The following is a 144,179-nucleotide window of genomic DNA, read 5'->3' as shown; positions in this document are numbered from 1 at the left end:
ATTCTTTCCACCCATCCGGAGCATTTCATGAGTTGTTTTTCCATTTCTTTCCTCCGAAGGCCATGTTTTCAAATTTTATTCATTTCAGCTTTCAGCTCTCGCTCTCCAAAACCTACCGGTGCTTCTTTCATATATCCTCTTATCAGTTCGCGATCTCTTCGTTCTCATGTATCTTAACTCTCTAATGTATGTTCATTCATTTGTTAATTCTTCCCGATGCTTCGATATCTTCCTTTGATCGTTTTCAATTCTTACGGTGGTTCGTTCAAGAGTTCTTTTCCTTGGTTATCATATAAATTCATTCGTTGTTTCGATTCCTACCGCTGGTTCGTTGAAGACCTTCTTAAGTTTGCGCTATATCCCTCTTAACCTTTTCTGCGTGAATAAGTAGTATGTCAAATCCGTTGTTTGTCATCAATTTAAATTGGTGAAGGATATGCATAACGTAATCCTTATTCTTGTTCATCCAAGTGTTAAACTCCTTATTCCGGAGGCTCATCAAATTCTCGGTTTCACTTGTTTCATCTTTTCTTTCCCGGAGTTCCAAGCTCTAATTATCACGGAGATCCATCTAAATCATTGCAAGGGTTCACCTTGTGTTTTCAATTTCTCTTTCTTTTCATTCCTTTGTTTACCGGAGTTCTTCATGGAGGTTCTACATGATGGTTCATCAAAGATTTAATTCCTTCTCGAAGTTTTTCATTGAGATTCTTTTCAGAGGAGCTCAAGAATTCTTCATCTTGCAATCCGGAGTGCAGTTCTTCCTTCCGTATCATTGGAGGTGGTATTATGTCATTCTTGATATTTTGAGTCATGCTTCATGATTCACCTGTTGTTAAGAATGAGGTATATTAAATCCATCGCCCTCTTTGTTGGAGTTATCTTGTGTCTTGTTTATGGTGCTCATAAATGACCCAAGTTCTTCTTTTACCCTCCCGGTGCAATAACTTTCTCGTCTCCTTGTTCATATCAATCCAATTCTTCTTCCCGTGAGTGGCAGGTTGTCACCTCATAATTTGAGATGTATTCCATAAGACCATATCAAGATTATTCTTTTCGTTGTTGGTTTTCCAACAACTCCGTTCTAGCATTTGTTGTAAGCGAGCTATCTCAGGATCTTGTTTCCCTTCGTTCATTTCATTCCATTATTTCATTTCTTCCGAAGGCATTGTGATGTTGCACTCTTCGACCCATCACCCCTTTTGTTGTCAAAGATCATGTTCTTTCCTTTTGCTTATCCATTCAACCGGAGTGTCGTGTTTTCATTCGAGCTCTCTCATCTTATCAAGTTTTACCTCCATTCTCAACCGGAGTGTTGTCTGAAATCGTTCTTACCCATGGTGCCATTATTTCAATAGTTACGGAGGCAGTGTGCTATTGATTTCATCAAGGATCCTCATCTTTTCAAGATCATGTTCGATTCCTTCCATTTACAGTCGGAGTGCCGTCCAAATTACATCATTCTTATTCCTTCTCTATCTTGTTTTAACCGGAGTGTTGTCGTAATTGATCCTTATCGTTCCTTGTGCATCTCGTTCTACCGGAGTGTTTGCATGTACTTATTGTCCATTGCAATCCTTTTCTTTTGTCTTTCAACCTACAAGGTTCTCGTAATGTTCCTTGTTCCTATTTTGCTAACGGAGTGCTTTCAACTTCGTTTATCTCCGTTGTACTCTTTTCTCGAAATGGCTTAACCTTTTCAAGGTTCTTTGGTTTCACTCATTTGTCAAAGGAGCAACTTAGTTTTACCTCTTCTTTTTCTTTTCCGTTGTCCGTCCGGTGCCATTCTAGATCTCGGGACGAGATCCTCTCGTAGTGGTGGAGTGTTGTGACGCCCCGAGACCGACGCGCCAGGTGTCTTCCAGTTATTCGCCGGCGTTGCCATGTCATTTGCTTGCGTATTGCATTTCATCATGTCATCATGTGCATTGCATCATCATGTTTTCAAAACCTGCATCCGTCCTGGTTCCCCCAGTGCCATCCGTTGTCCGTTCTGAGCCCAGACACACTTGCACGCGCCCGCGGCATGTCCGAAATAGTATTTTATAAGTGGCCGGAAAATGTTCTCGGAATGGGACGAGAGTTGACGTGCGGTCTTATTATAGTGTAGATAGACCGCCTGTCAAGTTTCATCGCATTCGGAGTTCGTTTGATAGCCCAACCGTTAAACTATAGCGGCAATATAGCCGGTCAAACGTCGGGCGTTTTCGTTCTCCGAAGACAGACGCCGGGTCTCTCTCTCTTATCTCCTCTCAGCCCGAGGCCTTCTGCACAGCCCACAAGCTCCAACCTACCCCTCTTCGCGTCCGGAGCCGTTCGATGCGATCGCACGGTCCGAAAACCCCTCTCTACTCAGTTCTTAGACCCCCTCGCGCGTCCGAAAAGCTTCCCCGAACCCGAACTGGACTTTCATCACCGTTGGATCCGGAACATCCCCAAACATCTACAAAATATCTCCATTTTCTTAATTGGGCCCCCTAACCTATTTATCCGAGACCGTCCGATTTTAATCGAGGGCCCAGATGCACCCCAAATCCACTTGTTATATATACTTGAGGTCCAACCCTAAAAATTAGGAGGCTTGTCCCATCAGTGCAATCCCGCCGCCGCCACCCAGTCTCGATCCATCTCGGGATCCATCCCCTCCTCCTCGATTTCAGCCACCAGCCACCCATCGCTCTCCACTGCTTCATCCACCGATCCAATCCATCCACCCCACCCGGACGGACCAGCCACCTCCTAGTTTTGCATCCCCGTCCAACCAAGCAGCACTGCCCATCATGCGCCGCCTTCGTCGAGTAGGAGCTCGACCTGCTGCCGGCGATCACCCCCGGCGTCAAGTACCAAGACCGCTACCCTGTTCCCCTTCCTCTTCATTTCCCTCTCTGGTTTCCTCTCCCGCTGCTCATCCCTCTGCTCGTTTCCTTTGGACAGGGGACCTCCATGGACGAACGCCAAGGCTGCTAAGAGGATCCGGATGCCGCCGGCTTGCCTCTGCTCCACCTCCCCTCTCCAAATATGCTCCATTCCCGGCGCCCTCCATCTTGCTTGCGCGGGAGCTCCAAGCAGATGTCGTCTGGAGCCTGACTGCCGCGCCCGGATCCGCTCGTCTCCGTCGCCAGCGCCAAGTCCCTCACCTCGCCATCCTGTGCCTGGAGCCGCGCTCCTCCATCGTCTCTTCCTCTAGCTACCGCAGCAGGCGGACCTCCGCATCCGGCCATGCCGCCGGCAAGCCCTGCCTCCCCGCCTGCGCCTCAACTCCGCCCCCGCATCGTCCCGGGCCTCCCTCGCTTCGCCTTGGTCTGCCGCTGCCCTCGTTGTTCACCAGGGTGGGACCCCGATCTGGATCTCTCTCCTGTCGGGTCCAAGCCGCCGCCGTCCCAGGCTTCGACAGCTGCGCCACCCCACCGGAGTCCTCTGTCGGCGGCCGCTCGCACTGCTTCGAGCAGGGACGAACCTCTGCAGCCGCCGCGCCCCTGCTTCTCTACGCTGAAGATGAGCTAGCGGTGCCCGCGTTGACTCCCTCCGTTTCGACCGAGCCGGCCCACTGTTTCTTTCCCAGCAAGGCCCGTCTCCAGCGTCGTCGTGGGTCATGTGACCCAAGGTCTAGCCCAGCCGCTGCTAGATCCAAGCCCAGCACCACCAAAACCGGCCTACCTCTCCAGATCTGGGCTATGGCTCATGGTGAGACCCCCATCGCCTCTGCTCCGGTTGGCCCAGCCAGATTCGGCCCATATCATGTTTTTTTTATTCTGCGTTTTTAGTATTTAATTTTCAGAGACGCTAGTTTTGCAGTTTAGCCCCTAAAAATCATGCATATTTTAAGTCACAAACCGTGCATCATCTATAAAAACTTTATATATGAAACTTGCTTAAAATTGTGTCTAGTTTCGTAATATGTCACTTTCATCCATGTTCAAAATGTTTAAAATGTCGTTTGTCTTAATTTGCTTAAATAATATGCTAAAATGCTTTAATTCATAACTAAATAACCGTAGCTCGGATTCTAATAAACTTTATATGTAAATGGGGTAGAAAAATGCCTAGTTTAACATGGTGGCTTCACTTTGCATGTTTAACAACTATAAAATATGGCTTATGGAAGAACAGTACCAAACCTAAAATATGCATATGGGGATTTACCGGAAATGTTGTTCGTTGCTTCCGGCCTCATTTAAACTTGACTAGATAGGTAGTTTTACTTTGCTTCACCCTCTTGCCATGTTTAACAACATTTAATATTGTTGGGTACATAAACAAGATCGAACTAAATAAGTCACGCGGTGTTTCGTCCATGTGCAACGGAGTTGCAGATTGAGCTCCACTTAATTTGTAGGGTTGTTTGTGCACTTTGCCATGCCATGTATCTTTAAACCGGACATGCATCATACTTGGTTGTGCATCATGCCATGATTATGTGATGGTTGTTTACTATGTTGTTTGCTTCTTTCCGGTGTTGCTTCTTCGGGTTGGTTCCGATAACGTCGTGTGTGTGAGGATCCGCTCGACTACGTCCGTTTATCTTCTTCATGGACTCGTTCTTCTTCCTTGCGGGATTTCAGGCAAGATGACCATACCCTCGAAATCACTTCTATCTTTGCTTGCTAGATGCTCGCTATTTTGCTATGCCTATGCTGCGATACCTACCATTTGCTTATCATGCCTCCCATGTTGTTAAACCAAGCCTCTAACCCACCTTATCCTAGCAAACCGTTGTTTGGCTATGTTACCGCTTTGCTCAGCCCCTCTTATAGCGTTGTTAGTTACAGGTGAAGATTGAAGTTTGTTCCTTGTTGGAACATGGAGATGTTGTTCCTTGTGGGAACATGTTTACTTGTTGGGATATCACTATATATCTTATTTAATTAATGCATCTATATACTTGGTAAAGGGTGGAAGGCTCGGCCTTATGCCTGGCGTTTTGTTCCACTCTTGCCGCCCTAGTTTCCGTCATATCGGTGTTATGTTCCCGGATTTTGCGTTCCTTACGCGGTTGGGTAATAATGGGAACCCCTTGACAGTTCGCCTTGAATAAAACTCCTCCAGCAATGCCCAACCTTGGTTTTACCATTTGCCTCACCACCACCTACTTTTCCCTTGGGAGTCGCTCTCTCGAGGGTCATCATTCTTTTAACCCCCCCGGGCCAGTGCTCCTCTGAGTGTTGGTCCAACTTGTCAGCCGCCGGTGGCCACAAGGGGCAACTCTGGGCTGGCCTACCGAAAGTTTGGACAATCCGGTGTGCCCTGAGAAAGAGATATGTGCAGCTCCTATCGGGATTTGTCGGCACATTCGGGCTGTGTTGCTGGTTTAGTTTTACCTTGTCAAAATGTCTTGTAACCGGGATTCCGAGTCTGATCGGGTCTTCCCGCTAGAAGGAATATCCTTCGTTGACCGTGAGAGATTGTGATGGGCTAAGTTGGGACACCCCTACAGGGATTTGAACTTTCGAAAGTCGTGCCCGCGGTTATGGGCAGATGGGAATTTGTTAACGTCTGGTTGTAGAAAACCTGAAGTTGACCTTAATTAAAAATACATCAACCGCGTGTGTAACCGTGATGGTCTCTTTCCGGCGGAGTCCGGGAAGTGAACACAGTGTTGGAGTAATGCTTGACGTAGGTTGTTCTAGGATCACTTCTTGATCATACTTTTATCGACCGTGCTTTGCCTTCTCTTCTCGCTCTTATTTGCGTATGTTAGACACCATATATGCTAGTCGCTTGCTGCAGCTCCACCTCATACCTTTTACCTTGCCCATAAGCTTAAATAGTCTTGATCGCGAGGGTGTGAGATTGCTGAGTCCCCGTGACTCACAGATACTTCCAAAACCAGCTTGCAGGTGCCGATGAGTCCATGCAGATGACGTAACCAAGCTCAGGAGGAGCTCGATGAAGATCTTGTCGTTTGTGTTGTTTCGTTCTAGTTGATCCGTAGTGGAGCCCAGTTGGTGTCGATCGGGGACCTTGTCACATTTGGGGTTCTTCTTTTATTTTAGTTCCGTAGTCGGACCTTGATTGTATTTGATTGTTCTGTATTCATGTATTGTGTGAAGTGGCGAGTGTAAGCCAACTATGTATCTTTTTTCCCTTATTGTATTACATGGGTTGTTTGTGAAGATTACCTCACTTGCGACATTGCTTTCAATGCGGTTATGCCTCTAAGTCATGCTTCGACACGTGGGAGATATAGCCGCATCGAGGGCGTTACAAGTTGGTATCAGAGCCTTCCCCGACCTTAGGAGCCCCCACTACTTGATCGAATTAGTGGACGAGTTGAGTCTAGAAAAAATGTTTTGATTCATTTAGGAATTATATATCGGAGAGTTTAGGAATTCTCTTTATTCCTCAGTCCCTTCATCGCTCTGGTAAGGCATCCTGATGTAGAGTTTTGACTCTTCTTTTCTCAAATTTCACTAAAAAAAATTTAGGATCACGCGGGTATCTTGGAATTGTTCCGATGGTTTTGTGACGAGAACATTGTTCTTGGTGCCTCCTAACATTTAGGGGTTGTGGCAGTGTCCCGGGGAGTTGAGCTCCGAGGTGTTGTCGTCACAATTTTATCGTTGCAGTTCTGGAATACCTGAGTTTAGTTTCGCTGACATCGAAAATCTCTTTTATGCAGTTGTTGGTGAGATAACCTCGATGCCACCCAGTACTGGGGCGGGAGTTCGGGAGTATTGCCATAACTTGTATAACAGATGCTTTTGGAAGGTTGAGGTAGACGATTTCCGAAGGTTTCTTGGTTATGTGTTGACGGATGGATACAGCTGGATGTAGGATTTGCTAGTTTTGGGTGAGATATTATGCTTCCCCTGTATCCCCAACACCTGATTGCATAACCGGAAAGGTTCGGGAGTTTCATAGGTGGGAATTCAAGTAGCTCTTAGGTTATCTTTCCGAAAGATGTATGGTATGAAATTAGGGTTCGACCTCTAGTGGTCCGCCTATTCACGGTTGGTTTTACAGTGGTCTCGTTGTGTCTTAAAGAGTCCTTGGCTATGCCGACTCGGGGACGCTTCGTATGTCATGTGCATGATGGTGTTGTACGATCGAGCCCGTGTAGGCCCCACCACGAAAACTTCGGACGAAATTTCTATCATATGTATGTTCCGGCTTATTCTGCAAGCCAATCTTTTGTTTTTTGTTTTGAGTTGTGGTATTCGAGTTGCTTCGATGTCAAATGTTGATTCCATACCTTTCCTAAGTGGTGTTCTCATACTCCTATGCGAATACTAATCCCCCTTGATAATCGAGATTGTTATGCCAATCTTGTTCAACCAGTGTGCTTCTCTTCACGTGGATCCGATCATTTCAACATCCGCAAGATCAATTCTAAGTTTCTCAACGGTGTTCGTTTCATCCATTCCAAATTGTCTTTGTTTTTCCCACCCTCCCTCCCTTTGTTTTTCTTCAAGGACCCAGATTTCTTATTCAAGTATCCTTTTATTGCGGTGAAGTCTTTCCATTCTTTTCCGTCAATGTTCTTATCCGGTGATTCTCATGAAGATGCTCCACATGTTCACCATTCTTTATTCTTTTCATCTCCGATGGATTCAAGTCAAGATTTGTCGATTATATCCTTTTATCCTTTCTAATACCTTCTCTTGCCGGTGCACCTCTAAATCATTAACTTTTCGTTATTCATTTGTTCCGGAGTGCTGAAGATATATCGAAGATTCGTGTTTCCACTCTTCTTTCATTCAAGCTGTTTCGAGGATGTTATATCATTCAAGCCATTCAATTAAAATCGGCGCAATCTATTTTTTTAAATCATTTCAATGGTGTTTATTTTGAGTGGGCCCTAACCCACAGTTCTTTTCCCAGGATCTTACCTGACTCTTCTTATTTTCCCGGAGGTATTCTCAAATTCTTTTCGAAGTTTGACGTCAGAATGATTTATCATCAGTCAAATGTCTTCTCCAAGATCTGTCAAAATCTTTTCATCGTTGGCTCAACCTCTTCGTTTTGATTATTCCGGAGTGTCTCAATAATTTGGTGGTGTTCCTCATCGTCATTCTCAGATTTTGAAGACCGAAGAAGAGTTTCTCTTTAATCTTGCTCCATTATCTTCAAGATTCATGGTGCTAGCTTCATGTCATCCTCTCATAATTATTTCGATTGTGAAAATTCTTTCCACCCATTCGGAGCATTTCATGAGTTGTTTTTCCATTTCTTTCCTCCGAAGGCCATCTTTTCAAATTTTATTCATTTCAGCTTTCAGCTCTCACTCTCCAAAACCTACCGGTGCTTCTTTCATATATCCTCTTATCAGTTCGCGATCTCTTCGTTCTCATGTATCTTAACTCTCTAATGTATGTTCATTCATTTGTTAATTCTTCCCGGTGCTTCGACATCTTCCTTTGATTGTTTTCAATTCTTACGGGGGTTCGTTCAAGAGTTATTTTCCTTGGTTATCATATAAATCCATTCGTTGTTTTGATTCCTACCGGTGGTTCGTTGAAGACCTTCTTATGTTTGCGCTATATCCCTCTTAACCTTTTCTACGTGAATAAGTAGTATGTCAAATCCGTTGTTTGTCATCAATTTAAATTGGTGAAAGATATGCATAACATAATCCTTATTCTTCTTCATCCAAGTGTTAAAATCCTTATTCCGGAGGCTCATCAAATTCTCGGTTTCACTTGTTTCATCTTTTCTTTCCCGGAGTTCCAAGCTCTAATTATCACGGAGGTCCATCTAAATCATTGCAAGGGTTCACCTTGTGTTTTCAATTTCTCTTTCTTTTCATTCCTTTGTTTACGGAGTTCTTCATGGAGGTTCTACATGATGGTTCATCAAAGATTTAATTCCTTCTCGAAGTTTTTCATTGAGATTCTTTTCAGAGGAGCTCAAGAATTCTTCATCTTGCAATCCGGAGTGCAGTTCTTCCTTCCGTATCATTGGAGGTGGTATTATGTCATTCTTGATATTTTGAGTCATGCTTCATGATTCACTTGTTGTTAAGAATGAGGTATATTAAATCCATCGCCCTCTTTGTTGGAGTTATCTTGTGTCTTGTTTATGGTGCTCATAAATGACCCAAGTTCTTCTTTTACCCTCCCGGTGCAATAACTTTCTCGTCTCCTTGTTCATATCAATCCAATTCTTCTTCCCGTGAGTGGCAGGTTGTCACCTCATAATTTGAGATGTATTCCATAAGACCATATCAAGATTATTCTTTTCGTTGTTGGTTTTCCAACAACTCCGTTCTAGCATTTGTTGTAAGCGAGCTATCTCAAGATCTTGTTTCCCTTCGTTCATTTCATTCCATTATTTCATTTCTTCCGAAGGCATTGTGATGTTGCACTCTTTGACCCATCACCCCTTTTGTTGTCAAAGATCATGTTCTTTCCTTTTGCTTATCCATTCAACCGGAGTGTCGTGTTTTCATTCGAGCTCTCTCATCTTATCAAGTTTTACCTCCATTCTCAACCGGAGTGTTGTCTGAAATCGTTCTTACCCATGGTGCCATTCTTTCAATAGTTCTGGAGGCAGTGTGCTGTTGATTTCATCAAGGATCCTCATCTTGTCAAGATCATGTTCGATTCCTTCCATTTACAGACGGAGTGCCGTCCAAATTACATCATTCTTATTCCTTCTCTATCTTGTTTTAACCGGAGTGTTGTCGTAATTGATCCTTATCGTTCCTTGTGCATCTCGTTCTACCGGAGTGTTTGCATGTACTTATTGTCCATTGCAATCCTTTTCTTTTGTCTTTCAACCTACAAGGTTCTGATAATGTTCCTTGTTCCACTTTTGCTAACGGAGTGCTTTCAACTTCGTTTATCTCCGTTGTACTCTTTTCTCGAAATGGCTTAACCTTTTCAAGGTTCTTTGGTTTCACGCGTTTGTCAAAGGAGCAACTTAGCTTTACCTCTTCTTTTTCTTTTCCGTTGTCCCTCCGGTGCCATTCTAGATCTCGGGACGAGATCCTCTCGTAGTGGTGGAGTGTTGTGACGCCCCGAGACCGACGCGCCAGGTATCTTCCAGTTATTCGCCGGCGTTGCCATGTCATTTGCTTGCGTGTTGCATTTCATCATGTCATCATGTGCATTGCATCATCATGTTTTCAAAACCTGCATCCGGCCGGGTTCCCCCAGTGCCATCCGTTGTCCGTTCTGATCCCGACACACTTGCACGCGCCCGCGGCATGTCCGAAATAGTATTTTATAAGTGGCCGGAAAATGTTCTCGAAATGGGACGAGAGTTGACGTGCGGTCTTATTATAGTGTAGATAGACCGCCTGTCAAGTTTCATCGCATTCGGAGTTCGTTTGATAGCCCAACCGTTAAACTATAGCGGCAATATAGCCGGTCAAACGTCGGGCATTTTCGTTCTCCGGAGACAGACGCCGGGTCTCTCTCTCTTCTCTCCTCTCAGCCCGAGGCCTTCTACACAGCCCACAAGCTCCAACCTACCCCTCTTCGCGTCCGGAGCCGTCCGATGCGATCGCACGGTCCAAAAACCCCTCTCTGCTCAGTTCTTAGACCCCCTCGCGCGTCCGAAAAGCTTCCCCGAACCCGAACCGGACTTTCGTCATCGTTGGATCCGGAACATCCCCAAACATCTACAAAATATCTCCATTTTCTTAATTGGGCCCCCTAACCTATTTATCCGAGACCGTCCGATTTTAATCGAGGGCCCAGATGCACCCCAAATCCACTTGTTATATATACTTGAGGTCCAACCCTAAAAATTAGGAGGCTTGTCCCATCAGTGCAATCCCGCCGCCGCCACCTAGTCTGGATCCATCTCGGGATCCATCCCCTCCTCCTCGATTTCAGCCACCAGCCACCCATCGCTCTCCACTGCTTCATCCACCGATCCAATCCATCCACCCCACCGGACGGACCAGCCACCTCCTCGTTTTGCATCCCCGTCCAACCAAGCAGCACAGCCCATCGTGCGCCGCCTTCCTCTAGCAGGAGCTCGACCTGCTGTCGGCGATCACCCCTGGCGTCAAGTAACAAGACCGCTAAACCGTTCACCTTCCTCTTCTTTTCCCTCTCTGGTTTCCTCTCCCGCTGCTCATTCCTCTGCTCGTTTCCTTTGGACAGGGGACCTCCATGGACGAACGCCAAGGCTGCTAAGAGGATCCGGATGCCGCTGGCTTGCCTCTGCTCCACCTCCCCTCTCCAAATTTGCTCCATTCCCGGCACCCTCCGTCTTGCTTGCCGCGGGAGCTCCAAGCAGATGCCGTCCGGAGCTTGACTGCCGCGCCCGGATCCGCTCGTCTCCGTCGCCAGCACCAAGTCCCTCGCCTCGCCGTCCTGCGCCTGGAGCCGCGCTCCTCCGTCGTCTCTTCCTCTAGCTACCGCAGCAGGCGGACCTCCGCATCCGGCCATGCCGCCGGCAAGCCCTGCCTCCCCGCCTGCGCCTCAAGTCCGCCCCCGCATCGTCCTGGGCTTCGACAGCCGCGCCACCCCACCGGAGTCCTCTGTCGCCGGCCTCCGCTCGCTCTGCTTCGAGCAGAGACGAACCTCTGCAGCCGTCGCGCCCCTGCTTCTCTGCGCTGAAGATGAGCTAGCGGTGCCCGCGTTGACTCCCTCCTTTTCGACCGAGCCGGCCCACTGTTTCTTTCCCAGCAAGGCCCGACTCCAGCGTCGTCGTGGGCCGTGTGAGCCAAGGTCTAGCCCAGCCGCTGCTAGATCCAAGCCCAGCACCACCAAAACCGGCCTACCTCTCCAGATCTGGGCTATGGCCCATGGTGACACCCTCATCGCCTCTGCTCTGGTTGGCCCAGCCAGATTCGGCCCATATCATGTTTTTTTTCTGTGTTTTTAGTATTTAATTTTCAGAGACGCCAGTTTTGCAGTTTAGCCCCTAAAAATCATGCATATTTTAACTCACAAACCGTGCATCATATATAAAAACTTACTTTATATATGAAACTTGCTTAAAATTGTGTCTAGTTTCAAAATATGTCACTTTCATCCATATTCAAAATGTTTAAAATGTCGTTTGTTTTAATTTGTTTAAATAACATGCTAAAATGCTTTAATTCATAACTAAATAACCGTAGCTTGGATTCTAATAAACTTTATATGTAAATGGGGTAGAAAAATGCCTAGTTTAACATGGTGGCTTCACTTTGCATGTTTAATAACTATAAAATATGGTTTAGGGCAGAACAGTACCAAACCTAAAATATGCATATGGGGATTTACCGGAAATGTTGTTCGTTGCTTCTGGCCTCATTTAAACTTGACTAGATAGGTAGTTTTACTTTGCTTCACCATCTTGCCATGTTTAACAACATTTAATATTGTTGGGTACATAAACAAGATCGAACTAAATAAGTCACGTGGTGTTTCATCGATATGCAACGGAGTTGCATATTGAGCTCCACTAAATTTGTAGGGTTGTTTGTGCAATTTGCCATGCCATGTATCTTTAAACCGGACATGCATCATACTTGGTTGCGCATCATGCCATGATTATGTGATGGTTGTTTACTATGTTGTTTGCTTCTTTCCAGTGTTGCTTCGTCGGGTTGGTTCCGATAACGTCGTGTGTGTGAGGATCCGCTCGACTACGTCCGTTTATCTTCTTCATGGACTCGTTCTTCTTCCTTGCGGATTTCAGGCAAGATGACCATACCCTTGAAATCACTTCTATCTTTGCTTGCTAGATGCTCGCTCTTTTGCTATGCCTATGCTGCGATACCTACCATTTTCTTATCATGCCTCCCATGTTGTTAAACCAAGCCTCTAACCCACCTTGTTCTAGCAAACCGTTATTTGGCTATGTTACCGCTTTGCTCAGCCCCTCTTATAGCGTTGTTAGTTGCAGGTGAAGATTGAAGTTTGTTCCTTGTTGGAACATGGAGATGTTGTTCCTTGTGGGCACATGTTTACTTGTTGGGATATCACTATATATCTTATTTAATTAATGCATCTATATACTTGGTAAAGGGTGGAAGGCTCGGCCTTATGCCTGGCGTTTTGTTCCACACTTGCCGCCCTAGTTTCCGTCATATCGGTGTTATGTTCCCGGATTTTGCGTTCCTTACGCGGTTGGGTAATAATGGGAACCCCTTGACAGTTCGCCTTGAATAAAACTCCTCCAGCAATGCCCAACCTTGGTTTTACCATTTGCCTCACCACCACCTACTTTTCCCTTGGGAGTCGCTCTCTCGAGGGTCATCATTCTTTTAACCCCCCCGGGCCAGTGCTCCTCTGAGTGTTGGTCCAACTTGTCAGCCGCCGGTGGCCACCAGGGGCAACTCTGGGCTGGCCTACCAAAGTTTGGACAATCCGGTGTGCCCTGAGAAAGAGATATGTGCAGCTCCTATCGGGATTTGTCGGCACATTCGGGCGGTGTTGCTGGTTTAGTTTTACCTTGTCGAAATGTCTTGTAACCGGGATTCCGAGTCTGATCGGGTCTTCCCGCTAGAAGGAATATCCTTCGTTGACCATGAGAGCTTGTGATGGGCTAAGTTGGGACACCCCTGCAGGGATTTGAACTTTCGAAAGCCGTGCCCGCGGTTATGGGAAGATGGGAATTTGTTAACGTCCGGTTGTAGAAAACCTGAAGTTGACCTTAATTAAAAATACATCAACCGCGTGTGTAACTGTGATGGTCTCTTTCCGGCGGAATCCGGGAAGTGAACACGGTGTTGGAGTAATGCTTGACGTAGGTTGTTCTAGGATCACTTCTTGATCATACTTTTATCGACCGTGCTTTGCCTTCTCTTCTCGCTCTTATTTGTGTATGTTAGCCACCATATTTGCTAGTCGCTTGCTGCAGCTCGACCTCATACCTTTTACCTTGCCCATAAGCTTAAATAGTCTTGATCGCGAGGGTGTGAGATTGCTGAGTCCCCGTGACTCACAGATACTTCCAAAACCAGCTTGTAGGTGCCGATGAGTCCGTGCAGATGACGCAACCAAGCTCAGGAGGAGCTCCATGAAGATCTTGTCCTTTGTGTCATTCGTTCTAGTTGATCCATAGTGGAGCCCAGTTGGGATCGATCGGGGACCTTGTCGCATTTGGGGTTCTTCTTTTATTTTTGTTCCATAGTCGGACCTTGATTGTATTTGATTGTTGTAATGCTGTATTCATGTATTGTGTGAAGTGGTGAGTGTAAGCCAACTATGTATCTTTTTTCCCTTATTGTATTACATGGGTTGTTTGCGAAGATTACCTCACTTGCGACATTGCTTTCAATGCGGTTATGCCTCTAAGTCGTGCTTCGACACGTGGGAGATATAGCCGCATCGAGGGCATTACAACCACTTCCATAATGCTCACCGCCGTGCATGAGTAATTCCATCGTAGGCTTGCTGGACAGTGATGGGTTGGATGAGATTGATCATGTAATTGAGTTAGTTTTGCTAGGGTTTGTTCCCTAGTATCCACTATGTTCTGAAATTGATGTTGCTATGACTTTGCCATGCTTAATGCTTGTCACTAGGGCCCGAGTGCCATGATTTCAGATCTGAACCTATTATGTTTTGATGAATATATTGGTGTTCTTGATCTGATCTTGCAAGTTATAGACACCTATTATGAGTTATGATCCACATACCCCAATGTGACGAGGGGGACGGCGCCGAGCTTCCGCTGTTGGACATCGATGGCAGCCTCTCCGTGGGTGGCAGCTTCTATGTCCCCACGCAGTTAGGAGACGTCCTCACATTGGAGTTCCACCCGCAGCCTCACTTCGTGTACGCGGCCAGGCAACAGCAGGCAACTGGTCAGGCTAGTCACTTACACTTAAACCTGAGGTCCTTCCTGGTGCCATCTGTTGGCGCAGAGATGTTGCTGGTGGTTCATAGGTTCGAGAGCCATGGCGGCTACCTAGTCGTGTGCCATGAAGTGTTCTAGGTGAACCTCACAGAGGGCACCCTTACCCAACTACAGGACCACAAGGACATCGGCAATCAGAGCATTTTTCTCTGCTGGTTGAGACGCTAGGCACGCACCGAGAGTGTCCTAGTTACAGTAGATCTCAGGGAAAAGTTTGCTCACATGATGAGAGATTATGTATGTTTATTTCCATTTTGGAGGATGTATGGCTATCGTTTGCTACTGAACAATTTGCTCTCGTGTAAACCTTTTAGTTTATTTATCAATTTCTCGAGATCAATTTATTGCTGGAACATGTATAACAGAACCTTCGTGAATGTATCTCAACAACTAAGTATGAGTGTATGACATGAAGATTTCAGTTCGATGGACTATTCTATTTCCAATCTTAATCTAGCTTGTGTGTCATCCATGTTATTTCTTCAGGAATGCAATCCATGTTATCTCGGTAAAAATTGATAATATATGGACAACTATATAAATTCATTGTTTTTTAGTTTAGGATTTGTATGTAATCCTTATGATTTATCCCGCATGTGGAATGTCTGGTTTTGTACGTAGGATTCGCAGTCCACCTGATCTTAGTTTAGTATTCCTTTGCACTTCCTTTATTACGAGAAATTTTCTATCACTTCCATACGATCGTTCATTAAAACGGATATAATATGTTGGATTTAAGATAGCATTTACATTTCGATAAATGGCAGTGTAGTCTTATTCGCATTCCACTGTTAGTATCTCTCAATGCCTGAACAACATCACCTTTGCAAAGTTATCTAATATGTCCAGACGAAAGTTACAATGGATATTTATTAATCATATGTACTGTTTCTCGTAAAATATGTTTGTAACCTTTGGATTTACAGTCCATATGGATTGATTTCATTTAGAATTCATTTTATACGACAATTTTCATTGGATTAAACTCCCTAGATATTTTCTATCATCACATGATTAGTCAAATGTTTGTACAAACCTATTCGATTTAAGCTAGCATGGTATGGTACTCCTATTTTTTCTATCTATTCTTGTGGTACGATGACTCGCCTAATCAAAGAAAAGAAAAGCTTGCATGTGCCACCCTTAGGACACTCCCCATGTCTAAAAAGCATGACCTTGCAAGCCTACCTCCTCCCGCCCCTACCCGCTTGTTATGTATAATACTATTTTTTGCGGTAAATGTATAATACTATTGACGTCTAATTCACCGGTCTGACCTCAGTGAACTGAAGGGACTTTGTTTATTCGGTAGGCGGCATAGTTGAATCTCCTGCATAGCGATTGTTCGTAACTCTCTCGGGAATTCAAACTGAAGAACGTTTTTTTCCAAAGTGTCCTATCCCGTAAGTACAACCCCGATAACTTTGACATGAAGGAGGACGTCGGACATGCATGAGAGAGGCGGTCCGCATAGTATGCTCTCTCGAAAGTATACCCATCGATAACTTTGCTTGATGTGTGAGACTAATCCATTGCTCATATATGCATATGATTCATTGTTGTGATTAGCTAGGTCTAAGAGCTGTTGGGGGATATAATCTGCGACGGAGGTGATATCACCTTGTCGTTTCTCAACGACACCGATGGTGAGGAAAGGGAGGACGGTGACTCCAGTGATCGAATGGAGGAGGGAGGAGATCGTGACGACTCCGGTTATCAAATGGAGGAGGGAGGATATGACGGCTCTGCCGATGTTGCAGCCTTAACTATTGCAAAGTCCGGTGAGGTATATATATATATTAATTAAGCCTATGCTGACTAGATGCAATAATTGTTGTGTATGTACATATATTAATGCTTCCTTCATCTTTTATAGCCCTCTAAATCTTGCCAAACTTCCGTAAGGAGACGAGGCCCGAAGAAAAGGTTGGGCCAGGATGAAAAGTACATGCCATAAAATTGTAAAAAGAGAAAAAGGACCAAGGTGGTTTACTTCAAGCAGCAACATCCATCATCACCTTGACAACACAAGAACTGCCATATTGATTCTCCAAAAAAAGACACCTCGAAAGGGAAGAACACACCAGTGTTGTTGTTTCCCAGTCCTGCCACTTTTTAGAGAAAAGGTGTCAGCCCAACCCGAGAAAAGGCTCAAACCTAACTCGACTTTGAATTCACGAAGCATCAATCAGCTAGGATTACAATGAAGCATATACAAAGTAAAGAAACAAGAAACGACAAAGATACAGAGAGCTATAGTAGCTTACAACCTAGCGGTGATACAACGCAAGATAGTAATAGGAGCCTAGCCAAAATCACGAAGGTTAAATGTCAAGAGCAGCAGCCACACCAGTAGTAGGGTGAGAGGCAGCAAGAAAGCAACATCGACTGCCAACACCTCCTCGCCTAGTCCCATAGAACATCCCAAGATAGAAAGGCCAGTCACTTCTACCTACGAAGAAGACCAGTGCCCACTTGCACTGGTTGAAGGGCTCTAAACCATCGGAAGGCAGAGGGCTCACCCTTAGAGTCGAAAGGACAATGTTGACTGGCAGCTCGGGCATGAGGTAGAAGATCACCATCTCTGCTGGGTTTGACCTCACCACCACCTGGGAAACCACACATCCACACACAAGCTGAAGAGCACCACCAGAAGATAAAGACCACACGGAGAAGATGAAGAACATCGAACAAGTCGCCTCCACATTGCCTTAGCAAGCAGAAAAGAACCAGGGAGGGAACGACGTCGGAACGCCGCCCCCGCCCACAAGGGGAACCATGACTTTCACCCCAAGAAGTTGTGTACCTGAGGTACATAATCTTCCACTAAGCATGGGGCCATCGAGCGTGTACTCCTATTTGCGAGTACGATCGGGTCACTGTGAGACTAACGAAACTCCTCGGGTACGCTTTGATGAGCCTTGTTTCTTTAAGTCGAAGAGGGTCTTAGATGCCTCCTCGACTGCTTGGGCATCGGTTGCGAAAGCCGCGGTTTGCTCCTTGCTGCTTCTTGAGCTTGTGTTCGTTTTTCCCTTGAAGAGGAAAGGGTGATGCGGCAAAGTAGATATAAGTATTTCCCATAGTTTGAGAACCAAGGTATCAATCTAGTAGGAGGTACACACAAGTCTCCAATCTATGCACACACACAAACAATCAAACTCTTGCGCCCAACGGGATAAAGGGGTTGTCAATCCCTTCACGGTCACTTGCAAAGATGAGATCTGATGGAGATAGGTATAAAATATTACTAAAACGTAAAACAAAGTAAAAAAACAAATAAATTGCAGCAAGGTATTTTTGTGTTTTTTTTATAGATCTGAAAATGTATGATGGAAAATAGACCCGGCAGCCATAGGTTTCACTAGAGGCTTCTCTCTTGAAAAAAATAATATGGTGGGTGAAGAAATTACTGTCGAGCAATTGATAGAAAAGCGCAAAGTTATGACGATATCCAAGGCAATGATTATGAATATAGGCATCACGTCCGTGTCAAGTACACCGACTCCTGCCTGCATCTACTACTATTACTCCACACATTGACCGCTATCCAGCATGCATCTAGAGTATTAAGTTCAAAAGAACGGAGTAATGGCTTAAGTAAGATGACATGATGTAGAGAGATAAACTCAAGCAATATGATGAAAACCCCATCTTTTTTCCCTTGATGGCAACAACACAATATGTGCCTCGCTACCCATACTTTGTCACTGGATGAGGACATCACAAGATTAAACCCAAACACTGGTGCGCGTCGGTCCTAAACAAACAGGTTTTTACCCCTTTCCACGACGGCATTTGGAACAGTCGCCAAGTGAGTGTGGGCGATAGGGGGGGGGGTCCTTCCCACACGACCCAAAAACTGTGGGGGATAGGGAGCCTTGATGCATACAGTTGTCCCTATATAACCGCTTACCATATCTCGAATATCCCAAACGCTTCATCCTTGCTACTCGTTTGTGCTTGCATTGCCATCGCAGTCAGATTTTTGTGGTTCTGCCTAAAACCAGGCAGATTCTAGGCACGGGATCTTTCCACGCAGATTCCAGGAACGAGAGATTTACGATGCCTGGCACATCACAAATAGTTCATGATTATAAACCAAGTATGATAGGTAGACAATCACACACATTTAGATCCCCCCACCGTATGTGATAGTGTCTGACATCACACACGCTTTGCGAATGGCAACTGTGTGCGACTTGCACACGTTTCCTCTCTGTGAACCGTCTCGGATTATGGTGTATATCGCAAACGTTTGTGTTTTACCAAACGTGTGTGCCGTAATGACCTGCACAACGTAATTTTGCCCTAATTTAGTTGCTGCTATTTAAAATTGCACCTAATTTAAACTTGAAAGTAGGCTATAGCTTTATTCATATCCATCAGGTTCAAACAACCAATGCATTATTCGATTCATAGGTACATATGTTTAAAAATTACAGAAGCACCAAATAAAGAATGATGTACCAGGGTTCTATACTTGTACTATTACAGATGGTAAAGAAAGAGGCGACAGACATTCCAGTTGCTGAACAAGGTGAAGCAGAATAGCCCTATTGTGCTCTCCTGGATGCAGAAGGCATGCATAACTCTAGTCCAACCCCTTGTGATGGCCGGCCACCAATCATGTAGTTTGAGAGGTAATCTTGAGTAAACTGCTTCAGGATCCACTGCAAAAGAAAAAAGATTCAGATATTGTCATCTAACACAACTCATTACGGGCAGTAAAAAGAAGGCTACATGGTTCTTACTTACCATCCTGCAGTTCACTATTGTCTTGCATAAAGTGTAAACAAATAGTTCGATTGACATCTTTTGACCCATTTTAGTAACAATCTTTATCAGTTTCCCCACTTGATGTTGGTCCATGAATATCTCATTGCCCCATGCGCAGAAAGGGTCAAAGTGTGGATCTTTGGCAATGATATATGTACCTAAAAGCACCAAGTTAATATTAGAAGCTAAAAAGCAATTGAAAAATGAGGTAGTACAACAGTCCATCCATCCCATTATATAAGATTTTATTACATGTATATCTACACATCATAAGAATATTAAGGTAACACTCTTCCTTGTTGCTATGTAGCCTGGGATTGCATATTTAGCCATTCAGTACAATGCATGTTGCTAAACAATAATTGAAAAATGAAAAGGCAAGTTAACTGCAATATCCTTAACAACAATCAAATATCGTAATTCATAGTGGTATTGTTGAAACTGTTATTGGTGAAATTGAACTGGACAACAAATAGTTGCACATATAGAGCATCACATGAAGAACTGAAATAAACAAGTCATAAGGACATCTCTAGGTGATCCTGAAACAGTTAAAGGACTAAAACGCTTACTGGAAATATATATATACTCCAGTAATTTTTGGCCTTTTCTAGTCGATCCCCTAAACTTAAGGTTGTAAACTTCAATTTGATCAAGTTCAAATCAGGTTCAACCAAAAGTAGCATGCATTCAAACATAAACATAGATAGTTTTGCATAACCGAACATAAAACATAAATTTAAACTAAGCTAAACTACTATCGGTCGAAGTAGAGGTCGATCCAATCCTTCCTCGTCATGTACGGTGTGCCGTGAGCCGGGTCCAGGCCAGTACCGTCGTCGGGGTCGTTGGGAAGGCACTCCTTCACTCGTCGACATCGATCTCCTCGTCCTGGGGGCCCACCTCGATGGCCTCCGCACCGCCATCACCGCCGCCTTTGACCTCATCATCAGAGGAACGGGCGATAACCTCGCCGCCCTCCGCGCCGCCGTCCTCGACGCCTTCGACCTCGTCATCGGAGGAGAGCGCGATAACCTCGCCGCCCTCCATGTCAGCAAAGAACGCCCGCTCCGCCTCCACATGCTCCGGGTGCTGCCGGCGGAGCTCTTGCATGTAGGCCTCGTCGGTGGCCTCGTCCTCGAGACGCTCACATGCCTCGCGGTCCTCCCGCACCATAGCCGAGCTCACCACCCCTGGCTCCGACGGAACGAGGTGGACCAGACGTGTGCCGAAGGGGAAATTGAGCCTAGCCGCCGCGCCGTGGTAGCGGACCTGCCAGCGGTCGTACTCCATGGTCGCGAGCTCGGCCGTGTGGAAGCTACCGAGCCACCGGCGGGTGTGGGTCTCTTGATCTGAAATCTCGGCGACCCACGTCCCCCACCGCCGCTGCCTGCTACCTCTTGAGCACTGCGTTGGTTTTCCCCAAAGAGGAAGGGATGATGCAGCAAAGTAGCGTATGTATTTCCCTCAGTTTTTGAGAACCAAGTTATCAATCCAGTAAGAGGCTACACGTGAGTCCCCCGTACCTGCACAAAACAAATAAATCCTCGCAACCAACGCGATAAGGGGTTGTCAATACCTACACGGCCACTTACGAGAGTGAGATCTAATAGATATGATAAGATAATTTTTTTGGTGTTTTTATGATAAAGATGCAAAGTAAAATAAAAGCAAAGTAAAAGCAAAGGAAAAACTAAGTATTGGAAGATTAATATGATGAAGATAGACCCGGGGCCATAGGTTTCACTAGTGGCTTCTCTCAAGAGCATAGGTATTCTATGGTGGGTGAACAAATTACTGTTGAGCAATTGACAGAATTGAGCATAGTTATGAGAATATCTAGGTATGGTCATGTATATAGGCATCACGTCCGAGACAAGTACACTGACACCTGCCTGCATCTACTACTATTACACCACTCATCGACCGCTATCCAGCATGCATCTAGAGTATGAAGTTCATGAAAACAGAGTAACGCCTTAAGCAAGATGACATGATGTAGAGGGATAAACTCATGCAATATGATGAAAACCACATCTTATTATCATCGATGGCAACAATACAATACGTGCCTTGCTGCCCCTACTGTCACTGGGAAAGGATACCGCAAGATTAAACCCAAAGCTAAGCACTTCTCCCATTGCAAGAAAGATCAATCTAGTAGGGCAAACCAAACTGATAATTCGAAGAGACTTGCAAAGATAACCAATCATACATAAAAGAATTCAGAGAAGATTCAAATATTGTTCATAGATAGACTTGATCATAAACCCACAATTCATCGGTCTCAACAAACACACCGCAAAAAGAAGATTACATCGAATAGTTCTCCACAAGAGAGGGGGAGAACATTGTATTGAGATCCAAAAAGAGAGAAGAAGCCATCTAGCTAATAACTATGGACCCGTAGGTCTGAGGTGAACTACTCACACTTCATCGGAGGGCTATGGTGTTGATGTAGAAGCCCTCCGTGATGGATACCCCCTCCGGCGGCACTACAAGAAACATGTCAACTTGTGACCCTCACTATTGGCCACTGAAAGGTCATAGTTTTTCATTTGCGACCTTTTTGTGACCAAAAATAGAAGGTCAAAAGCTGGCAGCCGTAAACTGAAATTAACGACCTTCTTTGTGAGAAGGTCGTGGAATTCCATGACCAAAACAAAAGGTCATTGATTCTATGACCTTCTGTTTTGGTCGCTAGCTCTCTGCCCAGGCCACGTCGGGTCCGACGTGGCAATCTGACGTGGCAAAATTGCGACCAACTGAAAAGGTCGTTGATAAGATTCAGCCTGGTCCAATTAGGTGTCTATATGGGCCGAGCCCATTAATTCAGCCCATTTATTTTTTTTTCCTTGTTAATTCTGGTTAGCTTCATGGGCTAAGCCCAACAATGCAGCCTTTTTATTTTTGGGCCGTGGGCTATTTGTCTCAACCGCTTCAGTTTTCTTTTTTTATAAAATGGGTTCACTAGTTAGGTGGGTCCCCATTTTCAGATTCTGGTACTAGGTCCTAGCTGTCAGGGCCATATTCTTCATTTTTTTAATTTGACGTAAATAAATACCTAGTATTTAAATTGGCGGAAAACACATGAAATAATTCAAATATTATCAACCAAATTCAATACAGAGCTCTTGTTGTACAAATAACATGTAATAAGCTCTAACATACAAGCTCCACAAGTTCAATAACTAGATACAATACTTTACAATCTCTACAAGTGGTATGTTCTTCAGCATGGAGCTCTTCTTGCCACTGTGAGGAGTTGGATGATGTCCATGGTGTGCTTTAGATGCACACATCCGTGAGCTTCTTGCCATTGTTGCATCCGTTCGCTCGATGATGAGGGTACCAATGCATCCAAGTAGAACAAAATCACCATCAGTAACCCACAACTTCAAGTACATGCTAAGTATGTGTTAAGTGACAGTGAAAACAAGTTGAGAAAAAAATGTAAATATCTAGTTCATGTCATGCAGAGTTCAAACCGAATAAACCTATGCATACGAAGGTGAAATATTACAAAGAAAGCACTCATCAGGTAGCAGTGCGTACAAAATCTCTATATCAGCAGTAGTAAATACTCTCTGTGTTAGCAGTAGTAAAACTCATGCATACCAAGTTAACAACTTTGAGTCAGAAAAGCTAGAAGTGTCTCTTAAGAGAGACCAAAACTTAGAATTATGGCACATATCATATTGCATCAGCACCATGGTAGTAACAAGTAACAGTAGATACAAGAAACAACACTATATAGGTATCAAGACACACCAATGCACCACTTGATCTAGACAACAAGACTACTTACTGTATGTTGAAGTGTCGATCTGCTCAGGCAGCTCCTTAATGTCAACCTCAAACCTTTCTTGCGCCTTCAAATAAAATATGTATGAAATTTCAGTTAGGCTGCACTACACTCATTATACAAACCCGATTGAGGACGTCAGAGTCAGAGGCAGAAGCAACAAATGTTATTGCAAGCCCTTTGGTTCCAAAACGCTCAGCCCTTCCAACCTTTGGAGGTGGACCATGTTATGTTAGCCAGAGATAAGAACACCCAATCACAATCCGTAGGGCAAAGTTAAAATTACCCTGTGCAAGTATGTATCAGCAGAATCAAGCATGTCATAGTTTATGACAATATTTACACGCTCAATATCAATCCCTCTGCCAACCAAATGCGTAGCCACAAGGATCCTCTTGTGCCCTTCCTTGAAGTTCTTATACTGGGTCAGCCTATCCAAGAACCAATATTAGATAAAACTCAGGAACAAATACTAAAACTGAAAAATAAAGGAAAACGCAAATGCTCCCAACGATTACAAGTCATGATAGCTGCTGGATTCCAACTCAAAGGCTAGTCTGTAATTAATCACCTAGCTAGTACTCAAAGCCGTGTTGTAGACTGATTGACTAGTCTTTATAATTAGTTGCTTATACTAATACAACAGCAAAGCCTTATAGTCCCAAACAAGTCGGGGTAGACTAGAGTTGAAACACATAACATCTAAAAACCTAGTCATGGTTTTGGCACATGGATGGCTAACTTCCACACACCCCTGTCCATGGGCACAGCTTAGTTAACTACAGACGGGCAGACGAATAGATAGATAATTACCTTCTCGAGGCAGAGGTGAGCGTCCTTGATATCAAGGAAGATGAGCGTGAGGGCAGCGGTAATGGCACTCCGGTACATGTTGAGGCCGAGCAGCAGCGCCACGAGCATGCACAAGGTGATGGCTTACATGCCGAAGGTGATTTTCTCCCTGATTTTTTCCCAACAGCAGCAAGGTACTGGTGCTACTGCCGTGCAAAGAAAAATCTTGTAATCATGATGGCAGGAAGTGAAAATCATGTCTTACAACATGAGAAGAGCACTAGTTACAAGCATGATAGAAGGCTGGGTGAAGAATATACTAAACTGAACCCATCAATTCAATTCAAAACGTGTATCTTGTGTAAATGATGCTAGCAATTTCAGTTTCATGCATATATATATAGCAGAAATTTTATTAGATAATCCCGTTGTTGCTGCCGTGCATCATGAGCGGGTTGGGTGAGGGGTTGAATGCTAGTACAAAACAATGAAAGACAACTAAAGCTGGATAGAAGAATGCATTCATCTTGCAAGTCAACAGTTATCACAGAGAATAGGATACCATAATATGAATGATGGCACTCAAATTCTAATCTCACATAGACAAAATTTACTGCAGTAGTAATAGTACATCTTCACTTGAATATATCTAAGAAGTCCAGTTGGTTCTCATAAGCAAGTGTTTCTCAGGTTAGCCTTAACATGGCAGCCTAACTTATATTACCTAATTGTGAGCAAAGAGTACATGTCAGTAAAAGGTTAGGCAAGACTGTAAAGAAACACAGAGGTACCAGAGTGAGAAAACATTGCTGATACAGGTAGCATAAGCATAATACAACAACATATAATTGACATATGTAGTTCAGTTGGACATATCAAAGAAGTCCAGTCGGATCATAAGCAAGTATTCTTCGCAGGTTAACCTCAATACAACGCCCCAACTTTGTTAATTATCAGCAAAAAACACATGTCAGACATCTACCTTTGTTCTACTGAACCAATTGGACAACATCCATCTATTTTGTAACAACTACAGTTAACTTGGGAGAAATCCAACAAACCAATTGGTAAAAAAATTGCACTGAATTTTTGGGGCATCAAGCAAGCAACTTAATTGGCAAACAATGAAATTTAGTTTTGGAGCAGCAGAAATCAGGGACTAAGCCTATGAAATCGAAACAGGGAGATGTAGAGGGAGGCCTTGAAATAGAGTTGTTGCTTCCACGTGGCTGGGCATATTCCACGGAACAACATCACTCAGGTACTTCCACTTCTCACCATCGGCCTTGCCAATCTGCGATTCGACCAACCCAAACCAGATCAGGACACAGAATTCACAAGGAAACTCAGCATTACACAGTATAAAAAAATGAAGTTTGTCGTGGTTGAAAGGAACATGTGTATATTTCTTCTCACGGCACTGTAAAAGTTGCAGATTAGGTAGGAAGCAAGGTTGGTCAAGTAAAAGCAACCGGAACCACATGACCTACACAGCACCGAAATTAAGTCCGAATCATCTACCCGTAGATAGCAGACAACCAAGGCAACAGTAGCTAGTAGCACTCTAGTAGTACTGAAGCAATTGAATTGAATCTCCAAGACATGTGGATCTGCCTGCCAGACAGCAGGAATTCACATCTTACAGAACATTTCATGCTCACCTCATATTAATCGAAGACACTTATGAGGGTAGGACACAGTGCCAACTTTTCAGTGCAAAATCTCATAAAAATAACCTACATGCCAGTTTTTACTACTGCAAGGGCTCTATTATAACAACTATTTTGTTGCTATTAATTATTATCACAGGAAAGTGAAAAGGTATTTCAGGAAAGAAAAATGGCATAAGCCTGTAGGAATGTAGGTTATTTTTAGAGTAGCATGTCTTATGAGATACCTAAACCTGCCGGAATGTTGACCAAGCCTGAGTCCTCATGGCATACCACCTTACTAATTCAACACACATAAGTAAATCCAGATATAAGCAACATCTTATAGGTAAATGCTTGCAAAGATACGTAAGGTTTATGCCTTTCTTGTGTAGATTTGCATAGACGGATGGTAACTGAATTTCATGAGCAAATGAAAGTTCGTAACTAGAGATATAACTTCCTGAGTGCTACAAATGGTGCTAATTAATCACACCTAACCACCTAGTAAGGCAAGTTTCACTGTACGAGAATCAACGAACCTCAATAGGGGAATTTTAACATACTCGTATCGTATTCAGACCCCAAAAAATGTGTAGCAGCTTCCTACCGATCCACTAGGGAGCACACCAGAATGAGATGTTCGTCAAAGGTGAACAGAAAGAACAGTTACTTACGGAGTCATGAGAAATGCTACTCTAAAAATTCCCGAGAACAAAAAGAAGCCGAGCAGGTGCGTCCAGATGTTGATGGTCTCGTTGTGCCAGGAGAAGACGCTGAAGAAGGCGTGCAGCAGTAGTGCCCTTGGCGTTGACCTTGAACCCCAGCGCCAGATCCTGCTCCCCAACCTGCACAGAAATAAAACCGTTCATCAGAGAAGAGCAGCACGTGACTTTCTCGACGAATTGTGATGTCTACTACACAACCTTCTTCTTGTAGACGTTGTTGGGCCTCCAAGTGCAGAGGTTTGTAGGACAGTAGCAAATTTCCCTCAAGTGGATGACCTAAAGTTTATCAATCCGTAGGAGGCGTAGGATGAAGATGGTCTCTCTCAAGCAACCCTACAACCAAATAACAAAGAGTCTCTTGTGTCCCCAACACACCCAATACAAAGGTAAATTGTATAGGTGCACTAGTTCGTCGAAGAGATGGTGATACAAGTGGTATATGGATGGTAGATAAAGGTATTTGTAATCTGAAAATATAAAAACAGCAAGGTAACTAATGATAAAAGTGAGCACAAATGGTATTGCAATGCTAGGAAACAAGGCCTAGGGTTCATACTTTCACTAGTGCAAGTCCTCTCAGCAATAATAACATAATTGGATCACATAACTATCCCTCAACATGCAACAAAGAGTCACTCCAAAGTCACTAATAGCGGAGAACGAACAAAGAGATTATGGTAGGGTACGAAACCATCTCAAAGTTATTCTTTCCAATCAATCCGTTGGGCTATTCCTATAGGTGTCACAAAAAGCCCTAGAGTTCGTACTAGAATAACACCTTAAGACACAAATCAATCAAAACCCTAATGTCACCTAGATACTGCAATGTCACCTCAAGTATCCATGGGTATGATTATACGATATGCATCACACAATCTCAGATTCATTTTTTCAACCAACACATAGAACCTCAAAGAGTGCCCCAAAGATTCTACCGGAGAATCACGACGAAAACGTGTGCCAACCCCTATGGATAGGTTCATGGGCGGAACCCGCAAGTTGATCACCAAAACATACATCAAGTGAATCACGTGGTATCCCATTGTCACCACAGATACGCACGGCAAGACATACATCAAGAGTTCTCAAATGTTTGAAGACTCAATCCGATAAGATAACTTCAAAGGGAAAACTCAATCCATTACAAGAGAGTAGAGGGGGAGAAGAAATATCATAGGATCCAACTATAATAGCAAAGCTCGCGATACATCAAGATCGTACCACCTCAAGAACACGAGGAGAGAGAGAGAGATCAAACACATAGCTACTGGTACATACCCTCAACTCCAAGGGAGAACTACTCCCTCCTCGTCATGGAGAGCACCGGGATGATGAAGATGGTGACCAAAGAGGGACTGCCCCCTCCGGCAGGGTGCCAGAACGGGTCTAGATTGGTTTTCGGTGGCTACGGAGGCTTCTGGCGGCGGAACTCCCGATCTATTGTGCTCTCAGATCGTTTTAGGGTACGTGGGTATATATGGGTGAACGAGATACGTCAGGGGAGCTACGAGGGGCCCACCAGGGTGGAGGGCGCGCCCTAGGGGGTGGGCATGCCCCCCTGCCTCGTGGCTCCCTCGTTCCTTTCCTGACGTGCACTCCAAGTTTTTCCGGTAGCTTTCCTTCCAAAAATAACTTCTCCAATTGGTTTCATTCCGTTTCGACTCCGTTTGATATTCCTTTTCTTCGAAACACTGAAATAGGCAAAAAACAACAATTCTGGGCTGGGCCTCCGGTTAGTAGGTTAGTCCCAAAAATAATATAAAACTGGATAATAAAGCCCAATATTTACCAGAATAGTAGATAATATAGCATGGAGAATCAAAAATTATAGATACGTGGGAGACGTATCAAGCATCCCCAAGCTTAATTCCTGCTCGTCCTCGAGTAGGTAAATGATAAAAACAGAATTTTTGATGCGGAGTGCTACTTCGCATAATTTCAATGTAATTCTTCTTAATTGTGGCATAAGATTCAAGACAAAAGTTCATATTGACATAAAAAAATAATACTTCAAGCATACTAACTAAGCTATTATGTCCTCTCAAAATAACATGGCCAAAGAAAGTTCATCCCTACAAAATCATATAGTTCAGTCATGCTCCATTTTCGTCACACAAGAATGCTCTCATCATGCACAACCCCGATGACAAGCCAAGCAACTGTTTCGTACTTTAGTAATCTCAAACCTATAAACTTTCACGCAATATATGAGCGCGAGCCATGGATATAGCACTATGGGTGGAATAGAATATGATGATGGGGGTTATTTGAAGAAGACAAAAAAGGAGAAGGATGGACAGTTGGGGAGGCGTCCGGGCAACTTGGAGGGGAAGAGTCCAGCAGTAACCATCGAGGTGCAGAAGCCGTGCACGAGGTGCAGAGCCCGGACGAGAGGTCGTGACTAAGGGGGAATTTGGCGAGGTGCAGAGCCCGGACGAGAGGTCGTGACTAAGGTCGTGACAAAATGGTTGGGTGTCAAAAGCTTTTATCCATCTCTGGTGAAAAAGACAAATTCCTGTCGATTCAGTAGGAAGCGGGTCAAATTTGAACTGCATCTGCCTTATAGTTTGCTCCTTATTTTTTCCAAAAATCATTTCTAGGTACATAAGTATCTATTTAAGTATAAATACATGGTTTGGTGGTGATACGTTGAGGTTTGGACGGTGGCCCAGGGCCCCAACTCCAAAGCACGTAGACTCGCATGCCCGTCACGTGGTCACCGCGTGACCGTGGTGTTGCCATGCGTTTTGGGAAGCCTAGGCATGTCTAGTAGGTTTGGTACTTCACAGGTAGATGCTTGGAAGAAAATAATAACAGAAGAATCTCACGAGGAGGCCGAACAATGCTCAAACATGAATTAGCACCCAAGTGTTTGATTAGTGGTACGGGAAATGAACATGGCCAATGGTCCTGAGTTTTGGCCGAGGATGATCATCTGCTAAGGACACTATCTTGGAAAATCTATAGCTCAAATGGAGGGGCCTAGGTGTCACTTGCTTTGCAACATACCACACTGGACAGAAATATGAATGTTGAAGCCACACTCACATGTATTATTAGATGGGGCTCAAATTTTGTGGAGAGCAATGATTTGGGAATATAGAAGATGTGGCAAAAATTCAGCTCATTAAGATATGCCTAGCTAGTACTTCCTTCACAACAGTTCGAGTTGAACAAAAACTTTGGAAATTTGTCGAGGAAGATTTACCAGGCAAATGGAGTTGAATATTGTCATGAGGCAATGATTTGGATAATAAAGAGTGCCCAATTTTTTGGGAATTTTGGGAATGACAGAAATATAGGTTGCTTCACAACCTAGGGCAAAAATTGACACATGGACATGACACATAGCCAAGGTTATAACCATCTATATTGGTCGTGATCAGCTAGAAATAAGGCAGCGGATCAGTGATGTCTGCTTTATGACCATTTCGTTTAAGAAAATTACGACCTTTATGGCCAAAATGGTCGATATAGTTGAGGGTTTGGAGCGGAGCAGCTTTTGACCAATTGGTCTCAAATGGTCGTAGATCTATGACCAATTCTTCCAGGGTCACTGACAGAAGGTCACTAGTTGACATATTTCTTGTAGTGCGGAGCTCCGGAACAGGCCCCAAGATGGGATCTCATGGATACAGAAAGTTGTGGCGGTGGAATTAGGGTTTTGGCTCCATATCTGATCGTTTGGGGGTACGTAGCTATATATAGGAGGAAGGAGTACGTCGGTGGAGCAACAGGGGGCCCACGAGGGTGGAGGGCGCGCCTTGGGGGGGGGGGTAAGGCGCGCACCCTACCTCGTGCCCTCCTCCCTTGTTTCCTGATGTAGGGTCCAAGTCCACTGGATCATGTTCGGTGAGAAAATCACGTTCCCGATGGTTTCATTCCGTTTGGACTCCATTTGATATTCCTTTTCTTCGAAACCCTAAAATAGGCAAAAAAAAACAGCAATTCTGGGCTGGGCCTCCGGTTAATAGGTTAGTCCCAAAAATAATATAAAAGTGGATAATAAAGCCCACTAATGTCCAAAATAGTAGATAATATAGCATGGAGCAATCAAAAATTATAGATACGTTGGAGACGTATCAAGCATCCCCAAGCTTAATTCCTGCACATCCTCGAGTAGGTAAATGATAAAAACAGAATTTTTGATGCAGAGTGCTACTTGGTATAATTTTGATGTAATTCTTCTTAATTGTTTTATGAATATTCAGATCCAAAAGATTCAAGACAAGAGTTCATATTGACATAAAAATAATAATACTTCAAGCATACTAACAAAGCAATTATGTCTTCTCAAAATAACATGGCCAAAGAAAGTTTATCCCTACAAAATCATATAGTTTAGTCATGCTCCACTTTCGTCACACAAGAATGCTCTCATCACGCACAACCCCCGATGACAAGCCAAGCAATTGTTTCATACCTTAGCAATCTCAAACCTATAAACTTTCATGCAATATATGAGCGCGAGCCATGGACATATAGCACTATGGGTGGAATAGAATAAGATGATGGGGGTTGTGTGGAGAAGAAAAAAGGATAAAGTCTGACATCAATGAGGCTAATCAATGGGATATGGAGATGCCCATCGATTGATGTTAATGCAAGGAGTAGGGATTGCCATGCAAAGGATGCACTAGAGCTATAAATGTATGAAAGCTCAACAAAAGAAGCTAAGTGGGTGTGCATCCAACTTGCTTGCTCACGAAGACCTAGGGCACTTGAGGACGCCCATTGTTGGAATATACAAGCCAAGTTCTATAATGTAAATTCCCACTAGTATATGAAAGTGACAAAACAAATGACTCTCTATCATGAAGATTATGGTGCTACTTTGAAGCACAAGTGTGGCAAAGGATAGTAACATTGTCCCTTCTCTCTTTTTCTCATATTTTTGGGGGCCTTCTTTTATATGGCCTTTCTCTTCATTTTTTTCTTCTCTTGGGACAAATGCTCTAGAAAATGATGATCATCACACTTCTATTTATTTACAACTCAATGATTACAACTCGATGCTAGAACAAAATATGACTCTATATGAATGCCTCCGGTGGTGTACCGGGACATGCAATGATCCAAGAGTGACATGTATGAAATAATTATGAACGGTGGCTTTTCCACAAATACTATGTCAACTACATGATCGTGCTAAGCAATGTGACAATGCTGAATGTGTCATGATAAACGGAATGGTGGAAAGTTGCATGGCAATATATCTCGGAATGGCTATGGAAATGCCATAATAGGTAGGTATGGTGGTTGTTTTGAGGAAGATATAAGGAGGTTTATGTGTGAAAGAGCGTATTATATCACGGGGTTTGGATGCACCGGCGAAGTTTGCACCAACTCTCAATGTGAGAAAGGGCAATGCACGGTACTGAAGAGGCTAGCAATGATGGAAGGGTGAGAGTGCGTATAATCCATGGACTCTGTTAGGAAATATGCAACTTGTATTCCCATGAGGCCATAGGCCGATATATATACATGTACAGGTGTGGAACATATGCAGGAAACCCCTTATACAACGGGATAAATACAAAGGGGTACATGACTTATATTATAACTCTAACACCCCCCCTCAAACTCATGGTGGATGAACAACACTGAGTTTGGAGAGATAAAAGCCATGTTGTGCTCTAGTCTGAGCCTTCGTCAGGAAATCCGCCAACTGTAACTCGGAAGGCACATACTGAAGAGCAATAACCTGATCCTGCACACCAGCGCGCACATAGAAAGCATCAACACCAATATGCTTGGTGAGCTCATGCTTCACAGGATCGCGTGCAATGCTGATAGCACCTGTACTGTCAGATAAGAGCAGAGTCGGTGTAGTGACAGAAACACAAAAATCCTGAAGTAACCACCGTAACCAAGTCACCTCTGCCGTCAAAAGAGCCGTTGCTCGCAACTCAGCCTCGGCACTCAAACGGGAAACTGCAAGTTGTTTCTTCGTCTTCCAGGCAATGAGAGAACCACCAAGAAAAACACAGTAAGCAGAAAGTGAACGGCGATCTGAAGGATCACTAGCCCACGTAGCATCCGAATAGGCCTGAAGCTGTAAAGAACTGGAGCGAGGAAAGAATAGACGGTGAGAGATCGTGCCTCGAAGATATCGAAGAACACGAAGGAGATGACTATAGTGAACCGAGGTGGGAGCAGAGACAAACTGACTCAGAATATGAACCGGATAAGAGATGTCTGGACGAGTGACAGCTAGATAGACAAGACTGCCAACAAGATGACGATAACGCGTCGGGTCAGGGAGAGGATCACCATCAGTAGCACGGAGATGAACATTGAGCTCCATAGGAGTCTCAACAACGCGCTCGTCAGTAAAAGCAGCACGAGCAAGAAGATCCTGGATATACTTTTCCTGGGATATAAAAAAGCCATCAGAGGTAGAAGAGACTTCAATCCCAAGAAAGTAGCGAAGAGGTCCAAGATCAGACATAAGGAACTGCTCACTAAGACGGGCCTTTACAAAGGCAATATACTCGGGGTCATCCCCCGTGATGATCGTGTCATCAACATAAAGAAGAAGAAGAGTCCGACCACGAGGAGAAAGGTGAATAAACAATGCTGGATCATGAGCACTTGCTAAAAAACCAGCAGCAGTGATCACAGAGGCAAAGCGCTCAAACCAGGCGCGGGGGGCTTGCTTAAGGCCATAGAGAGAGCGACGAAGACGACATACCATGCCATCAGGAACAGAATACCCAGGTGGTGGCTGCATGTACACCTCCTCACGCAGCTCACCATTAAGAAAGGCATTCTTAACATCAAGCTGAGATATAGACCAGTGGCGTGCAGAGGCAACGGCAAGAAGTGTACGAACAGTGGTCATATGGGCTATAGGAGCAAAAGTCTCGTCATAATCACGACCATGCTCCTGCTGAAAACCACGAGCCACAAGACGAGCTTTGTGACGCTCAAGAGAACCATCGGAGCGAGTCTTAACCTTGTAGACCCACTTACAAGTGATCGGACGGACTCCGGGAGGAAGAGAAACAAGATCCCAGGTACCAGTGCGTTCAAGAGCAGCAATCTCCTCTGCCATCGCAAACTGCCATTCAGGATGAACAACAGCCTGACGGTAAGAAGTCGGCTCAAGAACAGCAGCACCAGCGATGGGAAATCCAAAGCGATCAACAGGCGGACGAGGACGAGAACGCAAGCCATAAGTAGGCTGAGAGGAAGATGACGACGCATCCACAGAGGCATCGACTGGTCGTGGACGACGAGTGTAATGCTGAGGAAAAGATGGAATAATAGAAGGAGGAATCGTCAAGGTAGAATCGGGGGGTGGCGACGAAGAAGTCACCAGAGATGAAGGTGTAAAATCCGGTGACAGGCTGGGAGAGGAGACCGGGGAGGAAGTCACCGGAGATGAAGGTGGAGAACCCGGTGACATGCTAGGCGAGGAGACCGGGGAGGATGGTGGCTGCAAATCAACTAGAGGTGGAGAAGGAGAGGAAGTGGAGCGGAGAGGTACAGTCTCGACGGGGGTGATAGGTGAGTCAGGAAAAGTGGGGAAAGAGATATCCTGCACTGAAAAAGTCGAGGAAGATGGGCGTGGGTAGAAGGGACAAGACTCATCAAAAGTCACGTCTTGAGAGATACCCATCCGACGACCAATAGGATCCCAACAACGATAGCCCTTATGCTCATCACTGTAGCCTAAGAAGACACACTCAACAGACTGAGCGGTCAGTTTGGTGCGTTCGCGAGGGGCAAGAAGAACATAGCAAACTCAACCAAAAGAGCGAAGCATCGAATAATCGGGAGAACGATCAAAAAGTCGCTCGAAAGGAACACCACCCTGTAGAGCAGCAGAAGGCTGTATATTGATATGATAGGTGGATGTGGAGACGGCCTCAGCCCAAAAATGAGGCGGGAGAGAGGCAGCAATCATCAATGCACGGGCCGTCTCAAGAAAATGTCGATGCTTTCGCTCAGCCACACCATTCTGAGCATGAACACCAGGACAAGAGAATTGAGAGAGAGTCCCGTGCTCAGCAAGAACACCACGCAACATCTTAGAGATATACTCGCCAGCGGAGTCAGCACGAAAAACACGAATGGGTGAAGAGAACTGAGTATGAACCATGGCAGCAAAACGCTTATAAATAGACAACACCTCAGAACGAGAAGTCATGAAATAAAGCCATGTGTAACAAGAGAAATCATCTATGAAAATAATATAGTATTTATGACCACCTTTCGAAGCGAAAGGGGCCGGACCCCATACATCAGAATGGACTAAATCGAAAGGACGCTTGGACACTGACTCACTATGTGAATATGGTAACTGAATCTGCTTGCCAAGACGACAACCCTGACACTCTAAAGAGACATCTCCTGAGACAGACCCCAGAAGACCTCGACGAACTAACACTACAAGGATTCCGTTCTATTGCAACAAAATTTATTGCCACAGATCTCTTTCGTTGCAATAAAATGCTATATTACCACAAAATTCTAGTTCGTGGTAATAGGATCTACATATTGCCACAGTTTCATTTCATCGTGCTAGGTACTCACTTTGTTGCAATAGAAGCCATGTATTGCCACAAGCTGCATTAGCATTGCAATATGGTAGTGATATTGCGACAGTTGTGTCCCGTTGCGTGAATTGATCATTTTGTTGCAATAAAGACTAGGTATTGCAACAAAGTGAATCTTCGTGGTAATATTTAGACATATAATGCAACAATTTTGATATGTTGCGCTAGCCATAGATACTGTTGCAAAATACACAGCTTCTTATTGCAACAAAATATGTATTGGTTGTAATAGGGCGATTTTTTGCCTCACTTTCGTTGTGTTGCAATACTATTACATATTGCGACAACTTGTGCATCCATGGTAATACGTACAATATATTGCAACCATCCTCTAGTGTTGTGAAAAAAGGAGCAGGATATTGCAACGATATTCTCTACAATGCCCCTGATTTTTTCATTTATTTATTATACTATTTCTCACGATCCGATTAAAGGGGCGTACTAGTTCATAGAGGTATTAACACATTTGGTACCACAAATAGCACCTACGTTGTATTTTAGTCAGATATCTTGCAAAGTGGACATTGGTGGTACCACAACTTGAAGGTACGTGCGCTTGCTCGCGGACGCCCTTCACTTTAGGGTTTCTTGCACCGCCAGGGTCTCCTCCACTCGCCCTACTAACCTCCTCCGATAGCAAGGTCATCCTCGGCACTGGAAAGACAGCAAGCTCACTGCCCTTCTCACCAAGGTGAGTCATGAGCACTGGGCAGCAAATTCTCACTTTCTCTTCCTTCCTAATTTTTCTGTATCTTTCTTGATGTGATTGTATGTATTTATGTGCTGTTAATAAAAATGTATAGCATCCAAAATTCTCTCACCCAAGGTACAACACGCTTCTCTACATAGTTTAGCTATCCGATTTGTCATGGATTACTTCCTGCACAATGTCGTATTATTAGACAGGATGGGTCGCGCTATTTGTCACCCTGAGTGAAGAATGCTTATTCCTCACCCCACCGATAGAGCGCACCATCCAGAGCCAGCCCGTCCATGGGCTTCCAGCGACATGATTTTGGATAACCACCACCGTAAGAAAAGATGCGAGAAAGCTAAAGAAAACTTCCTTCGCCCATTCTGACCAGCCAGGCACCAAAGTAAAAAAGCTGCGAGCCTAAAGTAAGAAAATATTGTGTGCGCCCATTCGAGCCAGCCCACATTTTCCTTTTTTTTGGCTAGAAGCCAGCCCACATTTTATAACCCCAAAAGCAAAATTACTCTTGTAACTTTCTTATTACACACTGTAACATAGATATAGGGCTGACGTCTGACAGAAGTAACATATTTAAGGCATGATAAATTGCAGCAATCTATCGAAATCAACCTTGTGAGACTGCAACGTAAGACTTGCTCCAACATAAGAACTATCAGAATGACCAGTGAGACCAAAATTATGCCACATAAATAAACATGTTTTTGTCAGAAATAATTGACGAGAGAAAATGTAATTTCAAAAGAAAGATCAAAGGCTTACAAGTTAGTATACTCCTAAAAACTGTATGCTTGCCTGCCAAAATCAGTACAATCTAGGCTTTTTCTGTACCAATATACGCACCGCCTTTCAAAAGACTAAACAATGTCTGGATCACGTCAACTTTTCACTCTGTGCACACCCGCGTTACCCGAAGGGGACTACAGAAGTATGTCTAACAAAACTCGAGTAAGTATCAAGTCAAATACATTGGGAAAAAACAAGATGCAATTCCACTGAACTATACACATATCAGCCAGGATTCAGCCTGCATTTCACCTCATGAGATCAGCTTGTGTATCGCCTCATGTACAGTGCAGAAGAGATTAGTTCCTTATGAATTTCTATATTTGTTAGGCGAACAAAGCCATACATTTCTCATTTCAATGGTGAGTAATTTTCTTTTAGTACCTACAATGGCAGAAAGTATTCCGTAAGTATCCCAAGTATATATAACAAAATGAGTACACGAGGAGAGAAGTGTATAATCAAAGGGAGCACATAAAAAATGAGAATCATCTTCTTCATGCTGTTTTCCGCATATGGAGTTCATGAGCAGGAATACAAAACGGGCTGATTTTCACTGAACTTGTGTAGAATCACGTATTTTGAAATGGCAATAAGACATGGGCCACTACTTGAAACTGTAATCAATATTCTTCAGACACCACACTGAGTCCTTCAACAACCATACAGAGTTTAAACAGACAGAATATTACCTATCTATTTCAGGGATTGCCTATTTTCTTCAGCAAAACATACAGAGTTGAAACAAACAGAATATTACCTATCTAGTTCAGGGATTGCCTATCTTCTATCTAGTTCAATCATGCGATTTCCTTAACTGTACTGCCGACTCTTGGTAACATAAATAGTTAGTAGTGATCCGTGATGAAAAATAGACAATGTCAATGGTTAATCAATTAATAAACCCCTTCACAGTTCAAAGACCACGTTCCCTTAGGACGAAATAGAGAATAGGAAATTTATTCAAAACCAATTCTGCAGTACTAATACGTGATGGAGAATAGCTATTGTCAATGTGTCAACAATTAAATAAATTCACATGTGTTTTTCACCCAGAGAATCCAAGACAGGAGCAACAAGTCAAGCAGCATGCACCAAGGGAGTAATTAGATTAGGATTGAGAAATATTAGTTACTTATCTGGGAAGCTGTCCACCTTTTGATGGCTTTTCCGTTCAAATAAAGATGGCTCTTGCTAGCCACTGTGTTTTCACCCTCACGCTATATCTCAAATCTTCTCATTTTCAGTGGACTTCAACTAGACAAAAGCGATCTTTCATAGGATTATTGCATACAAGTAAATTTTGATGTCCTAAGCAGAGAAATACACAGGTAGGCGGTCACTTATCACAGGTCGAAGTTATTTTTTTTTTTGGAATCAAGAGTATGTTTTGATTCAGTTCACCAGCAGCAAGTATGAGATTATTGGTCAACTATACTTGCAACTAAAGTGGCTCCTAATTTGCAATTCTAACTATTGATCAACTACAACACGTGAGCACATGCACAGCTGTATTTGAGTTCCTTGCAGATTGCAAAAGAAAACACAGACAAGCAAATATAACTGGGCCATTATTTACATTGATTATTAAAGAACCAATACCTGTGCACTATAGAGAAATCAAACTGGAACCTGGTCGCAGCATCAATGATTTGGGCTCTAAACAAATTTGGCAGACAACAAGTGGAATTGTAATTGCCCAGGTAAAGGCTAAACATGCTGCACCGCCGCTCTTCCTCAGTCATCAATAATTCCTGGTTGTGCTCCTGCCTGCCAATAGCTAGTAGTGATCAACAAGCCAAGAGAAGCAAATCAGCAAGCTTAAACATGTTTGATCATATCCAAGACAACAAATATAAAACAAATGTAGCGTGTATCAAATATGAGTATATGACATTTGATATTTAGACTCAGTTAAGTACAAGAGGGGTGCATCGCAATGCAGAAAGCATCAAGTTAGTTCTCTTTGTCAGCATTGTTAAACGATCAAAATAAATAACAAGATATTCATCGACTAATGGTGAATTGATAAGTATATATGCTGATGTTTCTTACCCTGAGTAAAACATGATTATGGTTGTGGGAGAACCTACAGGCGTATTGTCCTCCAGCAAACCTTGACGGAGTGCCATTTTCTCGCAGTGCATACATCACCTAAATTTAACAACTAATGCTAAAGAACATAGCATATCTTTATGCTACTGACCTCCACAAATGTGTGGTTCTACATACCAATAAAACCACAAGCAAGGGAAAATTAGTCTACTACTTCAAGATTTCAGCAGCAAATAGGTAAGCAATCGGGAGCATTTTTCGATAAAAGCGTATGGCTCTTCACAAACACAGCAAAATCTAAATTTGCTGCACTTGCAATGAAAAATACAGAGGGAAACAGGGGGAATAATCATACTTTTGTTGTTGTGGAGGTAGTAGGTCGCACGGGAGGCAGGCAAGCCAGTCCCGGGCAGGCCAGCAGGATGGTGGAAGAGCCGGAGCAGAGCCAGTTGGCACCGGAGTTGAGATATCGGGCGGTCCAGCCACGCGCCCACGGGCAGGATCGACCAGCCGAGATCCACAGAGGAAGAGGCCGGCGGGCGGAAGGCGTCGAGCGGCGGGTGGCGGCCGGAGCAAGTTCAGAGGGAGGGGAGCGCTAGGGAGGCGCCGGTGCGGGCTGCTTCGTCGCGCCGTCATGATGTGGTTGCTGGATGCGGCCAGCGCTCGGGTCGGGCGGCGGCGGAACAGGGGATCAGGTATGAGTTGAGGTATGGAACCTGTCCATAAAGGACTAGTATTTTAAATTTTCTTTTGAGGATCTGGGGTAGTTTTTTTAAGCTTACGTAACTCCTGAAATTACAAGAAGAGGATTTCGTCATAATACAGGACTTTCATGGGAAATAAGAACTTGATGATGTAAACAAAGAAGCTGTTTCAGTTTCATCGACTAGTATTTGACAAATAACTGTGTTCATGGTGCAATCAGACCAATATACATTAGATTTGCACACCAAGAGATTCAGTAACAGTATTCTGTTCATCCAATCTGAATCACCATTAGTTTGAGGGCTACAATAGCTTTGTTTATCTCTTACCAGCTCAGTGCAAATACTGTATCCGAACATATGTGGAATGAATTTTCCAAATAAAAGTTCGGTTGCTACAAACATATTCATTTTGAGATTTCAGATGAAAGGCAGCTTCGACGGCGTCTTCGCACTTCCTCAATAACGCTTCCTCGACCGGCCAGCGAAGATGGCGTCTTGCCGGTTTCCCGATCCGCCACTAGAGACGACATGACGGTGCGTCCTCGACCCGCTAGCGGTAACTGCGTCTTGCCGGTCTTCTGATCCGTCACCGAAGACAGCATGACGACACTTGCTTGACCCGCTAGCGGCGACGGCGCCTTGCCAGTTTCCCGACCCGCCACCGAAGACGGCATTACGGCGCTTCCTCGACCTGTTAGCGGAGACGGCATCTTGGCGGTTCCTCGATCCGCCAGCGTAGAGGGCAAGACGGTGCTTCCTCGACCCGCCAGCGGCGACAGCCTCTGCATCCTCTAATTCTTCCGTCGATGAGGAATCGGTCAAAACGTGTGGGTTCTTCGCCGATCTGGCCGTCATCGATCCGCCATCGGAGAGGCCTTGTTGGAGCTTCCACGATCCGGATCCATTTTTTGACATGTCCGCCTCGACATTTTGTCAAACACGTAGCAAGTCGGCCGGTGCGCCCAACGAGTGCTGCCTATGCTCGGTCGCCGCTGCTCCCGCCCCGCAGCTCCGCCCTGCTACTCGCCCGGCAGCAGCAGCTCGGTTGAGAGAAGCTGCCCGCGCCCGCCTCTGCGATGCTCTCAGTCCGCGCTGAAGCTCGTGCCCGCTCATCGTGCTCTCGCTCGCGCGGCCACTGTTGGAAATATGCCCTAGAGGCAATAATAAATTAGTTATTATTATATTTCCTTGTTCATGATAATCGTTTATTATCCATGCTAGAATTGTATTGATAGGAAACTCAGATACATGTGCGGATACATAGACAACACCATGTCCCTAGTAAGCCTCTAGTTGACTAGCTCGTTGATCAATAGATGGTTACGGTTTCCTGACCATGAACATTGGATGTCGTTGATAACGGGATCACATCATTGGTAGAATGATGTGATGGACAAGACCCAATCCTAAGCCTAGCACAAAGATCATGTAGTTCGTATGCTAAAGCTTTTCTAAATGTCAAGTATCGTTTCCTTAGACCATGAGATTGTGCAACTCCCGGATACCGTAGGAGTGCTTTGGGTGTGCCAAACGTCACAACGTAACTGGGTGGCTGTAAAGGTACACTACAGGTATCTCCGAAAGTGTCTGTTGGGTTGGCACGAATCGAGACTGGGATTTGTCACTCCGTGTAAACGGAGAGATATCTCTGGGCCCACTCGGTAGGACATCATCATAATGTGCACAATGTGATCAAGGAGTTCATCACGGGATGATGTGTTACGGAACGAGTAAAGAGACTTGCCGGTAAGGAGATTGAACAAGGTATCGGGATACCGACGATCGAATCTCGGGCAAGTATCGTACCGCTAGAAAAAGGGAATTGTATACGGGATTGATTAAGTCCTTGACATCGTGGTTCATCCGATGAGATCATCGTGGAACATGTGGGAGCCAACATGGGTATCCAGATCCCGCTGATGGTTATTGACCGGAGAGTCATCTCGGTCATGTCTGCATGTCTCCCGAACCCGTAGGGTCTACACACTTAAGGTTCGGTGACGCTAGGGTTGTAGGGATATGTATATGCAGTAACCCGAATGTTGTTCGGAGTCCCGGATGAGATCCCGGACGTCACGAGGAGTTCCGGAATGGTCCGGAGGTAAAGAATTATATATAGGAAGTGCTGTTTCGGCCATCGGGACAAGTTTCGGGGTCACCGGTATTGTACCGGGACCACCGGAAGGGTCCCGGGGGTCCACCGGGTGGGGACACCTATCCCGGAGGGCCCCATGGGCTGAAGTGGGAAGGGACCCAGCCCAAAGTGGGCTGGGGCGCCACTTCCCCCTAGGGCCCATGCGCCTAAGGGTGGGGAAACCCTAGGGGAAGAGTCCTAAGAGGGGAAGGCACCCCTGGGTGCCTTGGGGGGGAGGGACTCCTCCCTTGGCCGCCGCCCCCCCTAGGAGATTGGATCTCCTAGGGCCGCCCCCCCCCTTGGCCTCCCTATATATAGTGAGGGAAGGAGGGCGTCTCACAACGCGCCTTGGTGCCTCCCTCTCCCTCTCCAACACCTCCTCCTCCTCCATAGAGCTTAGCGAAGCCCTGCCGGAGTACTGCAGCTCCATCACCACCACGCCGTCGTGCTACTGTTGGAGCCATCTTCCTCAACCTCTCCTTCCCCCCTTGCTGGATCAAGAAGGAGGAGGCGTCGCTGCTCCGTACGTGTGTTGAACGCGGAGGTGCCGTCCGTTCGGCGCTAGGATCATCGGTGATTTGGATCACGACGAGTACGACTCCATCAAGCCCGTTCTCTTGAACGCTTCCGCGCGCGATCTACAAGGGTATGTAGATCCACTCCTCCCTCGTTGCTAGATAACTCCATAGATAGATCTTGGTGACACGTAGGAAATTTTTGAATTTATGCTACGTTCCCCAACAGTGGCATCATGAGCTAGGTCTATGCGTAGTTTCTATGCACGAGTAGAACACAAAGTAGTTGTGGGCGTTGATTTTGTTCAATATGCTTGCCGTTACTAGTCTTATCTTGATTCGGCGGCATCGTGGGATGAAGCGGCCCGGACCGACCTTACACGTACTCTTACGTGAGACTGGTTCCACCGACTGACATGCACTAGTTGCATAAGGTGGCTAGCGGGTGTCTGTCTCTCCCACTTTAGTCGGATCGGATTCGATGAAAAGGGTCCTTATGAAGGGTAAATAGCAATTGGCATATCACGTTGTGGTCTTTGCGTAGGTAAGAAATGTTCTTGCTAGAAACCCATAGCAGCCACGTAAAACATGCAAACAACAATTAGAGGACGTCTAACTTGTTTTTGCAGGGTATGCTATGTGATGTGATATGGCCAAAAGGATGTGATGAATGATATATGTGATGTATGAGATTGATCATGTTCTTGTAATAGGAATCACGACTTGCATGTCGATGAGTATGACAACCGGCAGGAGCCATAGGAGTTGTCTTAATTTATTTATGACCTGCGTGTCAATATAAACGTCATGTAATTACTTTACTTTATTGCTAACCGTTAGCTGTAGTAGTAGAAGTAATAGTTGACGAGACAACTTCATGAAGACACGATGATAGAGATCATGATGATGGAGATCATGCTGTCATGCCGGTGACGATGATGATATGGAGCCCCAAAATGGAGATCAAAGGAGCTATATGATATTGGCCATATCATGTCACTATTATTTGATTGCATGTGATGTTTATCATGTTTTTGCATCTTGTTTACTTAGAACGACGGTAGTAAATAAGATGATCCCTCACTAAAATTTCAAGAAGGTGTTCCCCCTAACTGTGCACCGTTGCGAAAGTTCGTCGTTTCGAAGCACCACGTGATGATAGGGTGTGATAGATTCTTATGTTCACATACAACGGGTGTAAGATAGATTTACACACGCGAAACACTTAGGTTGACTTGACGAGCCTAGCATGTACAGACATGGCCTCGGAACACAAGAGACCGAAAGGTCGAACATGAGTCGTATAGAAGATACGATCAACATGAAGATGTTCACCGATGTTGACTAGTCCGTCTCACGTGATGATCGGACACGGCCTAGTTGACTCGGATCATGTAATCACTTAGATGACTAGAGGGATGTCTATCTGAGTGGGAGTTCATAAGATGAACTTAATTATCCTGAACATAGTCAAAAGGTCTTCGCAAATTATGTCGTAAGCTCGCGCTTCAGTTCTACTATTTAGTTATGTTCCTAGAGAAAAATTAGTTGAAAGTTGATAGTAGCAATTATGCGGACTAGGTCCGTAAACTGAGGATTGTCCTCATTGCTTCTTAGAAGGCTTATGTCTTTAATGCACCGCTTAGTGTGCTGAATCTCGAACGTTGTCTGTGGATGTTGCGAACATCCGACATACACATTTTGATAACTACGTGATAATTCAGTTAAACGGTTTAGAGTTGAGGCACCGAAGACGTTTTGAAACGTCGCGAAACATATGAGATGTTTCGAGGGCTGAAATTGGGATTTCAGGCTCGTGCCCACGTCAAGAGGTATAAGACCTCCGATGATTTTCTTAGCCTACAAACTAAGGAGAAAAGCTCAATTGTTGAGCTTGTGCTCAGATTGTCTGAGTACAACAATCGCTTGAATCGAGTGGGAGTTGATCTTCCAGATGAAATAGTGATGGTTCTCCGAAGTCATTACCACCAAGCTGCTTGAGCTTCGTGATGAACTATAATATATCAGGGACATATATGATGATCCTTGAGATATTCGCGATGTTTGACACCACAAAAGTAGAAATCAAGAAGGAGAATCAATTGTTGATGGTTGGTGAAACCACTAGTTTCAATAAGGGCAAGGGCACGAAGGGATACTTCATGAAACGGCAATTCAGCTGCTGCTCTAGTGAAGAAACCCAAGGTTGAACCTAAACTCGAGACTAAGTGCTTCTGTAATAAAGGGAACAGCCACTGGAGCAGAATTACCCTAGATACTTGGTAGATAAGAAGGCTGGCAAGGTCGATAGAAGTATATTGGATGTATTATGTTAATGTGTACTTTACTAGTACTCCTATTAGCACCAGGGTATTAGATACCGGTTCGGTTGCTAAGTGTTAGTAACTCGAAATAAAAGCTACGGAATAAACGGAGACTAGCTAAAGGTGAGATGACGATATGTGTTGGAAGTATTTCCAAGGTTGATCAAATATCGTACGCTCCCTCTACCATCGAGATTGGTGTTTGCGTTGAGCATAGACATGATTGGATTATGTCTATCGCAATACGGTTATTCATTTAAAGAGAATAATGGTTACTCTGTTTATTTGAATAATACCTTCAATGGTCTTACACCTGAAATGAATGGTTTATTGAATCTCGATCGTAGTGATACACATGTTCTTTCCAAAAGATAGTAATGATAGTACCACCTACTTGTGGCACTACCACGTGAGTCATATCGGTATAAAATGCATGAAGAAGCTTCATGTTGATGGATCTTTGGGCTCACTCGTTTTTGAAAAGTTTGAGACATGCGAACCATGTCTATTGGTGTATATGCATGAAGAAACTCCATGCAAATGGACCGTTTGGACTCACTTGATTTTGAATCACTTGAGACATGCAAATCATACCACATGGGCAAGATGACTGAAAGCCTCGTTTTTCAGTAAAATTAAACTAGAAAGCAACTTGTTGGAAGTAATACATTTTGATGTGTGCAATCCAATGAGTGCTGAGGCATGTAGTGGATATCGTTATGTTCTTACTTCACAGATGATTTGAGTAGATGTTGAGTATATCTACTTGATGAATCACGAGTCTGAATTATTGAAAGGTTCAAGTAATTTCAGGGTGAAGTTGAAAGATCGTCGTGACAAGAGGATAAAATATCTATGATATGATCATAGAGATGAATATCTGAATTACGAGTTTGGCACAGAATTAAGACATTGTGGAAATTGTTTCACAACTAATACAGCTTGGAACACCATAGTGTGATGGTGTGTCCGAACATCATAACTGCACCCTATTGGATATAATGCATACCATGATGTCTCTTATCGAATTACCACGATAGTTTATGGGTTAGGCATTAGAGACAACCACATTCACTTTAAATAGGGCACCACGTAATTCCGATGAGATGACACCGTATGAACTATGGTTTAGAGAAACCTAAGCTGTCATTTCTTAAAAGTTTGGGGCTGCGACGCTTATGTGGAAAAGTTTCAGGCTGATAAGCTCGAACCCAAAGAAGATAAATGCATCTTCATAGGACACCCAAAACAGTTGGGTATACCTCCTGTCTCAGATCCGAAAGCAATAATGGATTGTTTCTGGAATCGGGTCCTTTCTCGAGGAAAAGTTTCTCTCGAAAGAATTGAGTGGGAGGATGGTGGAGACTTGATAAGGTTATTAAACGTCTCTTCAACTAGTGTGTGGCAGGGCACAGGGAGTTGTTCCTGTGGCACCTACACCAATTAAAGTAGAAGCTTATGATAGTGATCATGAAACTTCAGATCAAGTCACTACCAAACCTCGTGGGATGACAAGGATGCCTACTACTTCAGAGTGGTACGTAATCCTGTCTTGGAAGTCATGTTGCTAGACAACAATGAACCTACGAGCTATGAAGAAGCGATGGTGGGCCCGGATTCCGATAAATGGCTCGAGGCCATAAAATCCGAGAGAGGATCCATGTATGAAAACAAAGTGTAGACTTTGACAGAACAGCTCGATGGTCGTGAGGCTGTTGAGTACAGATGGATTTTAAAAGGAAGACGGACAATGATGGTAAATGTCACCATTAAGAAAGCTCGACTTGTTGTTAAGAAGTTTCCCGACAAAGTTCAAGGAGTTGACTACGGTGAGACTTTCTCACTCGTAGCGATGCTAAGAGTCTCTTGAAATTATATTAGCGATTACTGCATTATTTATGAAATCTTGCAGATAGGATGTCAAAACATTGTTTCCTCGATGATTTTTTGAGGAAAGGTTGTATGTGATACAACCGGAAGGTTTTGTCAAACCTGAAAGATGCTAATAAGTATGCAAAGCTCCAGCAATCCTTCTGAGGACTGGAGTGGGCATCTCGGAGTTGGAATGTATGCTTTGATGAGATGATCAAACTTTTGGGTTTATACAAAGTTTATGAGAAACTTGTATTTCCAAAGAAGTGAGTGGGAGCACTATAGAATTTCTGATGAGTATATGTTGTTGACATATTGTTGATCAGAAATGACGTAGAATTTCTGGAAAGCATATAGGGTTGTTTGGAAAGTGTTTTTCAATGGAAAGCCTGGATTAAGCTACTTGAACATTGAGCATCAAGATCTATAAGAATAGATCAAAACGCTTAATGGTACTTTCAAATGAGCACATACCTTGACATGATCTTGAAGGTGTTCAAGATGGATTAGTCAAAGAAGGAGTTCTTGCCTGAGTTGTAAGGTATGAAGTTAAGACTTAAAGCTCGACCACGGCAGAAGAAAGAGGAAGGACGAAGGTCGTCCCCAATGCTTTTGTCATAGGCTCTATACGGTATGCTATGCTGTGTACTGCACCTGAAATGTGCCTTGCCATGAGTCAGTCAAGGGGTACAAGAGTGATCTAAGAATGGATCACGGGACAGCGGCCAAAGTTATCCTTAGTAACTAGTGGACTAAGGAATTTTCTCGATTATGGAGGTGGTAAAAGAGTTCGTCGTAAAGGGTTACGCCGATGAAAACTTTGACACTAATCCAGATTATTCTGAGTAGTAAACTAGATTCGTATAGTAGAACAGTTATTTGGAATAGCTCCAAATGTAGCGTAGTAGTTGCATCTACAAGATGACATAAGAAATTTGCGAAGTACATACGGATCTGAAAGATTCAGACCCGTTGACTATAACATCTCTCACCAGCATAACATGATCAAACCCAAACTCATCGAGTGTTAATCACATGGTAATGTGAACTAGATTATTGACTCTAGTAAACTCTTTGGGTGTTAGTCACATGGGGATGTGACCTTGAGTGTTAGTCACATAGCGATGTGAACTGGATTATTGACTCTAGTGCAAGTGGGAGACTGTTGGAAATATGCCCTAGAGGCAATAATAAATTAGTTATTATTATATTTCCTTGTTCATGATAATCGTTTATTATCCATGCTAGAATTGTATTGATAGGAAACTCAGATACATGTGTGGATACATAGACAACACCATGTCCCTAGTAAGCCTCTAGTTGACTAGCTCGTTGATCAATAGATGGTTACGGTTTCCTGACCATGGACATTGGATGTCGTTGATAACGGGATCACATCATTGGTAGAATGATGTGATGGACAAGACCCAATCCTAAGCCTAGCACAAAGATCGTGTAGTTCGTATGCTAAAGCTTTTCTAAATGTCAAGTATCGTTTCCTTAGACCATGAGATTGTGCAACTCCCGGATACCGTAGGAGTGCTTTGGGTGTGCCAAACGTCACAACGTAACTGGGTGGCTGTAAAGGTACACTACAGGTATCTCCGAAAGTGTCTGTTGGGTTGGCACGAATCGAGACTGGGATTTGTCACTCCGTGTAAACGGAGAGATATCTTTGGGCCCACTCGGTAGGACATCATCATAATGTGCACAATGTGATCAAGGAGTTCATCACGGGATGATGTGTTACGGAACGAGTAAAGAGACTTGCCGGTAACGAGATTGAACAAGGTATCGGGATACCGACGATCGAATCTCGGGCAAGTATCGTACCGCTAGAAAAAGGGAATTGTATACGGGATTGATTAAGTCCTTGACATCGTGGTTCATCCGATGAGATCATCGTGGAACATGTGGGAGCCAACATGGGTATCCAGATCCCGCTGATGGTTATTGACTGGAGAGTCATCTCGGTCATGTCTGCATGTCTCCCGAACCCGTAGGGTCTACACACTTAAGGTTCGGTGACGCTAGGGTTGTAGGGATATGTATATGCAGTAACCCGAATGTTGTTCGGAGTCCCGGATGAGATCCCGGACATCACGAGAAGTTCCGGAATGGTCCGGAGGTAAAGAATTATATATAGGAAGTGCTGTTTCGGCTATCGGGACAAGTTTCGGGGCGCCACTTCCCCCTAGGGCCCATGCGCCTAAGGGTGGGGAAACCCTAGGGGAAGAGTCCTAAGAGGGGAAGGCACCCCTGGGTGCCTTGGGAGGAGGGACTCCTCCCTTGGCCGCCGCCCCCACTAGGAGATTGGATCTCTTAGGGCCGGCGCCCCCCCCCCTTGGCCTCCCTATATATAGTGAGGGAAGGATGGCGTCTCACAACACGCCTTGGTGCCTCCCTCTCCCTCTCCAACACCTCCTCCTCCTCCTCCATAGAGCTTAGCGAAGCCCTGCCGGAGTACTGCAGCTCCATCACCACCACGCCGTCGTGCTACTGTTGGAGCCATCTTCCTCAACCTCTCCTTCCCCCCTTGCTGGATCAAGAAGGAGGAGACGTCGCTGCTTCGTACGTGTGTTGAACGCGGAGGTGCCGTCCGTTCGGCGATAGGATCATCGGTGATTTGGATCACGACGAGTACGACTCCATCAACCCCGTTCTCTTGAACGCTTCCGCGCGCGATCTATAAGGGTATGTACATCCACTCCTCCCTCGTTGCTAGATAACTCCATAGATAGATTTTGGTGACACGTAGGAAATTTTTGAATTTATGCTACGTTCCCCAGCAGCCACTCCTCCTGCTCCAGCTCGTGCCCGCCAATGCTTGCGCTACCTAGTCTGGCTTTGGGTGTCAGGGTCATGTCCTGCTGCCCGGAGCTCCGAGCTCGCGTCACCGTGCCGCCGAGCCCAGCCGCCATGCTCGTCGGCGCCCCGAGCGCAAGTAGCCGAGCGCGAGGCGCCGCCCCACGCCCGCAGCTGCGACACGCACGCCCGATCTCGCGCCCGATCTTGGGTGTGTGTGGCATGTGTTTGTATCGGTTGCTTCGATGTATGTGATGGTTGCTTTATAATATAAAGTGGGGGAACTCTTTTTAGTTCGTTAATTGGCTTCCTCAAATGGCGATGACTATACAAATATCGACGACGAGAACGTTACAGGAGAGGGTGCCGGATCGCCCCTCCATAATTCTCGGATTTGGTGGGTTTTTAACCACGATATAACTTTTACAAACAAATTTTAGTATTTCCTCCGTCTCAAAATAGATTTACAAACTAGAACATTCCCTCAAAAAATAATTAATTTTTTAAAATAAAAATAATTACTTCCCACCACCTAATTTAGGTGTACCGTTGTTTGCGCCAATATTTTTTAACCTCCCGCTAAAAGATCCCAAATTAGCGTCTTTGTTCCCACCAAAAAATAGCTTATATTAACCTTCCCCCTAAATACCCGCCTAACAGAACCACTCCACGGCGTCTTCACGGGAGATTGGATCTGAGCTCTCGTCCGTGGTTCCTCTGTGCTGCCGACGTCATGACAGCGTCAACACGGCGAACCACACCCGAGTTAGCTGCACGGCGTCAGGTTATTCCTCCCGATCTCCTCCCTTCCTGTAACCTCCGCTCCTCGATCTCGCCCTCCTCCACCTCCTCTGCGCCCGCCGACGTGGGCCGCGTCTCCGTGTCCTCGGCCATGCCGGCGGCAGCAGCGATGCGGTCTGGCGTCGGCGCCGACGGAGTTCCCGTCTCATCCCCTTGCCCATTAATCCCGTGTCTGGACCAAGCACCACACCACCTCGGTGTTGCATGCCGCGACAATGCCCGCCCGGGCTCAAACCCCCCTCCCCCACGAGCTCTTCCTCGATGTGCCGCTCTTTTCGTCCCTTCTCTCCTCCGCTCGCCGCTTGGTCGTAGAACTAGTCAGGGCAGGGGACAACATGGCCGCCGCCAAGCAGCAGCCGCCGCTATACATTGCCGTCGCCGACGACCGCCAGAGGAGCACCTTACCATGCACGCGCCCCATCCTGCAGAGCGCGCTCCAGCTCATGGGCTGCAAGCCACGCCACACCTTCAAGGTCTGTCTTCCCCCATCTTGCTTGTCCCACAATCTGTCAGCTCACTTCTTTTCCCTTTGGTTCAGTCTGAATCTGTAGATTAGACTCAGTATCCTACCATCTCTGCCGCATCCCTGAACCTCCATAGCAAGCGATGTAGATCAGTTTTTTTTGGTATTCCATACTCCTCATATCCTACTTCAATTGGCTGATGGGATCAGTTCGTTACAATTAGCGAGCGCTGTACATCTGCCTCATATCCTGCTTCAATTGGCTGAACCTACAGAGTGTATTTAATTAGTATGATGTTCACAGCAGGGGTGGAGCTACTGGGAGCCTCTGATGCACAGGCATCAGGGTCGATGTTGATTTCTTCAAGCGATTGTGTAGAGTTGTTTGGCCGTGCACCAGGTTAGGCTGACAGCGCTGCATCAGGTACAGAGACAATCCCACGGCGTCCTTGTTCGGAACTGGTTCATGGGTAGGCCAGGTCTTGTTCAGACGTGGCCAGGCCTTGGCGTAGCCTTGTGGGCTGTAGCCTTTTGGGTACGTTTGGTGTGGCTGGGCATCAAGGCGTCAATGCCCTTAGGTGTTGTAGGGTCACGCCAACACGCGATCACTCGACGAACCACATCGGATGGGCGACGCTGCGCTAGGCTCGGTCTTTACACCTACCATCATCCATGCTAATCCGATCAGTCACTGACCTCAGCTCCAGCTCAAAGGTAGAGTATGACATATAGATGTAGTAAATCTTAAATCTCGGGTTAACCATTGCAAAAATTGTGCTTTTAGGCGGTATCTTCTTTAGATTTTTTTTAGTTCTATGTACAGGGGTATTCTGAAGTTCAGAATTCAGTTCATTTACTTGACTTTATCAAATGTGGATAGCCACAAGACTGGAGACGCGAGACTTTGTGTATAGTCTAATAATGTTGCAATAAGTTGCTCCATCGTCGTATTTTCCCTCCTTTTTTGCAATAATTGTTCATTCACATTTTTTCAGAAACTATTGCCAATGTACTAAGTCTTATTCAGAGATTGTCAATATTGTTGGGCGTGTCCTGCTCTCCCCCTTTTATATTTGGTTGTTTGGTCTCACACTGAAGGTGCTAGATGTAATGTGGACTCAGGGCCAGAACAGAGAAGAACCAGAGCAGCTAGACTCGGGTGTGAGTTCAAGGCAACAAATGCCCTCTTTTCCACTGAACCACCAACACATGCTAGCTCTGCTCTTTTGATGTTCACTTACACAAAAAAAGACCACACTGTATCCATACCCGTGCATGCACAAGCCCACACTGTACTACACTATTTGGGTACACACTCAGTACAATATCTTCAGCTTCTACAATGGCTTGTCTGACTGGTTATATTTGGTTTCAATAAATTAATAGGAACGCAGCCAAAAGAACGCCGATAACCGTAAAAAACAGAAGACAAAACATAAAATTGGATCAAAATCTTACTCGCAAGTAAGCTTTGAGAAGGTATGAGTCTAACTAAATATGTATGCCTCGCTTCTAAATATGGTTTCGTGTTTCAAGCATCTCATTGTTATATTACTTGCAGAGAAACTTGGAACTCACCCACACGAACGACGGAACATGGTCTAACACAGAGTCCTAGAAAGTTTGCGTAAGTACACTGACTTTTGGTTATTCTATAGTTATTCAATGATGTGCATTTGGTGTGTTTCATCATTAGCTGGGATTATTCATGCGTTGGATCGTGTTATTCTTGTTTTATCTTTTATATAGTGTCAATATTGATGCCGTACCTATAATTGTTATTTTCATTTTTAGAACAAAGCACGTCAAGAGGTTCAAAACAAAGAAACTGAAAGTCCACTTTCAAGTGAGCAGAAAAACAATATTTTCCAGACCACATACAAAGAGACTCTGAAATGCAAGTCATCGCAGCCTTGTGGGTACGGATACATGGCCAAACCTTCAACTGGTTCTCAAAGGTTCCGTATCCTGGTTGAAGAGCAAGCTCGTGCTACAGCAGCCACCGAGCAGCAAAACTCTGAGCTCAGCCAGCAGGTCAACGAATTACAAGATCAACTACAAGCTGAACCTGCAAACACACAAGAGAGGATTAACTTGGAGTGTACTGAGAGAGAACAACTTGAGGAGAGGTTAAAAGAAAAGCATGCTGAAAGGGAAAGATTGTTGGAAGAGGAGCGAACATCAAGACCGGAATTTGAAAAAAACATGATGACAAAGTTTGTAGCATTGAGCCAACAGATGGGAACCCAACAGGTGATTACAGTCATATGCTTACGACCTTGTAAGATTTATGTTGCTTACTTGCATTGCTAAAAGTGCACTTATATTTACAGGTGCCTAAGGATTGACAAAGAAAATAGTAACCCAAACTTGCAAAATACACTTTTATAGAGATCTAGTCCTAATAAGACTCCAGTTCAAGGCCAATTATTATTTCTTCAAATGCGCTCATACAAGCTACAATAAGGAATTCTCGAATGTTTAAAGCAATGGTAAGTCACAACCTTACTTTCTCTTCATGTTCACTTGCATTTTATACGTCATTGGCATTCATAACTAGCTAGCTGTTTCTTCTCTTTCACCATGTGTTGTTGCTGCATCGAGTCACAACTTAAACAAAAAATGAATATGTGCTAGCTAGGGACATGAACTTAACTGAAGCTATACATCGGGTCACAACTTAAATCAGTAGCAGAACCTTTTAGTAGATGTACTTGTGCTTATGCTTTAGACATTTACACTTGTATGATTGTTCTAATCCCTCAGTTACATGCTTGCTGACACAGTATTAGTCTAGTTAGTCCGGCGATAGTTCCTTTTAACTATGGGGCTGGAATAATTGTATGGCGTATGTTATGTTGGACTCATTAACTAGAACTTTTTTTATTTCTTGATTGCAGGATCCAAAGAACTAGCTGGCCTGGACTCTAGATCACGGACCGTTTAGTCTCTGCAATTAATTAGGATGGCTAAATTATATCTGAGTTTCATTTGATGGATATTTGCTACGAGAATTATGAACTTTATGAATCTACATATTATACGTATGGTTTTGAATATTGTAATTGAATGCATGTATTTTTTTTACGGTTGCAATATGCTACAACCCACTTTCGGTTGCCACATGTTAGCACCACCAAAAAAAGTGTTGCGTCATATCTCAGTCGATATGCCTACTATTTTGTTGCACTAGGATGTTGTATCGGATCACTTCATATTGTCTGGCACCACAAAATTTTTCATGACGTGATAACTGTTCGGTGCCACCAAAGTAATTTTTGTTGAAATAGAGTATCACCATGGAAATTTTAAATTGTCGCAATAGTTTCTTGCTACAAACATTTCAACTGTTGTGATGCCTATTTATCACCACCAAAACAAGTATGTTGTAATTTCTTATTGCGACGACAGGAATATTTGTTGCCATAAGTTAATGCCACAAGTGTAGTGGGTCGTGGCAACATGTCTAATGCGGCGAAACCAAGGATTGTTGCCATAGTTTATTGCCACAATTGTAATGGGTCGTGGCAACATTCCTAATGCTACGAAAACAAGGATTGTTGCCATAGTTTTTTGCCACAAGTGTAGTGGGTCGTGGCAACATGCCTAATGCCACGAAAATAGGGATTGTTGCCATAGTTTATTGCCACAGTTGACTATTGCCACGGAAGAGTAATGCGCCACGAAACGGGCATCGTTGGCATAGGTTGTTGCCACAAATGTCTATCACCACGAGATATTAGGCGCCACGATTCGTTGCATGTTGCATTAAAGCTATCTCCACAAATATAATTGTGGCATCAAGTGAGTGTTGCCATGGGAAAACATGTGGCAACTTCCAACATGGATGTTGCAATAGCACACTTTATAGCCACGGTTGCTTTTTCGTGGCAATAACCTATTACCATGTGTCCAGTCGCAACAGCTGCCAACGAATGTCGTTTCGTGGCAATAGGTACTTATCGCCACGAAATGACATGTATTGCAACAAACGATTTTGTTGCAATAGACCCAGATCCTTGTAGTGTAAAGAAGACAACCGAGAACCACACAGATGACCAAGTCGATGATGCCACTGCTGGAAGGAACCAGTAACGGAGGCGACAGAAGCGGAAGAACTGGCGATGGTGGTGGCAGCGGAAGGAACATGAAGCCAGTCCAACTCCCAAAGACCCTGAGAATCACGGCGGCGAGGGCCAGCCCCAACCAGAGTGTGCGTGTGACGGTCCTGGACAGAACAAGAGTCAACGTCAAGGATGACGCGACAACCAGAATCCGTAAGTTGACCGGCAGAAAACAGATTCATGGTAAGTCGAGGAACATGAGCAACATCAGGAACAGAATAAGAAGGAGTGGTAAGATTGCCTCTACTAGCAACAGAAAGTGGAGTACCATCAGCAGTGAAAACATGAACAGGAGAATCCAGTGATCGAAGAGAGGACAAAGTGGAAGAATGAGAAGACATATGAAAAGAAGCTCCAGAGTCCAGAACCCATGGGGATGTACCTGACTGTGTAGAGGGTGATTGCTCAGTGCGGGAAGCATCAGTCACAGAACCAGCAGTACCCGTCGAGGAAGAACCTGAAGCCGCGAGCAGACGCTTAAGTCTCAGAATATCCTGCTCAGTCAAAGCAATGGCTGAAGCTGTCGAGGTAGATGACGAAGTCCCTGAAGATGATGATCGAGCCTTGCGCAGGTGTTTCTTCTTCGTGTAGCACTGAGACTCAAGATGACCATCATTGTTGCAATAGTTGCAATGTGGACGGGGGCGACCTGAGCCTCCAGAAGGAGTGGGCAAGAGCGGCGGAGCACTCGAGCGAGAAGGGGTCGGTGCAGCAGGTGGCGTAGGAGCACGAGTAGCGAGCACAGAGGGAACCTCCAGCAAACCAGCACCACGTAAACGAGTCTCCTCAGCACGAATCTCAGAAAGCGCCTCCATGAGAGAAATACGGCCACGAGCAAACAACTGAGCACGCTGGGGCTCAAACTCCTTACGGAGCCGAGACAGGAACTCATAGACGCGATGAAACCCCAAATGGGCCTGGACAGCCTGGCAATAGGGGCAGGTACGACACCCAGCACTGCGGAGAGAATCAAGCTGGCGCCAGATAGCAGAACTCTGTGCATAGAAGTCATCAACAGTAGAGTCACCCTGCTGAAGAGCATGCTCCTGACGGACCACAGAGAGATATAAGGCATCACCAGAGGGCTGATAGCGCTGACGAAGACGAGTCCACATCTCAAAGACAGTAGGAAGACCCAGAAATTCATAAGCAAACTGAGGCAGAACACTAGCAGTGAGAACAGCTGCAGCACGAGCATCATCATCAAGCCACTGGGTGTAAACAGACAGAGCACCATGATACGTCTGAAGAGCCTCCTCATAAGCCAAAACCCTCTCATCATAAGCACGATCAGCAGCCTCATCAGCAAGCTTAGCCGCATCCTTGGCGACCTAATTAGCATCCGTAGGAAGAACCGATGGAGTTGGCGGAGTAGGGGCCACCGGAGGAACTGGACGCGGCGGACAGCAGACCTCGCCAGAAAGAACACCCCAGAGACGGATGCCACGCATGTGAATGCACATAAAGCCAGTGAACTCGGTGTAGTTAGTACCATCAAAGATCACCGGACAGCGAGGGACAGCAACATAGCCCGATGCAGCAGACATTTTTTTGTGTGTGTGTGTGTTAGTCAGGGGCAGACAAATGTAGCAGACCAATCAGCCGAGATCCGGCGGCGTGACGAATCAATACGCCAGCACCACGTATCAGTAGAAGCAGCAATCAGCACCCGTAGGAAGTGGCTAGCACCACGTATCACCGGAGAGCAAAGTAGCACTACGTGGAGATGTAGGACGGATCGATGAGATCTTCAACTGAGGACAAACGGGTGATTGATCTGGAGGCCCGGTCCTGTCGTGGGCAGATCTGCAGGCAAGCAAACTCCTCCGAGATCAGCAGCTGGCAGCAGATCAGATCCAGAGGAAGCCGGCTCGAGCGGGGCCAACTCAATCCAGAAGAGAACCGGCTTGCTCGTGTTCGATCCAGGGAGACGGGACTGGGGAAGGAGCCGGCCTGAGTTGAACTGCAAGGGAGAGTAGCGGGCGTGGAGAGCCGCCGGCTACGATAGACAAAGAAAAGGAGCAGCGGCCACAGAGGACTGCGGCGACGCGGGTTGGATCAATAGCACGAGTTGCAGCGTGCAAAAAAATTGACCTAGCTCTAATACCATGTTAGGAAATATGCAACTTGTATTCCCATGAGGCCATAGGCCGATATATATACATGTACAGGTGTGGAACATATGCAGGAAACCCCTTATACAACGGGATAAATACAAAGGGGTACATGACTTATATTATAACTCTAACAGACTCAACATTAGTAATAAAGAACTCACATACTTATTGCAAAAATCTACAAGTCATCAAAAACCTCGGCACTACGCGCATGCTCCTAGGGGGATAGATTGGTAGGAAAAGACCATCGCTCGTCCCCGACCGCGACTCATAAGGAAGACAATCAAAAAACACCTCATGTTTCAAATTTGTTACATAACGTTTACCATACGTGCATGCTACGGGACTTGGAAACTTCAACACAAGCACTTCTCAAATTCACAACTACTCAACTAGCACGACTTTGATATTATTACCTCCATATCTCAAAACAATCATCAAGCATCAAACTTCTCTTAGTATTCAAAACACTTAGGAATTTTTTTACTAATCTTGAATACCTAGCATATGAGGATTATTTAAGCAAATTACCATGCTATTTAAGACTCTCAAAATAATCTAAGTGAAGCATGAGAGATTAATAGTTTCTATAAAACAAATCCACCACCGTGCAATAAAGATATAAGTGAAGTACTATAGCAAAACTATATAACTCAAAAGATATAAGCGAAGCACATAGAGTATTCTAACAAATTCCAAATCATGGATGGCTCTCTCAAAAGGTGTGTAGAGCAAGGATGATTGTGGTAAACTAAAAAATAAATAATCAAATAATACAATATGCTCCAAGCAAAACACATATCATGTGGTGAATAAAAATATAGCTCCAACTAAAGTTACCGATAGAAGTAGACGAAAAGAGGGGATGCCTTTCAGGGCATCCCCAAGCTTTGGATTTTAGGTGTCCTTAGATTATCTTGGGGGTGCCATGGGCATCCCCAAGCTTAGGCTCTTTCCACTCCTTTTTCCATAATCCATCAAATCTTTACCCAAAACTTGAAAACTTCACAACAGAAAACTCAAAGTAGAAAATCTCGTGAGCTCCGTTAGCAAAAAAAAACAAAAGACCACTTCAAGGTACTGTAATGAACTAATTCTTTATTTATATTGGTGTTAAAACTACTGTATTCCAACTTCTCTATGGTTTATAAACTATTTTACTAGCCATAGATTCATCAAAATAAGCAAACAACACACGAAAAACAGAATCTGTCAAAAACAGAACAGTCTGTAGTAATCTGTAGCTAGCGCAAGATCTGGAACCCCAAAAATTCTAAAATAAACTGATGGACGTGTAGAATTTATCTATTGATCATTTGAAAAAAGAATTAACTAAATATAACTTTCCAAAAAAAATGGAAGCACTTCTCGTGAGCGCTAAAGTTTCTGGTTTTTACAGCAAGATTAACAAGACTTTTCCCAAGTCGTCCCAACGGTTCTACTTGGCACAAACACTAATTAAACACAAAAACACAACCTAAACAGAGGCTAGATAAATTATTTATTACTAAACAGGAGCAAAAAGCAAGGAATAAAAATAAAATTGTGTTGCCTCCCAACAAGCGCTATCGTTTAACGCCCCTAGCTAGGCATAAAAAGCAAGGATAGATCTAGGTATTGCCATCTTTGGTTGGCAATCCATAAGTGGCTCTCATAATAGATTCATAAGGTAATTTAATTTTCTTTCTAGGAAAGTGTTCCATGTCTTTCCTTAACGGTAATTGGAATCTAATATTTCCTTCCTTCATATCCATAATTGCACCAATCGTTCTAAGGAAAGGTCTACCAAGAATTATAGGACATGAGGGATTGCAATCTATGTCAAGAACAATAAAATCTACGGGTACATAATTCCTATTTGCAACAATAAGAACATCATTAATTCTTCCCATAGGTTTCTTAATAGTGGAATCCGCAAGGTGCAAGTTTAGAGAGCAATCATCAAAATCACGGAAACCTAACAAATCGCACAAAGTCTTTGGAATCGTGGAAACACTAGCACCCAAATCACACAAAGCATAGCACTCATGATCTTTAATTTTAATTTTAGTAGTTGGTTCCCACTCATCATAAAGTTTTCTAGGGATAGAAACTTCTAATTGAAGTTTTTCTTCATAAGATTACATCAAGGCATCAACGATATGTTTAGTGTACGCTTTATTTTGACTATAAGCATGAGGAGAATTTAGCACGGATTGCAACAAGGAAATACAATCAATCAAAGAGCAATTTTCATAATTAAATTCCTTGAAATCCAAAATAGTGGGTTTAGCAACATCTAGGGTTTTAATTTCTTCAATCCCACTTTCATCAATTTTAGCATCAAGATCTAAAAGCTCCGAATTCTTGGAGCGCCTTCTAGGTAAAGGTGGATCATATTCAGTCCCATAATTATTAAGATTCATATTGCAAAACAAAGATTTAATAGGGGACACATCAATAACTTTTAGATCTTCATCTTTATTCTCATAGGAACTAGAAGAACACGCTCTTATAAAGGCATTTTCTTAGCACGCATCCTAGCGGTTCTTTCTTTGCACTCATCAATGGAAATTATCATGGCTTTGAGAGACTCATTGATATCATGCTTAGGTGGGATAGATCTAAGTTTCAAAGAATCAACATCAAGAGAAATTCTATCAACGTTCCTAGCCAACTCAACAATCTTAAGCAATTTTTCTTCAATCAAAGCATTAAAATTCTTTTGAGAAGTAATAAATTATTTAATATTAGATTCAAAATCAAAGGGAATATTATTATAATTTCCATAAGAATTGTTGTAGGAATTACCATAATTATTAGACGGGTTACTTTGATAAGGCCTAGGATTAAAATTTCCTCTATACGCGTTATTACCAAAATTGTTCCTACCAACAAAATTCACATCCATAGATTCATTATTATTCTCAATCAAAGTAGACAAGGGCATATCATTAGGATCAGAAGAAACACTTTTACTAGCAAATAATTTCATAAGTTCATCCATCTTTCCACTCAAAACATTAATTTCTTCTATCACATGCACCTTTTTATTAGTAGATCTTTCAGTATGCCATTGAGAATAATAAACCATAACATTATCTAGGAGTTTAGTAGCTTCTCCTAAAGTGATTTCCATAAAAGTGCATCCTGCGGCCGAATCTAAAAGATTTCTAGAAGAAAAATTCAATCCGACATAAAATTTTTGTATAATCATCCACAAATTCAAACCATGAGTAGGGCAATTACGTATCATTAATTTCATCCTCTCCCAAGCTAGTGCAACATGTTCATGATCAAGTTGCTTAAAATTCATAATATCGTTTCTAAGGGAGATGATCTTAGCGGGAGGAAAATACTTAGAGATAAAAGCATCCTTGCACTTATTCCATGAATAAATACTATTTTTAGGCAAAGACGAAAACCACGCTTTAGCACGATCTCTAAGCGAAAAAGGAGATAGCTTCAGTTTAACAATATCATTATCCACATCTTTCTTCTTTTGCATATCACAGAAATCAATGAAGCTATTTAGATGGGTAGCGGCATCTTCACTAGGAAGGCCGGAAAATGGATCTTTCATGACAAGATTCAGCAAAGCAGTATTAATTTCACAAGATTCAGCATCGGTAAGAGGAGCAATCGGAGTGCTAATAAAATCATTGTTGTTGGTATTGGTAAAGTCACACAATTTAGTGTTATCTTGAGCCATCATGACAAGCAAGCAATCCAACACACAAGCAAACAAAAAGCAAGCGGGCAAAAAGAGGCAAATAGAGGAAGAGAGGGAGGATAGAGAGAGAGAGGGCGAATAAAACGGCAAGGGTGAAGTGGGGGAGAGGAAAATGAGAGGCAAATGGCAAATAATGTAATGCGGGAGATAAGGATTGTGATGGGTACTTGGTATATTGACTTTTGCGTAGACTCCCCGGCAACGGCGCCAGAAATCCTTCTTGCTACCTCTTGAGCACTGCGTTGGTTTTCCCCGAAGAGGAAGGGATGATGCAGCAAAGTAGCGTAAGTATTTCCCTCAGTTTTTGAGAACGAAGGTATCAATCCAGTAGGAGGCTACGCGCGAGTCCCTCGTACCTGCACAAAACAAATAAATCCTCGCAACCAACGCGATAAGGGGTTGTCAATCCCTACATGGCCAGTTACGAGAGTGAGATCTGATAGATATGATAAGATAATATTTTTATTATTTTTATGATAAAGATGCAAAGTAAAATAAAAGCAAAGTAAAAGAAAAGGAAATAACTAAGTATTGGAAGATTAATATGATGAAGATAGACCCGGGGGCCATAGATTTCACTAGTGGCTTCTCTCAACAGCATAGGTATTCTACGGTGGGTGAACAAATTTTTGTTGAGCAATTGACAGAATTGAGCATAGTTATGAGAATATCTAGGTATGATCATGTATATAGGCATCACGTCCGAGACAAGTAGACCGACACCTGCCTGCATCTACTACTATTACTCCACTCATCGACCGCTATCCAGCATGCATCTAGAGTATTAAGTTCATGAAAATAGAGTAACACCTTAAGCAAGATGACATGATGTAGAGGGATAAACTCATGCAATATGATGAAAACCCCATCTTGTTATCCTCGATGGCAACAATACAATATGTGCCTTGCTGCCCCTACTGTCACTGGGAAAGGACACCGCAAGATTAAACCCAAAGCTAAGCACTTCTCCCATTGCAAGAAAGTTCAATCTAGTAGGCCAAACCAAACTGATAATTCGAAGAGACTTGCAAAGGTAACCAATCATACATAAAAGAATTCAGAGAAGATTCAAATATTGTTCATAGATAGACATGACCATAAACCCACAATTCATCGGTCACAACAAACACACCACAAAAAGAAGATTACATCGAATAGTTCTCCACAAGAGAGGGGGAGAACATTGTATTGAGATCCAAAAAGAGAGAAGAAGCCATCTAGCTACTAACTATGGACCCGTAGGTCTGAGGTGAACTACTCACACTTCATCGGTGGGGCTATGGTGTTGATGTAGAAGCCCTCCGTGATCGATGCCCCCTCCGGCGGAGCTCCGAAATAGGCCCCAAGATGGGATCTCGTGGATACAGAAAGTTACGGCAGTGGAATTAGGGTTTTGGCTCCGTATTTGATCGTTTGGGGGTATGTAGGTATATATAGGAGGAAGGAGTACGTCGGTGGAGCAACAGGGGGCCCACGAGGGTGGAGGGCGCACCTGGGGGGGGGGGGGGGCTAGGCGCGCCCCTACCTTGTGGTCTCCTCTTTTGTGTCTTGACGTAGGGTCCAAGTCTCCTGGGTCTTGTTCGTTGAGAAAATCATGTTCCCAAAGGATTCATTCCTTTTGGACTCTGTTTGATATTCCTTTTCTTCGAAACCCTAAAACAGGCAAAAAAACAGCAATTCTGGGCTGGGCCTCCGGTTAATAGGTTAGTCCCAAAAATAATATAAAAGTGGATAATAAAGCCCAATAATGTCCAAAACAGTATATAATATAGCATGGAGCAATCAAAAATTATAGATACGTTGGAGTCGTATCAAGGCCCGTGCGCACCCCCACCCCCGTCCTCCCTCGGCTATTGACTCTTGGCACTTCTGTGCCAAGCATGGCCGGCAATTCTTGAAGGGATGGGGTGCCAACCTGGGGCGTGACCTCCGCGAACGTAAGAAGGCCTTGTTGGCCGCCATCCAGGCTTTAGACTTGCGTGCTGACTCAATCGCCCTCTCTCCAGACGAGTGGCTCTCTCGCTATGACTTAGAAGACCTGCTCTCCGTCATCTACACTGATGAGGAGGCTTATTGGCGCATCCGCGGGGCCCAGAAATGGGTCTTGAAGGGCCACACGAATCCCCGCCTACTTTCAGGCCATCGCGAACGGCCGGCGTAGACGCAACACCATCCCCCTTATTTGGGATGGTGCCTCCCTCTTGCAGGACCCCCGTGACATTCATGGCCATGTCGACGGTTTCTATAGGTCCTTGTTCTCTGCCGCTCCTAGGAAAGGCCTCTCCCTGGCGCCTGATTGCTGGACCGGCACCCAGCTGGTCTCTGATGCGGAGAACGTGGCCCTCACAGCCCCCTTCTCCGAGGGCGAGGTCTGGGCTGCCATTCAAGGCATGAATCCCACCTCCGCTCCGGGTCCCGACGGCCTTCCGGTGGAATTCTTCCAGTCCTTCTAGAATGTGATTAAACCTGGGGTCATGGCCATCTTCGACGAGTTCTATGTTGCGTCCATCGACCTCGGGCGTCTCAACTATGAGATCATCTCGCTCATCCCGAAGGTTTCAGGCGCCTCCGACATTTGCCAGTTTCGTCCAATCATGGTCATCAACATGATTTTTCGGATTCTGGCTAAAGGGTACGCCAATAGGGTGACCCTCCTCGCTGACCACGTTACCCACCCCAACCAGTCCGCCTTCATTCGGGGGCGGTATATCCTGAATGGGGTGCTTGTTTTTCATGAAGTGCTCCATGAGGTTCGATCTAAACACCTCAAGGCGGTTTTCTTGAAGATTGATTTCCATAAGGCCTATGACACTATTAGTTGGCCCTTCCTTCGGGAAGTTGTGCCCCGGAAGGGCTTTGACGACCGTTGGATCACCAGAGTTATGCAGATGGTCTCTTGCGGTCGCACTGCTGTGAACATCAATGGGGAGATCAGCCCTTACTTCCCCACCCTCTGTGGGGTTAGACAAGGCGATCCCTTCTCCCCTTTCCTGTTCAATATGGTGGTGGACACGCTTGCCGCCATCCTGGATAAGGCTAAGGCTGCTGGCCATACTCCCCACCTGGCTGGCGGCTCCGGGATTTCCCTCCTCCAGTACGTCGACGACACCATCATCATGGTCGAAGGCTTAGAGTCGGACATCTCCAATCTTAAGTTCCTTCTCCTCTGCTTCCAATAAATGTCTGGCCTTAAGATAAACTTCGACAAGAGTGATGTGATGGTGATGGGCTACTCTTCGGCCGAGTCCCTTGCCATTGCCAACCGGCTCAACTGCCGCCTCGGCCCTCCTTCCCCATGACCTACTTGGGAACGCCCATTAGCGACTCTCGGCTCACCGTCGCAGACCTCCGCCCGACCGTGACCAAGCTTCAAAGGCGCATCGAACCTTGGCAGGGTAGATGGTTGTCAAAGGCGGCTTGGACTATTCTCATTAATTCATCCCTCTCCAGCCTCCTTTTGTTCCTCATGAGCTTCTACAACCTTCACGACACTCTGCACCACGTGATCGCCAAAGTCCAGTCTCATTTTTTATTGGGCAGGCGACAACAATAAGCAGAAATACCATATGGTCAGCTGGCCTGACATTTGCAAGCCAAAGGAACAAGGCGGCCTTGGTATCATGTGCTCCAAGCGCATGAATATCGCCCTCCTATCCCGCTGGCACTGGCGCATCTCGCAAGGCCATGGTGGCCTCTCGCTCGACATCATCCAGAACAAGTACCTGCGTGGACAGCCCCTTGCCTTTTGTCAGAGATCTGGCGGCTCACAGTTCTGGCAGTCGGTCGTCCAGCTTCTCCCTATCCTTCGCATCAGGACTTCCATCTTGGTGGGGTCCGGCACGGCGACTTTGTTCTGGTTTGACCGGTGGGCCGGAGACACCCCCTTCGCCGCGCGCTTCCCCGACCTCTTTTCCATCGCCGTAGACCCCCTTATCTCAGTTGAGAGGGCCCTTATTGACTTAGGGCGCCTTGCTTTCCGGAGGCCATTTGGCCCCCCGGAGTCCACTGCTTGGCGTGAGTTACTAGATTGCGTTGCTCTCCACGAGCCCGTGGTGGACGGTGGCCCGGACCAGGTGAGATGGCGGCTCGAGCCATCGGGCCAATTCTCCACCAAATCTCTCTACCAAGCCATCGCCCCCTCCTCCGCCCCTTCCCCCCTTTTGACGGTGTGGTCCATTCGCCTACCTCTGAAAATCCGGATCTTCATGTGGCAGTGGATTCGCGGTCGGATCCCGTCTGGCGTTGAGGTTCGCAAGCGCAATGGTCCGGGCACCGGACTTTGCCCGCTTTGCGATACCCCCGAAGACTCAAATCACATCTTCTTTTCCTGCGTTCCCGCACAATTCGTGTGGAGCTGATTCCGCGAGGTGGTGGGTGTAAATTGGTGCCACACCAACTTCCCCGATCTGTATGCCGAGCTCCAGACCTCCCCCTTGGCTTCTCGCCACATTAGGTGACTTGAGATTGGCGTCATCGCTTGGACCCTCTGGACGATCCATAATAAGCTTGTGATCCAGCATGCTCCTCTACGACGGGATTCTGACGCTATCTTCAAACTGTCTGGTTTCTTGCAGCTTTGGCGGCCGCTTAGCCGCCCTCAGGACCGTGACGCCATCTCTGCCTTCATCGCCGACCTCCGCTCGATGGCTCTCTGTCTGTCTCCGCCGCCCCCGCCGCCTCCGCCGGAACCCGACTAGGAGCTTGTCTGGCTCCTCGGCGCTTTTCTTTTAGTCTTTTTGGGCTTGTTGAGCTGCGCCCTCAGCAGAACCTTCATACTTGTTTGTGAGACTTGGGTGTGTGTGTGTGTGTTTGAATTAGTCCTTGTATGTGTGCTCTTGGCGGTTTGCTTTATTTATAAAGCAGGGCGAAAGCCTTTTTCGATGTTGAGTTGTTCCCTCAGCATTAACCTATCGTACCATGTTCGTTTGCTACCTGTCTGGTGTGTGTGTGTGTTGTGCTGGATCCTTGTATGCTCTTGTTTGGCTCTGTCGGTTTGCTTTATACATAAAGCATGGTGTAGCCGCTGCGGTGGCCGTCCGCGACGCTGATGACTCGACCGTCGAAACGTTGATGCGGCGGCGCGGGGCTGAGAATTGGAGGAGGAGGCGGTCCATCGTCGGAGGAGAGGGAGCTAGCTAGGGTGCTAGCCAGAGAATGAGGAGAGAGTGAGGGCTTTTCAATTGGAGCGAACCCTCGCGTTCCCCACTTTTGGAACTCAGCATAACAAGGCGCACGGTCAACTGGTCAATTGCATGAGACCCGGTGGCCCACCTGTCAGTTTTTACCGAGTTTTCGACACACAAAACTTGGCAAAGCCGTGACGCCTGGTATTCTGATTTAAAAAATGAAAAATGTAAAATGTTTACGAGTGCGCTGAGGACAAAACTCGACAAACGTGGGACATGTGTAATTCCGATTTAAAAAAATAAAAAATAAAATGTTTACCGAGTCTCCGTTAACCAAAACTCGGCAAACAAAGGCCGCCGTCACGGCTCCGTCGACTGTTGTACAGCAGGGCCCACTTGTCAGGCTTTGCCGAGTGTATTTCTGCAGAAACTCGGTGAACATCAGATTCAGCCGAGTTTATTAAGTTCGCCTAGTTGTTTTTCATTGGAACCTAGCAAAGGCACAGCTCTACCGAGTTGCTTATCACTCCCGAGTCCAATTTTGGATTAAACTCGGCAGACAGAAGTTTGTCGAGTTCCCGATAGAATGAACTCAGTGAAGTGTCGGAACTTGGGTCAAAACCAGATTCTAGTAGTGTTTAGGTATTTTGAATACTAATATACAACTTGCATGCTGAGCTTGCTACACAGGAGCGTATTGTACTTGCATACATGATAGATCATAGAAGAGCTGTCCTTCTATTCGATCAGGTGGTGAGAAACATTTCAGGAGAGGTAATATTCAGTAGTACTTGTCTAAGTTAATTTGACATGCATGCGCGTGAATCCCTGTAATTTTGTTTACCTTGGAAAGTTTTGCTAGTTTATCTGAGAATAATTGATGACAGACTGGTGAATGTATCTGTGAAAGTGGTTCTCGTTGTGATCCTGCAAAAGCAGAAAGATGTAGTTGCTGGACACGGAGGTAGACTAGGACAGCACCAACCACAGTGCCCTTTAATTTTGTCACACTTTGAGTGCGGAGGTTAGCTTGTTGGGAGTTGCTGGGGTAATTGTTTATCCCTAATCATGGAGTAAACAATAGTATATTAAAGCTTTAGTACGTACACGACAGCTTTGAGTGCTTTTCTGATGGAGCAACTTTGGAGTTGTTGGTTGGTGATAAGACTATCATCCTGCGGGAGAGTCTCCCTGCTCTAGTTTTGCGCGTACTGCTAGTTGCTACAGCAGAGCTCGATTGGAGACATACCTCTCACGCTATACCTTTGGCTCTGAAAGGAAGAAACTGCAGAGAGAGCACAAACCTGCATGGCCATCATGAAGGCAACTCGACCAGACTAGTACATGTGCAGGTCTCTCCTACTCTTCCTCTTCTTCTCCTCCTTCTTGCTCTTCTTTCAATATCTGAGAACTATTATCTGCAGCCAGCCCAGCCATTGGTGATGTCGTTATGATGAATTTGAGCTCTGCGTAGTTCGTTGAGATGGAATCTAAAGCTGAATTTGTCCCTGTTAAAGGCTCGCACGGATGAAATAAAACGGTATTGTTTCACCATACTTGTTGTACCCCCCCCCCCCTTTTTTTTTGGTTGCGTTATGTACTCCTATTTCTGATTTGTTCATGTTCCTATTTCGGATTATGCTGCATCTGCACACGGGTGTAACGGAAATTTGAGAAAGCCTAGTTTCGTCTATCACTACAAGAAATCTGTTAATACGTGACGGTTTCAGTCCGTCATGGACCTGGACAAAACCGTCAACGAAGGGGACGCGTGACGGATTTGATTTCCGTCATGTATATCGCGTCATAATTTGACCAACGCAGACTACATGACGGACCATCTAAAACCGTCACAGACCATGACGGTTTTTAGCCGTCATCAATGGTAGTTAACTCGCACGCTCATAACGGCGTTAACTTGTCTACCACGTCATCATCTGACATGGATCTGATGTGGCAGCCCATGTTGTCACAAGCCCGTCTAAAATTTTGGCCCACTAAATTTCAGCTCAGTCCAAGATTGGTGGCCCATATATGCAGGTTCATTAATTTAAAGTAAGGTCCAGTAATTTCAGTCCAAGACATTAGGCATCACTCATTTCTCTTGGTCCACCAAAATTTTAAGCCAATAATAATTTAACAGAAAATATATGCTCGTGTCATTAAAAACAGAAAATTACATACACACCAGAAAATACATCTGTACAAGAGCAAAAAAAAGGATCCAGAAAAGATTAATTTTACAAGCATATCTGAGAAAATTACATACAAAACTGAAAATACATCTCTACAGGAGCAAAAAAAGGATCCAGAAAAGTTTAATTTTACAAGCATGTCTCAGAGAACACTATGCTACTCTACAGCCAGCACCACACCCATCAAGGGACGCACAACGCTCGTCGGACGTCAACCAAGGGTCATCCCGCATTCCTGGCCATAGATCCGCTCGCCCACACCAAAGGCATGCGAACACATGTCTTTTTGTCAAAAATGCTACCATAAACCATTATCTGCCACATGGTGAAAATTATGTCACACAATAAAATATTATAGCCAGTAGGTTAAACTAGAAGCAGAAACTAGAAGTAGCTTACTGTACGTTATCAAGTCCTATATCTTTTGCACTGCCAAGATACAAAGTAGTGAAACAAAATCAATCGTGTGAAAAGAAACAACTCGAGGCAACAAAAAGGAATGATAAGCATACATAGATCAATAGTTGGTAGTAAACTCCGTTGTGCTTATTTGACATGAAGTTCCAGGCTATCACTACACTAAACTCAAATCATGCTATGAAACCCTTCTGAATTTCCTACGATGCAGTCTCTCATGTGTTGTGAAATATAAAGTATGCGAAACTCTAAGAAAAGTATAGAAAGAAAGTCAAGGGGAGGCACTTTCATACCCGCCGTCAGAAATAAATAACATAAGCAATACTTTTATTCTGGTAACAAAGGCAAACATCAAAACAGAAAGGGAGCAAACACTTTTTCATCTTAATAAGGTTATTATGCTACAGGAGAATAATAATCATAGGTACTCCTACCTTCCAACAACTACCACGGTTAAAATCTTCATTTCATAATGCATCCATACTTCTAACCTAAGATAGTTTGTATGGGTAATAACCTAAGATAGAGAAAGCACACTACCACGGTTAAAATCTTCATTTCAACCATGAAAATGGGTTACCAAGCCCTTGGTATGAAAATAAGTGATAATTGATGTATCATATATATATATATATATATATATATATATATATATATATATATATATATATATATATATATATATATATATCTAGTGTGGGATAGGATATTGAACGGAAGGGAGTTCAGTTGTACAGAATTATTGATGTCCATCACAATCTGAATCCAAAACTCTATATTTTAGAATAAGAACTTGTGGCTTTTGTATTAACAAGAAAACAACGGGAGCATAATTAAAGTCCACATTTGTTCAAGCAAAAATATACACTTATAGTTCTAAGATGCTGATGATAAAAGTACAGTTTTATAGGTTTGCTCTCAAGTACTACATACACACATATGTAAAACAAGTCCATTCTAGCAAGATACACAGTTGCAGCTGAATTTATATCTAACAAGCTCCAACTTCCAAATTAACTCCCAAAAGATCGATACGAAAGCAACATGAAGACGAGTGCATGTTAGAAAAAAAAATAGCTATATCATATTATGTGGATTAGCACTAGCTTGCCCTTATTAAATTATGTGTAACAGTGCAAGAGAACCAGATCCAGAAAACCATCAGCAACTAATCAAGCTCACATGTCCATCGCAGCAACAGAATTCACCTCTAAACTGAACCAAAACATGATTCGCATTCAGATTGACAGTATCATCTAGATTTGGGGATAAAGTGGGGAGAGGCTCACCACGCTAGGAGGGAAGGAGGACACAGCCATCAGTGAGCTCGTCCAGGGGCTGTAGGATAGGGTGCAAGGGCCAAGGGGTGCTAGACTTGCTGCTCCACCTCCTCCAGCAAAGAGAGCTCGTTGGGGACAGCCGCGTCGAGGAGGAGACGTCTTGTACGCCGCTGGATGGGTAGAGTAGGCAGTAGGCATTAGTAGCACAGAGATCAACCCTAATAAATAGTTTAAATTTGACAGCACAAGCAGCCTGTCCAGGATATGATTCTCAAGAGAGAAAAACACTGTCCAAGAAAAAGAGAAATAGATACGGCATGCGAGAAAGCAGCAGGACCATTCATTCAGGGAACAGAAGAGGTAGCAAAAGCAGCAGCAGGTAATCCTTATAACTAGAGGCTAAGCATCCATCATTGACTCTAATGAGCTACTTCATAGCAACTAACACCGGCGAATAAAAAGAAGCACAATTACTAGATACCAGGAGGGTGTGAACTTGGTGCCAGCTAGTTGGCCGGCCTTGTGGATCTGGAGATCATTGGTTTGTACAAGTACAACTAGCAAGCACTTGTTAGTTACCAATCCATTTCATATGCAAAGGTGTCATAAAAATATAATGTAAAGTACTGGTGTCGTCCACTAGCACTACAGGTACAATACTTATCAGCAATTAAGTTCACTTGTTAAAAAACCACAAGAATAGAAGAACTGTATCCTCAATCAAGTATGCTGGGAATATGAATCTGCAGTTCCAAGCAAATCAGTAGTCAGTCATACACAAATATTGTTTGTTAAAAGAGTATATTTTGTCCATGTATAGAAACAAATACTGAAGCCTTATCCAGATAACAGATTAAAGTGCATATTTGACAGAACAAGCAGCAATTTGTCCCCAAAATTAAAATCAAGATTACCAAGCGACAGACTAACCATATCCATCACAAGCAATTTGTCCTATCAAATTGTTTACTCCAAGGTAATATATGCACAACAGCATAACCTTACCTGGCATCATGGCCATTGTTCAGGGGCGGGCCAAGCTTGTGCTGTCCCGGCACTCCTCCTTGGGTCGAGGACGGGGAGAAGCACCGGCATTCGCCGGAAATGTCATTGAGCAGGACAAGGCCGAGGTGCCGGCCCTCATCCCGCATCGATGGCCGTAGCGTGCGTCGCATCTGTAGATCCTGCAGGAGGAGGTCCTCCGCGCCGCCCTGCTCGAGGTGGACCATCAGGAGGCGAGAGCGCGTGTGGGAGCGCTCCAGACGATGGAGAAAAGTTGACAGAGGCCGCCGGGGATGCGCCGACGACGAAGGCCAGGCCGGAGGCCGAAACCCTAGCACGGGTGTGGGTTTTGGGCGAGCGGTAGAGGCTGAGAGGGGATAATCTTGCCGGAGAGGAGGATGGATCAGAGTGAGGGGAGCTCGTCGGTGTGCTCCACGCTTGGGATAGCCGCCGGAATCGTCAGAATCGGGAGCAGGCTGCTGTGGCGGCTGAGGGAGGGGAGAGAATGGGGATTAGGGTTAGATGGATGTGGATCGTGCGTTAAATAGGCTGGCTCAAAAAAAATCCCACCGCCCGCGTCCGCAACTTAAATTTGGATGTCCACGCGCGCGCTCTAAATTTCGGGCGCGTCTTCCTACTTAAGTCCACACGACACATAAGCAGGAGTCATCGATGACGGCCTGAATGATGTATAAATAAATAAAAGGCTAGGCTGCGCAAATTGGTCTGTGACAATTTCCGTGACGGTTCACAGATGTCCATCATGAAAGGCTATCTTTTTGAGAGGGCAATCACATCCTGCTGATTCATGACGGTTTTTGTGACGGATAAGGAAAAACCATCAAGGATTATGACGATTTTCAAGAACGTCATGAGAAATCCGTCACGTATTAACATGTTTCTTGTAGTGTATTGAACTACATGCAGCTAGAGAATATGGTTGTCTTGTGTGTGTCCCATAAGGCCATGTGGCGGTGACGCTTGGTCCTCGCAGGCGATGAATCGGCCTCTGGCGGCAGGGTGGTATTCTAGACAACCAAAGAGTGGAGAAGGTCTTTTCGTCAAAAAGAAAAAAAGGGTGGAGAAGGGGATGTGCTCTAGGAGGGTATTTGCTATTTGTCTCTTTTTTTTCTTAGCGAGAGAAATTTTTGATCTATTCATAATCAATTATGTTAGTGCAGAAAACACCAGATGTAACAAAAACTACAATCAGATCCGTGGACCACCTTTCATTGACTATAAGTACTGGCTCAAGCCAAAGGAGTGCCACCGTCAATACCCTTCCTTCAGCACAGTTTGAAGATAAGGCCTAGCCTAGACAAGGTAGCAAGCGACAGAAGATTACATCGAATAGTTCTCCACAAGAGAGGGGGAGAACATTGTATTGAGATCCAAAAAGAAAGAAGAAGCCATCTAGCTAATAACTATGGACCCGTAGGTCTGAGGTGAACTACTCACACTTCATCGGAGGGCTATGGTGTTGATGTAGAAGCCCTCCGTGATGGATACCCCCTCCGGCGGAGCTCCGGAACAGGCCCCAAGATGGGATCTCGTGGACACAGAAAGTTGCGGCGGTGGAATTATGGTTTTGGCTCCGTATCTGATCGTTTGGGGGTACGTAGGTATATATAGGAGGAAAGAATACGTTGGTGGAGCAACAGGGGGCCCACGAGGATGGAGGGCGCGCCTGGGGAAGGGGGGTAGGCGTGCCCCCCTACCTCGTGGCCCCCTCCCTTGTTTCTTGACGTAGGTTCCAAGTCCTCTGGATCATGTTCGGTGAGAAAAATCACGTTCCCGGAGGTTTCATTCCGTTTGGACTCCGTTTGATATTCCTTTTCTTCGAAACCCTAAAATAGGCAAAAAAAACAGCAATTCTGGGTTGGGCCTCCGGTTAATAGGTTAGTCCCAAAAATAATGTCCAAAACAATAGATAATATAGCATGGAGCAATCAAAAATTCTAGATACGTTGGAGACATATCACTGTCGGACCCCGAGGTAGGAGTTCGTCGGCTGCCGTGTCCGGGGGAGGACGGGGAAGTCCTCAAACCGGCGTAGGGGCGCGGCGGAGGGTGCATCGGGGGACCGGCGACAGCGGATCGGGCCCGTGGAGGACGACGGGGACACCTCGGCGGCCACCTCGCCGGCTTTGGGCAAAAAGACCGCGATAAACCTCTTTTTGGCCATTGGCTACTCAAGATCCCCGGCACATAGGTAGAGGTTGAGGATGGAGGCGCCGGCGATGGCGGCGACCTACCAATGGTTTCGAGGGTTGTGTGTGTCTGTGTGAGCAGAGGTTGTGTTTGAGGAAATACTGCGGCAACTAAAAATTTTACTCGGAGGGAGTAACAAGGCGGGGCTACTGAAAATTTGTATCAAGGACAAGCAGATATTTTTTAGATTGCGAGGGATGCAGAGGCAGGAGTAAAATGCCGGGGCTACTGAAAATTTGAATCAAGGGACTAAAGCAGAGAGGGATGCAGAGGCGGGAGTTTTGGGGGAGCGAGCTAGTGTGCTTGACGTGCCGGCTACAGACTGTAGCCGACGCACCTTCTCGCGTAAGCCATAGGCATAATATACACCAACGGTGCTCCAAGATATTTTTTACTATATCTCACACGGTTGGTGAGAATAAAGAGTGTGGGATCTACTTGATTTGAATTACAAAATGGTGCATACAAATTGGTTGCAAAATCAAATCTATGTCCTTGAGTGCATGCTTAGGTCCCATGGAAGAAATGGGAATGAATTTTTCGGGGTTCGTTTGGCATTTTTTATACATTAACTGGATTTTCTAGGCATTTTATCTGCATAACTCAAATTTGAACTACAAGAACATGCTCCAATGCACTAAAGTTGGTTGAAAAATCACATGTGTGTCCTTGGATGAATTTCTAGGGCCCATACAACAGATGGGAATGAATTTCAAACACCAGGGCACTATTGATTTCCGGCAAAACGTTGAGATATCTGGTTCTTAAATTCTAGTAAATCCAAAACTCGTCTGAAATTCATGTAACTTGGCATGCTATCATGGAGCGGCATCAACATGCCGTGGTGAAAATTTTATCTCATTTAGGATAGGTTTGGGTATGAGCTTCTCACAAACTAGAGCTTCTCACAACAAGCATGACGGTTTCGATAGGGAACGTACCACCTTTGGGGATGAGACGATATCCATTGCCTCTTATTGCTTTCAAAAAAATTCTAGTGTCAACATAGAACAACATGAGTTTTGTGTTCAATCTTGGATTTTCCGGGGTTGGTTTGGCCTTTTTTATACATTAATTGTGTTTTCTAGGCATTTTATGTGCATAATTTAATTTGAACTACAAGCACATGCTCCAATGCACCAAAGTTGGTTGAAAAATCACATGTGTGTCATTGGGTGAATTTCTAGGTCCCATGCAAGAGATGGGAATGAATTTCAAACACCAGGGCACTGTTGATTGCCGGCAAAACGTTGAGATGCCTGGTTTTTAAATTCTAGTAAATCCAACACTCATCTGAAATTCACGAAACTTGGCATGCTATCATGGAGCTGCATCAACATGCCGTGGTGAAACTTTTGCCCCATTTGGGGCAGGTTTTGGTATAAGCTTCTCACAAATCAGAGCTTCTCACAACAAGCATGATGGTTTCGATAGGAAACGTACCACCTTTGGGGATGAGACGATATTCGTTGCCTCTTATTGCTTTCAAGAAATTTCTAGTGTAAACATAGAACAACAGGAGTGTTGTGTTCAATCTTGGAATTTTCCTAGGTTCGTTTGGCCTTTTTTATACATTAACTTGGTTTTCTAGGCATTTTATCTGCTTGATTCAAATTTCAATTACAAGAACATGCTCCAGTGCACCAAAGTTGGTTGAAAAGTCACATCTGTGTCCTTGCGTGAATTTCTAGGTCCCATGCAAGAGATGGGAATTAAATTCAAACACCAGGGCACTGTTGATTGCCGGCAAAATGTTGAGATGCCTGGTTTTTAAATTCTAGTAAATCCAAAACTCGTCTGAAATTCATGAAACATGACATGCTATCATGGAGCGACATCAACATGCCGTCGAGAATTTTTTTTCCCATTTGGGGCAGGTTCGGGTATAAGCTTCTCACAAGCCAGAGCTTCTCACAACAAGCATGATGGTTTCGATAGGGAAAGTACCACCTTTGGTGATGGAACGATACCCGTTGCCTCTTATTGCTTTCAAAAAATTTCTAGTGTCAACATAGAACAACAGGAGTTTTGTGTCCAATCCTGGAATTTTTCGGGGTTCGTTTGGCCTTTTTATACATTAACTGTGTTTTCTAGGCATTTTAGGTGCATAATTCAAATTTGAACTACAAGCACATGCTCCAATGCACTAAAGTTGGTTCAAAAATCACATGTGTGTCCTTGGGTGAATTTCTTGGTCCCATGCAAGAGATGGGAATGAAATTCAAACACCAGGGCACTGTTGATTGCCGGCAAAACATTGAGATGCCTGGTTTTTAAATTCTAGTAAATTGAAAACTCGTCTGAAATTCATGAAACTTGGCATGCTATCATGGAGCGGCATCAACATGCCATGGTAAAAAAAATTGTCCAGTTTGGGCCAAGTTCGGGTATAGGCTTATCACAACAAGCATGATGGTTTCGATAGGGAACGTCCCAACTTTGGGGACGAAACGATATCCATTGCCTCTTATTCCTTTCAAATATTTTCTAGTCTCAACATAGAACAACAGGAGTGTTGTGTCATTTTTTGTGATTTTTCGGGGTTCGTTTGGACATTTTTGTGCATTAACTAGGTTTTCTAGGCATTTTATGTGGATAATTCAAATTTGAACTACAAGCACATGCTCCAATGCACTAAGGTTGCTTGAAAAATCTAATATGTGTCCTTGGGTGAATTTCTTGGTCCCATGCAAGAGATGGGAATAAAATTCAAGCACCAGTGCATTGTTGATTGCCGATAAAACAATGAGATGCCTGGTTTTTAAATTCTAGTAAATCCAAAACTCGTATGAAATTCATGAAACTTGGCATGCTATCATAGAGCGGCATCAACATGTCGTGTTAAAAAATTTTTCCCATTTGGGGCAGGTTCGTGTATATGCTTCTCACAAACCAGAGCTTCTCACAACAAGCATGATGGTTTCGGTAGGGAACATCCCACCTTTGGGGACGGAACGATATCCATTGCCTCTTATGGCTTTCAAAAATTTACTCGTGTCAACATAGAACCACAGGATTGTTGTGTCAATTTTTGGGATTTTTCGGGGTTCGTTTGGACATTTTTATGCATTAACTGAGTTTTCAATGCATCTATGTGTATAATTCAAATTTGAACTACAAGCACATGGTCCAATGCACCAAAGTTGGTTGAGAAATCACATGTGTGTCCTTGGGTGAATTTCTAGGTCCCATTCAAGAGATGGGAATGAAATTCAAACACTAGGACACTGTTGATTGCCGACTAAACATTGAGATGCCTGGTTTTTAAATTCTAGTAAATCCAAAACTCGTCTGAAATTCATGAAACTTGGCATGCTATCATGGAGCGGCATCAACATGCCGTGTTAAAAAATTAGTCCCATTTGGGGCAGGTTCGGGTATATGCTTCTCACAAACCAGAGCTTCTCACAACAAGCACGATAGTTTCGGTAGGGAACGTCCCAACTTTGGGAATGAAACGATATCCATTGCTTCTTATGGCTTCTAAAAATTTACTCGTGTCAACATAGAACCACATAAGTGTTGTGTCAATTTTTGGGATTTTTCGAGGTTCGTTTGGTCATTTTTATGCATTAATTGAGTTTTCAATGCATTTATGTGCATAATTCAAATTTGAACTACAAGCACAAGCTCCAATGCACCAAAGTTGGTTGAGAAATCACATGTGTATCCTTGAGTGAATTTCTAGGTCCCATGCAAGAGATGGTAATGAAATTCAAACACCATGGCACTGTTGATTGCCGGCAAAACGTTGAGATGCCTGGTTTTTAAATTCTAGTAAATCCAAAACTCGTCTGAAATTCATGATACTTGGCATGCTATCATGGAGCGGCATCAACATTCCGTGGTGAAAATTTTGTCCCATTTGGGGCAGGTTCGGGTAGAAGCTTCTCACAAACAAGAGCTTCTCACAACAAGCATGATGGTTTCGATAGGGAAAGTACCACCTTTGGTGACGGAACGATACCCGTTGCCTCTTATTGCTTTCAAAAAAATTTCTAGTGTCAACATAGAACAACAGGAGTTTTGTGTTCAATCTAGGAATTTTTCGGGGTTCGTTTGGCCTTTTTATACATTAACTGTGTTTTCTAGGCATTTTTGGTGCATAATTCAAATTTGAACTACAAGCACAAGCTCCAATGCACTAAAGTTGGTTGAAAAATCACAAGTGTGTCCTTGGGTGAATTTCTTGGTCCCATGCAATAGATGGGAATGAAATTCAAACACCGGGACACTGTTGATTGCCGGCAAAACATTGAGATGACTGGTTTTTAAATTCTAGTAAATTGAAAACTCGTCTGAAATTCATGAAACTTGGCATGCTATCATGGAGCGGCATCAACATGCCATGGTAATAAAATTGTCCCGTTTGGGGAAGGTTCGGGTATAAGCTTCTCACAACAACCACGATGGTTTCGATTGGGAACGTCCCAACTTTGGGGACGAAACGATATCCATTGCCTTTTATTGCTTTCAAATATTTTCTAGTGTCAACATAGAACAACAGGAGTGTTGTGTCATTTTTTGTGGTTTTTCGGGGTTCGTTTGGACATTTTTATGCATTAACTGGGTTTTCTAGGCATTTTATGTGCATAATTCAAATTTGACCTACAAGCACATGCTCCAATGCACTAAGGTTGGTTGAAAAATCTAATATGTCTCCTTGGGTGAATTTCTAGGTACCATGCAAGAGATGGGAATGAAATTCAAACACCAGGGCACTGTTAATTGCCGATAAAACATTGAGATGCCTGGTTTTTGAATGCTATTAAATCCAAAACTCGTCTGAAATTCATGAAACTTGGCATGCTATCATGGAGCGGCATCAACATGTTGTGTTAAAAATTTTGTTCCATTTGGGGCAGGTTCGGGTATATGCTTCTCACAAACCAGAGCTTCTCACAACAAGCATGATGGTTTCGGTAAGGAACGTCCCACATTTGGGGACGAAACGATATCCATTGCCTCTTATGGCTTTAAAAAGTTTACTCGTGTCAACATAGAACAACAGGATTGTTGTATCAATTTTTGGGATTTTTCGGGGTTCGTTTGGACATTTTTATGCATGAACTGAGTTTTCAATACATTTATGTGCATAATTTAAATTTGAACTACATGCACATGCTCCAGTGCATATAAATTGGTTGAAAAATCAAATCTGTGTCCTTGGGTGCATGATTAGGTCCCATGCGAGAAATGAGAATGAATTTCAAACACCAGGGCACCGTTGATTACCGGCAAAACATTGAGATGCCTCGTTTTTAAATTCTTGTAAATCCAAAACTCGTCAGAAATTCATGAAACTTGGCATGCTTTCATGGAGCGGCATCAACATGCCATGGTAAAAAATTTGTCCCGTTTGGGGCAGGTTTGGGTATATGGTTCTCACAAACCAGAGCTTCTCACAAAAAGCATCATGGTTTTGGTAGGGAACGTCCCACCTTTTGAGGATGAAACAATATCCACTGCCTCTTATTGCTTCTAATTTTTTTCTCGTGTCAACATAGAACAACAGCAGTGTTGTGTCAACTTTTGTGATTTTTCGGGGTTCTTTTGGACATTTTTATGCATTAACTAAGTTTTCAATCTATATGTGCATAATTCAAATTTGAACTACATGCACATGCTCCAGTGCATATAAATTGGTTGAAAAATAAAATATGTGTCATTGGGTGCATGCTTTGGTCCCACGCAATAAATGAGAATGATTTTCAAACACCAGGGCACCGTTGATTTCCAACAAAACATTGAGATGCATGGTTTTTAAATTGTAGTAACTTGGCATTCTATCATGGAATGGTGCCCAACATGATGTGGTATTTTTCGTGTCCATTTTGAGAGAAGGCGCACTCGAATAATGACAGCCAACAAAGGCATTTTGAAAAAATACCTGCCACTTAATATCTCAAATGTTTGTATAATTCAAAATGTGTGCGTTCTGTTAACCATTCACGTGACACCACGTGTCTTGGTTTTTATGGTTGTAGGAGGTGCCGTGCGGACAGCTGCTTGATCTTGACTGAACGGGAGGCGTGCGAGCGCAGTCCGGTGCGCAGGCTGACCGAAAGGCGTGCAAGCTGTCCTCCAATGCATAGGCTCACCGGGAAGCGTGCGAGCTTTACGCTGCGCAGGCTCACTAGGAAGCGAGCCCTTTGACTTCCATGGCCGCCCGCCTTCCTCTCCATTAATGGCGCCCGAGCCGCTATTTAATACGGACGGCCTTACTGTTCGCCTCCCATCCCCCCCCCCCCCCCCGAGACCTCCACCGCCATCGCGCGGAATGATCATCTGCCACTAGTCTTCAAGTTTTGTGAAGTCGACTCCAAGCCGGAGGAGATAGAAAATAAGGAGGAATGGGGCCTCATGGACATGGCCCAGAACGAGCTGGCCGCGGCAGTTGCTTCCCGCGCTCCCGTCCCATCTCCCATCCACGCGCCCGCGCCAGCGACCATCCCCGTAGCATTGACGGGCTGGTCGCCGAGCAGTATCGCAGAGCTGGGAGCCGCCGGCGTCAACGAGGTCTTCGCGGACCCGCGCGAGCTCGTGTACATGCCAGCGCCTGTGCCCGTGTGCGCCCCTCCACCCACCGTGTCGCGGGCCCCCGTGCATTAGCCTGCATCCGTCATGCCCGTGCGCGCCCCTCCACCCACCACAGCGCCGATCCCCATGCATTTGGCTGCACCTGCCGCGCCCGTGCCCGTGCCCGTGCACCCCCTCCCCTCCCCCCCCCCCCCCCTCAGCGGCATGGGACGCTGCCGTCGACCGCTACCTCTCAGCGGCGCCAGTTGCCGTCCTCCCGCGCCCGGCCCGTCGATCGCGCGACGACGTGATGTTTGATTTACAAGTGAAAAACATTTTGTGTTGCCTTGAAGACTTCAACAACGGCGTCCCGGAGGACAACAACGACAACGAAGGCGCGGCATGCCGCCTCCTCCGTCACCGGAAATAGTTTTTTGGGGTTTAATACTGTATCTCGAATTCTTGATCATATGAATGTAAATTCATAGTGTGACTGAATGAAAGATATGGTTTGAACGAACTTGTGTTTTTCTCTCGTAATGTACAGACTTATCAAACTATTTTCTTTTGAAAAAAACATCAACGGGTTTTAAATATAAAACACTCATCGCAAACGGTTTAGTTAGAACACCCGTATGCAAACCGATAGCTTCCCCAAGAAGCCAAGGGAAAATGTGTCGAGCAGGATTTCTACATCCCTTCAACGCAAACGGTTGTTTTGCATGACCCGTGTGCAACCACATACAAAAAATTGGGTAAGATTTGCAGATCTGTCATTTTGGGTATGTTGCCATTTCTCAAACTGGAAAGATTGACATTTGCTTATCTAGTAGCATTGCCATTTGTCAACCTTGTAACACTGCGATTTGTCAAAATATGCAGCTACAAATCACTAGCACTATCTAATTTTTGCAACTAAAATCACTAGCACTATTCATATGGACACCACTAGCAGGCCTGAGTTCATGGACGCATACGCAAATGTACCATTGGTTACATACAACAAGTCATCAACCCACAACGACAACGAGGATACATGTTGGATTATAGATCATTTCCAACAAAACATTATAGTAAAAAATTTCTCACACAACAAATAACAAAGCGATGAAATGAACTTCAGCTCAACCACTCGTCGGCGTTGGAAACGCTTGCTTTGAACCAGAAGTGATTCTCTGGGAAGGGCCAGCTACTGTCAATCTCGAGACCAACACTAGACTGATCATCCAGGCTGAAGCGGCCTATTTCAATACCCATATTGGGACGGTAGGGAAGCATAGTAATGTTCGAGGTATAGATACAGTTGCTTCTCATAAATGGTAGCAACGTTGTGTCAACAGCAACTGGATCGCCTTCCACCATCATTGGATAGTTTTGTCCAAGGAAGAGCGAGTTTCCTCCAAGACTTTCAATACTGAACCAGGGAGAAGGTGTTGGCGCTAGTACACCAATATCCATCCCGAATACCCTACAACGGATGTTGGAACAGGTCAAGAGAGTGCGACCATACGAGACAACACCTGCTTCCTTAGTAACATCAGTAGTGCCCCGTATACATACAAGAAGAGGTGATCCATCAGAATAAGTTGCTAGGCGCCACTAAGTATATGGGTCCTACTCGTCCTCATGCTCGTGAATGAAATTTTCAAGTATAGGTGGTGGAATGTTCACAGGACCTTGGAAACACAAGAAGGTTAATTAGTAAAGGGAAACTAGCTTACCCGCATGCATGTTGATGAAACAATTATAATTACGGTGGAAGACAAACATACCGAAATCATGAGGATTCCATAACAGTGCCACGAGTGGTGGCAGCAAACACAAGACCCTCGTATTGAATTGCATCACAGTACTCATCCATGTATAGAACATGATTTTTGAGCAATATGCATCGAGTCGAACCATGAAGGATGGCAACAAGCTTGTCGAAGATAGCGACAACATAAGCATTCCTATAACCCCAAGAGCGGTTGGGAACTCGACAAATTGCTATCTTCCGTAGACGACAGTCAGCATGATCGTATTTGAACTCATGTAGAATACCGGTGTACTCAACCTCTGGGCAGTCGTCTGAGATTTTTCAAAGGGGAACCCGGTGACGAGTGTACACATTCACAAGTTCCCACTCACAGTTGTACCCAATATAAACAACCCAATCTCCATTTGCGCCTACCCAAGCCTTGCCCTCAAGCGATGGCATCTTAACATCATACGTATCATTATCAAGCGGCATCAACTTACACAAGGCGATGCTTCCCTCGTCCCCGCACCAGTTAGCAGGGTCACGACGAAGAAGATAGGGTAGATCAAACCGCTCCTGAACCCTTGGGTTCCTTGTAATGATGTTATTAGTTGAGTCGAGAATGGTCTTGAACGAACCTGCCATGCTAGCCGAGGTGATGACGTCGCACCGATCAATGAGTTCCTCCACCGCGTCATTATTTAGATCGGGGCAAGAATAACGGGGTCGTTTCCGACTTGTTCCCTCCATGGACAAGACGATGAAACAATGGCAGAAGGAAGGGTGAAGGCAAATGGAGGAGGGAGGAAGAGCTAGCGTGCGGCAGTAGTTCCAAATCGAGAGGGAAAGGCAAAGAGTCGGTGGACGGTTGCCACGGTACACGAAGAGGCGCCTGGGGAGTGAACGGTTGCCATAGAGGTCACACACTGACGGCAAGGGACGAGTGAACCACATGCAATCCTATAGCACAACACACATGTCTTGTTAAGTTGAACCGTTTCTGTACTCTTGTGTCAACGCAAATAGTTCATCCGAGTGAACCGCATGACGTATATCCCGCACACCATGATCTGGCTGACCATTTCTTTTGTGTTGCCTAATTATTTTGAGAAGTAATAAATTCTTTAATATTAGATTCAAAATCAAAGGGAATCTTATTATAATTTCCATAAGAATTGTTGTAGGAATTACCATAATTATTAGAGGGGTTACTTTGATAAGGCCTAGGATTAAAATTTCCTCTATACGCGTTATTACCAAAATTGTTCCTACCAACAAAATTCACATCCATAGATTCATTATTATTCTCAATCAAAGTAGACAAGGGCATATCATTAGGATCAGAAGAAACACTTTTACTAGCAAATAATTTCATAAGTTCATCCATCTTTCCACTCAAAACATTAATTTCTTCTATCACATGCACCTTTTTATTAGTAGATCTTTCAGTATGCCATTGAGAATAATAAACCATAACATTATCTAGGAGTTTAGTAGCTTCTCCTAAAGTGATTTCGATAAAAGTGCATCCTGCGGCCGAATCTAAAAGATTTCTGGAAGAAAAATTCAATCCAACATAAAATTTTTGTATAATCATCCACAAATTCAAACCATGAGTAGGGCAATTACGTATCATTAATTTCATCCTCTCCCAAGCTAGTGCAACATGTTCATGATCAAGTTGCTTAAAATTCATAATATCGTTTCTAAGGGAGATGATCTTAGCGGGAGGAAAATACTTAGAGATAAAAGCATCCTTGCACTTATTCCATGAATCAATACTATTTTTAGGCAAAGACGAAAACCACGCTTTAGCACAATCTCTAAGCGAAAAAGGAAATAGCTTCAGTTTAACAATATCATTATCCACATCTTTCTTCTTTTGCATATCACACAAATCAATGAAGCTATTTAGATGGGTAGCGGCATCTTCACTAGGAAGGCCGGAAAATGGATCTTTCATGACAAGATTCAGCAAAGCAGTATTAATTTCACAAGATTCAGCATCGGTAAGAGGAGCAATCGGAGTGCTAATAAAATCATTGTTGTTGGTATTGGTAAAGTCACACAATTTAGTGTCATCTTGAGCCATCGTGACAAGCAAGCAATCCAACACACAAGCAAACAAAAAGCAAGCGGGCAAAAAGAGGCAAATAGAGGAAGAGAGGGAGGATAGAGAGAGAGGGCGAATAAAACGGCAAGGGTGAATTGGGGGAGAGGAAAATGAGAGGCAAATGGCAAATAATGTAATGCGGGAGATAAGGATTGTGATGGGTAGTTGGTATATTGACTTTTGCGTAGACTCCCCGGCAACGGCGCCAGAAATCCTTCTTGCTACCTCTTGAGCACTGCGTTGGTTTTCCCCGAAGAGGAAGGGATGATGCAGCAAAGTAGCGTAAGTATTTCCCTCAGTTTTTGAGAACGAAGGTATCAATCCAGTAGGAGGCTACGCGCGAGTCCCTCGTACCTGCACAAAACAAATAAATCCTCGCAACCAACGCGATAAGGGGTTGTCAATCCCTACACCGCCACTTACGAGAGTGAGATCTGATAGATATGATAAGATAATATTTTTATTATTTTTATGATAAAGATGCAAAGTAAAATAAAAGCAAAGTAAAAGCAAAGGAAATAACTAAGTATTGGAAGATTAATATGATGAAGATAGACCCGGGGGCCATAGGTTTCACTAGTGGCTTCTCTCAAGAGCATAGGTATTCTACGGTGGGTGAACAAATTGTTGTTGAGCAATTGACAGAATTGAGCATAGTTATGAGAATATATAGGTATGATCATGTATATAGGCATCACGTCCGAGACAAGTAGACCGACACCTGCCTGCATCTACTACTATTACTCCACTCATCGACCGCTATCCAGCATGCATCTAGAGTATTAAGTTCATGAAAATAGAGTAACACCTTAAGCAAGATGACATGATGTAGAGGGATAAACTCATGCAATATGATGAAAACCCCATCTTGTTATCCTCGATGGCAACAATACAATATGTGCCTTGCTGCCCCTACTGTCACTGGGAAAGGACACCGCAAGATTAAACCCAAAGCTAAGCACTTCTCCCATTGCAAGAAAGTTCAATCTAGTAGGCCAAACCAAACTGATAATTCGAAGAGACTTGCAAAGGTAACCAATCATACATAAAAGAATTCAGAGAAGATTCAAATATTGTTCATAGATAGACATGATCATAAACCCACAATTCATCGGTCTCAACAAACACACCGCAAAAAGAAGGTTACATCGAATAGTTCTCCACAAGAGAGGGGGAGAACATTGTATTGAGATCCAAAAAGAGAGAAGAAGCCATCTAGCTACTAACTATGGACCCGTAGGTCTGAGGTGAACTACTCACACTTCATCGGTGGGGCTATGGTGTTGATGTAGAAGCCCTCCGTGATCGATGCCCCCTCCGGCGGAGCTCCGAAACAGGCCCCAAGATGGGATCTCGTGGATACAGAAAGTTACGGCAGTGGAATTAGGGTTTTGGCTCCGTATCTGATCGTTTGGGGGTACGTAGATATATATAGGAGGAAGGAGTATGTCGGTGGAGCAACAGGGGGCCCACGAGGGTGGAGGGCGCGCCTGGGGGGGGCTAGGCGCGCCCCTACCTCGTGGCCTCCTCTTTTGTGTCTTGACGTAGGGTCCAAGTCTCCTGGGTCTTGTTCGTTGAGAAAATCATGTTCCCGAAGGATTCATTCCGTTTGGACTCTGTTTGATATTCCTTTTCTTCGAAACCCTAAAACAGGCAAAAAAACAGCAATTCTGGGCTGGGCCTCCGGTTAATAGGTTAGTCCCAAAAATAATATAAAAGTGGATAATAAAGCCCAATAATGTCCAAAACAGTATATAATATAGCATGGAGCAATCAAAAATTATAGATACGTTGGAGTCGTATCAAGGCCCGTGCGCTCCCCCACCCCCGTCCTCCTTCGGCTATTGACTCTTGGCACTTCTGTGCCAAGCATGGCCGACAATTCATGAAGGGATGGGGTGCCAACCTGGGGCGTGACCTCTGCGAACGTAAGAAGGCCTTGTTGGCCGCCATCCAGGCTTTAGACTTGCGAGCTGACTCAATCGCCCTCTCTCCAGACGAGTGGCTCTCTCGCTATGACTTAGAAGACCTGCTCTCCGTCATCTACACTGATGAGGAGGCTTATTGGCGCATCCGCGGGGCCCAAAAATGGGTCTTGAAGGGCCACGCGAACACGGCCTACTTTCAGGCCATCGCGAGCGGCCGGCGTAGACGCAACACCATCCCCCTTCTTTGGGATGGTGCCTCCCTCTTGCAGGACCCCCGTGACATTCATGGCCATGTCGACGGTTTCTATAGGTCCTTGTTCTCGGCCGCTCCTAGGAAAGGCCTCTCCCTGGCACCTTATTGCTGGACCGGCACCCAGCTGGTCTCTGATGCGGAGAACGCGGCCCTCACAGCCCCCTTCTCCAAGGGCGATGTCTGGGCTGCCATTCGAGGCATGAATCCCACCTCCGCTCCGGGTCCCAACGGCCTTCCGGTGGAATTCTTCCAGTCCTTTTAGAATGTGATTAAACCTGAGGTCATGGCCATCTTCGACGAGTTCTATGTTGCGTCCATCGACCTCGGGCGTCTCAACTATGAGATCATCTCGCTCATCCCGAAGGTTTCGGGCGCCTCCGTCATTCGCCAGTTTCATCCAATCACGGTCATCAACGTGATTTTCCGGATTCTGGCTAAAGGGTACGCCAATAGGGTGACCCTCCTCGCTGACCACGTTACCCACCCCAACCAGTCCGCCTTCATTCAGGGGCGGTATATCCTGAATGGGGTGCTTGTTTTTCATGAAGTCCTCCATGAGGTTCGATCTAAACACCTCAAGGCGGTTTTCTTGAAGATTGATTTCCATAAGGCCTACGACACTATTAGTTGGCCCTTCCTTCGGGAAGTTGTGCCCCAGAAGGGCTTTGACGACCGTTGGATCACCAGAGTTATGCAGATGGTCTCTTGCAGTCGCACTGCCGTGAACATCAATGGGGAGATCAACCCTTACTTCCCCACCCTCTGTGGGGTTAGACAAGGCGATCCCTTCTCCCCTTTCCTGTTCAATATGGTGGTGGACACGCTTGCCGCCATCCTGGATAAGGCTAAGGCTGCTGGCCATACTCCCCACCTGGCTGGCGGCTCCAGGATTTCCCTCCTCCAGTACGCCGACGACACCATCATCATGGTCGAAGGCTTAGAGTCGGACATCTCCAATCTTAAGTTCCTTCTCCTCTGCTTCCAACAAATGTCTGGCCTTAAGATAAACTTCGACAAGAGTGATGTGATGGTGATGGGCTACTCTTCGGCCGAGTCCCTTGCCATTGCCAACCGGCTCAACTGCCGCCTCGGCCCTCCTTCCCCATGACCTACTTGGGAACGCCCATTAGCGACTCTCGGCTCACCGTCGCAGACCTCCGCCCGACCGTGACCAAGCTTCAAAGGCGCATCGAAGCTTGGCAGGGTAGATGGTTGTCAAAGGCGGCTTGGACTATTCTCATTAATTCATCCCTCTCCAGCCTCCTCTTGTTCCTCATGAGCTTCTACAACCTTCACGACACTCTGCACCACGAGATCGCCAAAGTCCAGTCTCATTTTTTATTGGGCAGGCGACAACAATAAGCAGAAATACCATATGGTCAGCTGGCCTGACATTTGCAAGCCAAAGGAACAAGGCGGCCTTGGTATCATGTGCTCCAAGCGCATGAATATCGCCCTCCTATCCCGCTGGCACTGGCGCATCTCGCAAGGCCATGGTGGCCTCTCGCTCGACATCATCCAGAACAAGTACCTGCGTGGACAGCCCCTTGCCTTTTGTCAGAGATCTGGCGGCTCACAGTTCTGGCAGTCGGTCGTCCAGCTTCCCCCTATCCTTCGCATCAGGACTTCCATCTTGGTGGGGTCCGGCACGGCGACTTTGTTCTGGTTTGACCGGTGGGCCGGAGACACTCCCTTCGCCGCGCGCTTCCCCGACCTCTTTTCCATCGCCGTAGACCCCCTGATCTCAGTTGAGAGGGCCCTTATTAACTTAGGCCTTGCTTTCTGGAGGCCATTTGGCCCCCCGGAGTCCACTGCTTGGCGTGAGTTACTAGATTGCGTTGCTCTCCACGAGCCCGTGGTGGACGGTGGCCCGGACCAGGTGAGATGGCGGCTCGAGCCATCGGGCCAATTCTCCACCAAATCTCTCTACCAAGTCATCGCCCCCTCCTCCGCCCCTTCCCCCCTTTTGACGGTGTGGTCCATTCGCCTACCTCTGAAAATCCGGATCTTCATGTGGCAGTGGATTCGCGGTCGGATCCTGTCTGGCGTTGAGGTTCGCAAGCGCAATGGTCTGGGCACCGGACTTTGCCCGCTTTGCGACACCCCCGAAGACTCGAATCACATCTTCTTTTCCTGCGTTTCCGCACAATTCGTGTGGAGCTGCTTCCGCGAGGTGGTGGGTGTAAATTGCTGCCACACCAACTTCCCCGATCTGTATGCCGAGCTCCAGACCTCCCCCTTGGCTTCTCGCCACATTAGGTGACTTGAGATTGGCGTCATCGCTTGGACCCTCTGGACGATCCATAATAAGCTTGTGATCCAGCATGCTCCTCTACGACGGGATTCTGACGCTATCTTCAAACTGTCTGGTTTCTTGCAGCTTTGGCGGCCGCTTAGCCGCCCTCAGGACCGTGACGCCATCTCTGCCTTCATCGCCGACCTCCGCTTGTTGTGAGAATGAGGAGAGAGTGAGGGCTTTTCAATTGGAGCGAACCCTCGCGTTCCCCATTTAAGACGAAGGCATCGTTTGCCGACTTTTGGAACTCAGCATAACAAGGCGCACGGTCAACTGGTCAATTGCATGAGACCCGGTGGCCCACCTGTCAGTTTTTACCGAGTTTTCGACACACAAAACTTGGCAAAGCCGTGACGCCTGGTATTCTGATTTTAAAAATGAAAAATGTAAAATGTTTACGAGTGCGCTGAGGACAAAACTCGACAAACGTGGGACATGTGGAATTCCGATTTAAATAAATAAAAAATAAAATGTTTACCGAGTCTCCGTTAACCAAAACTCTGCAAACAAAGGCCGCCGTCACGGCTCCGTCGACTGTTGTACAGCAGGGCCCACTTGTTAGGCTTTGCCGAGTGTATTTCTGCAGAAACTCGGTGAACATGAGATTCAGCCGAGTTTACTAAGTTCGCCTAGTTGTTTTTCATTGGAACCTAGCAAAGGCACAGCTCTACCGAGTTGCTTATCACTCCCGAGTCCAATTTTGGATTAAACTCGGCAGACAGAAGTTTGCCGAGTTCCCGATAGAATGAACTCAGTGAAGTGTCGGAACTTGGGTCAAAACCAGATTCTAGTAGTGTTTAGGTATTTTGAATACTAATATACAACTTGCATGCTGAGCTTGCTACACAGGAGCGTACTGTACTTGCATACATGATAGATCATAGAAGAGCTGTCCTTCTATTCGATCAGGTGGTGAGAAACATTTCAGGAGAGGTAATATTCAGTAGTACTTGTCTAAGTTAATTTGACATGCATGCGCGTGAATCCCTGTAATTTTGTTTACCTTGGAAAGTTTTGCTAGTTTATCTGAGAATAATTGATGACAGACTGGCGAATGTATCTGTGAAAGTGGTTCTGGTTGTGATCCTGCAAAAGCAGAAAGATGTAGTTGCTGGACACGGAGGTAGACTAGGACAGCACCAACCACAGTGCCCTTTAATTTTGTCACACTTTGAGTGCGGAGGTTAGCTTGTTGGGAGTTGCTGGGGTAATTGTTTATCCCTAAACATGGAGTAAACAATAGTATATTAAAGCTTTAGTACGTACACGACAGCTTTGAGTGCTTTTCTGATGGAGCAACTTTGGAGTTGTTGGTTGGTGATAAGACTATCATCCTGCGGGAGAGTCTCCCTGCTCTAGTTTTGCGCGTACTGCTAGTTGCTACAGCAGAGCTCGATTGGAGACATACCTCTCACGCTATACCTTTGGCTCTGAAAGGAAGAAACTGCAGAGAGAGCACAAACCTGCATGGCCATCATGAAGGCAACTCGACCAGACTAGTACATGTGCAGGTCTCTCCTACTCTTCCTCTTCTTCTCCTCCTTCTTGCTCTTCTTTCAATATCTGAGAACTATTATCTGCAGCCAGCCCAGCCATTGGTGATGTCGTTATGATGAATTTGAGCTCTGCGTAGTTCGTTGAGATGGAATCTAAAGCTGAATTTGTCCCTGTTAAAGGCTCGCACGGATGAAATAAAACGGTATTGCTTCACCATACTTGTTGTACCCCTCCTTTTCTTTGGTTGCGTTATGTACTCCTATTTCTGATTTGTTCATGCTCCTATTTCGGATTATGCTGCATCTGCACACGGGTGTAACGGAAATTTGAGAAAGCCTAGTTTCGTCTATTGAACTACATGCAGCTAGAGAATATGGTTGTCTTGTGTGTGTCCCATAAGGCCATGTGGCGGTGACGCTTGGTCCTCGCAGGCGATGAATCGGCCTCTGGCGGCAGGGTGGTATTCTAGACAACCAAAGAGTGGAGAAGGTCTTTTCGTCAAAAAGAAAAAAAGGGTGGAGAAGGGGATGTGCTCTTGGAGGGTATTTGCTATTTGTCTCCTTTTTTTGTTAGCGAGAGAAATTTTTGATCTATTCATAATCAGTTATGTTAGTGCAGAAAACACCAGATGTAACAAAAACTACAATCAGATCCGTGGACCACCTTTCGTTGACTATAAGTACTGGCTCAAGCCAAAGGAGTGCCATCGTCAATACCCTTCCTTCAGCACAGTTTGAAGATAAGGCCTAGCCTAGACAAGGTAGCAAGCGACAGAAGATTACATCGAATAGTTCTCCACAAGAGAGGGGGAGAACATTGTATTGAGATCCAAAAAGAAAGAAGAAGCCCTCTAGCTAATAACTATGGACCCGTAGGTCTGAGGTGAACTACTCACACTTCATCGGAGGGCTATGGTGTCGATGTAGAAGCCCTCCGTGATGGATACCCCCTCCAGCGGAGCTCCGGAACAGGCCCCAAGATGGGATCTCGTGGACACAGAAAGTTGCGGCGGTGGAATTATGGTTTTGGCTCCGTATCTGATCGTTTGGGGGTACGTAGGTATATATAGGAGGAAAGAGTACGTCGGTGGAGCAACAGGGGGCCCATGAGGGTGGAGGGCGCGCCTGGGGAAGGGGGGTAGGCGCGCGCCCCCTACCTCGTGGCCCCCTCCCTTGTTTCTTGACGTAGGTTCCAAGTCCTCTGGATCATGTTCGGTGAGAAAAATCACGTTCCCGGAGGTTTCATTCCGTTTGGACTCCGTTTGATATTCCTTTTCTTCGAAACCCTAAAATAGGCCAAAAAAACAGCAATTCTGGGTTGGGCCTCCGGTTAATAGGTTAGTCCCAAAAATAATATAAAAGTGGATAATAAATCCCAATAATGTCCAAAACAATAGATAATATAGCATAGAGCAATAAAAATTCTAGATACGTTGGAGACGTATCACTGCCGGACCCCGAGGTAGGAGTTCTTCGGCTGCCGTGTCCGGGGGAGGACGGGGAAGTCCTCAAACCGGCGTAGGGGCGCGGCGGAGGGTGCATCGGGGGACCGGCGACAGCGGATCGGGCCCGCGGAGGACGACGGGGACACCTCGGCGGCCACCTCGCCGGCTTTGGGCAAAAAGGCCGCGATAAACCTCTTTTTGGCCATTGGCTACTCAAGATCCCCGGCACACAGGTAGAGGTTGAGGATGGAGGCGCCGGCGATGGTGGCGACCTACCAATGGTTTCGAGGGTTGTGTGTGTCTGTGTGAGCAGAGGTTGTGTTTGAGGAAATACTGCGGCAACTAAAAATTTTACTCGGAGGGAGTAACAAGGCGGGGCTACTGAAAATTTGTATCAAGGATGAGCAGATATTTTTTAGATTGCGAGGGATGCAGAGGCAGGAGTAAAATGCCGGGGCTACTGAAAATTTGAATCAAGGGACTAAAGCAGAGAGGGATGCAGAGGCGGGAGTTTTGGGGGAGCGAGCTAGTGTGCTTGACGCGCCGGCTACGGACTGTAGCCGACGCACCTTCTCGCGTAAGCCATAGGCATACTATACACCAACGGTGCTCCAAGATATTTTTTACTATATCTCACACGGTTGGTGAGAATAAAGAGTGTGGGATCTACTTGATTTGAATTACAAAATGGTGCATACAAATTGGTTGAAAAATCAAATCTGTGTCCTTGAGTGCATGCTTAGGTCCCATGGAAGAAATGGGAATGAATTTTTTGGGGTTCGTTTGGCCTTTTTTATACATTAACTGGGTTTTCTAGGCATTTTATCTGCATAATTAAATTTGAGAATGAATTTCAAACACCAGGGCACTATTGATTGCCGGCAAAACGTTGAGATGTCTGGTTTTTAAATTCTAGTAAATCCAACACTCATCTGAAATTCACGAAACTTGGCATGCTATCATGGAGCTGCATCAACATGCCGTGGTTAAAATTTTGCCCCATTTGGGGCAGGTTTTGGTATAAGCTTCTCACAAATCAGAGCTTCTCACAACAAGCATGATGGTTTCGATAGGAAACGTACCACCTTTGGGGATGAGACGATATTCGTTGCCTCTTATTGCTTTCAAGAAATTTCTAGTGTAAACATAGAACAACAGGAGTGTTGTGTTCAATCTTGGAATTTTCCTGGGTTCGTTTGGCCTTTTTTATACATTAACTTGGTTTTCTAGGCATTTTATCTGCTTGATTCAAATTTCAATTACAAGAACATGCTCCGGTGCACCAAAGTTGGTTGAAAAGTCACATCTGTGTCCTTGCGTGAATTTCTAGGTCCCATGCAAGAGATGGGAATTAAATTCAAACACCATGGCACTGTTGATTGCCGGCAAAATGTTGAGATGCCTGGTTTTTAAATTCTAGTAAATCCAAAACTCGTCTGAAATTCATGAAACATGGCATGCTATCATGGAGCGACATCAACATGGCGTCGAGAATTTTTTTTCCCATTTGGGGCAGGTTCGGGTATAAGCTTCTCACAAACCAGAGCTTCTCACAACAAGCATGATGGTTTCGATAGGGAAAGTACCACCTTTGGTGACGGAACGATACCCGTTGCCTCTTATTGCTTTCAAAAAATTTCTAGTGTCAACATAGAACAACAGGAGTTTTGTGTTCAATCCTGGAATTTTTCGGGGTTCGTTTGGCCTTTTTATACATTAACTGTGTTTTCTAGGCATTTAAGGTGCATAATTCAAATTTGAACTACAAGCACATGCTCCAATGCACTAAAGTTGGTTCAAAAATCACATGTGTGTCCTTGGGTGAATTTCTTGGTCCCATGCAAGAGATGGGAATGAAATTCAAACACCAGGGCACTGTTGATTGCCGGTAAAACATTGAGATGTCTGGTTTTAAATTCTAGTAAATCCAAAACTCGTCTGAAATTCATGAAACTTGGCATGCTATTACGGAGCGGCATCAACATGCCATGGTAAAAAAATTGTCCAGTTTGGGCCAAGTTCGGGTATAGGCTTATCACAACAAGCATGATGGTTTCGATAGGGAACGTCCCAACTTTGGGGACGAAACGATATCCATTGCCTCTTATTGCTTTCAAATATTTTCTAGTGTCAACATAGAATAACAGGAGTGTTGTGTCATTTTTTGTGATTTTTCGGGGTTCGTTTGGACATTTTTATGCATTAACTAGGTTTTCTAGGCATTTTATGTGGATAATTCAAATTTGAACTACAAGCACATGCTCCAATGCACTAAGGTTGGTTGAAAAATCTAATATGTGTCCTTGGGTGAATTTCTTGGTCCCATGCAAGAGATGGGAATAAAATTCAAGCACCAGTGCATTGTTGATTGCCGACAAAACATTGAGATGCCTGGTTTTTAAATTCTAGTAAATCCAAAACTCGTATGAAATTCATGAAACTTGGCATGCTATCATGGAGCGGCATCAACATGTCGTGTTAAAAAATTTGTCCCATTTGGGGCAGGTTCGGGTATATGCTTCTCACAAACCAGAGCTTCTCACAACAAGCATGATGGTTTCGGTAGGGAATGTCCCACCTTTGGGGACGGAACGATATCCATTGCCTCTTATGGCTTTCAAAAATTTACTCGTGTCAACATAGAACCACAGGAGTGTTGTGTCAATTTTTGGGATTTTTTGGGGTTCGTTTGGACATTTTTATGCATTAACTGAGTTTTCAATGCATCTATGTGTATAATTCAAATTTGAACTACAAGCACATGGTCCAATGCACCAAAGTTAGTTGAGAAATCACATGTGTGTCCTTGGGTGAATTTCTAGGTCCCATTCAAGAGATGGGAATGAAATTCAAACACTAGGACACTGTTGATTGCCGACTAAACATTGAGATGCCTAGTTTTTAAATTCTAGTAAATCCAAAACTCGTCTGAAATTCATGAAACTTGGCATGCTATCATGGAGCGGCATCAACATGCCGTGTTAAAAAATTAGTCCCATTTGGCGCAGGTTCGGGTATATGCTTCTCACAAACCAGAGCTTCTCACAACAAGCACGATAGTTTCGGTAGGGAACGTCCCAACTTTGGGAATGAAACGATATCCATTGCTTCTTATGGCTTCTAAAAATTTACTCGTGTCAACATAGAACCACATAAGTGTTGTGTCGATTTTTGGGATTTTTCGACGTTCGTTTGGTCATTTTTATGCATTAATTGAGTTTTCAATGCATTTATGTGCATAATTCAAATTTGAACTACAAGCACAAGCTCCAATGCACCAAAGTTGGTTGAGAAATCACATGTGTGTCCTTGGGTGAATTTCTAGGTCCCATTCAAGAGATGGTAATGAAATTCAAACACCATGGCACTGTTGATTGCCGGCAAAATGTTGAGATGCCTGGTTTTTAAATTCTAGTAAATTCAAAACTCATCTGAAATTCATGATACTTGGCATGCTATCATGGAGCGGCATCAACATGCCGTGGTGAAAATTTTGTCCCATTTGGGGCAGGTTCGGGTAGAAGCTTCTCACAAACAAGAGCTTCACACAACAAGCATGATGGTTTCGATAGGGAAAGTACCACCTTTGGTGACGGAACGATACTCGTTGCCTCTTATTGCTTTCAAAAAAATTTCTAGTGTCAACAAAGAACAACAGGAGTTTTGTGTTCAATCTTGGAATTTTTCGGGGTTGGTTTGGCCCTTTTTATACATTAACTGTGTTTTCTAGGCATTTTATGTGCATAATTTAAATTTGAACTACAAGCACATGCTCCAATGCACCAAAGTTGGTTGAAAAATCACATGTGTCATTGGGTGAATTTCTAGGTCCCATGCAAGAGATGGGAATGAATTTCAAACACCAGGGCACTGTTGATAGCTGGCAAAACGTTGAGATGCCTGGTTTTTAAATTCTAGTAAATCCAACACTCATCTGAAATTCATGAAACTTGGCATGCTATCATGGAGCTGCATCAACATGCCGTGGTGAAAATTTTGCCCCATTTGGGGCAGGTTTTGGTATAAACTTCTCACAAATCAGAGCTTCTCACAACAAGCATGATGGTCTCGATAGGAAATGTACCACCTTTGGGGATGAGACGATATTCGTTGCCTCTTATTGCTTTCAAGAAATTTCTAGTGTAAACATAGAACAACAGGAGTGTTGTGTTCAATCTTGGAATTTTCCTGGGTTCGTTTGGCCTTTTTTATACATTAACTTGGTTTTCTAGGCATTTTATCTGCTTGATTCAAATTTGAATTACAAGAACATGCTCCAATGCACCAAAGTTGGTTGAAAAGTCACATCTGTGTCCTTGCGTGAATTTCTAGGTCCCATGCAAGAGATGGAAATTAAATTCAAACACCAGGGCACTGTTGATTGCCGGCAAAATGTTGAGATGCTTGGTTTTTAAATTCTAGTAAATCCAAAACTCGTTTGAAATTCATCAAACATGGCATGCTATCATGTAGCGACATCAACATGCCGTCGAGAATTTTTTTTCCCATTTAGGGCAGGTTCGGGTATAAGCTTCTCACAAACCAGAGCTTCTCACAACAAGCATGATGGTTCGATAGGGAAAGTACCACCTTTGGTGACAGAACGATACCCGTTGCCTCTTATTGCTTTCAAAAAATTTCTAGTGTCAACATAGAACAACAGGAGTTTTGTGTTCAATCCTGGAATTTTCCGGGGTTCGTTTGGCCTTTTTATACATTAACTGTGTTTTCTAGGCATTTTAGGTGCATAATTCAAATTTGAACTACAAGCGCATGCTCCAATGCACTAAAGTTGGTTGAAAAATCACATGTGTGTCCTTGGGTGAATTTCTTGGTCCCATGCAAGAGATGGGAATGAAATTCAAACACCAGGGCACTGTTGATTGCCGGCAAAACATTGAGATGTCTGGTTTTACATTCTAGTAAATCCAAAACTCGTCTGAAATTCATGAAACTTGGCATGCTATTACGGAGCGGCATCAACATGCCATGGTAAAAAAATTGTCCAGTTTGGGCCAAGTTCGGGTATAGGCTTATCACAACAAGCATGATGGTTTCGATAGGGAACGTCCCAACTTTGGAGACGAAACGATATCCATTGCCTCTTATTGCTTTCAAATATTTTCTAGTGTCAACATAGAACAATAGGAGTGTTGTGTCATTTTTTGTGATTTTTCGGGGTTCGTTTGGACATTTTTATGCATTAACTAGGTTTTCTAGGCATTTTATGTGGATAATTCAAATTTGAACTACAAGCACATGCTCCAATGCACTAAGGTTGGTTGAAAAATCTAATATGTGTCCTTGGGTGAATTTCTTGGTCCCATGCAAGAGATGGGAATAAAATTCAAGCACCAATGCATTGTTGATTGCCGACAAAACATTGAGATGCCTGGTTTTTAAATTCTAGTAAATCCAAAACTCGTATGAAATTCATGAAACTTGGCATGCTATCATGGAGCGGCATCAACATGTCGTGTTAAAAAATTTGTCCCATTTGGGGCAGGTTCGGGTATATGCTTCTCACAAACCAGAGATTCTCACAACAAGCATGATGGTTTCGGTAGGGAACGTCCCACCTTTGGGGACGGAACGATATCCATTGCCTCTTATGGCTTTCAAAAATTTACTCGTGTCAACATAGAACCACAGGAGTGTTGTGTCAATTTTTGGGATTTTTCGGGGTTCGTTTGGACATTTTTATGCATTAACTGAGTTTTCAATGCATCTATGTGTATAATTCAAATTTGAACTGCAAGCACATGGTCCAATGCACCAAAGTTGGTTGAGAAATCACATGTGTGTCCTTGGGTGAATTTCTAGGTCCCATTCAAGAGATGGGAATGAAATTCAAACACTAGGACACTGTTGATTGCCGACTAAACATTGAGATGCCTGGTTTTTAAATTCTAGTAAATCCAAAACTCGTCTGAAATTCATGAAACTTGGCATGCTATCATGGAGCGGCATCAACATGCCGTGTTAAAAAATTAGTCCCATTTGGGGTAGGTTCGGGTATATGCTTCTCACAAACCAGAGCTTCTCACAATAAGCACGATAGTTTCGGTAGGGAACGTCCCAACTTTGGGAATGAAACGATATCCATTGCTTCTTATGGCTTCTAAAAATTTACTCGTGTCAACATAGAACCACATAAGTGTTGTGTCAATTTTTGGGATTTTTCGGGGTTCGTTTGGTCATTTTTATGCATTAATTGAGTTTTCAATGCATTTATGTGCATAATTCAAATTTGAACTACAAGCACAAGCTCCAATGCACCAAAGTTGGTTGAGAAATCACATGTGTGTCCTTGGGTGAATTTCTAGGTCCCATGCAAGAGATGGTAATGAAATTCAAACACCATGGCACTGTTGATTGCCGGCAAAACGTTGAGATGCCTGGTTTTTAAATTCTAGTAAATCCAAAACTCATCTGAAATTCATGATACTTGGCATGCTATCATGGAGCGGCATCAACATGCCGTGGTGAAAATTTTGTCCCATTTGGGGCAGGTTCGGGTAGAAGCTTCTCACAAACAAGAGCTTCTCACAACAAGCATGATGGTTTCGATAGGGAAAGTACCACCTTTGGTGACGGAACGATACCCGTTGCCTCTTATTGCTTTCAAAAAAAATTCTAGTGTCAACATAGAACAACAGGAGTTTTGTGTTCAATCTTGGAATTTTTCGGGGTTCGTTTGGCCTTTTTATACATTAACTATTTTTTCTAGGCATTTTAGGTGCATAATTCAAATTTGAACTACAAGCACAAGCTCCAATGCACTAAACTTGGTTGAAAAATCACAAGTGTGTCCTTGGGTGAATTTCTTGGTCCCATGCAAGAGATGGGAATGAAATTCTAACACCGGGACACTGTTGATTGCCGGCAAAACATTGAGATGCCTGGTTTTTAAATTCTAGTAAATTGAAAACTCGTCTGAAATTCATGAAACTTGGCATGCTATCATGGAGCGGCATCAACATGCCATGGTAAAAAATTTGTCCCGTTTGGGGCAGGTTTGGGTATATGGTTCTCACAAACCAGAGCTTCTCACAACAAGCATCATGGTTTTGGTAGGGAACGTCCCACCTTTTGAGGACGAAACGATATCCACTGCCTCTTATTGCTTCTAAATTTTTTCTCGTGTCAACATAGAACAACAGCAGTGTTGTGTCAACTTTTGTGATTTTTCGGGGTTCTTTTGGACATTTTTATGCATTAACTAAGTTTTCAATCTATATGTGCATAATTCAAATTTGAACTACATGCACATGCTCCAGTGCATATAAATTGGTTGAAAAATAAAATATGTGTCATTGGGTGCATGCTTTGGTCCCACGCAATAAATGAGAATGATTTTCAAACACCAGGGCACCGTTGATTTCCGACAAAACATTGAGATGCATGGTTTTTAAATTGTAGTAACTTGGCATTCTATCATGGAATGGTGCCCAACATGATGTGGTATTTTTTGTGTCCATTTTGAGAGAAGGCGCACTCGAATAATGATAGCCAACAAAGGCATTTTGAAAAAATAGCTGCCACTTAATATCTCAAATGTTTGTATAATTCAAAATGTGTGCGTTCTGTTAACCATTCACGTGACACCACGTGTCTTGGTTTTTATGGTTGTAGGAGGTGCCGTGCGGACAGCTGCTTGATCTTGACTGAACGGGAGGCGTGCGAGCACAGTCCGGTGCGCAGGCTGACCGAAAGGCGTGCAAGCTGTCCTCCAATGCATAGGCTCACCGGGAAGCGTGCGAGCCTTACGCTGCGCAGGCTCACTAGGAAGCGAGCCCTTTGACTTCCATGGCCGCCCGCCTTCCTCTCCATTAATGGCGCCCGAGCCGCTATTTAATACGGACGGCCTTACTGTTCGCCTCCCATCCCCCCCCCCCCCCCCGAGACCTCCACCGCCATCGCGCGGAATGATCATCTGCCACTAGTCTTCAAGTTCTGTGAAGTCGACTCCAAGCCGGAGGAGATAGAAAATAAGGAGGAATGGGGCCTCATGGACATGGCCCAGAACGAGCTGGCCGCGGCAGTTGCTTCCCCCGCTCCCGTCCCATCTCCCATCCACGCGCCCGCGCCAGCGACCATCCCCGTAGCATTGACGGGCTGGTCGCCGAGCAATATTGCAGAGCTGGGAGCCGCCGGCGTCAACGAGGTCTTCGCGGACCCGCGCGAGCTCGTGTACATGCCAGCGCCCGTGCCCTTGCCCGTGTGCGCCCCTCCACCCACCGTGTCGCAGGCCCCCGTGCATTTGCCTGCATCCGTCATGCCCGTGCGTGCCCCTCCACCCACCGCGGCGCCGATCCCCATGTATTTGGCTGCACCCGCCGCGCTCGTGCCCGTGCCCGTGCGCCCCCCCCCCCCCTCAGCGGCATGGGACGCTGCCGTCGACCGCTACCTCTCAGCGGCGCCAGTTGCCGTCCTCCCGTGCCCGACCCGTCGATCGCGCGATGACGTGATGTTTGATTTACAAGTGAAAAACATTTTGTGTTGCCTTGAAGACTTCAACAACGGCGTCCCGAAGGACAACGACGACAACGAAGGCGCGGCATGCCGCCTCCTCCGTCACCGGAAATAGTTTTTTGGGGTTTAATACTGTATCTCGAATTCTTGATCATATGAATGTAAATTCGTAGTGTGACTGAATGAAAGATATGGTTTGAACGAACTTGTGTTTTTCTCTCTTAATGTACAGACTTATCAAACTATTTTCTTTTGAAAAAAACATCAACGGGTTTTAAATATAAAACACTCATCGCAAACGGTTTAGTTAGAACACCCGTATGCAAACCGATAGCTTCCCCAGGAAGCCAAGGGAAAATGTGTCGAGCAGGATTTCTTCATCCCTTCAACGCAAACGGTTGTTTTGCATGACCCGTGTGCAACCACATACAAACAATTGGGTAAGGTTTGCATATCTGTCATTTTGGGTATGTTGCCATTTCTCAAACTGGAAAGATTGACATTTGCTTATCTAGTAGCATTGCCATTTGTCAACCTTGTAACACTGCGATTTGTCAAAATATGCAGCTACAAATCACTAGCACTATCTAATTTTTGCAACTAAAATCACTAGCACTATCTAATTTTTGCAACTCAAATCACTAGCACTATTCATATGGACACCACTAGCAGGCCTGAGTTCATGGACGCATACGCAAATGTACCATTGATTACATACAACAAGTCATCAACCCACAACGAGAACGAGGATACATGTTGGATTATAGATCATTTCCAACAAAACATTCTAGTAAAAAATTTCTCACACAACAAATAACAAAGCGATGAAAGGAACTTCAGCTCAACCACTCGTCGGCGTTGGAAACGCTTGCTTTGAACCAGAAGTGATTCTCTGGGAAGGGCCAGCTACTGTCAATCTCGAGACCAACACTGGACTGATCATCCAGGCTGAAGCGGCCTATTTCAATACCCATATTGGGACGGTAGGGAAGCATAGTAATGTTCGAGGTATAGATACAGTTGCTTCTCATAAATGGTAGCAACGTTGTGTTAACAGCAACTGGATCGCCTTCCACCATCATTGGATAGTTTTGTCCAAGGAAGAGTGAGTTTCCTCCAAGACTTTCAATACTGAACCAGGGAGAAGGTGTTGGCGCTAGTACACCAGTATCCATCCCGAATACCCTGCAACGGATGTTGGAACAGGTCAGGAGAGTGCGACGATACGAGACAACACCTGCTTCCTTAGTAACATCAGTAGTGCCCCGTATACAGACAAGAAGAGGTGATACATCAGAATAAGTTGCTAGGCGCCACTAAGTATATGGGTCCTACTCGTCCTCATGCTCGTGAATGAAATTTTCAAGTATAGGTGGTGGAATGTTCACAGGACCTTGGAAACACAAGAAGGTTAATTAGTAAAGGGAAACTAGCTTACCCGCATGCATGTTGATGAAACAATTATAATTACGGTGGAAGACAAACATACCGAAATCATGAGGATTCCATGCAAAAACAGTGCCACGAGTGGTGGCAGCAAACACAAGACCCTCGTATTGAATTGCATCACAGTACTCATCCATGTATAGAACATGATTCTTGAGCAATATCCATCGAGTCGAACCATGAAGGATGGCAACAAGCTTGTCGAAGATAGCGACAACATAAGCATTCCTATAACCCCAAGAGCGGTTGGGAACTCGACAAATTGCTATCTTCCGTAGACGACAGTCAGCATGATCGTATTTGAACTCATGTAGAATACCGGTGTACTCAACCTCTGGGCAGTCGTCTGAGATTTTTCAAAGGGGAACCCGGTGACGAGTGTACACATTCACAAGTTCCCACTCGCAGTTGTACCCAATATAAACAACTCAATCTCCATTTGCGCCTACCCAAGCCTTGCCCTCAAGCGATGGCATCTTAACATCATACGTATCATTATCAAGCGGCATCAACTTACACAAGGCGATGCTTCCCTCGTCCCCGCACCAGTTAGCAGGGTCACGACGAAGAAGATAGGGGAGATCAAACCGCTCCTGAACCCTTGGGTTCCTTGTAATGATGTTATTAGTTGAGTCGAGAATGGTCTTGAACGAACCTGCCATGCTAGCCGAGGTGATGACGTCGCACCGATCAATGAGTTCCTCCGCCGCGTCATTATTTAGATCGGGGCAAGAATAACGGGGTCGTTTCCGACTTGTTCCCTCCATGGACAAGATGATGAAACAATGGCAGAAGGAAGGGTGAAGGAAAATGGAGGAGGGAGGAAGAGCTAGCGTGCGGCAGTAGTTCCAAATCGAGAGGGAAAGGCGAAGAGTCGGTGGACGGTTGCCACGGTACACGAAGAGGCGCCTGGGGAGTGAACGGTTGCCATAGAGGTCACACACTCACGGCAAGGGACGAGTGAACCACATGCAATCCTATAGCACAACACACATGTCTTGTTAAGTTGAACCGTTTCTGTACTCTTGTGTCAACGCAAATAGTTCATCCGAGTGAACCGCATGACATATATCCCGCACACCTTGATCTGGCTGACCATTTCTTTTGTGTTGCCTAATCACAAACAGTTCACCCGAGTGAACTATATCCTGTATATCGCACACACCTTCATCTGGCTGCCCATTTCTTTTGTGTTGCCTAATCACACACAGTTCATCCTAGTGAACCGTGCGCTGTGTATCGCACATGCCTTCATCTGGCTGCCCATTTCTCTTGTTCCTCCTCATTGCAAACAGTTACTTGAACTGAACCGTATGCCCTTCATCGCACACGCAACTAAAACCTGAACCGTGTTTGATGCATCTGTCACTAAAAACGTTTTATACATTTCTAACAGTTTTCATACAGCACCATTTGGTATTATGCATCGCACACAGTTTCTCGAAGGGTCTCTAATTGTAGTGTCGCGTTAGCAGTATCCTGTAGTAGTGAAAACTAAGCACCTCTCCCATTGCAAGAAGAACCAATCTAGTTGGCCAAACCAAACCGATAATTCGAAGAGCAATACAAAGATACCAAATCATGCATGTAACAATTCAGCGAAGATTGAAATTATATTCATAGATAATCTGATCATAAATCCACCATTCATCGGATCTCGACAAACACACCGTAAAAGAATATTACATCGGATACATCTCCAAGAACATCGAGGAGAACATTGTACTGAAGATCAAAGAGTTGATGTTATGGACCCATAGGTCGGTGGTAAACTACTCACGCTTCATTGGAAGGGCAATAGAGTTGATGTAGAAGCCCTCCGTGATCGAATCCCCCTCCGACAGGGTACTGGAAAAGGCCCCAAGATGAGATCCGAGGGGCCCACAAGCCCTCGAGGCGCCCCGCCTTAGGGAACGCCCCGCCTTAGGGAACTCCCCTGAGGCTTGTGGCCTCCTCGGGACTCCTCTCACTTCTTCTCCAAGTCCTACGGTTGTCTTCTGGTCCAAGAAAAATCATCGCGAAAGCTTTAATCCATTTGGTATTCCTTTTCTGTAAAACTCAAAAACAAGGAAAAACAGAAACTGGCACTAGGCTCTAGGTTAATAAGTTAGTCCCAAAAATAATATAGAATAGCACATTAATGCATATAAAACATCCAAAATAGACAATATAATAGCAAGGAACAATAAATAATTATAGATATGTTGGAGACATATCACTCCGCAGTGCGAAGGGGACGTTAGGTGTTACCATTGACTGTAATAATACCCTTTGGTCCTAGAATTTTAAGATTTTGTTATGCACAACCCAGGACTGCGTTGAATCGGGCGAACGCAATTCGTCCGCGCAATGCGCGATAACCGCTCAAAAAAGGATGATATCGAAGATCAAGTCTTCGCTTCGGAAGTTCTTAGGAGAGCCGAGGAGTACCTCCAGAGTGATGATCCCCGAGCATTGTGCCTCCACACCTTGTATTATACCATGGAAAGTGGTGTTGCTGGGCTTGATCCTTAATGGTTCGATTCCCATCTTCCTGAGCGTGTCAGCATAGATCAAGTTGAGGCTGCTACCTCATCCATAAGAACTAATGTTAATTGAAACTTTTCTACAATGGGATCGAGGACTAGGGCTACCTGCCCTCCGTGACGGATATTGGTCAGTAGGTCATGCTTGTGAAGGTGATTGGCCAAGCCGACCACAAATTGTACTTCGGAGCTATAGGCTCTAGGGCGTATACGTCCGGAAGTGCGCATTTCCTCTCCTTATTAGGGATGTGTGTGGCATAGATCAAGCTCACCTCTTTTACCTCATGAAGGAATTTTTTTTGGCTTCCATTATTGGGCCTGCGAGATTCATCCTCATCCTCTCTACGAGACTGGCTCTTGCCTTGGCTTTTGACTGCAATATTTTCGGCCTACTCAATAACCTAGCAGTGTCAGTTATTATGATTTGCAGGTTTATTTGAAGTGCCATGTATTTGGCAAGGCTTGTCGAGGATTTTATCAAGTGGAGTAGGACCGTCCTTGGATTGTTGAACCTAGCGTTGACTGTTGCGTCCTCGGTGTCACTGCCACTATTTTTATGCCGGCGCTTGTTTCTGTTGCGCTGAGGCCTGCCGTTGCCATCGCGCACCTTCGAGGTGCCGACCTCGCTGCCATGAGTGCTACGAGCCAACTAGCTATCCTCGGCCATGCAAAAGCCGGTCCTAAGAGAGATAAGGGTCGCCATGGTTCTAGGCTAACTTGTCCGAGCTGTCGCTCCAGCCGCTTGTCCTAGATACTATGCTGGAAAGTGGTGGTGACTTATGTGTGAGGACAGTCGACTATCTAGTTCATTTTGGTTAAGAACAGATTCCAGAACTTCCTAGCGGACTCGCGAGGCTGCTGAATAATGTGGTTAAGGTCATCGGTGTCCGGGGGCCGAACATACGTGCCTTGGAAGTTTGCCCCGAAGGCATCTTCGAGCTGCTCCTAGCTCCCGATAGAGTTCTCGGGCAGGCTGTTGAGCCAGTGCCTTGCCGATCCTTTAAGCTTCAGCGGAAGGTATTTGATGGCGTGGAGATCATCTCCCCATGCCATATGAATGTGGATAAGGAGGTCCTCAATCCAGACAGCCGGGTCAGTAATTCCGTTGTAAGCTTCGATGTTTACGGGTTTAAACCCTTCGGGGAACTGGTGTTCCATGACCTCGTCTGAAAGCATATTGGGTGTGTAGGCCCTTGAAAGTGAGCCGCTTCATGTCAGATATCAAGTGGCATCCAGTTATAAGATTGCTCCCGAGCCCCACCATACCTGTCTAGCGAGGCCTTGTAGCCGTCCTAACCAACAGGTGCGTGTCCTCGTGGTCCGTAGATGGATCTTGCCAGGACTAGATTTGCATTTAATTGCATTCGCAAATCGTACATCTCAGATCAAGGTCGCAGCTCAAGGTCTTGTTCAGTTTTGATAACCTCTACCCATTTGTCATTGAGGGTGTTTTTATCAGCTTCGAGCTGTTTTTGTTTCTTTTTTCAAGCTATGGGCAATTGCGACGAGTCATCGCCAAAGCCTTTCTTGCTCATAGGGGTCCTCGGGAATGATAAAATCCTTGGGTCTGAGGCTGACATCCTCCTCAAACTCAGGGAGGTAGTTACTTTACTCCCTATCCTCAAGATCTTCGGGGTCCCCATTATCAGACATCCATGTAGGGCCATTAGGCTATGTGGCGTTATTATCGTTGCCCTTGTCCTCGACATCGTCCGGAGCGGTGCCATTATCGGTGGCCTCCGTATTGTTCGTCTGGCTTTCCTTGCCCCTTTCGGAACCCTTGGGTCGACTTTGAGGACGTCGGCGCTTCGAGGAATCTTTTTTCTTCTTCTCGTATTCCTTAGGAGTGTCGACCATGTAGACGTAGTAGGTGGAGGTTGCGGCCCAGCTGCCATCATGTGATATGGCCATGGGCGAAGCCGCTCGCGATGTGCCATCGACATCTTGATCCATGCCGGTCGCCTCGTTAGAGGCATAGTTCAGTACGTCATTTAAGTCCTTAATAGTAGCGACTAGGTGGGTGATGGGAGGGACGTAAATTTCCCTATCGTTGGCTTTACATCCGATTTGATCATAGACCGAGGATGAGATCGCCAGATTGTGGATTTGATCTAGCATCTCGTTTAACTGCGAGAGATCCTCAGTGTCCATGGTCTGACTGTTGGCCGGATTGATATGAAATATGCTCTGTGGGTTTCTTGACGCAACTTCGGAGTCTTGGCTAGCCAGGGTTGACTCCTGGTCCGCCGGCAAGGAGATCGGTCGCAAGTTTAATACCGGGTCCAAGGTCGGACTTGACTCGAGGTCAAGATCTGATGAGATAGTGGTCGGATCCGTGCTTGAAGCAAGTTCCGAGGTGACAATGACCGGCTCTATATCCAAGGTTGGTACTGATGCGAGATTTGGCCCGAAAACTAGATCAGGGGTCGGCTCCTGGGTCAAGGCCGTGGTGCTCGAAGAGTTCTCAAGACGATCTGGCATCCAGCCGGAGAGGGCGAGATCACCACGGGAGTCAGGTATGTACTCGAGACTCCCGAACATGATGGCTCGGTCCGGGACGAAGCGCTTTCGACACGGTCGAGGCGTCCGGTCGAGTTGGCATGGAGAACGATGTTGCCGAACACAAACAGCGCCAGGGACGAATATGTCACTGCAGCCAATGTCACAGTTGATCCGCAAGCGAGCCATTGATCCTTGTTTATCACACAATTGGACCTGCATGGGCCATCATTGTCGGTGCTAAAACCGGCAGATCTTGAGTAGGGGGGGGGGGGGGGGGGGGGGGTTCCCAAGCTGTGGATCTAGGAACGACTCTGAACATGAGACAAAAGGCACAATGTTTACTCAGTTTCGGGCCCTCTCGAAGAGGTAAAACCCTATGTCCTACTTTGATTATATTGATGATGGAGTATCGAATACAGGTTGACCTACCTCAAGACCGTATATTGTGTTGTACACTATAAGGTGCGTTATCATGATTGTTCTGTCTCTATGGACTAAACCCTCCGACTTTAAGACCAGGGGTATCTAGGGTTACACATGGTCGGTTGCGGACTAATTAAGGACAAACATGTGATAGATGGAGTAGTCCACGAAGTATACGCCAAGTCTTCGGCAGTGTCCGTCTTCATCACGTCTAGGTTCGACACTTCCGGAGTTCTTCCATGTGAGATCGATGGGCCATAAGCTCGACCCATGGACCGTGGGCCAACTAGGTTGGTATCCCTTAGTCCAGGACACCGTCACTAGGGCTCTCTCGTTCTACGGGGTTGTCTGGTTCTATGGGCTGTTTTGTTCTATGTCTTGGATTGTCACACTTTGCCACATTTTTTTGCTGAGCTTGCCTAAGGTTAGCTTAACAAAATGAAAGCCACACGTTGCCAAGTCGAAGAGAATCTTGTCATATTTTTTATGTGTATGTAATGTGGGGCTCAAATGTGGTTTGCCTAATGATGGCTTGAACCAAACATCTATCTAAGTTTGTCATACATGCCTAACTTTAGATGTGACAACCTTTGACAAACTGAATCTCAAACCAAAGACATCCTTAGAGCCTGGTTAATAACACATCCAAAAACAGGCTATATGAAGTTGCCGGTCATCTAGAGTCAACCTAATAGCTGACTTGCACAATAGTAAAATTTAAATATGTGCTACTTTATTGATAGCTGACCCATCTTACAATCTCACAAAGTGTTTTGTGTCTCATGCTATAGCCGGCTCTTATTCTACGGTCCGCTTTCCGTCTCTCTCGTCTTCTCTCTCCTCCAACTAAGTAAAGATATAATATTTTAGTCCTATAGCCTGCTTTTCTCACCGTATATATTGTCTTTGCTCTTGTCTCAAACCAAATAGCTTCTCCTTTCTGCTTTGGGCTACGATCAGACTAGTAGTAACAAAATGACCCTCCATTATTTTTGTCATATTGATGCCGTCCAACCTATTGCAAGATGCCAGGATTCATGAGTCAGTAATAATATAGATGTGGTTGTCCACTTCCCAAAAGCTCCAGAACCAATCTTGTGATGATACGATTGCACAAACAAACTCTAAAGTTTGGGAGGGACTGGCTTTTTTGCTGTCAGGCAGCAGAAAACACTTGCCAACCTGAACCTCTGCACTTTCCTCTCAAGTCCAACGCGCGTCACTCGTCAGAAATGGAGACGACTTCCGATACCCCACGCTCCGTCGTCCGAGCAGACGGCGACGGCGGCGGCCATGTCCTCCTCCTCGCCTTCCCGGGGGCGCAGGGCCACCTCAACCCCATGCTGCAGCTCGGCCGCCGCCTCGCCTACCACGGCCTCCGCCCCACGTTCGTCACCACGCGCCACCTACTCGCCACCGTGCCGCCGCCCGCGGGCCCCTTCCGCGTCGCCGCCATCTCCGACGGCTTCGACCAAGGCGGGATGGCAGCGTGCCCGGACTTCCGGGATTATGGGCGCCGGCTGGCGGCCGCGGGGTCCGAGACCCTCGAGGCGCTCTTCCGGTCAGAGGCCGCGGAGGGGAGACCCGTGAGCGTGCTCGTGTACGACCCGCACCTACCCTGGGCAGGCCGTGTGGCGCGCGCCGCCGGCGTGCCGACGGCCGCGCTCTTCTCGCAGCCCTGCGCGGTGGACGTCGTCTACGGGGAGGTCTACGCGGGCCGCGTCGGCCTGCCGGTCGTGGACGGGAGCGCGCTACGTGGGTTGCTGAGCGTGGAGCTGGGTCCGGAGGACGTGCCGTCGTTCGTGGCGGCGCCGGAGTCGTACCCTCTGTTCCTGGACGCGGTGGTGGGGCAGTTCGATGGGTTGGAGGACGCCGACGACGTGTTCGTCAACTCGTTCCATGAGCTCGAGCCCAAGGTGAGGTCCCTTGGGCGTGCATCCTACCTGTTTGTTGTTTTGCCCGAGCCAAAGAAAGATTGATCAAAGCACATCTGGAGGAGAGACGTGATCCTCAACTCATAAAGAACCTTATTATGGATGATCTAAACAGGAGGCGGACTACTTGGCATCAACATGGCGTGTGAAGACCATTGGCCCGACACTGCCATCGTTCTACCTGGACGACGATCGGTTGCCATCCAATAAGACTTATGGGTTTGACCTCTTCGACAACACAGCACCATGCATGGCATGGCTGGATAGGCAGCCCCCTTGCTCAGTGGTCTATGCCTCCTATGGGACAGTCGCTAACCTCGACCAAGCCCGGTTAGAGGAGATAGGCAATGGATTGTGCAATTCCGGCAAACAGTTCCTCTGGGTTGTCAGGTCCGTTGATGAACACAAGTTGTCTGAACAGTTCCGTGACAAGTGCAAGGAAAAGGGGCTAATTGTTTCGTGGTGCCCCCAGCTTGAAGTTTTATCTCACGAGGCCACAGGTATGAAATGATGTGTACAATTGGAATGGTATATTTACAATCAATTGCATTATTTTTGAAGCAAAAAAAGGAATGTGGGTGTAGCTATGGAGTTTTGAATGTGTTGACATGACTAGATGAACAAAGCAAGCCTGAGGAGAGGAGTACTCTGTATGCAAGGTGTTGCATACTGTGCGTCGTGATATTATTATGTTAAAAGACATGTTGTAGCGCCCCCCCCCCCCCCCCCCCCCCCCCCCAAATTAGTAATTGCAAATTGAAGGTGTTAGTTTTCGGTTCCAGCATTACAGTACAGTCTACAATGCCAACTATCTTGAACGACGTTACCCCCTGCTGTATGGTTGATGCCAACTATTTTCCTGACAGACAAAGTTATTGTTTAAAGGCAGCATTTACAATATGAATACAAGACTGGAAAGTTTTAGATGCACAGTTACTGTCATAAAGTACGAACTATAATTCCATATCTATTTATCTTGGCCGTAACTAGAGAAGCCTGCACGAGGATAAAATAGAAAGAACAGATTAATTTACTGGTCATGCTTCCTTGGTTGCGAATAAATTTAATTTATTGTTACTGGAGTTTGTAATAATTGGATCCTAGAATAGCATAGTTCCCTGGCTCCTATTTTTTGGTTCTGCACTACGACATAGATGAACTAGAGTACTGTTTCCATAACGTCAAAACTTATATTTATATTCCTCCTTCAATTATCCTACCTTAGGGCCATTCACTGATAAATTATTTTTTTCTAGAAATTAAACCGCATTCACTAAAATAGACTATAAAGGAGGTGTTTGTCCTGCATATTTTGTAGTGAACATATTAAGTAATCCATTCCAAATAACTACGCTATTGGTATATACTAACACATCAATTGAATAGGTTGTTTCTTAACTCACTGTGGATGGAACTCGACAACAGAAGCAATTGTTACAGGCGTACCACTTTTGGCAATGCCTCAGTGGACAGATCAACCAACTACAGCAAAGTACATTGGGAGTGCATGGGGGATTGGTGTGCGTGTGCATCATGATAAAGAAGGTATTGTGCGAAAGGAAGAGGTAGAGAGGTGCATTAGAGAAGTCTTAGACGGTGAGAGGAAGCAGGAGTACATGAAGAATTCTGCTATGTGGACGAGAAAGGCTAAGGAGGCAATGCAGGAAGGAGGAAGCTCGGACAAGAATATTGCTGAGTTTGTGGCGAAGTATTCTCCAACTACTAGTTGATGTAAAAAAAATCTGTACTTAGGTGTTATATTTGGATACCATTGAAGAGGTGAAATGTGTGGTTTTCTTGTGTGATGGGAAACTAGAGTTTGCAGGCGAATATATTATAAAAATTGACAGATCTCTCGCATATTATCAGATCTCTCGCATTTTCTCTATCTAATATGTGAATCTTGGGGGTGAACATTTGTCGAACAACATTACGTGTGAGTATCATGTAGTACCAAAATTGTATCTGCACACTGTTGCACTAAATGGATGTGTTCTGTTTTATCATATGAGTGAGAAAACAAATAAGAGTAAGATATACAGTAAAAGTACGCCCTTCCAAGGATATGAACACAAATGTAATACATTTTTCTTTTTCTTTCTGCATCATCTTTAATTTTGATATCTATCTTTTCTCAGGCACGCACCCAAATGCATTTGTATGTATAAAATCTCCCTAATAATAAAGCACGGATTAACTCCGCGGATTCGCCGTCACAATATGCCTTTTGCCCGTCGTAATACGCTTTGTGTGTTTGTATCTATCAGTTTATTTTTCGATGGGAAAAAAAATGTCCGGACTTGGAGTCAAACCCAAGACATCGTCCTGGGTGCACTGAAGTCTGGCCACCAAGATGAAGCACGTATTTTGTTCTTATGTAACAGGTTCTTTTATTTGTAGTTTATTGTTTGCAACCTATTCTAAACCAATACACTGGGCCGACTTACGTGCTGATGGGCCTGCCAGAAATTATTGTTCCTGTGTAGAATCTAACCCGCGCCCCCACGTTCGTTCCAAAGGCTACAATAATAGTTTGATTTGCTTTTAAACTAATAATGGTCCCACCTTGCTATTCTATATCAAATCTCATCTGTTTATATACCTCGGCAAATAGACAATCAACAAGCCCCTTCGTCAATAAACAAACATATTGTGAGATGTGAGCTAGATTGTGGGAGAGTCTAAAGTATATTAAACATACAGAGAGCATCAATAAGCTATCCTATATTGAGGACAGATGGATGCACGTGGACGCGAGCAATGGAACCAACAGCCGAGGGACGCGGCAAATGCTAATCGTCCACTTGCGGTGTGTACTAGGAAGCTGAATCACCATACACAAGAGATCGCTAAAATCCAGGAAAACTGTATCCAAATTTTTGAATAATCTGGCATGCCATTGTTTTTTTAACATCAGTAGAGACACAAGCGCTCATATACACGCGCATACACTCTCTCCTATGAACACACACACGCATACCCTACTCCTATGAGCACCTCCAAAAGACTGACCCGACATATCATCTTGAGATTTACAAAGTCACCATAGGCGCCTCGTCCTCGACGGAACGTCTCCACCCACTGAATGCGCGTCGCCGGAAATCCTGAAATAAATACAGGAAAGCATAGACATTTATGTTGAGAAAAAACAAAAATTTTCTAAAGTCACATCATAATGGAGTAGCTTAATATTTTCCTACAAGATCCTAATTAAGCATTCATGTCGTTGCCAATATGTATTTTAATGTTAATTAAAATTAAATAATGTTCAATACAACCGGTGCATCTATCCAGTTAGAAAACTTAACATAATTTCCATCACTTATGATTGAACTATGTGCGAACATTGCAAGAAGAAAAAAAATTTGTTGTAGAGAAAAGAGAGCACAAGATATACATATGAGATATCACAGGGTCAAGTAGGAGATTGATAGATGAACGTTTTCCTCTGGTTGCTAGCATGTTTGCTATAGATACATATGCTAATAGGTGTTATAATATTGGTTCAGAGTCAAATGTAACATTTGGTTGTAATGTTGAAATAGATTTTGAGTTTGGTATATGCAAAAATGTTTACAGCCTATAAACATCTTAAGTAAGTGTTTGCTATAGATACATATGCTAATAGGTGTTATAATATTGGTTCAGAGTCAAATGTAACATTTGGTTGTAATGTTGAAATAGATTTTGAGTTTGGTATATGCAAAAATGTTTACAGCCTATAAACATCTTAAGTAAGTGATAATTGATAAATGAATTTGTGTGTCGTAGATTGAACCATCTATGCCAAATATGCAAGCTAGCATGTGTATCATTTGTTTTTTAAATGTCCAAACATTTTTCTCAACGATGGTCCTTTTTTTATCTCGAATGTAATATATTTATATGTATTCAGATATTTACAAGTACACCGTTGTATTTTGTATAACACAAAATAAATCCAAAATAAGTTAGCTTTTATGTTATAAACATGCTCTGATCTGAACATTCTGCATTCCATTGACCATGGATGAGTATTCCGTTGAGAAAGGAGAGTCTCATTCTCAAGACTCGCAGGAGGGTGCACACATATATTTTTCTCCCGTTGCAACGCACGGGTTTTTTTGCTAGTAAAGATTTAAATTTCTTTGTGGATTGATATAATAAATAGTTAGAATCATGGAACAGAAATCTATCATCTAGCGATGGTATTGTTGGTTTCCGTACATGCTTATTGATGTTTCTATACTCTGTAGCACATGTGTTAATGATCCAGAACTTGAGTTTCAGTAGTTATGAATGATTAACATGAGAGGAGGCTGTTAAAAGATGGTTCAAGGTTTCAGTAGTTATGGATTATCTTAAAACTCATGTCTCATTTTACAGGTCCTCCCATCACCTGACCAAGTCCCTTTTACCACATTCTCAGCAACAACATGTCTGTGCAGTGTGCCACTCTTTGCCGAGAAGTACTATCGGATTATCGAGTCTTTTCTGATTTTCCGTAGTTTGGGTCTTGGTGTAGACGTTTGTTTCAGAAGTGAGTCATATGAAAATACTCTGATGTGGTTTTATAAACAGTAGATGCGTAGAAGATATGATATTGCTTCAACATTAATATATGTAGCTAATGTGCCGGCCAACTTCACATGGCCATCACTTACATATAATATACTACCTCCAGTCATAGCTAGAGGTATGTCAAACTGATTATCTTCAGCTTATGGTGTCTGACTGTCGTATTTCCTATTCTCTAGCTTACACAAATGGCGGACTTCTGTCAAGGTTTGGTAGCAAGACAAAGAGACAAGAATAAACAGAAATCTGACATTGGAGTGAGAGGCATCCTCAAGCACATCCCCTAGACCCTGAAGTGTTGTCGTGGTAGCTAGACGATAAATTTTATCTTCCAAATGCGGAAGGCACATAAGATGAGTTTGGAAGAACTTCACTTCACTTCAGTCTCATCCGACCTATCCATTCCACCTCTCAACTCCAGTTCACCTTTCAACTAGCTACAGAAGATGGATTAGAGAGTTAACCCAGACACGGGTTTGAGAGGATTGATATCAAAATACCAACGACCACGTATTTCTTTTCGTTTTCTTTAATTGATAATATATTGTTTCTTTATGCCACATGTGATTCATAGCAGATGATCACGCACATCAAGTGAGGATTTGGTTCCCAGCGGGTGTGGTACCCCCACTACAGGCCATTGGATGTTCATCCTGCAGTATGTTTCTGGTTCTGCAATAGGTAGGACAAGCTAACATGCTTATTGTAAGTATCTGGAACAATTGTAAGACTTGCTGCATATGGTATGCCGACTGATAGCTTATAGAAGATGGGTGCTGCACCAACCTATGTCTAGGCAATGAGTGGCATGCACGTCTATTGCATCTGGGCGCACGTTTTCCAGATTCCCCCTCCGCACCCCTATATTCTGCCCGCTAATTTTGGCACCATCTTTTGCACTAGGACAATTAACTGCCGCGTAAACTTGTAAATTTTCAGCAGTATTAAAATGTGCAAATATACACTGTAGCATAAAGCGTGCAAATTATCAGTAAACAATAAGTGTAAAAATTTGCAAATAAACATTGTAGTGTAGAATTTGTTAATTGTTTTCTGTGGAACTGACTGGGATACTTAGCTCTCCCAATCGGTTCTAAAGCCTGAATATACTGGGGTATTAGCTCTTGTTTGGCATTGTCGGAACCCAAAACCGACCAAGGGTTGTGTAATAGAACTTCCTTCTAAAGTTTTTATTATCTTTCATTATATTACTTTTCAAGGTCATGCTATCTAGACATGGAGAGATTGATAAGGTGCCACATGCACTTTTTCAACTCTTTGATTAGGTGTGTTCGCATACCACAAGAAGAGTGAAAAAAAAGGACTACAATGCCACACTAGCTTAAATCCAACATGTCTGTATAGACATTTGACTCATCACATCAAAAGAATAGAAAATATTCTAGGGAGTTTGATCCAATGATATATTCTTGAATGAAATTGAAGTGCATAAGAAATCTTATGAATCAGTGAACGTATTTTATGGGAAACTATACATATGGTTAATAAACATCCAATGCAAATCTTTGAGAAGACATATTAGATAGCTTTGCAAGGGTCGTGCTTTTTAGACATAGGGAGATTCTCAATAATAGAAAAAAATAGAACTACAATGTCATTGCTACCTTAAATCGGGCTAACCGATCTTTTTGTGTCCGTTTGACTGATAATTGATATGCAGAAGATATAAAATATTCTATGAAGTTGGATCCCATGCAATTTCTCGTATGAAGTGATTGAAGTGCAGAGCAATTCGTAGTAATAAAATAAGATGGACTGCAAATTCTACCAACGAGAGATTCCACACGTGGGATAAATCATTACCAATCTTGGACTAAGAAACAATAGATTTAGTTGTACATATTATCGATTTCTCCCTGCTAGATAACATGGATTGCATTTCTGATAAAATAAAATGGATTGGACATACACTAGGTCAAGACAAAATAGAATAGTGCATCCAACAGAAATTCCTGGCACAACTATAGCCATATATACAAATATTTTCGCTGTGTCAGCTACCTCTTCTTTCCCTCGGAGCAGGTAACTGCTCAGTACTCTACTCACTGCACCATGCCGAGAAACATATTTACGAAATCAATTCATCTGGACTATAAATCCTAATAAGGTTACAAACATATTTTAGGAGAAACAGTACATATGATTAATAAATATCCATTGTAAATGTTTGAGCAGACATATTAGATAACTTTGCAAAGGTCATGCTCTTTATATATAGAGATTCGCAAACCACAATAACAGAAAATATAAGACTACAATGTCCATTTATCAAAATGTAAATGCTACCTTAAATCCAACATATCTTTATGACCGTTTGACTGATTGATCTTATATGAAAATGATGAAAAATATTATGTGAAGTTGGATAAAATAAAATTTCTCGTAATATGAAAGGAAGTGCAGAGCAATTTTTAAATGAAATCAGCTGGACTGCGAATCCTACGTACAAAACCGGACATTCCAGATGCAGGACAATGTATTTACTTCTACATATATTATCAATTCTACCTAGATAACCTGGATTGCATTCCTGAAAACATAACATGGTAGCCAGGTTAAGAGTGGAAATAGAATAGCAACTGAAATCTTCCTGTCATTCTCAGTGATTGTAGTACATTCACGAAGGTTCTGTTATACCTGTTCAGGAAGAAATCTTCAGAAATTGATAAATGAACTAAAAGGTTTACATGATGAAACAGGAATTAATTAATAACTGAGAGAAAATTGTTCAGTACAAGACGATAGCCATACATTCGCCAACAACGAAATAAACAGACAAAATCTCTCATCATGTGAGCACACTTTTCACTGAGATATGGTAACTAACTACGCTTAATGTGTGCCGAGCGTTAACCACCGGAAAAAAGTGCTCCGATTGCCAATGTCCTTGTGGCCCTGCAGTAGGGTAAGGGTGCCTTCTATGAGGTTCACCTGGAACACATGGGACGCAGCAACTACGTAGCCGGCATGGTTCTCAAACCTACGAACCACCAGCAGCATCCCTGTGTTGAATAGACGGCACCAGGTAGGACCTCAGGCTTAAGTGACTAGCCTGATCAGTAGCCTCCTGCCTGGAGCTGTATCTCAACCTCGCTCTCCTAGAGGAGTACCACACATTGGTGGCTCAATTCGAGGCGGAGCGCCCATATGCTGCCGCAGTGGTGGAGCTCCTCATGAACCTAGGCGTCCTTGATGAGAACTGGGTGGTGCACACATATGTATAGAGCCACCACACCATCGAGCACGAGCGGCGCTAGGTCCGTGTCAACGACACGCAGCGGGACCTCCTCTTCACACAAAGAGTGTTTGAACGACGAGGTGCCAGAGCAGCACGATAACGATCCCAAAGAAGCACACATCGGGAACTCTGACTCATACACGCTGGCTGCCAACTACAACGAGGCAGGTGGCTCCGACATAGGGGTCATCGACCTCACCTGCAACAGGGAGGAGTATAATATGTTTTTAGAGATCTTAATTTTGTACAAAACATTATCTAATAAATCTATGAAAATTGGGAGTCCGCCTGGCTTTGAGGGACGGTGTTAGATGGACGCAGCCCCGCCTACTGCCTACAGACAAGTCCGGACGTGTCCGTGGACAATCGATGCCGTCCGTTTAGTGATATCCGCGTTGGAGATCCCCTAAGGCCCTTGGACTCTAAAGTATGTCTTCGAAAATCTATTTTCCTTTTCATGCCCAACCTTGTTTTGTTAAATAAGTGTTGGAAATATGCCCAAGAGGCAATAATAAATTGGTTATTATTATATTTCCTTGTTCATGATAATCGTTTATTATCCATGCTAGAATTGTATTGATAGGAAACTCAGATACATGTGTGGATACATAGACAACACCATGTCCCTAGTAAGCCTCTAGTTGACTAGCTCGTTGATCAATAGATGGTTACGGTTTCCTGACCATGGACATTGGATGTCGTTGATAACGGGATCACATCATTGGAAGAATGATGTGATGGACAAGACCCAATCCTAAGCGTAGCACAAAGATCGTGTAGTTCGTATGCTAAAGCTTTTCTAATGTCAAGTATCATTTCCTTAGACCATGAGATTGTGCAACTCCCGGATATCATAGGAATACTTTGGGTGTGCCAAACGTCACAACGTAACTGGATGACTATAAAGGTACACTACAGGTATCTCCGAAAGTGTCTGTTGGGTTGTCACGAATCGAGACTGGGATTTGTCACTCCGTGTGACGGAGAGGTATCTCTGGGCCCACTCGGTAGGACATCATCATAATGTGCACAATGTGATCAAGGAGTTGATCACGGGATGATGTGTTACAGAATGAGTAAAGAGACTTGCCGGTAACGAGATTGAACAAGGTATCGGGATATCGACGATCGAATCTCGGGCAAGTACAATACCGCTAGACAAAGGGAATTGTATACGGGATTGATCGAATCCTCGACATCGTGGTTCATCCGATGAGATCATCGTGGAACATGTGGGAACCAACATGGGTATCCAGATCCCGCTGTTGGTTATTGACCGGAGAACGTCTCGGTCATGTCTGCATGGTTCCCGAACCCGTAGGGTCTACACACTTAAGGTTCGATGACGCTAGGGTTATAAAGGAAGTTTGTATGTGGTTACCAAATGTTGTTCGGAGTCCCGGATGAGATCCCGGACGTCACGAGGAGTTCCGGAATGGTCCGGAGGTAAAGATTTATATATGGGAAATCCTGTTTTGGTCACCGGAAAAGTTTCGGGTTTTATCGGTAACGTACCGGGACCACCGGGAGGGTCCCGGGGGTCCACCAAGTGGGGCCACAAGCCCCGGAGGGCTGCATGGGCCAAGTGTGGGAGGGGACCAGCCCCAGGTGGGCTGGTGCGCCCCCCACAAGGGCCCAAGGCGCCTAAGGGGAGGAGGGGGGCAAACCCTAAGGGCAGATGGGCCTTAGGGCCCATGCCTGGTGCGCCTCCCTCTCCCCTCCACCTGGCCGCCACCCAGATGGGATCTGGGGGCTGCCGCCACCCCTAGGGAGGGAACCCTAGGTGGGGGCGCAGCCCCTCCCCTCCCCCTATATATACTTGAGGTTTGGGCTGCCCAAGACACACGAGTTCCTCTCCTTCTTGGCGCAGCCCTACCCCTCTCCCTCCTCGTCTCTTGCGGTGCTTGGCGAAGCCCTGCTGGAGTACCACGCTCCTCCACCACCACCACGCCGTTGTGCTGCTGCTGGATGGAGTCTTCCTCAACCTCTCCCTCTCTCCTTGCTGGATCAAGGCATGGGAGACGTCGTCGGGCTGTACGTGTGTTGAACGCGGAGGTGCCGTCCGTTCGGCACTAGGATCTCCGGTGATTTGGATCACGACGAGTACGACTCCTTCAACCCTGTTCTCTTGAACGCTTCTTCTTAGCGATCTACAAGGGTATGTAGATGCACTCTCCTTCCCCTCGTTGCTGGTTTCTCCATAGATAGATCTTGGTGACACGTAGGAAATTTTTGAATTTCTGCTACGTTCCTCTACAGTGGCATCATGAGCCATGTCTATGCGTAGTTTCTATGCACGAGTAGAACACAAAGTAGTTGTGGGCGTTGATTTTGTTCAATATGCTTACCGTTACTAGTCCAATCTTGATTCGGTGGCATTGTGGGATGAAGCGGCCCGGACCGACCTTACACGTACTCTTACGTGAGACTGGTTCCACCGACTGACATGCACTAGTTGCATAAGGTGGCTAGCGGGTGTCTGTCTCTCCCACTTTAGTCGGATCGGATTCGATGAAAAGGGTCCTTATGAAGGGTAAATAGCAATTGGCATATCACGTTGTGGTTTTTGCATAGGTAAGAAACGTTCTTGCTAGAAACCCATAGCAGCCACGTAAAACATGCAAACAACAATTAGAGGACGTCTAACTTGTTTTTGCAGGGTACGCTATGTGATGTGATATGGCCAAGAAGAATGTGATGAATGATATGTGATGTATGAGGTTGATCATGTTCTTGTAATAGGAATCACGACTTGCATGTCGATGAGTATGACAACCGGCAGGAGCCATAGGAGTTGTCTTTATTTATTGTATGACCTGCGTGTCATTGAACAACGCCATGTAATTACTTTACTTTATTGCTAACCGGTAGCCATAGTAGTAGAAGTAATAAGTTGGCGAGACAACTTCATGGAGACACAATGATGGAGATCATGGTGTCATGCCGGTGACGATGATGATCATGGAGCCTCGAAGATGGAGATCAAAAGGAGCAATATGATATTGGCCATATCATGTCACTATTTGATTGCATGTGATGTTTATTATGTTTTACATCTTATTTGCTTAGAACGACGGTAGCTTAAATAAGATGATCTCTTGCTAAAATTTCAAGAAAGTGTTCCCCCTAACTGTGCACCGTTGCGAAGGTTCGTTGTTTCGAAGCACCACGTGATGATCGGGTGTGATAGATTCTTACGTTCGAATACAACTGGTGTTGACGAGCCTAGCATGTACAGACATGGCCTCGGAACACATGCAAAACACTTAGGTTGACTTGACGAGCCTAGCATGTACAGACATGGCCTCGGAACACAAGAGACCGAAAGGTCGAGCATGAGTCGTATGGTAGATACGATCAACATGAAGATGTTCACCGATGTTGACTAGTCCGTCTCACGTGATGATCGGACACGGCCTAGTTGACTCGGATCATGTAATCACTTAGATGACAAGAGGGATGTCTATCTGAGTGGGAGTTCATAAGATGAACTTAATTATCCTGAACATAGTCAAAAGGTCTTCGCAAATTATGTCGTAGCTCGCACTTCAGTTCTACTGTTTAAATATGTTCCTAGAGAAAATTTAGTTGAAAGTTGATAGTAGCAATTATGCGGACTAGGTCCGTAAACTGAGGATTGTCCTCATTGCTTCATAGAAGGCTTATGTCCTTAATGCACCGCTCAGTGTGCTGAACCTGAACGTCGTCTGTGGATGTTGCGAACATCTGACATACACATTTTGATAACTGCGTGATAGTTCAGTTAAACGGTTTAGAATTAAGGCACCGAAGACGTTTTGAAACGTCGCGAAACATATGAGATGTTTCCAGGGCTGAAATTGGGATTTCAGGCTCGTGCCCACGTCAGGAAGTATGAGACCTCTGACGATTTTCTTAGCCTGCAAACTAAGGAGAAAAGCTCAATCGTTGAGCTTGTGCTCAGATTGTCTGAGTACAACAATCATTTGAATCGAGTGGGAGTTGATCTTCCAGATGAGATAGTGATATTTCTCCGAAGTCATTACCACCAAGCTGCTAGAGCTTCGTGATGAACTATAATATATCAGGGACATATATGATGATCCTTGAGATATTCGCGATGTTTGACACCACAAAAGTAGAAATCAAGAAGGAGCATCAATTGTTGATGGTTGGTGAAACCACTAGTTTCAAGAAGGGCAAGGGCAAAAAGGGATACTTCATGAAACGGCAATTCAGCTGCTGCTCTAGTGAAGAAACCCAAGGTTGAACCCAAACCCGAGACTAAGTGCTTCTGTAATAAGGGGAACAGTCACTGGAGCAGAATTACCCTAAATACTTGGTAGATGAGAAGGCTGGCAAGGTCGATAGAAGTATATTGGATGTACATTGTGTTAATGTGTACTTTACTAGTACTCCTAGTAGCACCATGGTATTAGATACCGGTTCGGTTGCCAAATGTTAGTAAACTCGAAATAAAAGGCTGCGGAGTAAACGGAGACTAGCTAAAGGTGAGCTGGCAATATGTGTTGGAAGTTTTTCCCAAGCTTGATGTGATCAAGCATCGCACGCTCCCTCTACCATCGAGATTGGTGTTTGCGTTGAGCATAGACATGATTGGATTATGTCTATCGCAATACGGTTATTCATTTAAGGAGAATAATGGTTACTCTGTTTATTTGAATAATACATTCAATGGTCTTGCACCTAAAATGAATGGTTTATTGAATCTCGATCGTAGTGATACACATGTTCATGCCAAAAGATATAAGATAGTAATGATAGTACCACCTACTTGTGGCACTGCCACGTAAGTCATATCGGTATAAAACGCATGAAGAAGCTCCATGTTGATGGATCTTTGGGCTCACTCGTTTTTTTTGAAAAGTTTGAGACATGCGAACCATGTCTATTGGTGTATATGCATGAAGAAACTCCATGCAAATGGACCGTTTGGACTCACTTGATTTTGAATCACTTGAGACATGCAAATCATACCACATGGGCAAGATGACTGAAAGCCTCGTTTTCAGTAAAATGGAACTAGAAAGCAACTTGTTGGAAGTAATACATTTTGATGTGTGCAGTCCAATGAGTGCTGAGGCGTGTAGTGGATATCGTTATGTTCTTACTTCACAGATGATTTGAGTAGATGTTGAGTATATTTACTTGATGAATCATGATTCTGAATTATTGAAAGGTTCAAGTAATTTCAGGGTGAAGTTGAACGATCGTCGTGACAAGAGGATAAAAGATCTATGATATGATCATAGAGATGAATATCTGAATTACGAGTTTGGCACATAATTAAGACATTGTGGAAATTGGTTCACAACTAATACAGCCTGGAACACCATAGTGTGATGGTGTGTCCGAACATCATAACTGCACCCTATTGGATATGATGCATACCATGATGTCTCTTATCGAATTACCATGATAGTTTATGGGTTAGGCATTAGAGACAACCACATTCACTTTAAATAGGGCACCACGTAATTCCGATGAGATGATACCGTATGAACTATGGTTTAGAGAAACCTAAGCTGTCATTTTTTAAAAGTTTGGGGCTGCGACGCTTATGTGAAAAAGTTTCAGGCTGATAAGCTCGAACCCAAAGCGGATAAATGCATCTTCATAGGACACCCAAAACAGTTGGGTATACCTCCTGTCTCAGATCTGAAAGCAATAAGGGATTGTTTCTAGAATCGGGTCCTTTTCTCGAGAAAAAAGTTTCTCTCGAAGGAATTGAGTGGGGGGATGGTGGAGACTTGATGAGGTTATTGAACCATCACTTCAACTAGTGTATAGCAGGGCACAAAGAGTTGTTCCTGTGGCATCTACACCAATTGAAGTGGAAGCTTATGATATTGATCATGAGACTTCGGATCAAGTCACTCCCAAACCTCGTAGGACGACAAGGATGCGTACTACTTCAGAGTGGTACGTAATCCTGTCTTGGAAGTCATGTTGCTACACAACAATGAACCTACGAGCTATGGAGAAGCGATGGTGGGCCCGGATTCCGATAAATGGCTCGAGGCCATAAAATCCGAGAGAGGATCCATGTATGAAAACAAAGTGTAGACTTTGGCAGAACGGCTCGATGGTCGTAAGGTTGTTGAGTACAGATGGATTTTAAAAGGAAGACGGACAATGATGGTAAGTATCACCATTAAGAAAGCTCGACTTGTCGTTAAGATTTTTTCCGACAAGTTCAAGGAGTTGACTATGATGAGACTTTCTCACTCGTAGCGATGCTAAGAGTCTGTTGGAATTATATTAGCGATTACTGCATTATTTATGAAATCTTGCAGATAGGATGTCAAAACATTGTTTCCTCGACGATTTTCTTGAGGAAAGGTTGTATGTGGTACAACCGGAAGGTTTTGTCAATCCTGAAAGATGCTAATAAGTATGCAAAGCTCTAGCAATCCTTCTAAGGACTGGAGTAAGCATCTCGGAGTTGGAATGTATGCTTTGATGAGATGATCAAAGACTTTGGGTGTATACAAAGTTTATGAGAAACTTGTATTTCCAAAGAAGTGAGTGGGAGCACTATAGAATTTCTGATGAATATATGTTATTGACATATTGTTGATCAGAAATGACGTAGGATTTCTGGAAAGCATATAGGGTTATTTGAAAGTGTTTTTCAATGGAAAGCCTGGATTAAGCTACTTGAACATTGAGCATCAAGATCTATAAGGATAGATCAAAACGCTTAATGGTACTTTTAAATGAGCACATACCTTGACATGATCTTGAAGGTGTTCAAGATGGATCAGTCAAAGAAGGAGTTCTTGCCTGAGTTGTAAGGTATGAATTTAAGACTTAAAGCTCGACCGCGGCAGAAGAAAGAGGAAGGACGAAGGTCGTCCCCTATGCTTTTGTCATAGGCTCTATACGGTATGCCATGCTGAGTACCGCACCTGATGTGTGCCTTGTCACATATCTGGCAAGAGGGTACAAAGGTAATCTAGGAGTAGATCACCAGATAGCAGTCTAAATTATCCTTAGAGGAATAAGGATATGTTTCTCGGTTATGGAGGTGATAAAGAGTTCGACGTAAAGAGTTACGTCGATGCAAGCTTAACACCTATCCGGATAGCTCTGAGTAGAGATACCGGATACATATAATGGAGCAACAATTTAGAATAGCTCCAAGTAGAACAGTTATTTGAAATGGCTCCAAATATAGCGTAGTAGTTGCAGACCCGTTGACTGAAACCTCTCTCACAAGCATAACATGATCAAACCTAGAACTCTTTGGGTGTTAGTCACATGGGGATGTGACCTTGAGTGTTAATCACATATCGATGTGAACTGGATTATTGACTCTAGTGCAAGTGCGAGACTGTTGGAAATATGCCCTAGAGGCAATAATAAATTGGTTATTATTATATTTCCTTGTTCATGATAATCGTTTATTATCCATGCTAGAATTGTATTGATAGGAAACCCAGATACATGTGTGGATACATAGACAACACCATGTCCCTAGTAAGCCTCTAGTTGACTAGCTCATTGATCAATAGATGGTTACGGTTTCTTGACCATGGACATTGGATGTCGTTGATAACGGGATCACATCATTGGGAGAATGATGTGATGGACAAGACCCAATCCTAAGCGTAGCACAAAGATCGTGTAGTTCGTATGCTAAAGCTTTTCTAATGTCAAGTATCATTTCCTTAGACCATGAGATTGTGCAACTCCCGGATACCGTAGGAATACTTTGGGTGTGCCAAACATCACAACGTAACCGGGTGGCTATAAAGGTACACTACAGGTATCTCCGAAAGTGTCTGTTGGGTTGGCACGAATCGAGACTGGGATTTTTCACTCCGTGTGACGGAGAGGTATCTCTGGGCCCACTCGGTAGGACATCATCATAATGTGCACAATGTGATCAAGGAGTTGATCACGGGATGATGTGTTACAGAACGAGTAAAGAGACTTGCCGGTAACGAGATTTAACAAGCTATCGGGATACCGACGATCGAATCTCGGGCAAGTACAATACCGCTAGACAAAGGGAATTGTATACGGGATTGATCGAATCCTCGACATCGTGGTTCATCCGATGAGATCATCGTGGAACATGTGGGAACGAACATGGGTATCCAGATCCCGCTGTTGGTTATTGACCGGAGAACGTCTCGGTCATGTCTGCATGGTTCCCGAACCCGTAGGGTCTACACACTTAAGGTTCGATGACGCTAGGGTTATAAAGGAAGTTTGTATGTGGTTACCGAATGTTGTTCGGAGTCCCGGATGAGATCCCGGACGTCACGAGGAGTTCCGGAATGGTCTGGAGGTAAAGATTTATATATGGGAAATCCTGTTTTGGGTTACCGAAAAAGTTTCGGGTTTTATTGCTAACGTACCGGGACCACCGGGAGGGTCCCGGGGGTCCACCAAGTGGGGACACAAGCCCCTGAGGGCTGCATGAGCCATGTGTGGGAGGGGACCAGCCCTAGGTGGGCTGGTGTGCCCCCCCACAAGGGCCCAAGGCGCCTAAGGGGAGGAGGGGGGGCAAACCCTAAGGGCAGATGGGCCTTAGGGCCCATGCCTGGTGCGCCTCCCTCTCCCCTCCACCTGGCCGCCACCCAGATGGGATCTGGGGGCTGCCGCCACCCCTAGGGAGGGAACCCTAGGTGGGGGCGCAGCCCCTCCCCTCCCCCTATATATACTTGAGGTTTGGGCTGCCCAAGACAGACAAGTTCCTCTCCTTCTTGGCGCAGCCCTACCCCTCTCCCTCCTCGTGTCTTGCGGTGCTTGGCGAAGCCCTGCTGGAGTACCACGCTCCTCCACCACCACCACGCCGTTGTGCTGCTGCTGGATGGAGTCTTCCTCAATCTCTCCCTCTCTCCTTGCTAGATCAAGGCATGGGAGACGTCGTCGGGCTGTACGTGTGTTGAACGCGGAGGTGCCGTCCGTTCGACACTAGGATCTCCGGTGATTTGGATCACGATGAGTACGACTCCTTCAACCCCGTTCTCTTGAACGCTTCCGCTTAGCGATCTACAAGGGTATGTAGATGCACTCTCCTTCCCCTCGTTGCTGGTTTCTCCATAGATAGATCTTGGTGACACGTAGAAAATTTTTGAATTTCTGCTACATTCCCTTACAATAAGATCACATCATCAGCGAAGAGCATACACCAAGGTATATCTCCTTATATATATCCTTTGTGTCCTCATCCATCAGTAAGGCAAAAATTTAGTCCTATCGTAATTTGGAGTGTATCGGTCTCACTATCACCTGCCCGGAAACTTCTCCCAAAATTATCTTTCATATTCTCCATGAGGGTAATGTATTGCATTGGGATTCAATGTTTCTCTAGCGCCCACCAGATGATGGTACATTGGATGACCAGTAACCTGTGACTGAGTGGCCACACGACCATTTAGGTAGTACTCATTTACTTCAATCCCGTAGGGCCTTTTGAGAAATCATACATACAACATTTTTCGTTGTGAACCATGTACCAATATAATGGAATGTAATGATGAGATGAAAGCACATGTGTGTTTGTGATAAATCATGCATTGATCTATGATAGATCATTTTTTCAATCATTTGATGTGCATTTTGACTACATGGCTAACTGCAAAATATAAATTAGTTTAGCCCTGGAATAAACATTACAACCAATTTTATTAGAGACACTCTCTGGGATACAAGAAAACTGTTTTAGTTTACCAGCAAAACCGCTGGATACGTAGCTCTTCCAATTGGTTCTAAGGGCTGAATAAACTGAGGAGGGGATTTTTTTTAAGTACTTACGCAACCACCTAAATAAGATGGAGTATCAGCTCTAGTTTGGCATTGTCAGACCAACGACCAAGGGTTTTGTAATAGAACAATCTTCTACAGCCCTGTTATCACTGGTAGAAAAAGGGCCTATAGTCCCGGTTCGTAAGGGCCTTTAGTCCCGGTTCCTGAACCGGGACTAAAGTGTCGGTACTAATACCTCCCCCCTTTAGTCCCGGTTCAATCCAGAACCGGGACTAAAGGCCCTCCACGTGGGCAGTGCGCAGAGCCCAGTCAGGAGACCCTTTGGTCCCGGTTGGTGGCACCAACCGGGACCAATAGGCATCCACGCGTCAGCATTTCTGTGGCTGGGTTTTTTTTTGAAAGGGGGGGGGGGGGTTGGGGGTTTTGGGGGGTTAATTTAGGTGTTTCATATATTGTGTTAGCTAGCTATAATTACTAGAGAGAAGTGTCCTCTCTTATGTCCGTGCTTGGTCGACGCTACGTACTATACATACGTATAGAGAGGACTAGACACGCTGGCTAGCTAGTAAGCAAACGAAGGAAACAGAAGATCGTGATGAACATATATGCATACAGAGAGAAGTGATATCGACCACCTCTCCTTCTCCGAGAGATTGGTCGAACAACAAGTTCTCGTATATCTATCTGACACTACCGGCTACATATACAGTAATTATCTCTTACAAATATAATCATACGGACTCAGGGTCAACATAGAATTCTCCGTCTTCAGGGATCACGTGGTCAAGAAAGAATGCCGCCAATTCCTCTTGAATTCCTCGCATGCGAGCTGGTGCTAGGAGTTCATCCCGCTTCCGAAACATCTAATTTAAAGAAGGGGGTCAATACATATATATATGAATGAATGAAACTCAACACAAATGATGGTAATAAAATAAAATTGTGAATGTTGTTATTTACGTACTTCATATTGTTCGTCAGTGTAGCACCGCTTACAGGTCGTGTGGCGGATGGACTCGCAAACATAGTATCCATAGAAATCATTCCCTTGTTCCTGCCACAACCACTTTACAAGAAATAGAGGTTAATCAAACTGATAAGCAAGAATGCCAAATGGTATTGATGAAACTAGCGCTTGAATGACTAGTATATGCGCTTAAAATGCTACTATAGCTAGTACTTACTTTCGGGTGTCTAAATTGCAGCTCCTTCGGCAGTCCCGGAGCTTTTCTGGTGAATTTTCTCCAAACCCTGCCGGACAAAGAAAACAATTACTTGATATATCAGGAAATGAACAAAGTTGCTGATATGGTGGATATTGATCGATTTAATTTACTTCTCGAGTATTTGAGTCATGTCTGCATAGTCCTTGGGATCTTTTCGTCTTGAGTCTAAGACGGTTACTAGTCCCTGCTCAAGCTTAATATGTAGGAGAATATAGTGGAAACTACACACGCATGCATAACTCATCAATTACATTACTATAACCTTGACTAATATATAAGGGAAACCGAATACGCACAAGACAGTAACACTCACTTGAAGTTGTAAGGAAAGAGTATTATATCTTTGTTTTGATTTATTATCAACGATTGTAGCATGCTGGCCTCGGTTTCTGCGGCATGAAATTTAACCTGAGTTGCATCTATGAGATATGTGTTAATGAACCCAATATCACCGACTTGTCTTTTCTTCAATCCGATGATCTTCAATCTGCATAATATAGTGAGGATGATTATAAATACATGCAATGAAAGAGCTAAGCTATATAGAGAAACTTAATGACAGAAGTAGTACTACTTACAGACAGTAGCAGGTGACAGTTGCTTTATCGAGGGCCAATTGATTGAAAAACTGATAGAACTCCTCAAATGGAACAGGCAACAGATCAATTCCAACGAGGTCATGCTCCTTTTTAACTTTCAAATACAAAGTACTCCTCCCCCCAGAGTCTCTGCAGATTTTCAAGTACCAATCATGCAATCTTCGCATCATCGTTGATAGAGATCTTTCATCTTTGACGAGAGGCTTCCCGTACTCGTATCTTTGTATCTGCACATCCATGGGTTCATAATGTACATCGTCGGGCAGGTAATCTGCAAGATTGCTATAACCGGGCACCATCCTCGGATCATTAGCGACGTTGTGGCTAGGCACCTTAAGCGAGGGGCACGATTGCTTCGCTTGTTCGCCGAGCTGGGCAATTTGTTTCCCAGCTCATCGTTTTTTCAGCCTTTGATCACTGACAGTACTTCCGGACCGCTCCGCTTTGGCAAATTCCTTTCCAATAATGCGGTCATAGTTTCCTTTCGGCGAATCAGACTTCGGTGGTTTTGTCAGGGCAGCCAGAGTGCGCTTCACTTTCACCCGATCTACCTTCTCCTCCGGAGGTGGATGTTTCTTTGCTTTCACCCCTTCAAAGAATTTCTTCACTTCTTCTCGCGCGATCTCGGCGTTCTCCTCCTGGGTCCTCTCGTATGGTAACTTCTCTGGAGTCTTCAGAGAAGGACCGAATCTGTATGTCCTCCCGCCTCTGGTTGTACTGCTAGACGCCGACCGAGCAGATGTAGCGGTTGTCTTCTTTACTTGCTTAAGAGGCGGAGGAGAAGGACTACGACGCGCCGGAGCAGCTGGAGCGGCGGCAGGTCTCTTCCGCCCTTGCTGACGAGGCGGAGAAGGAGGAGGCTGGCTGCTCGGGCGCGTCGGCGCAGGCGGAGAAGGAGGCGGAGTGCCGCCGCGCGCCGGAGAAGGAGCCGGCCGAGGGCCCTGATCGTCACTCGCCGGAGGAGGAGGCGGTGGAGGAGGAGTGTCCTGACTCGCTGGAGGAGGAGGAGGAGGCGGTGGCGTCCAGTTCGGAAGGTTGATGAGCTCCTTCCGCCATAGGCATGGAGTCTTCAGAGCAGACCCCAGCCGAGTCTCCCCTTCACCGGTAGGGTGGTCAAGCTGGAGGTCCTCAAATCCCTCCGTTATCTCATCCACCATCACCCTAGCATATCCTTCTGGAATCGGCCGGCAGTGAAAAGTTGCGCCGGGTTCAGTAGGAAAAACAGAGCCAACAGCCGCCTTGACCTTCAAATTCATCCATTGCGTCATAAGGTGGCAATTTTGAGACTCTGTTATAGCATCCACGGGATAGCTGGCAGGAGCCGTCAAGGCATGCTCCGGCTGAAGCAGCTCGGTGGAAGCCACGCTGCTTCTGCACTGAGATGGCGGGGTAGCTTCGGGGGAGGCTTCGGCAGTACGTTTGCTACGATTTGCTTCTCGTTCCTCTATCGCGTCTACCCTTGCTTGAGCGCCTACATTTGGGTCTGCTGCACTTTTTTCCTCCTCTCATGGGATTTGTAACCGCCTGCGTCCGGAAACCCAACCTTCCACGGAATGAAGCCTGGCGTGCCTCGTGTCCGTCCAGGGTGCTCAGGATTCCCGAGGGCCATTGTGAGCTCGTCGTTCTCTCTGTTTGGAAAGAACGTCCCTTCCTGCGCTGCTTCGATATACTGCTTAAGCTTACTGACTGGTATGTCCATTTGATCGTTCGTCCAAATGCACTTCCCTGTTACAGGGTCCAGTGTTCCGCCAGCCCCGAAGAACCAAGTCCGGCAACGGTCTGGCCAGTTAATTGTCTCTGGTTCGATCCCTTTATGAACCAGATCATTCTCAGTCTTGGACCACTTAGGCCAGGCTACGAGGTAGCCACCTGACCCCGTGCGATGGTGAAGCTTCTTCTTCGCAGCATTTTGCTTGTTTGTCGCCGACATCTTCTTACTCTTTTCCGATGTCTTGTGGGCCACAAATGCGGGCCAGTGATCTTTGATATTCTCATATCTGCCCTTAAATTCTGGTGTCTCATTATTTTCGACAAACTTATTCAGCTCTTTCTTCCACCTCCTGAATAGTTCTGCCATCCTCTTCAGAGCAAAAGACTTGATTAATTTCTCTTTAACTGGGTTCTCTGGATTATCCTCAGGCGGTAGGGTGAAATTTGACTTCAGCTCAGTCCAAAGATCATTTTTCTGCATATCATTGACATAAGAGACCTCAGGGTCTTCTGTAGCCGGCTTAAACCATTGCTGGATGCTTATCGGGATCTTGTCCCTAACCAGAACCCCGCACTGAGCAACAAATGCGCTCTTTATCCGGAGGGGTTCAATAGGTTGGCCGTCGGGCGCGATTGCTATGATCTCAAACTTTTCATCCGAGCTCAACTTTTTCTTCGGGCCTCGTCTCTTTACCGAAGTTGTGCTCGATCCGGAGGGCTAGAAAAAAGAACAAAGACTTAATTAATATGTGTACATACCAAAACAATGAATGCATCAATCAGCTAGTCAGCATAGGCTTAACTAATATATATACCTGGCCGGACTCGGTTCGGTCACCGGAGCCGTCCTCATGTTCTTCTTCTTGCACCGGCATTAGGTCACCGTAGCCAGCTTGTTCACCCTCTCCTTCCAGACCATCGGTTTCGTTGAGAAACAACGAGATGGCATCACTTCCTTCTGTGATTATGTCCCTCAACAACGCTTCTTTTGTTGCTTCGTCTAGGGCGGTGTCCATAGTTTCTACAAATATTTACAACATGGCAATTATTATTCAAACATGATAGATGGATATATTAGTGCCAAACGTAGAGCTAGCTACCTAATCATAGTAAGCTATCGGGAGGGGGTATATATCGACAACGACGACACTACATCTATGTCCCTCGACGACCCTCGTTCCCGATAAAAAAAAGAGGAAGAAGAAGAAAAAAAGAGGAGAAGAAAGAATAGAGGAGAAGACTCCTCTATTCTTTCTTCTCCTCTTTTTTTCTTCTTCCTCTTCTTTTTTTATCATCTTCTTCCTCTCATGTTCGATAGGATCGCTGAGGGGTCGGGAGGTTGCGTAGTGTCTCAGGATTCAACAAAACCATGTCTTCATCATTAGGCGAAAGTAACATGTGCATGATGGTACGAAGCTCTTCAAAGTTGTTCTGGAACGGACTCCCAGATAGGATAATCCGCCTTTTGGTACAAAGTTCAGCAAGAGCCTTCCGAATATCGCTATTTGGAAGGCCTTTGCTGAATTGGTACCAAAAGGCGGATTATTCTATCCGGGACTCCATTCCAAAACAACTTTGCAGAACTTCGTACCAACATGCCCTGGTTACTTCCGGCTAATGATGAAGGCATGGATTTCTTCAATACTTTGACACTAGGAAACCTCTCTCGACCCCTCGGCGATCCTCGACCCCTCGAACCCTCGACGACCCTGAAACCCTCGACCCCTAGACGACCCTCTTCTTCCTCTCATGTTCAAGAGGATCGCCGAGGGGTCGGGAGGTTGCCTAGTGTCAAAGGATTCAACAAAACCATGTCTTCATCATTAGGCGAAAGTAACATGTGCATGATGGTACGAAGCTCTTCAAAGTTGTTCTGGAACGGAGTCCCAGATAGGATAATTCGCTTTTTGGTACAAAGTTCAGCAAGAGCCTTCCGAATATCGCTATTTGGAAGGCCTTTGCTAAATTCGTACCAAAAAGCGGATTATTCTATCCGGGACTCCATTCCAGAATAACTTTGCAGAACTTCGTACCAACATGCCCTGGTTACTTCCGGCTAATGATGAAGGCATGGATTTCCGGCTAAAGAAAAGAAGAAAAAAAAGAGGAGAAAAAGAAAGGAATAGTGGAGAAAAGAGAAAATAGAACTCCACTATTCCTTTCTTCTTCTCCTCTTCTTTTTCTTCTTTTTTCTTCTTCTTATTTATTTCTCCTCTTCTTTTCGGTAGAGGAAACCCTAAATAGCTAGCAAGTATCGTGGGTGTGAGATACATGTGGCCTTCGGTGTCGGACACTACACCCACATCCCACAAGTGGCGCGGGCGAGGTGAGCAGAGGGGAAAGGAATATATATTCTATTTTTCTCTTCTTCTCCTCTATTCCTTTCTTCTTCTCCTCTTCTTTTTCTTCTTTTTTCTTCTTCTTATTTATTTCTCCTCGTCTTCCTCTCCCCTCTCGGCGACCCTAGACCCCCTCTCGACCCTCGACCCCTAGGCGACCGTCGACCCCTCTCTTTTTTTTTCTTCCTCTTCTTTTTTATCCTCTTCTTCCTCTACCGCTCGGCGACCCTCGACGACCCTCGTTCCCGATAAAAAAAAGAGGAAGAAGAAGAAAAAAAAAGAGGAGAAGAAAGAATAGAGGAGATCTTCTCCTCTATTCTTTCTTCTCCTCTTTTTTCTTTTCTTATTCCTCTTCTTTTTTATCCTCTTCTTCCTCTCATTATATTTTCTACGAGTGTTCTATATACATACATCCATCGATATCATTCCATACATACATATACATCTACATTATATATGAACAAAAAAATATCAAAATTCATCATACATACATCTACAGTATATATGAACAATATATATGAACAAAAAAGTCAAAATTCATCATACATACATCTACAGTATATATGAATAGTATATATGAACAAAAAAATATCAAAATTCATCATACATACATACATCTACAGTATATATATATGAACAAATATCAAAATTCATCATACATACATACATACATCTGCAAATTCAGGAGCAGGGAAGGAAGGAAGGGGGGAGGAGGCGGTAGCTACCTCTCCCGGAGGGATCGGGGAGGAGACGCGGGCGGCCGGCGTCGGGGGCGACGGCGACGAGGACGGGCTCGGGGTCGGCGAGGGCAAGGGCGACGGCGGACGGGCTCGGGGGCGCAGGGGGTGCTCGGGGGCGGTGGACGGGCGGCCGGCGACGACGGCGGGGTAGGGCGCGCTCGGGGGCGGGGCAGGGACAACGGCGTCGAGGGCGAGGCGCAGAGGGTGCTCGGCGGCGCAGGGGGTGATCAGGGGCGGTGGACGGGCGGCCGCGGACGACGGCGAGGCAGGGCGCGCTCGGGGGCGGGGCAGGGGCAACGGCGGCGACGGCGAGGTGAGCAGAGGGGCAGCCTGGCGGCGTCGTCGGGGCGGGTTGAAGAACTGATCCAAAATTTTCGCAAGTGTCGGCTTATATAGCCAGAGCATTGGTCCCGGTTGATGGCACCAATCGTGACCATTGCACCCCTTTAGTCCCGGTTGGTGCCACCAACCGGGACCAAAGGCCTCTTTTCAGCAGCCCAAAGGGCGGGAAGCGAAGGCCATTGGTCCCGGTTGGTGGCACCAACCGGGACTAAAGGGGGGCAATGGTCACGGTTGGTGCCACGAACCGGGACCAATGGCCCCTTTAGTCCCGGTTGGTGCCACCAACCGGGACCAATGCCCTTGTGCGCCCCGCGCCCAAAAGTTTAGTCCCACATCGCTAGTTGACAGCGCCCAACACCAGTTTATAAGCTCTGCTGCCTCCTCCCTCTCGAACTCCTCTGAACTGCAGGCCTATGGGCCTAATTTGACACTGCTTTTCCTGTGGGCCTATTGGGCCTTCTGCGGGCCTGAATCCTGACCCATGTAGGGTTTCTAGTCGTATTCAGGCCGTGGAGGCCCAGTAGGTGGCATTTTTTTTGTTTTTTCTTTTTTATTTCTACATTTTTTTGGTTTTTTATTTTTTATTTCTTTTTGCTTTTAGGTCACAAAAATTATAAACTTTCTGTTAGTGCCATTAGTTTTAAATTTTAAATAGTTTAAATTTGAATTTTTAAAAATTTGTGTGAATCACTAGTTTATGAATAACTTTACTATAAAATTAGAATTTTTTTCTATTTATTTTTTATTTCTACTTACAACTAAATACTTACAGTTTTTTAGTGATTTCTTTTTGCTTTTAGGTCACAAAAATTATAAACTTTCTGTTAGTGCCATTAGTTTTAAATTTTAAATAGTTTAAATTTGAATTTTTAAAAATTTGTGTGAATCACTAGTTTATGAATAACTGTACTATAAAATTAGAAATTTTTTTCTATTTATTTTAATTTCTACTTACAAAGCAACCAGAAAATAGATCCGCAAGCCAGAACATCTAATTAATTTACGGACCTTTCATGGCCGCTGGCGTCGGTGCCGGGAATGAAGCTGTAGAACGGCATGCCAATCCCTGGTTCTATGGTGGAGGCGGTGGCGGCTACAGGGGGCTGGCGGCTTGGAGATGGCCAGGGTGGATTGGATCAACTTATACGGTGGCCGGCATGTAGAAATGGAAAGGAGGAATGGCGGCCAAAACGCGGAGAAGGGAAGGTGGTATGAACAGCTAGCACACCAGATCGCGTGTGACTTAATTTCTCGTGAGAATTGCTTCGCCCTCATCCGTTGGATGCCCATCCTATGGCCTGTCAAGCTTGTACGGATGATTAGCCAGAGACTGGAGTATTGTGTCACGCGCAAGGAAAACCGATCGAAGCTGAGACAGGTCGGAGCACGCTGTACAAGTAATAGAGACTTTCCTAAAGTAACGATCTATAGGTTGTACAAGTAATAGAAACTTTCCTAAAGTAACAATCTATAGGTTTTCTTTCTCCTATCGATTTAAAAAATTACATTGTTTCTCTTTTTTGTGCGCACAAAATCAATTCTAGGAGAATTTTAGAGACATTTTGACGGGCAGCGAGCCCATTGAAAGGACATCAACACGTATGTTTAAGAGTTTTTATCTGAGAGGGACGTAGTTTTTTTTTCCCGAGGGGCACCAAATGTAGCTAACAGTTTAAAATGTTGAATTGCTTTCCTGGGGCATCAAGCTTCAACATTGTTTGACGAACAAGTCATGGGGAATTCAAAATTTTCCCTTCATTTTTTTAAGAGTTAGAGTTTTAAACATTTTAGAGGTGGCAAAACATTTGACTGCTCGTTTGATGTACCATCAGCTGGGTGAGGTATAGTCCAGTTGTATGTACTTTCCGATCCTTTTTTCGCGAATATGCAAAGATTGCGTATCCTTTAATTGATAGGAGGAATATAATTAGTACGGCGAATGATACAACATGACACGAATGCAGGCAAACATGAACATGGTGCCCGGAGTAGAGAGAGACGGGATGTTCGCCCAGACAAAGGATACAACACAGCTAAACCTACCAATCCCAGAATCAAGAATGGCAATGTCAAACCAGCAAGAAGATTAACATCGCTAGAACCAACACCAGGGACACTGCAAGCGATCAAAGGCAGCGCCTTCAAGGAGGACGACGCTAAGACACCGTCGCCATCCGGTCCAGAGGAACCGGACTTAGGGTATCCCCTTACACCTGGAAGAGGGGTGCAACTGAAGGCCATGGCAGCGCCTCCGGGTCCACGAGCTTTGGAACTGGAAAAAGGGCAAGCTTTGAGGTGTACTGGGTAGGGTCGGTGGTGAAGCAAAGACAACTGCACGGTGGAGGCAACAACGAACGACAACGTCAGCAAGGTAGGACTGGAGGGACATAGATTCGAGTTGCTGGGGCCATAGCCATCGATACATTGGCAAGCCTGACAAGCTGGAAGGGCACGGCTACAGGATTGCCGAGGCCAGAGCCGCATCAACAGAGGATTCCAGCAAGCCCTGAACCACCAGAGAACATTGGTCGAAGGCCACCAAGACTGGAGCAGCGCCAACAAGGATCCACCGTAAGGCGCCCGGCTCTAGCCACTACCACTGTTGCCTCACCACTGCCGTGAGAGCCGACACGACAACTTGAGGGGGCGGAGAGGCCATCGAAGACGACGGGGACGCCTGCGCCAGGCAGGTCGAGGGCACCCCGCAACCAACCACACATATCACGCACCCGGACACGATAGCAACAACAGGAAGATGGGCTGCGCCACCGGGGGAGGGGACGACTGCGAGTAAGGGTGTCCCAGGCCGGGCCAAGGTACACGACATCATCGCCGGACCGGCAGGTACCGCAGCTGGGAGGGAAGAAGGCGATGCCGCGGCATTTCGGGAGGAGGCCGAAGCTTGGGGGCGAGGAGGATATGCATAGCTCGCAGGAAAGGGATTCGCCCTGTCACCACCATCCCGAGGTGTGGTGCAGGTTTGCCGACCGGCCCTCCAGTGGCGGCACAACAATGGTTGGCGGAGGAGGGACTGTCCTAAGGTGGCGGCGAGGATTTCCCCCCTGTCGCTAGTGGAACGCGACGTGGGTGGGGTGGGAGGGGGCTTCCTCTCCACCCTACTTTGACCATTTGCTAGAGAGGCCGATAGTTTGTTAAGCCCTCATCATGTTGATCCTATAGTTTTAATTTGAGGCACTGAAATGGCCAGGCACGTATGGACGGTCAACATCACGATAGAGTGTATGTTCATCATGAATTCTACAGTCAAATCTTGAAATACTATTTATTTTCATTAATTCTGTATGATAATTGTCTATACTAAAATTCATTAGAATTGGAAACATTTCTTAGTAAAGTTTCGTCATGTTAGGTATATTTGGTTTAAACCCAAGTTAACTCTACCAATTATTTGGTTACCAATATATTGGTAAAGCTTTTGCTTTCGCATGATTTGGCCAACTAGCTAAAAGTTGAACTAGAGTTGACATAAGGCTTGTTGAGACTCCTGACCACTAGCCCCCGAGAGAAACCTTAGCCGCGAGCTCCTCACCACCGCCAACCATCCTTTTCCTCGCTGGAGCCTGAGGTTTCGTCTAGAACGCCCTCGCGGCCACCAAGCACAACGGTGGCAATGTACCTTTTCCGGAGTCCCATCCTTGGTTGTGGGGAGCCAGGTTTGCTTTTCTGGCCGAGGCAAGCAGTTGACCACCCGTTTGATGGTATGATACGTCTCAAATGCATTTATAAATTTTTATTTTTTGATGCCATGCTTATATCATTTTGGCATAGTTTTTGTATCAATTTATATTATTTTTCTAGACTAACGTATTAATCCAGTGCCTAGTATAAATTGCTTTCATTTTGCACTCACATACACCTTCCTATCCGTTTGAGAAGAGAAACCAAAAATTAACCTAGCAGAAATCACCCAAGCGGTTGTACAACTTGTGCTAGCAGTTTTACCACTCCCTCTATGGAGTGGACAACCGGGCCACAACAGGTGGTTGTAGTGCGGTTGTATGTCTCCCTGTCTTGGAGTGGTACTGCCGACGCTTGCACCGATCGAACTATCGTTTGTGGGTTTTCCTCTCGGGTCTGGAAGCGGACTTGGGTAGTGCCAGAGCGGTTTTCCTAACAGTCGTACCTCTTCGGCCTCGGCCACACCTTCTTCCCGAATTGGTGCACCGCCTGCCTAAGGTGTTGTACCTCTTGGACCCTGCATACAGCTAAATGGGACTTGGGCAGTTGTACTGCTCTCCATTGTGGTTGTACCGCCCTATGCAGTTTCTGCACATGACAGCTGGATTTCTGGTGGGACAACATAAGGAGGGGGTTCTTCCTCCTCCCACCTACTTCTTGCCTCTCTCCCTCGTCGATTGTTGCAAAGCTCTATCTTGGCCGATCTCCTTCCCTAGCCTACCAAACTTGTTGATTTGCTAGGGATTAAGAGAGAAGACCTGGATCTACACTTCCACCAAAGTAAATTCGACTCCCTTACATTCTAGAAAGGATCTTGTTACTCTTGGGTGTTTGGACATTCTTGACGGAAAACTCCATGTCACAGCCATAATCCATTATGGTGAAGCTTCGTGGCGGTGTTGGGAGCCTCCAATTAAGTTCTGGAGATTGCCCCAACCTTATTTGTAAATGTTTCGGTTGCCACCTTCAAGGGCACCGCTAGCGGATTCATGGCACCTTGCATGGTACGAGGGTGTGAAGAGAATAGGGTGAGCCATTGTGGCTATTGGGGAGCATCGTGCCTCCACACCCCTCTAATGAAGAAATACCTCCTTCAAGAGGGAACTTCAGAAACACATCCACGTCTCCACTTGTTGTTACTTCTATCCTTTACTTTGTCCAAGCTTATTATCTTGTGTTTCCATTTTTGCTTGCACTTTTTGTTTTGTTGTGCTTGTCATAGAGGTTCTCCACCTACTTGCATATCTAGACAACCTATTTTGTTGTCGAGCAGAAAATTTGCAAACACAGTTGAAAATAATTAGTCGCCTATACAACCCCCCCCCCCCCCCTCCCCCGCCCTTGTAACTGATCATACTGATCCTTTCAGTATTTGTGTAGGAAACAGTCATGTTGCTTGCCAAAGCCCATTGGAGGGGTACCACGAGAATTCTCATCCAATCAAGAATAAACTCATAGTGCTTTTTTTAACAGAGCCATTAGCATTTGATCCTATGCTCATACAAAAGATGGCACTCTCATTTACCTTCATAGAAGAGCTCTCCAGGATTGATGTAGACCCCTTGGTGGGATGCCACTACGGTTGTGAACATGCAGAATTATTTCTTGACTTTTGAAGTGATGCTCCAGACATACGATGTCGTCGGAGTGATACTCTGGCAATTTCGGCTACCGTCAGGGTGATACCCCCAGTATTCGCAGAGTTATCAGAGGAGTAGTCTGGATTTTATGAGTCGTCAGAGCTACTGCTCTGCCGATCTAGTTGTCTTCAGGGTGATGCCATGGAGATTTGCTACCATCAGGGTGATGCCCCTATGCATGATTGCAGCTCTCTCACGAGCGGCTGACTCCATCCAGCCACACACTGCATTTGAGCTGGACTTAAAGTGGTCGCAAAGGGCGAAGACACTCGAAGGAACATCCTGGTCGGGCCACATATGGGCGAAAATCTCTTGTGCCTCCTTCTTGAAAAGTCCTAAACCAGCCTGACTACCCAATTAGACGAACTTCATCAAACACTATAAGTCATGGTAAGCAAGCAAGTTAGACACACCCCATTAGTTCAAAGGGAAGCTTTCATACATTTATAGCTCTAGTATAATTACAATAATAGTCAGATGTTTTACCCAAAAAGGCATTCTCCCCGCTTTATATATAAAGCAAAGATTATCAAAAAAACGGTACAAATGCACTCCACAACAACACACGCATGCACCCAAGGCAGGATACGAAGCGTTGAGCGCATCAACAACACCCCTAGCACTACCACTGCGAAGAGATGAAGCCGCATACGGCGAACCATGGGCTCCAAGGCGGCACCTCCAGGAAGGATACGACATCGGAGCGCCGCCACCGCCCGATCCGAGGATCAGAGTTTCCCCTAGAGCCGCACAATGGGCAATGAGAGCCGCGACGACACCTTCAAGAAGGGAACGAGCTTCACCGCCGCCGGTCCGTCCAAAGATAGAACATGTTTTCACCCCCGCCAACTGTCACCGCCACCGAACGCCACACCCTAGGAACCATGACGCCCACACGGCCATGGCCACCGGGCAACACCAAGCCACGGGCTCTGCCCATGAGCACCGCGCTACCACCACCAGAGCCGCCACCCGGCATCCAAGACCTTGACACCACCTCCCCCGAGACCCGCCGCTACACCAACCAAAGTGACGGCGGAAAGGTCCCACCTTTCGCACCCCTAGGCGACCACCAGCGCCGGGACCCAATAGGTCCGCCAAAACTGGCCTCCATCGACCCGTCCTGCAGCACCATGCGTGAGACGAGGTCGGTCCTGCTGCATCGTGCATGAGACGAGGTCGGTCCTGCTGCACCATGCGCGAGACTCGGTCCTGATGCACCGGGCGCGAGACGAGCTCGGTCCTGCTGCACGGTGCGTGAGACGATTTCGGTCCTGACGCACCGGGCGCGAGACGAGTTCAGTCCTGCTGCACCGTGCACGAGAGGATCTCGGTCCTGATGCACCGGGAGCGAGATGAGCGATGGACCGCAGCTGGGAGAAGGACAACCCTCGAATGAGAGTTAACGCCCGGACAATGGGGAGAGGGGTCGAAAGCAGACATAAGCCGCCTACGCGCAAGCCGATGCCGGAACATGCCAGCTGCCACCGCAGCCGACCTGCCAAGCACACCACCGTGAGCCGCGGCCACACCGTCGCAACTCGCCCCCATGCGGAGACCCACCCAGCCACCGCCGCCACAAGCACGCCAGCGATGCCGCAGCCAACACCCTAAGCTGCCTGTCAGAGACCAGGGCCAGATCTGGGCGAATTCGACTAGTCCCATCAGGCACCCACCACCGCGCCCCCTTCTAAACCCAGCTGCCTGATGGGAGGAAGAGGCAGCCCACCAGCTGACGTGCCGCCAGCCCCCGCCGGCAGAAGAACACGGCAGGGACAGCTACCCGCGACCCGCGCCGCCCCGGCCCGCAGCCCCTGAAGCCGGCTCGGGCGACCGCATCACCCGCTGCAGCTGCCATAGTCGACCAGGGAAGCACCTCCGCAGCGGCGCCCACGACCCACCCGACCCCGGCGCCACGCACACCGGACCGGCGCCGTGCCACCACGCCCGCCGCAAAGCGCAGCATCCTAGGAAAGAAGCCTCCGCCCGCGCCAAGACCCCGTGCGAGGAGGCGAGGTCTCCCCGCCGGCGCCGTCGCCGGCAGGGCTTCTCCCAGCCGCGCCTTTCTTTCTGTGTACCATCCAAAGGCATCATTTAAAAAGCACATACGATTTGAGATAATGTATTATATTTATTTATGTGTTACTAGCAAAAATGCCCGTGCGTTGCAACGGGAGAAAAAGAATCCTCTCATATCTCTAGCTGGGTCAGCTGAACAAATTGTGCATGACCAGTTGGAGGGTTATGAGATCGAAACCTGCCATCGGTTCTTTTACTTTTTGCCAGCTCTCCGGACGTGGGCCACAGTGCGCCGTCAGGTGGGCTTCCTTGATTGGGCCAAAACGGATGGCAAGGAACGAAATCAAACAGCGTACGTGAAATTAATTGAAGCGGGACCAAACGAAGTGGGACGAAACCAAAAATATCACCTTCCTTTAATGGTAGGTATAGATATAGATATAGATTTCTGTTCCTATATTTCTAGTTCATGCAATCTAAAGAGGTGATTTTAACACACAAAAATAAGTTAATCCAGAGAGGTCCTAAAATAGTTACATCGGCGAGAGCCCTCAAAGTACCATAACACGTTAGCTAACACACAATGCCCATGGTTGACAAGTTATACTCATTTCCTTGTCAACAGTCCATCCTATCCTTCAAACTCAGAATATCACTCTCTATCATCATGTTGACCATCCATCCGTGCGTAGCCATTTTAGTGCCTCAAATTACCGCTATAGGCCCAACATGACGAGGGCTAAACAAACTATCAGTTTCTCTACCAACTGATCAGAGTAGTGGCATTCACAAATGTCGTCACTTAGAGGGTGTTTGTTTTGAGGGATTTATTGGTTTAGGGACTTAAAAATAGTCCCTATAAGTTCTATCTAAACCAAACAGGAGGAACTTATAGGGACTTAAAGTGGTCATTTGAAACTTATGAAATAAGACTTTCAAGGAGGGACTTATAGGGACTTATAGTTGTAATATGGTCTTTTAGTCCATGTTAAGTCTGAGGAACCAAATAGATAGGGACTTTTTAGAGACTTGAGACTTATAAGTTGGGACTAAAAAAAGTACTAGGACTTATGAACTAAACAAACAGAGCCTTACATACAACTGCACAGTACTTCACCCAACTGATAGTACATCAAGCGAGCAATCAAATGTTTTGACACCTTAATTTAAAACAGTCTGCAGCGGGGCTCGGCGGCTGGCTGAACCCTGTTGCGGTTGTGCCTGGAGGCTGGTTCACGCGGTGATGGTGAGGGCGTGCATGGTTGGCCGCTGGTCGGGGTGCTACTGCAGCGCGTGGACTTGTTCCAGCAGATGCAGTGGATGTGTGCGTCCTTCAGTGGTACTTGAGCCGGCCTTTGCTAGATGTCGGCTTGGTTTCCTCGTCGGCGCACGGTACCTCGGGCCATGACGGTGATCCAGATCTTGGTCAGCCTAGCGGCGGTGGCTGCACACTGTGATGGTGCAGCGACCTCCTATGGCTCTACAGCGGCGGTGGACATCGAAAGATCTTCAGGGAGTTCATCTTTGCAAATCTAATGGTTGACTTCGGTTATGAGATGCAAACTATGAATGACGGCTTGACGTAGAGGAATGATTGGCAGTGCCGAATTGCATGTCGTAGCTGCTGGGATCATGAAAAAGTTGTGGCGACAATACATTTGTGACGTTGATGTTGGTGCTTCTTGAGTAGCTGCTATTGAGCTCCCGGGTGAAAGCACGGATCTGAAGTCTGGCAATGGGGATGGTTATAAATCGTTACCTTGTTGAAGACATTGATCGGATTGCCTAGACTATTTTTTAGGTGAAAACTGCCTTGACAGGCTGGATCTAATGACAGTGGCCCTTGAGCGTTACTCCCTTCATGAAAGTGACGCTCTTGAAGATCTTCGTTGTTGATATGGTGTCTTCAGATGGTTGGTGCGGATATGGTCTTACCTTTAATTTGCTGATATGGTGTGGAGATGGTTGGTGCTCAGACAGTTTTTTCTTTACACTTCTGCTTCGGTACACCTCCCTAAACACGTGAACGACCCAGATAATCGATACCTCTTCATAAGTAAGGGCATGATGGTTATATATTAGAAATCATTGGTCCGCTGTATACGATGTACAGTGAGCTGGGCCGGCCCATCTTTCCAGGTTCTTCCTCGTACATAATTCGACGTGATGACCAACAGGCGACTTGAGCACTTGTGTTTAGGTAGTTCTGTCTTGTCTTTTTCTTCCTTGCTCTTTCCTGTTTCTGATTTCCTTTTTTTCTTAGTTTTTCAAACGTTTTTTCCGGTTTTCATTTCCCTTTTTTTCTTTTTCGTTTTCTTTTCCTTTTTATGTTTCTTTTTGTTTTACTTTTTCTTTTGAATGTGCAAACTTTTTCAGTTTCCTTTAAAAAAATCAATGAACCATTTTTTAATATTGATGAACTATTTTCAAAGTCGATGAACTTTATTCAAGATTGATGATTTTTTTTCTAAATTGATGAATCTCTCTCGAGATGAATGATTTCCTTTTTAGAGTAGGTGATTTTTAAGATGTTTTCCGAGCATGATTCAAGATGAATCTTTATTCATTTCCTGCAAAAGTTGAGTAGAGATTTATTTTTTTCTAAATTGATGAATCTTTATTCAGGATGAATGATTTCTCAAGATGAATAAAGATTTTGTTTCTAAATTGATGAATCCTTCTGGCAACCGAACACCCTTCATTGAACATGGTCTAGTTTTGGACATTCTTGAAATGACCCCAACTTTTGCAGGAAGGTGGGCATTGCCCATGGTAGGCACCAGTGATAGGTTTGAATGATTTCTGACACCGCACGCAACTTCCGACACGCCCGATCATTTATCGGTCTTTTTTCATCGGAAAAACTCCAGAAAATGTAGAACTTGTTGAAAATCCAAACAACTTGGCATGGTGTCTTGAATTGGTCATACAAGGCCATGAAAAAATTGGGGCCATTTCAAGGATGTCAAGAAAACAACGTGCTCTCAAAGAGAGCCTTCTGGCAACCGAACACCCTTCATTGAACATGGTCTAGTTTTGGACATTCTTGAAATAACCACAACTTTTGCAGGAAGATGGGCATTGCCCATGGTAGGCATCAGTGATACGATTGAATGATTTTTGACACCGTATGCAAGTTGCGACACATCCGATCATTTATCGGTCTTTTTTCACCAGAAAAACTCCAGAAAATGCAGAATTTGTTGAGAATCCAAACAACTTGGCATGGTGCCTTGAATTGGTCATACAAGGCCATGAAAAAATTATGGCCATTTCAAGGATGTCAAGAAACAATGTGCTCTCAAAGAGAGCCTTCTCGCAACCGAACACTCTTCATTGAACATGGTATAGTTTTGGACATTCTTGAAATGACCCCAACTTTTTTAAGTAGGTGAGCATGCCCATGGTAGACATCCATGTCAAGTCTGAATGATTTCTGACACTGTATGCAAGTCGCGACACGTCCGACCATTTATTGACCTTTTTTGGCCAAGAAAACTCCAGAAAACGCAAAATTCATCAAAAAACAAAAAAAAACTTGGCATAGTGCATTTAGTTGGCCATACAAGGTCATCTAAAAAATTGGGGCAATTTCATGGATGTCGAAACACAACATGCTCTCAGGCGGAGCTTTCTGACCTACCTGAATACACTCATTTGAACATGGTCTGTTTTTAGATATCCTTCAAATGACCACAACTTTTCCAAGAAGTTGAGCATGCACATGGTAGGCATCTATGTCAGGTTTGAACTATTTTCGACAGTGTATGCAAGTTGCCACATGTCCGAGCATTTATTTTCTTTTTTTTACCGAGAAAACTCTAGAAAATGCAAAAATTATTGAAAACCAAAGCAACTTGCCATGGTGTCTTGAATTGGCCATACAAGGCCATGGGAATAATTGGGGCCATTTAATGGATGTCTATTTTTGGATACGCTTGCAATAACCCAACTTTTGCAAGCAGGTGGGCCTACCCATGGTAGGAATCCATGCCAAGTTTGAACGATTTTCGACACCGTATGCAAGTTGCGACACGTTTGGCAATTTATCGCCCTTTTTTTTGACAAAGAAAGCTCCAGAAAATGTAAAATTTGTAAAAAACCAAAAAACCTTGGCATGGTGCCTTGAATTGTTGCCAGTGAAAAAAATTAGGTCATTGGACGGATGTCGAGAAAAAACATGCTCCCAAACGGAGCCTTCTGACCTACCCCGACACCCTACGTTGAACATGGTGATTTTCTACACGAATACAAAAAAAATCGAGCAAATTCAAAAAAAATTGTTTCAAATTTTTGTTCGTATTTTTCTTGAAATTCCAAATTTAATAGTGATTTTCCTAAAATGTTAAAAGAAAAATGTTCGGGTTCAAAATTTTGTTAGCTCTTTGTAAAAATGTTTGTGTTTTGACATTATGAGCAATTTGAAAATACAAAAACATTCTGAGGAATTCATAAAATGATCGCATTTTGAAATAATTGTTCATAGTTTCAGAAAATGTCCGTGTTTTCGGTTTTGTTCCTTATATTAAGAAAATGTTCGTATTTAAAAAAATTGTTTGTAGTTTCAAGAAATGTTCTCACTTTCAATTATGCTCTTGTTTTTTAAAACAAAGTGTGAGGGTCTGAAACATTGTTCACAAAAGGTTTGCGTTTTAAAAAAATATGTTCACAGATTTTGAAAATGTTTGGGTTTAAAAAAAATTACTTTGTGAAACAGAAATTCACATACGAAATTTCAAAAAAATAGATCGTTTTGGACTAGAGCTTGTGTGTTAGATCCGCGCACCCATTTATCTATTTGTGAATTGGT

General features: G+C 44.9%; 1 protein-coding gene, 3 long non-coding RNA genes and 1 pseudogene across 8 annotated transcripts; 4 read left to right on the top strand and 1 right to left on the bottom strand.

Annotated features, from left to right (window-relative positions):
* The first annotated feature begins 49,643 nt into the window (after positions 1-49,643).
* On the top strand, positions 49,644-52,070 carry LOC147983127 (uncharacterized). Its single transcript, XR_015614947.1, has 4 exons — positions 49,644-49,756; positions 51,623-51,700; positions 51,798-51,863; positions 52,031-52,070. It is a non-coding gene; the product is annotated as an uncharacterized LOC147983127 (long non-coding RNA).
* Position 52,071: 1 nt separating this feature from the next.
* On the top strand, positions 52,072-53,359 carry LOC147983126 (uncharacterized). Its single transcript, XR_015614946.1, has 2 exons — positions 52,072-52,489; positions 52,570-53,359. It is a non-coding gene; the product is annotated as an uncharacterized LOC147983126 (long non-coding RNA).
* Positions 53,360-54,269: 910 nt separating this feature from the next.
* On the bottom strand, positions 54,270-55,907 carry LOC147983125 (uncharacterized; annotated as a pseudogene).
* Positions 55,908-66,475: 10,568 nt separating this feature from the next.
* On the top strand, positions 66,476-78,984 carry LOC125540734 (uncharacterized). Of its 2 annotated transcripts, none has more exons than XR_015614945.1 (3): positions 66,476-66,667; positions 66,740-66,855; positions 78,408-78,984. It is a non-coding gene; the product is annotated as an uncharacterized LOC125540734 (long non-coding RNA). The 2 variants fall into 2 exon arrangements; XR_015614944.1 differs by lacking the exon at positions 78,408-78,984 and adding an exon at positions 77,100-77,474 and having other exon boundaries at positions 66,478-66,667.
* A 9,606-nt stretch (positions 78,985-88,590) lies between these two features.
* LOC125535240 (UDP-glycosyltransferase 79) lies at positions 88,591-109,409 on the top strand. Of its 4 annotated transcripts, none has more exons than XM_048698294.2 (5): positions 88,591-88,781; positions 88,863-88,969; positions 106,615-107,498; positions 107,632-108,016; positions 108,903-109,409. In XM_048698294.2, the coding sequence occupies exons 3-5, from the start codon at positions 106,683-106,685 to the stop codon at positions 109,244-109,246; spliced, it is 1,545 nt and encodes a 514-aa protein (XP_048554251.2). In that variant the 5' UTR covers positions 88,591-88,781; positions 88,863-88,969; positions 106,615-106,682; the 3' UTR covers positions 109,247-109,409. The 4 variants fall into 4 exon arrangements, with proteins under 4 accessions (XP_048554251.2, XP_048554250.2, XP_048554249.2 ...); XM_048698293.2 differs by having other exon boundaries at positions 88,858-88,969; XM_048698292.2 differs by having other exon boundaries at positions 88,854-88,969.
* The last annotated feature ends 34,770 nt before the right edge of the window (positions 109,410-144,179 follow it).

This window comes from Triticum urartu, chromosome 2A (assembly GCF_056163025.1).
Source record: "Triticum urartu cultivar PI428250 chromosome 2A, HENAU_Tu73, whole genome shotgun sequence".
NCBI lineage: Eukaryota > Viridiplantae > Streptophyta > Magnoliopsida > Poales > Poaceae > Triticum > Triticum urartu.
This window is presented reverse-complemented; position numbering and strand designations above follow the sequence as displayed.

Coding starts and splice junctions, on each gene's coding strand:
- LOC125535240 (XM_048698294.2), top strand. CDS start 106,683: ATGATACGATTGCACAAACAAACTCTAAAGTTTGGGAGGGACTGGCTT. Junction 107,499..107,631: donor TCCATGAGCTCGAGCCCAAG/GTGAGGTCCCTT, acceptor TGATCTAAACAG/GAGGCGGACTACTTGGCATC. Junction 108,017..108,902: donor TTTATCTCACGAGGCCACAG/GTATGAAATGAT, acceptor TCAATTGAATAG/GTTGTTTCTTAACTCACTGT.